Source organism: Telopea speciosissima, chromosome 1, assembly GCF_018873765.1.
Source record: "Telopea speciosissima isolate NSW1024214 ecotype Mountain lineage chromosome 1, Tspe_v1, whole genome shotgun sequence".
Classification (NCBI taxonomy): Eukaryota; Viridiplantae; Streptophyta; class Magnoliopsida; order Proteales; family Proteaceae; genus Telopea; species Telopea speciosissima.
In genome coordinates this window covers 26098239-26232819 of record NC_057916.1, presented here as the reverse complement: position 1 = coordinate 26232819, position 134581 = coordinate 26098239, and the positions used below count along the sequence as shown (strand labels likewise).

Here is a 134581-nt window from a genome sequence, read left to right as displayed (position 1 = left end):
ACTCTTATTCAAAGTTGTAATAAAATTACCGAAATGTTGAAATTGTACCAATTAGATGCTTGCGTGGTCCTCTATCACATGGACTAATCCATGTATTGCCATGTGATAAATAATGAAGAATTACACTTCACTAGACATGGATTAGGCTCCTCTATGGCGTAGGGGGTGCGTTGCACTAGAGCTCGCCATGTGGATGATCTCCCCTTTGGATGGCGTGGATTGAGTTGGAAAAGCTGAGCGTGGTGCACATGCGATGGAGAGGAGGAAGAAAAAAAAAACTGGGTCAATCGAGCTCGTTGGATGAAGCATCTTCCACGTGTTGAGCTCTCAGCCCCGAACTACAAGGCACTACAAGATTGAGGCACTGCAAAGGATTTTAATCCAGCATTTTCTTCATTTTTATTCAATTTTTTTTTATTTTTTTTTATTTTCATCAAATCCCATGAAATTTTTTATAATGAATTATGTGAATTAATATGATGGAGGTGGAGTCCTCCATAGCTGTCATCACCTCTTTTATGTTGGCCAATTAGTTGGGATCAGCTTCCCACATGGGGTGTCATTTCAAATGAATCTCGGCATCCATACAGTGTAGATCCCGCATCCCATGAATGATGAGATCCATGTGGGTAGAGAATTCGGACTCGAGGCCAATGCCCATTGTCGTGAACCATACACACATAGAAACAGATTTTCCTATATCTTTATTTCTTGCCTATCATGATTTATTTTGGATGCCCCTTCATGAAATGATAATGGGTTCATGGGTTGTGCTACAGCCCAACAGAATTTAAGGGTCACGAGGCTTCAATGCTTATTGATTGCATAAAAATAGAATAGGGGCGGTGTGACTAAACGTCTTTTAGGTGGGAAAGAGTAAGATATAAGCTCTGCAATGTGTTCTCTAAGTGTTAATTGGCTTCTCTTTTGTCTAAAACTGCAATATCACTATAGTGTAGTGACACACATATCGGGTATAATTCCATAACAATTCATTCCAAACTGCTTTCCTCTACCCAAATGTATGTTGTTAGAATAAGAGGAAAGAATTGAATTACGATGTTAAAAATTCAAATCACAATAATAAGATATTGGAGGAAGCCAATCATTACAAAATATTTGGTAAGTGTTATTTATCTTATAATTTTAAGATTATCACCTAATTGATTATTTTATAGGTTGTATTTAAATTTTTTTTTTTTTTTCTTTCGAATATGAATCTTTACAAAGAAAATGAAATAATTTAATGACTTCATTTGGGTTTGGGTTTGATATCGCATGATGGTAACCTCGATTCCATTTTTTGTAGGTTTATTTTTTGATGTTCAACTTCGAATATAGGTTCTTTTAAAACCCTATGAGTTTGGATTTGTCTTCATTCTCATCATAATTGTAATAAATTCTTAGTATACGTCAACACCTTTATATTATTTTTGTCTCATTCTTAGTATATGTCAATACCTTTATATTATTTATGTCTCTCCTTTTTTGGTGATGAATTGATTTTAGGAATGGGTACTTCCTACACAACAAACATAAATTGGGATTCTTAATCTCGACTAAATCCATACAAATAAAAAAAAAAAAAATCTCAACTAAATAGCTAACTAGAAGTTTCCACTGCGATCCCCAATACAGCAAAACTAATATTCATACTAGATTGGAAATAAGGAAGTAAAAAAATACATGTCTATTCATATTGTTAGTGATGTTCAATGCATGTCTATTTGTCACTAAAAAACGCAAGTGCTTTTAAATTTTAATGCTGAAATTCAAATTATAAAAGTTAGATGAGTGTGTTTTGTGTGTTATCTAAGGCCTGATTTGGTATGATTTCTATTTCAATTTCATAAGGTGATTTCGATTTCAGAAATTGTTTGATTTGATTTTTTTTTCTTTATTTTAGGAAAATAGAAATAAATAAAAAGAGAAATTTTGAAACACGTGAGAAAAGCCCTTTCAATTTCGAAATTGAAATTACATTGACTCTATTTTTGCGCGCGCTACTCTTTAATGAACACGTGATTGAACGGATTCCAAACAAACATGGGCAATATTGACATTTGCTTTGTAAAACCGTGCGTCTCCTTCTCCCGAACGGAAAATCCTATTCCTGTTTCTCCATCTCTCCCGCTCTCTCTCAGCCTTTCAGGACTTCAAGATCGATCTTTGATTCCAGAATTGTGATGTCCCTGCTCTCTAAGATCTGTGCTATCAAGACAAAGGTTAATATATTGCATGCAGAGGAACGACCACCCCTGCACCCCTACTGCAACACAACGTCCCACCCCACCCTTGCATCGCCTCTCAACTGCAAAACCCATCGTGAATCAGCCCTTCACCTGTAAACCTTCTGCCTCTGCAAAACCCTCCCCTGCATCGGCCCCCAACCCGCAACCCACCACGAGCATCCTCCACAAAATCTCCCACCTGCACCTTGCTTGGAAAAGAACAATTTCTGTGGAATGGCCATTTAAGTTGTTTCTTTTCTGCATCAGTGTTGCAGGTATGCCACACTACTTGATACATTAACAACCATTAACTTTACAGAAAATGGGCAAATTCATAAATCAACTATAGAAGTCCTATGGTTGCAATGATCTTCAGGCCTACAGTATGTGTGTATTGTTGCTGATATCAGAGTCATATGACAGGTAACATTTCCGGTCAGATTCATCAAGGAACAGAATGTATTTGAAAGAAAAATAAAAAAAAAAAACAATGCAGCCTAGGCCTTTTCTCCCAAGTCACAACTTTAGTAGTTCCAGAGTGATTATTTTAAGTAATTTAGTTTTCTGATTCACTTCTCTTGCTTTGTAATCAGCTCAAAATCGATTGGATTCAGTAGGAATCAGCTAGAACAGAGTAAAATGGGATAAGAGAAAAGGAGGATAAATCTCTTCAGATAGTATATGTTTGGATTTTCAAATTGTGTTAAGAAAATTATAGATTCGGGTTAACAATCAGTTTCCTTTTTCTTTTTTTTTTTCACTTTTCTTTATTCTTGATGATCAAAGGAAGAACATAATAACAGCTAGACAATGAGATTTTGTTACCTTTTTTAACATATTAACTTTTTGTTGTAATTAAAATTTGTATCAGTAAATTCCACTGATTCTAATCCTTCTGTACAAGTACTTGGTTACTAATAAGTCTCTAGTTTGTTTGCAGTTTCTACTTTTGAGTTTCCCTTTTTAATCACTACCCCTTTCTTTTTATGTTATTGGAAAGATGCTATTCTGTCTAGCTCTCCCAAGTATGGAGAGTTCACTCTTTTTTACTAGCTTTATGCTATCTTATATAAATACAAGTAAGGAGCAGCCTTCCAACAATTTTGGCTATTGAAGTATGTGAGATGTATTCTACTCTAGTGAATCAGCAGGCAACCTAGGAGCTGTGAAGTCTAGGTTGGGTATGGTGGTGATTCCATTTCTACAGGCCAAGTGGTGAAGCCTGAGTCATATATATGTTTACTTTTTAAATTTCTTCTTTCATATGTTGAAAAAAGAGTTAGAGAATTCTGTTCTTAATACTGGGTTGTTGTCCCTATATGCAATTGATCTCTCATACATTGGGTATGGTGGTGATTCTATTTCTACAGGTCAGGTGGTGAAGCCTGGGTCATATATATATTTTAAATTTCTTTTTTCATATGTTAAAAAAAGTGTTAGAGAATTCTGTTCTTAATACTGGTTTATCCCTATATGCAATTGATCTCTCATTGGTTTTACTGATTCGAGATCGATTTTGCATCACATGAAAGCTTAGATTAGGAGAACACAGCATTTCTATTTTTTCTCTTTCAATAAAATGTATTTTACCCCTCCCGAAAAAAAAATTGAAAAAAAGAGCGAAAAGAAAAAAATAACCCTTATAGTACGTCAAGAAAAACTTGACAAATCATTAGCAGCTCATGGGGTCATGCTTCGGTCTCACATGGTAAGATCGCCTGTGTAAGGGCTAGAAAGCAAGTAGTGCTAACCGTGCATTGTGGTTTTGTTTTTTGTGATTCTCATTTGAGGTTCCAATCCTTCCAATATGGAGAGAGTGAGAGTCTATTCTTAGAAATTGAACTATCAAATGGATTTTTTATTCTTGAAATAATTCATAACGATGCAACCAAAACAATTTCAATTTCTTGATAAAAAATCTATTTGTTGACTATTTCAAGAAATCAATTCGAAATTAAAATTTAAATCATACCAAATCAACCCTAAAATCAGTGAAGCTTTGCATCAATGATTCTTCGGGAAGCTATTACAGGTTGATTGGCACATTGATGCAAAATCAAAGTTTACTTAGAAACTTGGAAACATGAAAGTCCTTTTATAGTTTGCCTTATCAAAACAGATTTATAAATTAATGGAAGACGCTCCAACCCTTCACCCTTCACCCTTCACCCTTCACTTCATCATCCCTTTGGTTTTACATTTAGGGTCTATGTGGTATAATTTGTATTTGTATTTCTGTGACGAATTTCTATTTCTACAGGTATTTGGTATAATTTATAATATTTATTTTTATTTATGATAAATTAAAAAAAATTAAAAATAACAAATAGCTCTTAAACTGTTTGTGATTTGTGGCTACAAATCATTTATTCTGATTTATACGTTTATCGGGAATTTCAAACTCTCAAACCTGTGTCTCTCTCGCGTTCTCGCTCTTGATTGCTCGTGTGAAGGTGAAAATCTTCGGGCTCCATCGATCTCACGAGTTCCATTCATCTTCCTCGCTTGAATCTCCTTCCCCTGTTCTTCGCCGACGCCATCATTCGTTCGTTCCTTGACAACCCAACTCCTTCTTCCGGAGCTGGCTCGGATTTGACCGGTGAGGTCTGTGGTGTCTTTTCCGCCTGCTTCAGAGTCGTTTGCGCGCAGACTTCCCGGTGAATGAAGGGAACAGTTTTGGTTCTGCAACTTTCCGTCTCTCGGTGGCGACCATACGACCCAGAGCCATTAATGCCAAGTTCTTCAAGTGAGAAGGAACTGAGAACTGCTATCTTATACTTCTCCGCTTGACGGCAAAATCAAAATGGGTATGAAGAATTAGGGCTTTGCGCTTTGCCATCTGTTCCAGTCGTTGATTGCTGGTAAGAGAACTGATATCCTCTCTTCAATTTCTGAAATTTTAGTTGTTGCTTTGGATCCTGTGGTAATTTTATTGAATTCTCTGTTGTACTTTCTGGGAGTGTTTGAATACGTTTTTCTTGCATCTCTTTGTTTGGCTGTTGTGAGAATTGGTATCCTAACCAAAACGATATGAGATTAACTAACCCAGACAATTCTGATCTATGCCCGCAAAGGATCAGAACAAAAAATGTTCTCTTCTAACTCTCTTCTAAATCTGGGTATGTAGTGATGAAGGTTTGAGAGATTCAAAAGAAGAGAAGCTATTCTGTTCCTGCTCTTGCTCCTCCACTCATCACCAAGGTCTTTTCCTCCTTTTTCATCATTGCCCCCCAGATTCTTGTCCAGAGAGACAACATGTAAAACTGATATAAAACCATTTTGCTCCGTTTCTTGAGTTTGAGAATATGGGTGAGGATCTGAGAATTATGAGATGGGAGAGGAAGAGGAGAGGAGGAGAGAGAAACATTGAGGTGGAGAACCACGAAAACCTACCAAACAGAAGGGAAGGGAAGGAAATATTTTTAAGTGGTTGAGGAAAAGGAAAGAGGTCAAATCAATGTGGGTTGGACTGCTGAATGGGTGTGCTTTGTTTGTTTGTTTCTATTTGGTTAACTACTTCTGCTTTCAATGTCCCTCAAATTCTTATCCAATCAAAAGTTGAAAATGCAGGAAAAATCATGATAGTGAAATGAAGTAACCTTCCTCATGATAGTGAAATGAGCTAACCTTTCTCATGTTGTGAAATGGGTGCCATTATGCATAGAAATAGGCTGAAGTTGAAGTTACCTTAAATGGTGAGGTTGAAGTTGTTGATGATCTGATTTGTGGCAGAGCAAGTAGTCTTCTTGTAGGTGAAGAACCACTTCTCAATGTTTTTCTTTTCATATGTAACACCAGTGGAGATGATGACAGGGTCCTTCATGAGCTCCATTAAAATGGGGCACCTGAAATATCGAGGAATTTCCATTGAAGGATTTGGTTTCGTATCTTTTTCCATTGTATCTGAAGAAAGAAAGAGGGAAGGAAATGTATAGGGAAGAGTAATAACTTATTATAAATTGATGGATGGGGGAAGTGGTAGCTGTTGCACTGTTGCACCGATTGTACAGGCCAGAATTGGCTTTATTCTCGCTTCTGCAGTTCCATCGGAGAGCTACTTTTTTTGCAAAAACTTGGGCGAAGACCTTGTTTCTCTTTACCACTCCCTTTGTTAATTTAGAACTTTGATCTTATTATGTAGTCATTGTCTGCTTAAACCGGTTTCTGTCACAATGTAATCTTCCCGTGTTACATATCAAACTGTGGAAAATTGTTTTGGTTTTATTTTTTTTGTTCCATTTTGGTGGTAGCAGGATGAGGTATTTGATGAGGAGTGAGCTGTCTAAGAGGGAGGTAGCATCCATGGTCCGTAGATTCTCTTCACTACTGAGCTACCGCATTGAGGAGGTGTTGAGACCAAAGCTTGAATTTCTTGTGAACACTATGGAGAAGCCTGTTAGGGATGTGGTGGAATATCCTAGGTACTTCAGCTACTCCTTGGATAAGAAGATAAAACCCAGGTTTTGGGTGCTCAAGAGCAGGAATGTAGACTGTAGTTTGAAAGAAATGTTGTGGAAGAATGATGAGGACTTTGCAACGGATTACATGGGTATTGGAAGGATGCTTGTTCCTCCTCCCTCTTCTCAAGAATGACAGTAGGGTGAGAGTGAATGGGAGGGGGTGTTTCAATTTATATCTGTGACTGTCGAGTATCTTATAAGGAAATTATGTATCATAAGGGGGTTTAAGTTAAATATCTTCTTAGGGGTTGTTTCGATTTATATTTGTGGCTGTTATGTATCTTTAATGAAATTATGTATCATAAAGGGGTATTGATGATAAAAAAAAAAAAATGTTAACCCCATTTCAAGTTTTGCAGACATGTGACAAATAAAGTTATGGTTTTTCTTTTCCAATTGCGATGTGTATGATTGTTCACACATCCATATAATTTGCCATAAGGTTCTCATTGTACAGACAAAGTTATTTCTCTTTGTACTCCATGATATGTGCTTGTAAAAGGCCCAAGAGAAGTGGGAGTAGGGTTGAGGGATGAGGATGACCTATAATCTTTTGTTCAAATATTTTATAGATTCTAATAAAAGGTTTAGGATTATATAATATATGAGAAAAGGTTCTTTGAAAGGTAGTGAAACCCTTGTACTAGTGCGGGGGCAAATGGGAGTACTCACGGAAGCATCAACGGGGTAGATTTTCACCTTTCATAGGGGCGGGGTGGTAAGTTTGTGTCCATGTGTGTCTGAGCGCAAGGGACATGTTATTTTTTAAATTTCTTTTTCCCATAATATATTACATACATAGGCATACCAGTTCTTTTTCCCATAATATATTATGCACACAGAGATACCAAACTTATTTCTAATTATATAATAAATTATACAAATAGTAACCAAATGATTATAATTTATAGACCATAATTTATTATCATAAATGATTTCTCAAAAATAGATAATAAATACAAACACAAATCATACCAAAGAGACCCTTAGTTAAGCGGGCTTCATACTATCATCTATTATTCAAGTGATCTAGGTCAGATTATGTTATCTGAGGCCAAGAAACGAAATTAGTTGTTGGTTCCAACAATTATTGGTTGATTTAAATAATAATTTATTTTTGAATATAAAACAATGTTGATATGAAGCCTATAATCTAAATGTGATTGACAGGTTGAGGCATCTCCAACACCTGAATCACCATATTAACTTGTGTGATGTCCGTGGATAGAGCATTTTTTATATTTACAAATGGAAAGAGAGTCTCCTTAAATATGTTTCCTCAAATTCTGAGATCACTCCTTTTGCTAAAGTCCACAATTGGGCTGTCATGATATGCGTCACGATGTGTGCTGGCGTGTGCATCATGCCAGTCCAGCCGTTGGATGTACATTGCACACTATATCACGCTGTAGAGGAGTCCAATTTGATGTGATGTGGACGTGTGAAGGCAATGAGAAGAACATTAAAAAGGCGTGGAGGAGGTGAACGAATGATCCATCATCGTGGATACTTATAATATAATATAATAATATTAATTTTTATTTTTATTTTTTGATAAAAAGAAGGCTATTCATTCATGCGCGCCCAACGCCAAACAAAGGAGAACAAAATACATAACACTGATAGATAACATGATAAACGCGAGGTATAAATATACGGTATTCAAAACCAAAGAGTAGAAATTAACCCGGTCTGTGACTACTCTAAACTCTAAATGTAAAAACCGCTCTTGCCGACTTACATAACCGACCTTACCAAGCAATTAAATCATTTTTGCCTCGTTTTTTTCTTGTCTGTGTCTCTAATCTCAGCTAATTTTCCCTTGTGTACGGCTCTAATCTCAGCTGTCTCTGATATTTCCATCTCATGCCTGCAGCCTTCCCTGTTGTCTTCTCAGCCATGCAAAGTCAATTAATGGTATAATCAAACCTACAACTGATGAGTAATCCTCTTCGAATTTTTATTGATACAACCTCTAAGAGAACTCATCTCTAAAAGTCGACTTAACATCAATTTTATTTGAGGATAAGGTCTTGAGGCAATAGTCGATCTGATGTGGCAATGTTACTAATGTCAAGCGATTGAATTTAGATCCTCTGTTGCCACCTGCCCATGCGGCCGGCATGCAGCCTCACATAGGTAGATTGGCATCTTGGGGAGTGGGATTCTTGCCTTTCATGGGGGTGGGGCAGTCATTTCGTCCCAGCATTGTGTCTGGGTGTGCTCAGCAACAAGGTCCAAGAATGTAGTCTGAAGTGGTTTGGCCATGTGCAACAGAGGCTTGGGGACACTCTAGTAAGGATGAGTGATTTAATTCCGATTGAAGGAACTAAAAGAGCTAGAGGTAGGCCTAAAATGACCATCAGTGAAGTTGTGAAGAATGACATGCATAGTCTGGGTCTTGTGCCAAGTATGACCTTAGATAGAGCCTATTGGAGGGCAAGGATCCACATTGTTTTTTTTTTTTTTTTTTGGATGAAGGATCCACATTGTTGACACTAGGTAGTTGAGATATTCCTGATTTCCTGGGCTTGACTCTTTCCTCTTACTCTCATTTTTCATTTTCCATTTCTATAATAATTTTTTTTCATTTTCCATCTATCACTTCTCATATCTCTTTTCTTCGTGTTCATCTTCATTCCTCTTTACTTTCACTTTGTGAGGACCTCGGTATTCCTGACTTTGTTTGTAAATAGATCCATGTAATCTACGCCATTTAGTTGGGATAAGGTTGAGTTGTTGTTGACTATGTCTGGGCGTGGCATGCGCCCCCAAAATAGAGAACATTTCCCCCACCCACCCCCCACCCCCCTTCTTCTTCTTTTTTTTTTTTTTTTTTTTTTTTTTTTTTTTTTTTTTTCTGGTTGTACGAAAGCTTTAATCTATTGTAAAGTATGACAAGTGTATATGTCTAATAGTGCATGATAGTTAGGTTTGTTCGGGTATGGTAGGTTTCATGTTACGTTAGGATATATTTGTTTAGCAAGAAATGAATAAAAAAGAAATAAAAAATTGAAATTAAGATATATTTTTTGAAAATATTACAAATTTTTTTGGAAAGAAAAAAAAAAAAAAAAATTCTCAAAGTTATTTCAAATTTGAAAGAAAAATATTTCTTTTTGCCTTTTTCATTGACAAACAAATAAATACAAAAACAGAATATTCTTATTTTTTTGTTTTTAATAGGACAAAGTTTTCCTCCACCTATAGAGGACGGTTCACAAACCCTTCCTAGGATTTTGTTATGTTCCAAAATACCATCCCGATACCCATTGCTAGGGTTTTGTTATGTTCCAACATCCTATTTTTTTTCTGTTTTAAGACAGTTTTCCTCCACCTAGAGAGGACGGTGCACCCACCATCCTATGGTTCACAAACCCTTCCTAGGATTTTGTTATATTCCAAAATATCATCCCGATACCCATTCTCACTCCCTCCTGCCCCTCGGTGAATGGGATCCCATTCACCGTGGGTGGAGGGAAACTCAATCCTTTCTTTTATATTTATTTCTTGCCAAACAAACATGGCCTCAGCCAAACCCAGACCAATCCAACCTTGGCTTTTGATTTTTAAGCCCAAGCCCAACCTGTGGTTTAGAATATTTCCAGCCTAACCTTGGCTTTGGCTGGAGTTGGGCTTGGGCAACCCGTCCCTAATCCTAACCAAGTAAGCCCAAGGACCAAAGCTTTAGGTAAAAGAAACTCCCGATGCCGTGTTTTGAAGGAAATGGAAAAGCTTTTTTTGTAGGGGTCAGGGTTTTTGGCAAGATGAAGAACCCTAGATTACACTGTCAAAAAAGAGATGTTTTTTGTTTTCCATGATTTCATTTTTTTTTATTATTTGGGATTTTTTAAATTGCACATGACCAATAAGCATATTTGATTTTGTAAAACATTTTCTTTCTTTCTTGTACAATTTTGTATTGATTTTCAACCAATCTTGTGGAAAATTTTATAATGAATTTTGTGAATATGATGGAAGTGGAGTCCTCCATACGTCGGATCTTTATCCTCTCCAATTCCCTGTCCGGCCCAGTTCCCCAGTGCCCCTAACAAGGAAGCACAATGACCATTTCACCCCTGTCCGAACACTCTGCCTAGATGGGGTCTAACCCCCCTCCTCTATTAGAGGCACCGGAGAACTAGGCCGGGCAGGGAAATGGAGGAAACCAAAATTTATTTGGTAAATGTTATTTATCATATAATTTTAAGATTATCTCTACTGTAAATCTGTACTGGTAGGGAATGTAAATGTATTTGTTTTTTTTAATATTTATCTTAATGTTTGTAATGAAATATCTTTAATTAATGAATGGATTAATTTGATTGACTTCATTCCTGTTTAATATTATTAATATCGCATATGGGTATCCTCGACTCCATTATTTTCTGAGGTATATTTTAATCGTACTTTTTCGAATATGGATCTTCACAAAGTATGTAAATGAAATAATGTAATCGCCTCCATTTGGGTTTGATATCGCATAATGCTGGATTCCATTTTTTGTAGGTTAGTTTTTATGTTCGGCTTTAAATATAAATCGTTTTTAAAACCCCATTGTTTATTGGGCTTTTTGTTTATTCTCAAAAACAAATTCTAGTATGTGTTAAATAAAGGGTGGCCATCATACGATTAGCACATTGATGTAAAATCGAAGTTTACTTAGAAACATGGAAGTCCTCTTACATGGTTGCCTTATCAAAAAAGATTTATAAATTTATGAAAAAAGCTCCAATCTCTCGCTCCATCATCCTTTTGATTTTTCATTACTTAATTGGATTTCATACCATCATCTGTTATAATGGTCTTATCTTAGAAAAATAAACGAAATTAGTTGTTACTTGATGAGGCATAAAACACCCCACCTATCAGAGGCTGCCGCGTGGCCGACCCGACCTCAGTCCGAGAATCGAGCTGGGCCGAGCAGGAAATTGGGCCGACCCCATATCCGATAAGTCACCTGACAAAGCCTGGTTTGAGCGAGCTGGCCGGTGGCTGAGGCCGAGATTATACGGGTCAGCCATAGACTCCTAGCCGACCTCATGGCCGAGACCGACCTCCTCCCGGGCCGACCTCCATTGCCGACCCCACGGGCCGACCTCGTAGGCCGAGCCCTCCTCCATTGAGGCTCTCATAGCACCCCACCGGGGATCTCCGGGCTACATCAGCACATCCCGAGAATCACGGGATAAGGACCGAGCCACGATCCCAGCGCAACACGGAATCACACTCTACATGGACTCTTACCTTATTAAGAGTCCGACCTCGAAAATAACTCTCCACTCCGCTCTACGCGAGAGAACCTTCCGAAAGAAGGACTCCTACCATACTAGGACTCTCCCAGCCGTCTCATCTCCTCCTTACTCTATAAATACCCAGGTATGGAGCTCTATTCGACATCTTGCTTTTTACTACGCAGTTACGCTGTCGCGTTGAAGACCTGACTTGAGCATCGGAGAGTCCTAGGCGGAGCCACACCGGCCCTCTTGCGCTCATTGCTTGGTTTTGCGGGTTCATCCACGGGCGAACCAAGAATCGGGAGGTTTTCACACGCATAGCATTTGGCGCCGTCTGTGGGAACGACATCGGCAAGCATCGTCGTTTCGCCAATTCCCGAACAATAATAATGGTGCATACGAGGTCGGGCGCATGGCTCTACTTCCCGTGCGGAGGAGCCGCAACCGTTGTGCCGACGAGACGATCACCGCCCCGAAGACTCTCGGCGGGGGATAAGCAGAAGACCCCTAGGGCGGGTGGTGCGCAGCCCATCACGGGCACCATTCCACCTCCGAGAGCGGGAATGGGGGAGGTGCACTAACCACGGCCGCGACTAGCCGAGTACAGGCCGAGCCAAGTTTGGACGGGAATGTCCTACCTGCACCGCCACCCTTGCCGGAGAGTTTGGACCCAGAAGCCCCGGCAAATAATCGACAGGTTATGGATTTGCAGCTGCAGATGCTCCACACCAACGAGATGCTGCGCGCCTTCATGAACCAGATGGCCCGAGGCGGGCTGATGGGTCAGTCGCCGGCCGCGCTCCCTCCAGCTCCGGCCCGCGCTGAAAGAAACTTGCAGCAAAATGGTGGCCGGCGTAGGGCCGAGCCGAGTCGGGCTGCGTCCTCGCACCCGTCTCGTCGGAAGACTCCACCTCCGCGCCCCAGTAGAGGCGCTCGACGGGGTGAACAAGAACATCGCCAAAGCCCGAGAACAGGGCAGGAAATTGAACCAGCCGGCTCTGTAGCAAGGAGGTCGGTAGTTTCTGGACGGATCGGAGAGGACGAACCGCTGAGGATATTCCGAGAACAAAGGAAAGACCCAGTTGAAAGGCGCGCGCCGAGACACGGAGAAGGATCGCGTCATACTCCCCGGCGTCAGAGCTCACCTCCCCGAGAAGAACAACAGGGGAGCCGCCGAGGGTCCAACTTCCAAGAAGAAAAAAGAACAAGGAAGGATGGTGAGGACCGAGCTGACCAGAATGGCCGACTACAGCGGGACGACCGACCCTATCAACCCCGGGCCGAGGAGCCGGTTGGCCGAGCACCTGAAACCGAGCTGGAGAAGCGGCTACGAGATTTGGCCGAGTAAGTGGAGGGGTTGAAGAAACAAGCGACCCCGGATGCCTACTCTTTGGTCGGGCGTCACCCTTATCCTCCCGAGATCATGACCGCGCCGCTACCACACGGTTTCAAACCTCCCCCGTTCGACAGGTATGACAGGACGACCGACCCTACAGATCACATCAACTACTTTAATGCGATGATGACCATGTACGGGGGAACCGAGATCGTTTCTTGCCGAGCCTTCCCTGCATCCCTCAAGGGCGCGGCGACCTCATGGTTTTCCTGGTTGCCGCCGAATTCCATAAAAAGCTTCGCTCAACTCTGTCGGGCCTTTATCACGCGCTTCCAGAGTAGTATGAAACATAAGAAGACCACGGTCAACCTCCTCAGCGTGAAGCAAAGGCCCGACGAGTCGATCCGAGCATTCGTCTCCCGCTTCAATAAGGAATCCTTAGATATCAAGGATTTGGATGAGGCCACGGCCCACACGGCTATGAGCAACGGATTGGCCGACATGGACCTTATCAAGGACTTGGCCCGTAAGCCGACAAGAAACCTGGCCGAGCTCTTGGAGAGGTGCAACGAGTTCACAAATATGGCCGAGGTCCTCCAAGCCCGGACGGGCAACGAATGTCGTACCGACAAGAAAAGGCCGATAACAGACGACCGAAGAGAAGACAAAAGGCCAAGGACGGATCGCCGAGCTGACAGGTCGGATCGAGCTCGGAGCCCCGACTAAACGCCATTGAATGCATCTCGCAAGGAGATCCTGATGCAGATACAAGATGGGGGGTACATCCGCCGACCCCGACCGATGCAAGCGGGGTCATCTCGGAATCCCAACAAATATTGCCAATTCCACAAGGACATCGGTCACGACACCGAGGATTGTTATCAGCTGAAAAGAGAAATCGAAGAGCTGATAAAAGCGGGCCACTTGAAGCGATATGTCAAAGGAGGCCGAGAAGATCGTGGAGGTCGGCGGCCTGATGACCGAGATCAAAGAAGAGCCGAGCCTAGGGCCGAAAACAGGCGAGTTGAAAGAGATGATGACAAGGTCCGAGCCGAGAAGAAGGAGGACGAATCCGGGCCGAGCAATGGCAAGGGAGCCCCCATATACACTATCCTCGGAGGGCCCGGGCAAGAGAGTACTCGAAAGGCTAAGGCAAACGCTCGCTTCGTCGGAGTAGCCGAGATGCCCGCCAAGAAACTCAAGCCGGCGGTGACTATCTCCTTCACGGAAGCCGACCTCGAAGGTATAAGTTTACCTCATGACGATGCTTTAGTGGTGCAGGTAGAAATTGCGAACAGACCCGTACACCGTGTACTGGTCGATACCGGCGCATCCGTGGACCTTATGTCACTGGAAGCGTACCGACAATTTGGCTTCGGCGACGAGGCGCTTAAGCCCGAAGGCACCTCGCTTCACGGGTTCTCGGGAGCGGCCGCGACCATCAAGGGCTCGATCTATCTACTAGTCACAATTGGGCTAGCTCCATGCCAGGCGACGATCCAAGTCAAATTCATGGTGGTACGGTCAGTAGTGGCTTTCAACGCCATACTCGGCCGTCCTTCATTGACCTCCCTCCAAGCCATCATCTCCCCGACTCACTTGAAGATGAAGTTCCCCACCGAGAACGGTGTCGGCGAGGTCCGAGGAGACCAAAAGAAGGCACGAGAGTGCTACGCTACTTTCGTCAAGCAAAACAAGGGTAATGTTCGAGGAATGGCCATGTGCGTCGTACATCTCCCCGAAGATCAGCGGGATGAGCTTATCGAGAGAAGGGGGCGACCCGTGGAAGACCTGACCCCACTTCATCTCAGCGAAGATGACCCAGCCAAGGTGGTCCAGCTCGGATCACTACTAAATGAAGATCAGAGGAGGCGGCTCGGAGTTTTCTTAAAAGCGAACGCCGATGTCTTCGCCTGGTCGGCCGCTGACATGTCGGGCATACCCAGACATATAGCTGAGCACCGACTCCATGTGGATCCGGGTCGGAAACCAATCCGGCAGAAGAGAAGGAACTACGCACTTGATCGGCAAACTGCAATCAAAGAAGAGGTGGAGAAGCTTCGCCGATCAGGATTCATCAGAGAAGAGAAATTCCCGACCTGGTTGGCTAACGTCGTCATGGTCCCTAAACCGAACGGGAAGTGGAGAATGTGTGTCGACTACACCGACCTCAACAAGGCCTGCCCAAAAGATGAGTACCCATTACCTCGGATCGACCTCTTGATCGACGCCACGGCAGTCACGAGATGCCGAGTTTCATGGATGCGTACTCCGGCTACAACCAAATCATGATGCATGAGGAGGACGAGTCGTACACGGCCTTCCGAACCGACCAAGAGAATTTCTGCTACAAGGTCATGCCGTTCGGATTGAAGAACGCCTGAAGCGACATACCGCGCCTCGTGAACTATATATTCCGCGAGCAGATCGGAAAGAACATGGAAGTCTACGTGGACGACATGTTGGTGAAAAGTTTGAAGGCCGAGCACCACTTGGCCGACCTGGAAGAAGCCTTCGGCGTATTGAGGAAGAACCAGATGAAGCTGAATCCCGCCAAGTGTGCATTCGGCGTAACCTCGGGAAAGTTCCTCGGCTTCATGGTCTCTGTCAGAGGCATCGAAGCCAATCCGGCAAAAATCAGAGCCATCCAAGAGATGAGTCCTCCAAGGACGATCCGAGAAGTACAAAGGCTAAACGGACGTGTGGCGGCGTTGGCGCGATTCATGTCGAGATCGGGCGACAAGTGCCTACCGTTCTTTAAGGCCCTAAAGAATATCCGGAACCCAAAAGATTTTATCTGGTCATCCGAATGCCAAGAAGCTTTTGAAGAGCTGAAGAAATATTTGGAGAACCCGCCTCTTCTCAGCCGACCTGAACCAAAAGAGGAGCTTCAAGTCTACTTAGCCGCCACTCCCGTAGCGGTCAGTGCGGTGTTGATCAGGGAAGAGAGTCGAACTCAAAGGCCGATATACTATATCAGCCACGTTCTTGTTGATGCCGAGACAAGGTACTCCGGGTTCGAGAAAGTAGCATTCGCTCTAATCACGGCTGCAAGGAAACTAAGGCCGTACTTCCAAGCTCATCCGATCGTGGTACTGACCGACCAGCCACTCAAAAAGATATTACACAAACCCGACGTTTCGGGACGGCTGATTTCCTGGGCAGTTGAGCTAAGTGAATACGATATAAGCTATCGATCGAGGACGGCGATAAAAGGACAAGTCCTGGCCGACTTCATCGCTGAATGCACGGGGCCCGAACATGAGGTTGGAGAAGAAAAGCCAGTCGAGGAGGTCGGGGCTACGGCCGACCCAATTTGGACCATGAATGTTGACGGCTCAAGCAATTTCGGAGGAAGCGGGGCCGGCCTAATACTTGTAAGCCCCGAAGGCTTTCTGGTCCAATATGCCCTAAGGTTCAAGTTTCCCGCCTCAAACAATGAGGCTGAGTATGAAGCCCTTCTAGCTGGACTTCGAGTCAGCAAAGCTATGGGCATAAAGCGGTTGAAGGTGCGAGGAGACTCCCAACTCGTGGTCAACCAGGTCAACGGAGACTACGAAGCAAAAGACGAAAGGATGATAGCATACCTGGGTTGAGCCCGAGATCTGATCTCCGAGCTCGAACACTTTGAGATGACTCGAATACCGAGAAAAGAGAATGCCGCGGCGGACTCCTTATCTAGGTTGGCCGAGGCCGACCTCCAATATCTGAGCCGGTCAGTATACATAGAAATATTGGAGAAGCCATCCTTACAAGAAGAAAGCATAAAGCACATTGAAGAGGATGGGCCGACCTGGTTGGACCCCATTGTCAACTACTTGGAGAATGACCTGCTCCCGGGGAACCGAGACGAAGCAAGGAAGGTCAAGATCCGATCTTCCAAGTACTCGATGATCGACGGAGTACTCTACAAAAGGGCAATCTCGGCCCCTCTTCTCCGATGTCTGGGACCGAAGGGGGCCGAGTATGCATTAGCCGAGGTGCATGAGGGAATATGCGGGAGTCACATGGGCGGCCGAGCTCTTGCATACAAGATACTTCGGCAAGGATTCTATTGGCCAAGAATGCAAGAAGAGGCCATGAAATACGTGAAGACGTGTGAGAAGTGCCAACTGTTCACGCCAATCCCAAGCCGACCAGCAACAAAATTAACCTCAATGCTGAGCCCAATCCCATTCGCTATGAGGGGAATGGACATTCTCGGAGATTTCACCCCGGCATCGGGAAACAGAAAATACGTAGTAGTGGCGATCGATTACTTCACCAAGTGGGTCGAGGCCGAGCCCCTTGCCACCATCACTGAGAAGAACATGGAAAATTTTTTCCGAGATAAGGTCATCTACCGGTTCGGGCTACCGAAAGTTCTCATCACTGATAATGGAACGCAATTCAACAACCCGGCCTTCCGAGAATTCTGCGAGCACTTCCACATTGACTTCCGACCCATCTAGGTAGCTCATCCACAAGCAAATGGACAAGTAGAAGTCTCCAACCGAACATTACTTGCCGGCATTAAGAGGAGGTTGGATGAGGCCAAGGGGAGACGGGTGGAAGAACTCCCAAGCGTCCTATGGGCATATCGGACGACTGTAAGAACTCCAACCGGGGAGAGTCCATTTCGCCTCGCTTATGGGACCGAAGCCCTCGCACCGGTTGAAGTTATGGCTTCATCGTACCGAGTGCTCAACTTCGATGAGAGGACCTATGAAGATGGGCTGAGAGCCAATCTTGACTTCCTCGATGAAGTCCGAGAAAATGCCCTACTCCGAAACGCGGCGTACCAACAGAAGACGGCAAGCTACTATGATTCAAGAGTCAAAGAGCGGCATTTTCGTCAAGGGGACCTTGTTCTCATAAAACTCAGCGCATCCCAGCCGAGGCAACAAGGAAAATTAGCACCAAATTGGGAAGGCCCGTACATAGTCTCCAAGCAAATTCGCCCTGGCACATATCGCTTGCAGACTCCGGGGGGCAAGAAGGTACCGAGACCTTGGAACTCGGAAAATTTGAAAAAGTTTTTTCAATAATTGAGCATGCTTGTATTCGGCTTCAGTTCCGACATTTGATCCAATAAAGTCTTTTCTCCAACACTCAACGTATTGGCAAGCTCCCAAGTCGAAATCGTAAGACCGGTCCTCATAGACCAGGCCGACATCAAAGACCGACCCTCATAGGTCGGCCTCCAAGTCATAAGACCGGTCCTCATAGACCAGGCCGACATCAAAGACCGACCCTCATAGGTCGGCAGCCAAGTCATAAGACCGGTCCTCATAGACCAGGCCGACATCAAAGACCGACCCTCATCGGTCGGCAGCCAAGTCATAAGACCGGTCCTCATAGACCAGGCCGACATCAAAGATCGACCCTCATAGGTCGGCAGCCAAGTCATAAGACCGGTCCTCATAGACCAGGCCGACATCAAAGACCGACCCTTATAGGTCGGCAGCCGAGTCGTAAGACCTGTCCACATAGACATGGCCGACATCCCTAGTTGGCCGAGCCTAACAAAGTACAAAAACCAAGCTAAGGCATTAGGCTCAGCCAAGAAGGATATTCGGCCACGCGTCCGCTTATATGACAGCCTCTCCAATCGGACTGAAGGGAAAGGCGAATTAACCAACCAAAGCGAAGATCACATTGACCTCGGGCGTTGAATGGCCGAAACCGCCGACAACGTTGGGCATGGATAAAAAGGAGACGAGTTCCTAAGCTCGGTTAGTGTAACGACTCGGCAGCTTGGCCACAAACAAAACAGAATACGCAAGGAAAAGAATGCTGAGGGCGCCGAGTTCAAATACTCAGACAAATTCTTACAAAAATAAGTTGTTTTATTCATTGTAAGCCGACTGATCGGCACGGTTACAAAAAGGGCAGCTCGGCCCCACACCCACAAAAAAAAAATTTTACATCTCCGTCTCCTCGGCGTGGGACTTGGAGGCGCCCTCGGAGGCGTCCACGATATTGGGCTCGGCAGCAGGGTCTTGAGGTCCAGCTCCCAGAGGGAAGACGTCGGTTGGAGCAGGTGCCTCCAGGGGCTGAGCTTGGGTGACCTCGGCTCCCTCCTCATCTCCCATCTCCCCTGCAAAAGTAGTCGCATCATCGTCAAAGCGGGAGAGATTGAGATCAGGATACGCTGCCTTGATCTCGGCCAAAAGCTCAGCTCGGCCTGCTTCAAAACCTTCGGCGAAGGGAGGCTTCCTGATCTCATGGCAGATATCGGCGTACTCCTCCGATTGGAGATAGTCGCTGATCGCCGCGCTCCGAGCCGTGGCCAGATCTTCCTTGGCCTTCTCCTTCACCTCGGCGAGCCGAGCCTGCAGAGCCCAGACCTTCTCTCTCTGCCTGGCTACCTCGGCCTGAGAGCTCTCCACTTCGGCCTCAGCAGCGGTGAGCTTCTCTTGGGTCTCCCGACGCCTCTGAATGGCATCCTGGGCGTCCTGATAAGCCTTCTTGCACTGGACGTCCAAGGAATAGTTCTTGGTCAGGAGCCGCTCGAAGCGGAGCATGGTCTCCATTGCTTTAGCGAACCCCTACAAAAAAAGCATGAGAACAAAAAATCAGGATAAACTACACATATCAGATCATAGGCAAGAGCCGACAAGGAAACTTACCATATTGAAGTCTTGAAATAGGGTGGAGAGGAGCTCAGGGTCGGACAGCGCCTCGAGCTTCTCCTTATCGGCTGGGAGCCGACCTGCATCCAGCCATTCCTTGGCGTGAGCGGCCGACGTCAAGGCCGAGTCCCCCGGGAAGAGGCGCTAGGTCGGCCTCACAGGGACGTTGTTGGCCGAAGCCCTCCCCAGGACGTATCGGGAGATGTTGGTGGGAGAGGCCACGGGCGGAAGGCCGCCACTCTTCAGGTTTACCGAGAGCTTTTGGCGTTTGATGTCTCTCGGCGGGCTCCTCTCGCCTTTTCGGCCTTTCCCCTTCCTCGGAGACCCGGCTTGACCCGTGTTCTTCTCGGCCTCCAGACCGACCACCGCGTCCGATGGTCCCGGCATCACTCCCTTTCCCTTGGAGGCCTTGGAGGACTCGCCCCGGGGTCTCTTCTCGGCATTCTTCTTCTTCCTATCCGCGATAATCTCGGCCCTCAGCCGAGCTGTGTCCATTGGAGGAATGTGGCCGACCACTGCAAGAGAAACCGAAAACATAGGAAACAAGCCAGAAAAGGAAAAGAAAACTAAGTTAAGTAGAGGGGTCGGCTCGGACAACTGAGATAAGCTCGGCAAGGGTTCCTACCAGGGGTCATATGCCAACTCTGAAGAAACCCCTCGTCCTGAAGCTGGAGAACATCGAAGGGCGGACGCTGGGGGATCAGGTCGAGCGAGGTCATCTCGTTCTCGGTCAGGGGTAGTACTCTATTTACATAGTTCAGATTCATCTCCTTCCACTCGGTTCGGAGAGGGCTGTTGGGAATGGAAGCGAAGAAAAAACGGGGCTTCCAATACTTGTTGAAGGTCGGCGTGCCGACCAGAAATTTGTGACCACCTAGAGCCGCACTCTTCCCTGATCGGCGGCAGAAATAATACCACCCCTTCTCGGGAGACTTCTTCAGGAAGAAGAGCCGAGAGAAAAGCGCCACGCTCGCACCTCGGCCCATCTCGCAGAACAGGGCGTAGAAGCAGTACACAGCCAGCCAAGAGTTCGGCACCAGCTGACCAGGAGACAGGTGGAAGTAGTCCAAGATCTGGTCCACCAGGCTGAGAACGGGGAGCCGAAACGCATACTTGAAGGGCGTCTCATACAGAGCCACCTCACCGGGCCTGATGAAGCAGGCCATCTCCCCGGGATTAGGAACTCGGAGCTGAATGTCCTCGGGGATGGCGTAGGTCGTCCTCAGATAGTCGAGGTCGGCCTCCGTGATTGTGCTCGGAACGGTGCCGACACTGCCTTCCTCGGGCTCAGGGGCGTCGGTGGATGAGCTTACCGAGCAAACCCCCATCTCGGACGAATCTCCCTCACTTGATTCCTCATCGGATGAGGACGACCCGGAGTTCTCGGCCCGGTCTGCGGCTGTGGATTGGGCCGCGTGGTCAAACTCCATGGGTAACGGGGGCTCGGCCACCTCGGCCTGACGAAGCTCCACTACATCGGGCTCGTCTGAGGTCGAGCCCAACAGGTCTATGGTGGGAGAGCGGACGGGGAGTTCTCGGCTCGGACTCGCGCCCTCTGCCGCCCTGGCGAGCAGTTCGCCCATAGGACTACTACCAACTGACATACTGGGCGGAGAAGACTTACTGGTTGAAGAAGAGTTGAGCGGGAACGAAACGACGGCCGAGTCGATCACGAACGAAGCTTCAGCCGAGTCGATCACGAGCAGGCAAACGACAATATCTGCCGAGTTGACGGTTCCAAACTTGCCGAGAAGTCAGTAACTTAGAGCAGTGAAGAATGAATAGTTAGGAGTCGCCTATTTATAATCCTTGGGTTTCACTGATCCAACGGCCGACCAGAGCTCAGCATGATCCAACGGCCCAGATCAAAGGACGTTTAGAATTCCCGAGCCCGGCATAATGACTCTGCTAACGTGGCTCGGACACCCAACCATCAGATCGTGCAACGTCAAATCCGCAGCAATAAATAATCTCGGCCCAACCGCAAGAATCTTCCCGACAAGCGCCCAGGAAATTTCACTCATCAACGTCGAGCCGACACCTGATGAGTGGGGGGGCCTGTGATGAGGCATAAAACACCCCACCTATCAGAGGCTGCCGCGTGGCCGACCCGACCTCAGTCCGAGAATCGAGTTGGGCCGAGCAGGAAATTGGGCCGACCCCATATCCGATAAGTCACCTGACAAAGCCTGGTTTGAGCGAGTGGCCGGTGGCTGAGGCCGAGATTATACGGGTCAGCCATAGACTCCTAGCCGACCTCATGGCCGAGACCGACCTCCTCCCGGGCCGACCTCCATTGCCGACCCCACGGGCCAACCTCGTAGGCCGAGCCCTCCTCCATTGAGGCTCTCATAGCACCCCACCGGGGATCTCCGGGCTACGTCAGCACATCCCGAGAATCACGGGATAAGGACCGAGCCACGATCCCAGCGCAACACGGAATCACACTCTACATGGACTCTTACCTTAATAAGAGTCCGACCCCGAAAATAACTCTCCACTCCGCTCTACGCGAGAGAACCTTCCGAAAGAAGGACTCCTACCATACTAGGACTCTCCCAGCCGTCTCATCTCCTCCTTACTCTATAAATACCCAGGTATGGAGCTCTATTCGACATCTTGCTTTTTACTACGCAGTTACACTATCGCGTTGAAGACCTGACTTGAGCATCGGAGAGTCCTAGGCCGGAGCCACATTGGCCCTCTTGCGCTCATTGCTTGGTTTTTGCAGGTTCATCCACGGGCGAACCAAGTACCGGAGGTTTTCACACGCAACATTACTAATTATTTGTTCATTTAAATAATAATTTATTTTTACTTATTATTAAGAAATCAATAAGGATTACAAACATTTATATGAAACATACCATGTAATTGTGACTGACAGGTGGAGGCATCTCCAACACCTATAACTTTAGATAAAGATGTTTACTTCAACGTCGTCTGTGCGCCACTCCCAAACCCTGATTTGATTCTGATGTTCGTGGACACAGCATTTCTGATGGTTGTAAATGTTATGAGAGAGACATGTATTCCTGTATGCTCCCTCGGACCAGGATCCTCTACAACACCGACGGGGTGGCAGTGTACATCTGACGGCACAGCAGAGGTCAAGTGGCACACATGGCACACATGGCCTCTGCTGTACCGTCGGATGTGCACTGTCGCCCTGCCGGTATTCTAGAGGATTTTTATCCATGCTCCCTCGAATTCTGTGATTATTACTGCTAAAGATTAGAAGTTTTTCTTAAAATCGCAATAATTTGATTGTATAATCCTATAGAATGTAAACTAATGTCAGATACTGGCAAATCTTATCTCTCTTCTTAAATTAACATGAGTTTTTCAAGGAGAAAATTTGTTGCGGACGAATATGCTATCATAGGGAAGAACCCAAACAAACAATCACGCACAACACAAGGAATTTACTGTGGTTAGAAATTTTTCACTATTTCCTGGAAACTTTCTAGACCACTTTTCACCTCACAAATGTTTCCTTTCGTTTGTTGCTTGGGTTTTCACATATATAGGAAAATCCAAAACCCTAATCCCCATACAATTATAATTATACCCACATCCATGTAATTGACCCAAAAGTTGCCCCAATAACAGATATTGAACATTTTCAATTATGTAGACCCGTAGAATACAACACACAGAAAAATCCAACAAAATTTTTTACCCAACAAGAAACGAGGCGTTTCTCATAATATTATTTTTTATCTCTACACCCCAGTCCCGAGACACAATCGGAAGCAAAATGACCACCCAACACCCATGAAAGATGAAAATCCCAGCCCCTATGATACCAATTAATGCATATACTCCCCCACTTAGAACACTGACCCATTAATTAAAACAAAACAACCCAAGCCTTAATATATGGTGATGTGAATCTTACAACTGCATCCATAATAAGGGTGCCAAAATCAAATGGAAACTGTTTTCTCCAAAATGTTTTCAATGTACTTTCAACTAAACACTTCATTGAAAAGATTAAATGTTTCGTATGGGTGAAGAGATTTGGTCATGTGACAACATTTTGATTGGAGCCTTGGTTCACCCTATTGTGATGTGACGCTATGTTGAAAATTTAATTGCCTTTTTCTTAATCGATTTCACTTTCAGTTAAAATAATGAAAGTGAAGCAGTTAGAGATAGATTAGATGAACCAAAACATGTTGATTTGGGGTATAACCCTTCCCTCGGGATGATGAAATATCACAATTATATAGGGGAAGCAAGTGCCACGCTGGGAGAGTACTGCCAGGTCAGCTATGAGTGTGATTGGACCACCCAATATTATCAATATGTGGTTACTATCTCTATTTATCAATTCGGTAATAGGTCAGCTATCGAATAATTTTTCTATTTTTTATTTCAAATGAATGATACCTCTCTATAAATGTATTTAGAACTTGATATGTGTGTCATATTACTAGGGCTAAAACATTAAAGTTACAAATTATTTAACATCTTGAGAGTTGTTTTTATGAAATCCATATTTTTTTTGGTAAACTTTAGAATTGGTCTTTTGGACATTACAATATATACGTAGGGGTGTCAAACCCTAGCCCAAATTGATAAAGCTAGACCAAAATGATCGAAAAAGCCCAAATCAAATCAAATCAAATCGAACCAAATACTTATTGGTTTGATTTTGAATTGGGGTATTGTGGAAGCGGCTGAAAATCGGATAGCATCGAAACGATCGAAATCACATCGAACATGGATAACCAGATTGAAACCGAATCCAATTAAACTGATACGAAAATGAAAATATCATTAAAAAAAAAATCATAATTATGTATATAATATACATGGTAAATTGAACCAAACCCGAGATAAGAAAATCATATAAGAAATCGAATCCAAATCAGATCAAAATCGAAACCTGTTGAAATTGATCCTTTCCTTATTGGTGTGATTTTAGATTCACCTCTTTCTACACCGAATTATATATATATATATAAGATTAACTCACCAATGAGCGGGTGCCACATGGTAGGGACTCAAGCCCAAAGCCACATAAGCAAGCTAAAACGTGATCAATTCAAGGCCACAAGGAAACTATTAAGACTAGATTCCTCATGCCAAACTTATGACCAAGGCTTTCCACTTGGCCAACCAACCCGAGACTCTCCATGATGCCAACTATAAGAATTCAGCAGTTTTTGCTCTAATCGATCTCTCATCCAAACTCAAAAGTATGTGTTATGCATGAGCTCAAGACTACCGTAAACCTGAGGCTTACATGAACTCAAGAACATTCCATCCTCGTCCTTTAAATATATCAACAATATTTAAAATACACAAGTGAAAGCATATAATCTTAAGTCTATGCTCTTTTTGTTCTTCTAACTCCACTTAATTGTTGTTTCTTTGAAGTCTGACTTAGGCATCAGAGAATCCCCTAGAGTTCATTCTAATCAGTTCTGTTGCCTTGTTTCTAAACTCTGTGTGTGCAGATTCACCTCAAGCAAATTTCGAAATTATTTCAACCTGACCGCAATCAAACCAAACCAAATCAAACCCAACCCACCGATTGACATCTCCTAATGACATGTATGCAGTTTTGCTCCACTAGGGACCTGGTCCTTACTCCCCAGGTTAAGCCGTGAAGGAGGCACCAAATGGTCCAAATCCCCAATTTGGGAAGAGGGGTATTGTGACTTTGAGGTATTTTCATCTGGTCCACAGAGAAAAGTCAGTGTGCACAGGGTGCAGGTTGCCACGTAAGCGTCACGTGTTAGTATAATAAATAAATCTAGAAGGAGAAGGGACAATTTTGTCGGCCAACAAAGGGATAACTTCGTTGTGTTGTAGACTTGTGGTGACGGAGAGAGAGAGAGACTAACTTAACTCCGAAAGATATATTCTCTCAAATGTCAAATCCCGCTCGGGTCACATCGCTTCTACATGTTTTCTCTCTCCTCCCACCACCACCACTAAGAGGCTAGCTCAGGTTCTCCTACGAGGTTGAGCCGCCGGATCTGATCCTCTAGTGTCGAGTTGTCCTGCAGGACATTATTATCAAGATACAGTAAGATGGAAAATTATCGTCTTATTTCTGCCTGAGCTGTAAGGTTATTTATGTAATATTTTTTCATATGTTCTAATATAATTCTACTTGTGTTAATGCCCAGGCTTTGAGGGGCAATCTAGTAACTAGCCCATCTGATCTAAATCCTAGTTTTCCTATATATACTAGCTAGAGGCAGCAGTCTGGATATTCCAAACTAGATACTCAGGATGTAATGCTTTAAGCAACGTTGTGCTTAAAACCCTAACCCTAACAATCTTAAATCATTAGTATTTCGTTTCTCTACGATCAAGATCCCTTTGGATTTTTGGATTTTTGGATTCACGTTCGGCTTTGAAATTCACAAATCTGGTTTTGAGAGATCGTACTTCACGATTCTGGAATTATTGGCGTTTATCATTCACGGTAGTGCGTTATCCGATTGGCTTTAAAGCTCTCCAATTACTTACTGTTTTGATCAAAGGAAACTACAAAGTACGTTTGCAGAAGCTGTCAGGAGGCCTTTTGTCAAGAGCTCTTCAAATTACACTTCGATTTTTTTGCATCTTCTCAGTGCTTTCATTGTTAGATAGCAAGAGATAAAAAGGGTGAATGTATTAAGTGCTTTCAAAGGCATTAATTGCTTTGAATTGAAAGGGCTTTGTCACAAGATTCGTTTCTCTTGATTTTATTAAAAAAAAAAAAATCAAAAGAAGAAGTGATTTGACCTTTGGCAGAATCTTTCTTCAAAGTTATTATTTGATTAGAGAAAGTCAAAAGTTGATTTGCGTGGTGATTCTCAAGGCTGTTTGATTTGTTGGATTTGAAAAAAAAAAAAAAAGAGGAAAAATTCGTACAAACTCTCCTTTCATTCTATTGGTTTCGGTTACCTGTCCGTGACCAGCAGCCATCATTAGCCACCAACGATCGCATCTGCAGCCAGTGTTAGCAGTCAGCGATCCACGTCAACAAGCACCAACGTGCACATCATAAGTGTCGATGCCGCTGCACCGCCACTTTCTTTTTCTCCGTCGTCTAAATCCAGGGTTCTTCATATCAGGTGTGATTGTTCCTTGAAGTATTTATTTTTATTTAAATTTTTACTTGGGCATATAAACAAATCGTTTAACAATGGAGAAACACGCTGTTCCAATTGAGATGATCAAATTGGAAAGCTTTAGTAGCTCTGAGTTCAGTTCTTGGAAAAGAAGGACTCAGTTTGGATTGAAGTACCTCAATATTTTCTACACTGTAGTAAATAAATTTTCTGATTGTACGGACCTAACTGAAGCCCAATGGATAAGTGATGAGGACTTTTGCAAAGACTACCTATTGAACTGCCTGTCAGATAGGTTGGCAGAGACCTATAGTAAATATGAGACTGCAAAAGAGATTTGGAAAAACCTAGAAGCCCAATTCAAAAAGGAGGAGGACCTATCAAAAATTCACTTAGTTGACAAGTTTATGGACTTCAAATTTCAAGAAGATAAGGAGATACTTTCACAAGTAACAGACTTTGAGAATTTGAGAACAAAATTGAACCAAGAAAACATCCCTGTTGTTGATGCATTCTTAGTGGGTGCAATTATCTTTAAGTTACCCTCTACCTGGCATTCCTTTAAAACTGAGATGCACAGAAAGAAAACACAAGTGGGGCTGGATGATCTCAAACGGTTCATTAGAATCGAAGATGAGAACAGAGCCAGAAATAACTTGGAGATGGTGAAACAACAACAGGCATATGTCAATTTGGTTTCACAACCCAAGAAATATCCTAGGCAGTCCAAGCCACCTAAGAAAGAACCCCAACAGTTGGAGGCTAAAAAGACTAATTTTAAAAAGAGGGGCAAGTGCCGCAACTGTGGAAAATGGGGTCACTATGCATCTGAGTGTAGGGGTCCTAAGAAAGGGAACACTGACACACCACAGAAGGAAGTTCACATGCTGGTGGACAAGACTGAACCTACTAACTTTGTTGCCATGGTTGGCAAGGGTAAGGGGTTGGCCAGTACATCTTCAGATTGGTGGTTAGACTCTGGAGCGACTTGTCATGTTCGCAATAGCAAGGACCTGCTCACTGATGTTGTTCAAGTAGCAGAGACTGTCACTGTTGCAAATGGAGACGTTGTGAAAGTGGCTCAACAAGGGACAGCGAACCTGGTTCTATCATCAGGTAAAATATTAATTTTGAAAAATGTTAAAATCTTTCCTGATTTTGAAAAGAATTTAATTTTCATTGGAATTTTGCTTGATGCTGGCATGTCTATTACTTTTAGTAGTGGTAGAGTAACATTGTCTGTTAACTCCTTTTATTTTGGATGTGCTTATAATTTGAATGATATGTTTAGGTTGAGTTTAGCTAATGAGACAATAAACCAGGTTAACCATAATTCACTTGATCCCAAAATACTACATTGTAGGTTAGGACATGTGAACTATAGGAAAATGCTCAACCTAGCTAAAACTCATAATTTACCATTAGACACTTCAATTAGATTTAACAAATGTGAAGTGTGTGCTCAAACCAAAATAACTAGAAAATTGTTCAGACCGATTTCTAGAAGCACTCAACTTCTTGAACTTATACATTCAGACATTTGTGACTTTAAAAGCTACACAACTAGAGGAGGTCAAAAGTATTTGATAACATTTATAGACTATTTTTCTAGATATTGTCATTTATACCTGTTAAAATCTAAAGATGAAGCTTTTGAAAATTTTAAAATATTTAAGAATAGGGTAGAAAATCAGTTGAACTTGAAAATTAAAAGATTTAGAAGTGATAGGGGAGGAGAATACAAATTGACAGAGTTCAAGGAACTCTGTGCCTCTGCAGGCATAATCCTTGAAGCTACTGCTCCTTACTCACCTCAATCAAATGGCATAGCTGAAAGAAAGAACAGGACGTTAACAGAGATGTTAAACTCCATGTTATTGACAGCTGGTATGCCCTCTTGCTATTGGGGAGAAGCAGTGTTGACTGCAAATCACATTCTAAATAGACTACCACATTCAAAACTGACTTCTACACCTTATGAACTATGGCATAATCATCCCTGTAGATATGACACTCTTAAGGTTTGGGGCTGTATAGCTTATGTTAGGATACAAGACCCTAAGAGACCTAAGGTGGGAACTAGAACAAACACTTGTGTATATCTAGGTTGTGCAGAAGACAGTGCTGCAGACCGATTTTTGGATCTATCAACCAATGTGGTGATAGAATCTAGGGATGCTATATTCTTTGAGGATAAATTCCTTAGAGATAAAGGCCTGACCTTGCCTGGTCTGACTGAAGTGGTTACAGAATCACCTTTGAAATTTGAACCAATTATTTCTGACACTACTCCCACAATGCTCATTGAATCAGAATCTAGAAGAGTATCTACTAGAGATCGAGTACCCAAGAATTTTGGTGAGGATTTTGTGACCTACCATTTAGAGGCTGATCCATCCACCTATAAGGAAGCGATGAGATCTAGGGACTCCCTGTTATGGAAAGAAGCCATTGATGAGGAAATGAGCCCTTTAATGCAGAATGAGACCTGGCACCTTGTTGATCTGCCTAGAGGGGTCAAGATAATAGGGTGTAAGTGGGTACTGAAGAAGAAACTTCATCCGGATGGGTCTATAGCCAGGTATAAAGCACGATTAGTAGCTAAGGGCTATAAACAGGTGAGAGGGATAGATTATTTTGACATCTACTCCCCGGTCTGTCATTTGGCAACAATAAGGATTCTTCTTGCCATAGCATCTATTGAGCACTATGTTGTGCATCAAATGGATGTAAAAACGGCTTTTCTTAATGGAGACCTAACAGAAGAAATCTACATGAACCAACCTGAAGGGTTTGTCATGGAAGGTTCTGAAAAAAGAGTTTGTAAATTAAACAAATCTCTCTCTGGTCTTAAACAAGCACCTAAATTGTGGCATGAGAAGTTTGACAAGACAGTAAAGAGCCTTGGTTTTCAAACCAGTAACTCAGATAAGTGCCTTTATTTTTTGTCTGAGTCAAACAAGGTCGCGAATATTTGCTTGTATGTAGACGACATGTTGATTCTAGGTTCTGATCTCTCTGTAGTGAGTGACATTAAAGAAACCTTGTCCAAAGAATTCGACATGAAAGATCTTGGTGTGGTAGACAACATTCTTGGGATGAGAGTAAGCTTCAGTGAGCAAGGGATCACCCTTAGTCAGGCTCATTACATTGAGAAGCTACTTTCTAGTTGGGGATACAGTGATTGTAAACCGATTGAGACACCCTATGACTATAACAAACGGTTGAAACCTAACACAGGTGACACCGTGAATCAGTTAGATTATTCTAAGCTGATTGGTAGTCTCATATATGCAATGAGTTGTACTAGGCCAGACATAGCCTTTACGGTAGGCATGCTGAGTCATTTCACTAGTAATCCTGAAAAAGAGCATTGGGATGCCCTATCGAGGCTGATGAGATACCTTAAGGGTACTCAAGGTTATGCTTTATGTTATACTGGACATCCTCCAACTTTGGAAGGATATTCTGATGTATCTTGGTGCTCAGATTTGGGAGACAGCAGATCCACCAGTGGTTATGTATTTACACTAGGAGGAGCAGCTGTAGCATGGAAATCCAAAAGACAGACTAGTATTGCTCTGTCATCTATGGAATCAGAACTTTATGCTCTAGCTTCTGCGGGAGATGAAGCAGAGTGGATAAATGATCTGATCATGGATATTCCATTGAGAAGTTTTAAGTTAAACTCTATATCTATATTCTGTGATTATCAAGCAACCAAGACGATTGTGAATAACTCACTCTTTAATGGTAAGAGGAGACACATCAGGCTGAAACAGGCTATGTTGAATTATAGAACAGAACAAGGGATTATCACTTTGATTGATGTGAGATCGAAGGATAATACGGTAGATGCCCTTACAAAGGGATTGAACAAAGATCGAACATTCAAAACTACAGGGGAGATGGGGTTAAAGACCATTTAGTCCGGTCTTAACCTAACCCAATATTATTTTGAATTATTCGAATCTCATCTAGCCTTGGTAAGCATTCGGGACAGTTTACATGTTTCAGATAACTTAGTTAGGTTACTAAGTATGGGGGTTTGTGAAACCATTCCAAACTTGATGGTGTAGCAAATTTTCATGTGAAGTCTCCTTACTTTGCTATTCCACAAAGGAATATAAAAAATGTCTGATATATTTCAATGATATTGTGCTAGTCTTTATGTCATTCCAAATTTGATGACATGTCTTTCATAGTATGGTGTACCATTCTAAATTTGATGATACAACATAAATCTATGACTGATATGACGAATACAGTATTCCAAATGGAAACATGGTATGGTCCTTATGATAGAGACTATATATGATCGAGTTCTTGTAAAGAAACTTGATGATGATGCTTATTGTTTTTTGATTTACCTTCAGCTATATATAAAATGTACTAAGTTCTTATTGTTGAACTAGATACTATTGTGCAAATGATTGAATTCATAATATCTTATGAAATTCATATTTGACAAATTACAGAGAATGACGAAGATGGAGGAGAATGGTTGAATCTGGATCTCGATGAGGATGACTTACTTGATGAGTAAAGTCATATGGATTGCAAGGACTTTTCCTTTTGATTATTTCTTTTGGTTTAGCCACTTGCATGTGGAACTTCGGATTTATTGTTGGGTTTAGTTTTGATCTAAAACCCTAGTTTTATTTCTTGAAGTTTACTTATTTCTTATTTGATTTATTGGATTATTGATATTCAATTTATATTGATTCAATTACTGATTGAACAATGGTTCCTATACATGTGTAATGGATATATGTAGAACATAGGAGGAGATTGTAAGGGTATTTATGTAATATTCTTTCATATGTTCTAATATAATCCTACTTGTGTTAATGCCCAGGCTGTGAGGGGCAATCTAGTAATTAGTCCATCTGACCTAAACCCTAGTTGCCCTATATATACTAGCTGGAGGCAGTAGTCTGGGTATTCCAAACTAGATACTCAGGGTGTAATGCTTTAAGCAACCTTGTGCTTAAAACCCTAACCCTAATATGAGCATCTTGCCCAAATGGGACTAAGACGGTCTTTATCGTCTTGCTGTGTCTTGGCAGTAGGGTCTTGTCAGGCAACTCAGTAGTAGAAAATCCAATTTATTGAGGCGATTCACCTCTCTTGGATTCCATCAATATGTGTAACTCAAGCTATACGAAAAATGTTTCCTTCTATGGGAACCTGAGCTGCACTCCATCTCAACGCGTTTTCTCTCTCCCTTCCCCCTATCCGGACAAATGTTTAATTATAAAACAATTTTTTAGAGGCAACAGACAAAGATCTTACAATCACAGTGACTCTAGGTGGTGGAAAGGTTGCGATTGAAGATGATATGTATTCCGCGACATTCAAAACCAGCTAAAAGCTTTAGCTTACATTTTGGAAAGATACATTAATAACGTACAATATGAGTAGATGATGATATAGACAATGTACAAGCTGACATTAAGTGTGATTGTCAATTTTTTTTTTTTTTTTTTGGATGAAAGTGTAATCACACAAACCACATATCAATCCTAAAAGGTTAACCAACTTTTAAGAGTGTGATTGCCAATATATTATGCCATGCATGTGCCATATATATATAAATGATGACCATCTAAGAATTGCTTCCCTTCTACTACGGTCGAAGAAATCCGGCCAATTCTAGTATTTGTGATACTATTTATATTTCGTAAATAAAAAATATGAAAAAACATTTTTTTTCTTATGGTAAATAATGTCTTTTACATGGATAATGATAACTATTGAAAATAATATAATGATAACTCATTTTCAACTTGGCATAATCAAATTTATAACTCTATAATCCTCTTTATTTGAGATGAACTTCTCCAAAGTTTGATTTTACTTATAGGACAAACTAGCTCGTATCTGAGCTGATATCCATCGTGATTAAGGGACTGGTATACATAGGATGACTTCAATTGAGGGTAGAGAGGTAGGGACAGATTTTAAGGGTGAGTTCTTTTGAGGTTTGTAATATCAGTTAAAATTGATTTTAAAAAACGTAGATAATAAGCAAGTTATACCGACCATTAGATCGGTTAGATTAAAATCACTACATAGCATTTATGTAAAATAATCTACTTAATTAGGTAACTAACACCCCCTTTATCAATCCTACTTAATCATCTCTCTCTCTCTCTCTAACCCATGACCAAGGGTAATCACTAATCAGGATTTTCGTCTTAAAAGGTGTTTCAAAGGAAAAACAACTGTAAATCTGATCAAGACCAGACGGAACCAAACCGAACCGGACCAAACCAAATTAAGATCGTATGGATAGTGGCAAAGACAAAAACTGTTATAACCAAGGTTTGGAGTTGGGGTCTCGACCCTAGAAGCCATGAATGTATTTGTTTGAACATCCATATATTGTTTCAGTTTATTTGCAAATACACATTTAATTACCTGGAAAATTACACTGTTACATACTTTTTTTTCTTTTCGCCCTCCCTTCCCCTCCCCCTCTCAACAACAAAACTGAACCCACTATCAGGCCCTACATCATCTCATCTATCTCAACATCTTTGCTGCAATTCATTCTACATGGCAGGTGTAGGAACTACGAATATGATGTTGCGGCCCATGAAGGTTGGGTTTTAGTGCAAGTTTTACAGAGCAGGAAGCCATAGAAGAAATGCTCTCCGAGTGTACGAGGGGTAGATTGGGTCAGCCTAGTATGGGATAGGTTAATCTGTAACTGTTTTCTTCGGCGGTTTTCACTCTAAGCAGTTTTCACTCTGGTGGTACGTAGTCTCCCTGGTGATCGGAGTTCAGACCTCTTCTTACTCATCACAGGGTTTTACTTTAAAGCTACACTAAAAAGGCTTAGAAATCAATCCATCTGTAGATTCACATTATAGGAATCCCACATGGTTACAATTAGCAATCTGGAAGAAGATGATTTAGGAGGTTAGATTACAGACCTCGATCACGATCAGTGCATATTAACATAGCAGTGCCCTAAGAGGTGCGATAGCATTCTTAAAGTGAAGGACAAAATGTGAGGGAAAGATCGAGGATCTCCCTGCTCCAATCCACATCCAATAAAGAGCCATTCGAATATCATTTGCCATACCAACCCTGCAACCCACAGCCTCATTGTGGCCCGTTTTGGAGTTGTTTTGAGTCTATGACATGTTGATGCAACAAAGTCCATTTTAAGGGTACTGTTATGCTAAATCCACAGGGATTCGTTTAAATAATGATTTATTTTCAGTTACATATGTCGCATTGCCAACATTTTATAAGTGAATTCATCCCAAAAAAACCATGTAACACAAAATGGAATCCAATATCCAACCGATTAACATTTTCTAAGTGAATTCATTTTGCCTTTGTGATGTTATAACAGATCCATATCCTCTACTTCCAAAGCTTGTACTTCTATCCTACTTCCATGAGCTCCCAGTGTGCCACCTGGCTTGACATGCATCTACCAGTTGAGATTGAAAAAATTCAAAATTTTTTGAAAACCTCATAACATTATGTTTAAACCACCTTAGACCCCAAACCAAATCCATCAACCGGTTCGGCTCATCAATCCAAACCGATTTCACTCAAACTCACACTCAGCTGGGTTTCAAATCGATTGGATGCTAAAGACGGAAGCTCTCTTGATCTGGCTTAACGCAGCTCTCCTCCACTGAAGACTCGATTCGCTCCTACTTCTGAACTCTAAGCTATCTTCCTCCCTAAACATTGAACCCTAACTATCATTGATGCCCTCTTCTTCGCTTGTATCGTGAAGCTCTGTTCGTCGTTGGTTTGGGAACCCTAACCAAGGAAACTCTGTTCGCTATTGAGAGGATAAAAATCCTCTCTCAAGCTACTTCGATTACTCTTCTTCTCCTTCCTCCTCTTCCTCCAACTACTCCTTAACGTTTCAGGAGTGGCTGTGAACTATGGTAGAGATGGGTTCTTGATTTATCTATCGATGAAAATTGAAAAAAACTGAGTAAGGGCGGGTTTTTGTTCTTTTTTCACTCACTAAAAATAGAGGAGCTGCTGTGAGAAGTAATATTAGAGACTTTTTCAACTTTTAAGGACTAGAGTTTTGTGGGACTTGATAAATGTGAAATTCTATTATTTTTCCTCTTCCTCCTGCAAATGACGATGGTGTTGGGTGATTATTCCTAAAGAGGATTTAACAAACAGAGTAGGGGAGGTTCTTTTTGCATCCTGTGCTATAGATGATTCGAGCTGAACATTGAAGGGGTGGGCTTCTCCTGGAGATGGATTTGTAAATTCCAGTTGCAAGAATTGGTCATATCTGTGATTGTTGAGAGTTTGAAAGCCAAAACTTTTCAGAGGACTGAAAACTAAAGCAAGTCCGAGTCTCTAATTTTGATTTAAGAGAAATTCCTGTAACATTTGTACAACCTCTTCGTAGAGAGGATTTTCTCTCTCTAACTACTCCGATTACTCTTCCCCTTCCTCTTCTTCCAGCAATTGCTCCATAACGTTTCAGGAGTGAATGTGAACTATGGTACCTTGCTTCACTGACCGTATCAACCCCTTCCTCCTTGCCTTGCCACCTCCATTGTCGTCTGGGGTGAGGGTAGAGACTTACCCGGGTTAGAGTCTGTGGGTAGAGTAGCCAGGTTAATATCAAGGGAAATTAGAGAAGAAGAAAGAAGACGATGATGGCCCCAAATCGATTTGAAACCCTAGCTGAGTGTGAGTTTGATTGAAATGAAATGGGGCAATGGAGAGGTTCTCCCGGATGTGGAGCGGTGGAGAAGCTCTGCAACTCAGTTTTAGGGCTTTTGTTCAAAATGAAATGGGGATGGGTTTAGTTTGAGTGAAAATGGTTTGGTTAGAAGTGGGCTAGGTTTGAGTGAGATTGAACCGGTTGGGTTGGGTTATTTTGGGGTTTATGGTGGTTCAGACAGGTCTCATCACTAATTCAAAAAAGTTTTAATTAATTCAAGAACAACCGTTGGATGGTCATAAAGACAGGTGGCGCGCTGAGAACTCGTGGAAGTAGGATGGAAGTACAGCTGATGGAAGTAGAGGATGTGGATCCTGTGATAACATCTAAGTCACCTATCTCTCAACTTATCCAATTGATCTTTTATGCGCGAACCAAACATGTTGAGATAGATTTTTGTCCGGGACAAAGTCACATAGCGCTGCGCCACTTTATCGCAGACTCTCAATATTCAGTTACCTTGCTCATGGCTGTGATCTTATCTCTAACTCATCTTTATCTCTTTCCACTTTCCGTATGTAACTTATTTCATTCCTTGTGTAATATGATCTCTAGTCTTATACGCGCCTCTAAATTGTAGAATAGAGCCATAATACAATATTGAATTCCGCTTCTCTAATTCTACAGAGTGAGCTACCATTCTAGTAGTGATAATCTAAAAACACTTACTAAATAAATTTTCATGATTTGCTTCCTCCAATATCTTATTATTGTCATTTGAAGTAACGATAATTATTTCTTATTATTCTAACATACTTATGGATTGGGAGAGCAAAGAACGTAACTTTGCCATAAATTGTTATGGAATTATAACCAATGTGTGCTAGACCATTTTATTGCAGTTTGGAAAGAAGGAAAAGTCAGTGAACACTTGCAACACATTGTAGAGCACAACCGTAACGATTTCTTACTCATTCACACCGCAAAGTTGTCGCATTCTATTTTTATGCAATTAAGCATTCAAGCCTCATGACCTTTGAATTCTGTTGGGTTGTAGCATAACCCATTATCATTTCATGAAGAAGCATCTAAAATGATTCATGACAAGCAGGATTTAAAGAAATAGAAAATTTTGTTTCTAATGTGCCCATTGTTCATGACAATGGGAATTGGCCCTAAACAGTTTTGTCATTTTTGTTGTACATAACTAATAAAGCACATATAAACATGACCATGGTTTTAGTGCACCGTATTGGAATGGGTATCGGCAATACGTAAAACTGATACAGTACCGGCTTAGATCGATTGTATCGGACAAGAATACCTCTGAATTTTCTTTAAAAATCAGTTTTTTGACCATTTTACCCCTTATCTATACTGTGCTACCGATACGGTATCAGCACAGTAACAATATCAGTGACTAACAAAATCGGAATCGGGCGATACGATACCGATACTTAGAACCATGAATATGACTGTGTGATGGAAATAATCTAATCATATGATGGAGGAGGCCGGAGTCGTCCATAGGTGCCAAGTGTTAAGCAAATGGGAGAGGGGAAGCAAACATGGCCTTGATTTTGTTAGATGGGGTTAAAATTTTACAATTAGATAGATCCCGAGGTCCCCCAATTGCATGTCAAGTTTCAGCCCATCGGAGTTTTCTATCTATTAAACATAATTCAGGACCTTATGAGAGTGTACGGTCCACACAAGGGGAAATCTTTATATATATGATGGTTATGTTTGAATTTGAAGTTGAAATTTGATATGTGTCTGAATTAAACAATTCAAAAAATGCACGTTGGTCAAATTCATATCGTTACAAATCTAGTTGTAACCAAAATGTTTACAATTATTTTTTCTTTTTCAAAGTAACAGTTAAGTAATCAAATGTATTGAAATTTAAAGAGGAAAAGGAATGGAATGGAGGAAAATGGAAAATATATGAGCTGTCAAGTTGTGTTGAATTAGGTTCCATTTGTTTCAAGAGAAAAAAAAAAAATTAATTGGACTTTGTTCTATTAAAATTTATTTTATATTTCTTCAATAATTGACTATTTGTACATTACCCAAAAAAAAGAAGAAGCAAATTTAGGTATGGTTGAGTGGTATGAGCTGTCAAGTTCTATTGAATATAATCCATCTTTGTATTAGGGTTGGTGTCCTCCATGATGGCAATTTTCTCATTGATCAAAATATAATCTCTTTTCTTTACTTTCCTTTTAAATATTAATATAAATAAAATAAAATTCAAATCATTTTTTAAAATTTAAATCATTAGACAAAAAAATTTGCCATGATGATAGTGTGCAGATTCCTGAGCACGCTCTTTCAAATCTCACGTGTGAATCCTACGTTATCACTCCTAATTAGAACCCACCCCTTACTGGATGATGTCGATTTCCCACCCCCCCCCCCCCCACTCCCCACCCCCTCATTGATGAAAATTGTGTCTTTTAACATAGAAATTTTTATTTGTAAAAGTTATAATTAGAAACCGTAATCCTAAATACCATGAAAATTTTTACACTGTAAAGTTTGACAATAGAAACCCTAAATGTCAATATCGATACAAATCAAGGATTCCTAAAACCATGTTCAACCCTAAATTTCAAATAGGCTAAAAAGTCAGAAACAGAATAATGAAGAAAAAGAACGAAAAAATGGGAAAGGTCATAAAGAAAAGAAGAGAAGAGGGATCCTGTTCTCACTTTTTCATCGGCGGGGATTAGTAAATCAATATAGGATGACGTGAGTCTTAGTGTCTTACACCTGATTCTGTGGTCAGAGCTTACAACGGATATGGTGTGGGTGGGTGAACCAATGCAAGGAGAAGATTGAAGAATTTGAAAAAACCAAACTAAAAAAGTATCGGGTACGGCATGATCTATGTATTAAAATCCTCTACCAGTGGGGCGGTGGTGCACATCCGATGGTACAGCAAAGATTATGCATGTCATGTGTGTCATCCAGTTGCTACTGTGGCATCGGATGTGCACCGCCACCCCGACAGTATTGCATAGGATCTAGGTCTGATGCACCATTTGAAAAATTATCCTCTCCAAATTTATAAAGCTCAATAATGCAATAGTATCAGGTGGAGATGTCGAGACATGATAGCTTGGACATCCAACGATCTGAGTTCATTGATTATGTTGAACTCAGACAGTTGAATGTAAAAACCATCACATGTCAACATCTCCACCTAACATTCTTGCTCTACCCAATTTTAGAAATTGAAAAGAATAATAATCCGCACCATTCGCGATACTCGACACATCTGACATGACATAATAACAGCAGAAAATAATTTGAGACTCCGATGGTAAAACCCGCTCTTGCTGACTTTGATAGAACCGACCTTTCACTGACCACGCGCGGCCATAGAAAGCAATACGTCATTTTTGCTCTATTTTTTGTCTCTTGTTTGCATGCAGCTCAACCTCAGGTCCTCAGCAGCTATCTCTGATCTCTCCATCCCATGCTTACCCTTTTGCCTTGTCAGCTATCCAAAGTCAATAATCAAATTTCCAAATCTGTAATTTTGATTTTTATTTTTTTTTCACTGAGAGGGTTCTGTAATAAGTAAATGAGGAAGAGAAACTACCTAAAGCCTTAAGAGTTCCAGATATGCACTGAAAGTTGTCCAATGGAAATAAATAAATAATCTCCACTTAAAAAATGTTCGACTATGTTTTACGGTTTTGTTGAAGGATTGTGACAATTTAAAACTATAAAATAGGTTGCGTTCTATCTTATCTTGCGACTCTTTAACCCATTAATTAAATTTTTATTCAAAAGGCATTTTCATTTCTTTTAAGACCATTTATTGCTTGAGAAGAAACCTGAAACATACAAGATCAATTTTAATGACCAAGAGAACATAAGAAAAATACTTCTTTGGATTGAAAAGATATAATGGAACTTCTATATTGTCTGCTAGCTTCGACTTCATTTCCCATGAAAATGGAAGAAACTTTAAAAACCAACAAAAAAAGTCTATTGTTGTCACATATCTAGTTAGTTGATCAGCTTTATGAATCACATTTTCTCATTGTGATTCATAACCTAGAATATTCCTTTGTCTTCCAGATGTTATTCTTCTGAAAGATCCTGAGAAATTTTTACTTTATAATTTATTTTCCCACTATAATAGTATTCCCATGAGAAATAAATTATTTATTTATTAATGCTTTCTTTTACGTAAGGTAAGTTAGGTCAAATTTAGTGGCTAAGAGAATCCAACAAAAATATTATCATTTCAAATAGAAAATTTGATTGGGTGTATTTAAGTTAATTTATATTCTCTAAATGTCAATTCAAGTTAAAATGAAAGAAGATATATATATTTTTTTAATAAACTTTAAGAGAAAGGGTTCTCTAAGCAATAGTGGCAGATCGCACTTCATTACTATATCATACATAAGAAAAAAGCGAGGTCATTCATGTTAGGAGGAGAGAGATGGACATAGAGGTGGTAGTGTACCTTGTCACGATGGCTCAAAGAATCTTTTTCCAAACTTCAATTAAAGGTGTTAAAACTCTGCTTCCATACCCCCCTTTCATTTCTTTTTTGAGATTGTTCCATCTACAATTGGATGTGACAAGGGAAACAATGTTCTACACAATTACTTTGATCTAGTTAAAGCATGGTTGGTTTCCCAAACTACTCTTTTGAGTGCATCATTTATGTTTCTTTTGGGACTTGTAAATAATTACGAAAAGAAAAGGAAAAAAAAAAAAAAGAAACTTTCTCCCAAATATTGAGAAAATGGGAGAGGGTCGGTTCTCTGAGCAAATGGCATAGAAGAGCACAACAATGTGTGACAAAATAGTATCATACATTAGAGAGCAGGGAGGTCATTTCATTTGAAGAGAGAAATAGAAACATAAGTCTAGCACACCTTACCTCAGCAGCTCATAGAACCTTTTCCCTATGAAAATATAGGGTTAGAGAGATATCTCTAATTGTTAATCTCTATAATCATATGGCATTTCTCTTTGCTTTTTGATTTCATTTCTTTTTACGACTTATGGCAAGTTTCATCATAATCACATACTGCCAGACAATGAAATAAATATTTGAAAAAAATGTAAAATAAATAATTTTGAAATAATTGTACACTAGTATTTTTTAAAATAAGAGTGAAAATGTTCAATAACATGATGATGCATATTATTCACATGGGGTACAAAGAATGACATAGTTAGTCTTAACCACACCATATCAAATTGTCAAAACGATTAATTAAATCGTCTATATGGCAGAAACATTGGCCTTGAAGTGTAAAAGCAGACCCTTTCATGCTAATATTTCATAAAAGGGACTGTCTAAATGACACCTCCACAGGTGTATTTTAAACATGTAATCTCTTTTGATTATCTATTGTCTTACTCATAAGTTCTTAAAGTATTGGTAAAAAAAAGATTTTCTAAATAATTTGAAAGTGACTTACCATTATGTAATTCTCAAGAATTTTTATTCTCTTATATGTTTTTTAAATATACATGTGAAATGGCAACATTTTTTTATTAAATGAAAAAATCTGTTATATAAAGGCCAAAAAATAAAATAAAATTATAAATTATTTGATACTTTAAAGAGTGACAATAAGAAAATCGTTATATATAGTGTTTGTGACACATATTTCATAGTAAAATATTATAATAAGCATACATATCCATCTCATAATCAACATGTTTAGACTTGGATTTTTTGTTGGTTGGTGTAAACATGTGTGGACATTAGATGGTTGAGTTTGTTAAACAGATCATTTGGCGTTCTGTTTTGTGTAGAATTAAAGTGATCGAAGAAAACAACAAAAATATTGGATTGAGTTTTCTTTCATCTTCTTTCATCTTATTCATCGTTGGCCATTTTTTTGCCTTGGATGGTGTTGTTGTCGGAAAGTAGCTGGATGACGTGGAGACTTGCAAAAGGAAGATGACACTAAAGAGGCCCAGAGCGGACTCCGAGGGGGGATTCTCCGATGCCAAAGTCAGTACTGCAGAACAATAAGAGAAGGGTACTGAAAGAGTCAAAATCAGAAAAGTGATTGTACCTCTCGGTGGTCCCCCTCCCTCTTTATATAGGGCTTGCAGTTACCGAGGCGGTAAAGACTTCAATTTTCGTACACCTCTCACCTGGGCCTTTGGTTGGGTTTCGTGTTCCCCAAGTCTAAGGGTTGTTTCCGTTGCGATTGCATCAGTGATCAGAGTCCCACTAGGAGTGTGGTATGTTGCATTGGGAGTCGTGCAACTCAAGTTGCCTTCCATGTGTCCGTTTTCTATTAGCGGGCTATTATTTGGTATAATAGATGGGTACCTGGGAATAGTGAAGGGCATTCTCGAATCCCGACCACCAATAAATAGAGGATGGGAGAAGCAATAATAACCCTACATTCGTGGGTGTTTCTTTCCTATAAACAAATGAAAACTTTCTTAGAGATGTTTTCTTTTATTTCTAACCAAACACTTAAACCCTTTATTGGAAGGATCAAGTTTTCGTATGGGTGATCCAAGAGATTTGGTCATGTGACAACATAGTGATTGGATCCTAGGATCAACCATGGTGATGTGACACTCTATTGAAAAACATTTTCTTAATTAGTCCATTTCACATAAATATTGAAAGGTGAAGCAGTTAGAGATTAAATAAGAGATGGTCCAAAACATGGTGATTTGGGGCATAACCCATCCCTTGGGCTGATGAAAGATCATAATCATATTGGGGGAAGCGAGTGCCACATTGGGAGAGTACTGCCAGGTCAGCTATGAGTGTGATTGGACCCACCTAATATTATCAGTATTTGGTTACTATCTTTATTTATCAATTCCATGATCAGCTACTTAATCCTTTTCTCCATTTTTCTTTTAATTTAATTCTATCTCTATACATTTTTAGGTCTATTTATTATTTAGAACCCTCAGAGGATAAAAAAAAGTACAAATTATTTGATAACATGAAGGGCTGCTAACCGCTAATAAGAAAATATCTATTTTTTATAATTTTAGAGTTGGTCTTTTCGGCATTGCATTATTTAGGGAGGGACAAACCCTAATCTGAACCAATGAAACTCGATCGAATTGACTGAATCTTTATTGGTTTGATTTCAGATTGGGGTTTTGTGAACCAACTAAAAACCGAATTGCATCGAAATCGATGGAAACTTCATCGAACATGGAAAGTTGGACCAACCGATTGACGCTCCATAGCAATAAGAATGCAGTTTCTAGTTCACTAGGGTCCATCATTGATCTCTATCCCAATTTAGAAAGAGAGGAATTAGTATAATAAATCAAGAGTCTCCAGGTAAACGTCAAGTGAGATACGAATTAGTATAATAAATCAAGAGTTGTGCTAGGGGACAACAAAGTCGGCGATAAAAAACGGAAATGAGAAGGAGCTCACCAAAACGTATTCCTCTACGTTCACTCTGTGTTTCACATTTGATTTGCATTTCTTTTATTAGTGCTGACGTTGCAGAGAGAGAGAGAGAATACCTAACTTAACTTAGAGAGACTTCTTCATTTGTTTGATCATTCACACGTGGGATGGAATCGTAGAGGTAGATTTGCCGTGCCGCCTCCAGAAGAGACCTTCTTGTCCATTCTCATTCCCTTCCCTCATTTCATAGCAGAGCTTACGTGACACATATGACACACATGAAATACATGATCTCTACTGTGTACCACAGAATGTGCACCGCAGGACGGTAATATAGAAGATTTTTATCCCGTCCACATCACCTCTACTCTGTTCCTTCTCTTCCCTCCCCAACCCTTTTGTCCCAAAGTCCCAAACAGGTTTTCTTTCTTTATTACTCAGCTTTTAGAGGGCGGCACAAAATATGATATTACGCGGCGGAATTCGAAACCAACTTATCGATAACAGCTTAGGTGAGACTTAACAATGACTTTTGATCGGAACCGTCCAAGTTAGTTACACATTCTTAACTGGTGGGCGGCTTGGCGCGTCTCGCTTTTTTGCCAATTCCTTTATTAATATTATTAATTTTTTTTATATATATATAAAAACAATAAATATAAATAAGTATAATGCCATTTCACACAATTTTTTTTAAAAAATAGGTAAAAATAATTTATCAATAAATAGAGATTACAGTCTATAGAAAATACACTGATCAACATCCTCTTTTACAATACTACATAGTTCCTTTAAGGGAACCTAGAAGAATAAAAAAATAATTTCATCCATTTCCATGTTCATAGAAGCTATGAAGTCTGTTGGTTGATTTATTTCGCCCCAAACATGTTGAAAAAGATTTAATGGTAGGTTGTCTACCAAATGTAAAATGGCATTTCTTAGATGCTGCATTGCCCAAAAGGACATTGCATACTTCTCCTTGAAATGTTAATAGATAATTTTAAAAACAAATTTAATAGCATCTTTGTAAATTTTCTCCACGCGCGACATCAACCATCTTTAAATGGTTATCATCTCCAAATATGGCACACCATGTTGAGATAAGTTTCCTTAACTATCTATAAAAAAATTTCATATAGATGATGTGGTAAGTCCGATTGTAGGATAGATGGTGGATGGTTTGGATAAACAACTTGTCAAATTTCAGACTCAAAGTCAACCATATACACCCCAATGTCCATACATGCATACGGTTTTCCAACCACTTGACAGCTCTAACGGATTCAAGCTTAATATATGAACAAGGGGATTAGTGGTCCGCAATCTACTTCTCCATAAAAAATTTGGGCACCATTCAAGCGACCACGTGATAATTGTTTGGGGAGACCAAATAAACTTATTTCATCAAGTTGACCAGATATATTTTTCCCTATTCTTCATGTAGTATTTTATTTATTTTTCAATAATTTTAGTTATAATAGAACATAACTCATTACTATTTTCTATATTTTTTATTGGAAAATATATTTTATATGAAATTTTTAAATGAAGGGAAAAGGTTCTTTGGACCGCCAGTGTACCCTGCACCCTATCATCTCCAATTCCTAAAGTGTGGCAGTGTGACAGTGCGACAGTGTTAGGTGGAGATGTTAACACCTAGCAGTTGCCGCATCCAACAGTCCGATCTCATAACCGTGGGATGCAGCAACTGCTAGATGTTGACATCTCCACCTAGCACTGCCACACTGCCACACTTTAAGAAATTGGAGAAGATAATTTTCCCTCACAGTGTAGGTTGTTATTCATTTTTTTCTCTCTTCAAAAACTGAATAAAAAAAATTTTAATGAGTGATTTAGGGGATGTTGGCAGTTCAAAGATCATTCACCCCTAATTGAATTTAGATTTTGATATTGGAATTCATAATAAATTCGAATTCGAATTCTTTTTTTGGTAAATGAATTTCCTCTATGAACCTCTACTAAAATTGAATAGAATCTAGATGCATGATCTGAATTTGATTGGTTCTAAGTTCTAACATAATAAATTGGAATCCATTTGCAGATCCTATATTATGGATTTTGGATTTGTTGACGTGACATTAACCTACACATAACATGATTATTATTTTGGGCAAGAGATCTTTACTTAGTTACATGCTCTCTACACAAGCGACTGTGCCAATGGGGAGCACGCCTTGGTATCTATCCAGACGACAGAGGCATCATATCACGATGCTCTATGAGAGGGCGTAGGAAACACCAAGTAGAGATCCTTTTTCAAAATTTTAAATATATATTTACAATGGGTTGACATTCTCTGTGAGGGTGTGTGGCTTTGCATGATTGCTTGGTATATTATAAGAATTTAAACCCTTGAGTCCTTGACATGAATATTTGACCTTCTCGGTTGTATCTCGGGTTTGGATATAAGTACCCAAGTTGCCTAATCAGAAGATTAATCATAAACCCTAGAAGATAAGGGTAATCGGGAAAAAATGTTAAAGATGTCAGTTAGAGTAAGATGAAGTAGGTAGGGATGAAAATGGAGTGAATACATAGCAAATACACCAACATCAGAATTTGTATCCATTTTAAGATCCATTTTCCATCTGATGGGGATAATATGTTTAACTTGGGAGGGGAATAATTTTGTGGTTCTGTAAACAATATTATTTCTCTACTTAGTTAATAGTATTCTCGTTTTTTTCATAAAAAAAAAATTCCATTTTTGAAAATTGATTAGAATTTAAATAAAAACATAATACATATACATATATAAAGTCTAAAATTCTTAAGTGATTATAAATAGGGAAAATGAAGGATGCCTGGTTGCATGGCCCTTGTGTCCAAACATAGGAGCACATAAAATTACTGCCCCACCCCTCGTAAAATAAAAAATTTCATCCATGTTGATGCCCATACATGCACTTTCATTGGCCCTGCATTGATGTAGGGGCCACCTGACCCTACAACAATCTCTTGCCTTTATAAATAATATTTAAGGCCAAATGTTCTCTGTGTTGGGGTGCAGGTTACGTCTAGACACATGGGGGTGGGCAAAATGACCACCCTACCCCCAGAATGGCAGACCCATTTGTCTAGGTGCAGGCTGCGTTGCGGCACAAAGAACATCAGCCCAATATTTAATTATAATTGGAGCGAATATTATTAAAGCGGATACATCAATATCCAAATATCTATAATCTTTTTGCCCTTTTAGTGGATCATATGCACGTACCATGAGAGCCAATCACATTTTAATTTTGTTTCCATAAAAACTCTTCTTTCCCTTATAAATGGTAAAAATAGGATAAGTGGTTGGCTCTCACATGTATGTTCACCCATTGGTACGTGCAGTGGAACCGAATTCCTTTTTTTTCTATGAAGGTAAATCATGTTATTTCACATAGATAGTGACAACTATTGAAAATAATATAACGGAAAAAGATTGTTACATTGTCCGTGTGTAGTTTCCCTCTCACATGTATTTTTTATTTATTTATAAAATTATGGGTTCTCACATAAATAATACCTTTTTACTCAACATCTATTGGTGCACTCTGCAAATTCCTTCCCACACCATGGTTTGAGGAACCGGCATTGGTGGATCGGTACATACAAGGGAAAAAATGTAAACAAAAAAAAATTATATTTTCAAAGGAAACAAGGGTAAATCTGTCTGATCCGTATCAATACAAACCGATACAGATTCCGATACTAAAACCATGCCCTAGACGGACTCCACGTGGAAAACCCTCTCCACGTACAATACACCCTATATAAGGATGATGGTTCATCACTTCCAGAAAATAATATAATCCGCAGGCCCAGCGATTCATCGCTGCGATTTATTTATTCCCTTAAGAATAGAAGTTGTCGAAGGAGGACTCCGCGGGAGAGGACGGATCAGCCAGCCAATGGCCATGGCAGATTCCCTCTGTTCTCGCGCACTTTTGCTGCTTCTGATCCTATCAGGTCAAACCAGTCGCCTCACTTGCTTCTTCTTCTTCTTCTTCTATACCATCCATTACTGACAACATCGTATTGCTTGCTCTTTCTTCTCCGTGGATCCATGATGAAGCTTTTTTTACCATGACTTCGTTTTCTTCTTCTTTTATATCAACAGTGAACTATTATTTTCTCTTATTTCCGTTATTTGTACCGGTTCTTTGAGATCGTATTCTTGCAGAGCTGTAATTTTTTGAAAAATCTCAGGAACAGTAGGGGGTTAGTTCGGAGTTCTAGTACTTTTTATTTGAACTTTCTCTAGTCGGTTATTTAATATTTATAAGCATTCTCGAGTTTTTTGTTTCTCCCTGTTTGTTCTGGAATGTGAGTTTTTGGCCGGATTTCGCAACTGTAAATATCTTCTTCTTTAATTGGTAGTTCTTCTCAATCTGAAATCTTGTATTGGAATTTCATCTTCTCAATCTGATCTGTGATTCTACTTTTATATCTTGTCAATTTCCTGAGGAATATTGAAGCTATTTTATGTCCGTTATCATTGTATTACTGTCAATAAATTCTGAACCTCTGGAGCAGGAGAGCCTGCAATTCTCTCCTCGATTTTTCCCTCTTTTCTTTGATCATCATCTTCGTGATTGAAAAGGAAATATGTCACAATTCTGTTTCTCCTGTAGTTCTAGAGAAAATCCAGCAGTCTTATATCTTGACTTTCTGGATTACCAGCTAGTTCATGGAAAGAGCTATATAAATTGTACACCAAGTCTGGATTGGTGGAAGTATTTAATCATTTCATGGTTTTTGACTGAAATCATTCATTTTACAGTAATTTCTGAAGCTTTTTTTCTTGTCCTATTTTTTCAGGTTTAGTTGTTCAGATCCTCAGCGTTGCAGTTGGGATCAACTATGGTCAGATTGCAGACAATCTCCCATCTCATTCGCAAGTTGCGGTTCTCCTTCAATCTAACAACATTAATAGAGTAAAACTTTATGATGCTGATTCAAATGTTCTACAGGTCTTCTCTGGTTCAAATGTTGAGTTCTTCGTAGCAGTAGGGAATAATTATCTTCAAAACATGAATGACCCTAACAATGCTCTGGCCTGGTTGAAACAAAATGTCGAGCCCTATGTTCCCAAGACCAAAATCACCTGCATCGTCGTTGGAAACGAAGTCTTTGCAAGTAATGACAACCAATTAAATTCTTATCTCCTCCCAGCTATGCAGAACATCTACAATGCTCTTGTTACTCTTGGACTAAATGATCAAATCAATGTCTCCACTGCACATTCACTAACTATCCTAGCACAATCCTATCCCCCTTCTTCAGGGCTATTCCAGGCAAATCTTGAACAATACATCCAACCAATTCTCGATTTCCAGTCTCAGATAAAGTCTCCTGTCCTTATAAATGCATATCCCTATTTTGCCTATAAAGCTAGCCCAAACGAGATTTCATTAGATTATGTTCTCTTTGAGCCTAATTCAGGGGTGACTGATCCGAATACAAATCTGAAGTACGATAACATGTTGTTTGCTCAAATTGATGCTGTTTATTCAGCAATCAAAGCTATGGGGCATACCGATATTGAAGTTAAAATTTCTGAGACAGGTTGGCCATCTAAGGGTGACTCTGATGAAGCTGGGGCTACCCCAGTAAATGCAGGGCTTTATAATGGGAATTTGTTACAGAGGATAGAAGAGAAGCAAGGTACTCCAATGAAACCATCAACCCCGATTGACGTTATTATTTTTGCACTTTTTAATGAGGATCTTAAACCTGGGGCGACTTCAGAGAGGAACTATGGATTGTTCTATCCAAATTGTACACCGGTTTACGACATTGGTTTACAGAATTATCTTACTCGGAGGACTACATCTTCAGCGTCCTCTATTAAGGTAAGAAGCAGAGTATATTTACAAAAGCTCTTTGCTATCTTCCATTTTTAGTAAAATTCTTCAAAAATATATATGTGACTTATAGTCTCCTACTCTTGTTGTGGTTACTTATACTTCAGTAGTTTTATCTTTGAGCCAGGTAAATAAATTGAAACTGTAAGTGTAATGGCATGCCTTTCTTGTTCTCTTCATCCATGCAGGCGATATCGATTTCAACTTTGCTGATCTTTTACACAGCATTGTTATTCTTGGCTTGAGGGTGTCCTGTAACTAGCTTCTGGAATAGTTGAAGTGCTAGTGGCATTCAAATCATGGCCTCCTTAATTTTAAGAGGCAGTCTTAGAGGTGAGCCACACAATTCTTTACTATCATATAACAATGGAAATCCCAAGTGTGAGACATGCCATTGAGTGGATTTTTTCCAATGGCTGAAGTCTGAACTGATCATATATGGTCAGGATCATTCAATTGTCACAGTTTTCTTAGGGGAACTATACCTGATGATCGAGACCCTGCAAATTGTTAGTCTGCGCCTACAAATACGGAATTTATAATACTCAGTAATATCAGGAGTTGAAGCATTCTGTCTACTATAATTGTATTTTAGAAGAAAATCTATGGTTCCATCATTGGTCTTATCCCTATATGCAATCATGCTGGCGAATCTTTTCATTAATGAAAGTTACTTGTGTACAAGCAGACAAAGTTCATTTTGGTTTCTTTTGCCTTTTGTGCCGAAAGTGAAGTAATCTCAATCTTGTCAATTTTGTTCATTTTGGTGTGGCATCTTCTTACTTCCATGAATCTTGATTGAATTGCCCTGGGGACCCATGAAGCTAATATGCCTGGAAGGTCTTTCTCCTCCAGGCAATATATTCATATACTTCTTTCCTCTTCCAAGAAAAAGAAAACCCAAAAGGGGTCTTGCCTGGAAGTTCTTCTAAGGTGAAAAACGACATGATAAGGTGGTCCTAGTCATTACATCAATCGAATCGGTTTGGGAACTGTCACTCCATTAATTTAGGTTGAAGAGGGAATTGCATGACTGATAATCAGAGGGAATTGCCTTTGGTTCAGTAAACCGCGAAACTGTGAAAAACTGTTGGTCTAGAATCCTAAGTTTGTTGAACCAAGTTGATGTAATTTGACTGTTCTAGTCATAGTGAGTAGTGTTGTACAACAAAAACAGGACTTGAGATTTGTTAAAGATGAATTTGTATTAGCTATGTCCAGTATCAGATTTTTTGCTCCATATATTCTGTTTTCATGTAACTGATACATTGCTTCTCTTCTTGCAGGCTAACGTGAAAATGCTATGTGGTTCATGACATGCTATCCAAGCATAAATTCATTTCACTCATTACAGATTATCATACTTTTAGGATCTCATCAAGAACACCCAACTTCCCAAATATAGAGGAAGGGTAAATTAGTCAGCGATACTATACACATTAGAGGAACAATGTAACAGGGGGGATACAGCAATTCTTTACATGGAATATCAAATAAATAATGAAACCCTTTCAAATGGGAAGGGGCAGGCAGATGTGAAAGGTCACAGTTTTGGAGGGTTTTGTTTTTTATTTTTTATTTTTTTATTGTTTTTACATTATATATGTTGTCAATCATCAATGTTATCATTATTTTTTATAAAGGCAGGGGAAGAGCAATTTATATTTGGCAATGAGTTGCTTTAGAAGGGCCGACCTGATAAATTTATAAATTTATGAGGGTGGTTCACTAATTTTATTCACGTGGAAGGATGATGTGATAATTTTAATTGTTGGATAGATAAGTCAAGGGTTCAATTAACCACAATTCACCCACCATTCACCCATAGGAGATTAAAAAAAATAATCAATACCTACTTTACATTATCAAGAGACTTTGATGAGATTGGCGTGGCATCTTCATATTTCAAATGCTATATGATCAGGAAGTTCCTGAGGTCACAAGTTACCTTAAAGTCTTAAACAATATTATGTGCTTACAAAGGGAATTCCATATGATCTATTAAGCACCGTTTGGTTGTTGGAGAAGGTGGGGTGGAAAAATTTGTGTTGTTGAGCCGTTGAGGTATAAGACAAGGAAATAAGATGAAGAAAAGTGGTATTTCTTCAATCCCCTTGGCCTATTCGGTTGGCCTTTCCTTAGGATAAAGGGATTAAAATTTAGGGGATGTGTTCTTTGTTTGGAAGCATGGCTCCTATGATATTTTAAATCAATCAATGCCTCCCTTTTGGTTCATCTCTATGGAAGGCAGGGAGGTCACTCATTTTACAGAAACCGAGGAGAGAGACAACGGTACAATCACAGGAGCCACATTCCCATACTGAAAACTTTCTTCCAAAATGGGATGGGGATCGCTGCCCGCATGGCCACTGTGCCAGCATGGGGCCAGTGGGAGCGTTTCACACTCACATTCAACTGGGGTGGGGTCGTCAGTTGCTGTTTGTGCATAGGAGATGCTGCTAGCGTTCTTTTTCTCTATTTTACTTTGAGCATTTGTCTTACCAAAAAAAAAAAAAAAAAAATTTAAGCATTTGAACTTTCCTTCAATCTCTCTCAAAAGTCCTATCAAATTTAATGGGATTTTGAAAAGAGGTGTAGGAAAGACAATGGTCCGACAGGAATGATCTCCTAAACCACAATTTTTCTACTATTGCTAACCTAACAAGCCATCTTTTGAAAATTTTAAGATTGTTATCAGACTTTTCATATTATAGCTTCCCACCATCAAACCCTCCATCCAAACACTCCTTATGGAAGTGGGGAAGGATTAAAAATAAAGGATTTTCTTCCCCGTCATTGTGTCTAGTGAAGTATACCGCTTCACTATTTGCTATTTTATAGTACATGGGTTAAGTTAGAGGACCATGCAAGCATATCATTGGTACAATTTCAACTTGAAATGATTTGAAGTACTTAAAAGTACAAAATATGCCATTTTGTATTTTATATTCATCTCTAGTTGATGGCATTTTAGTAGAATTTTGCATCAGAGTTTTGAGCAAATTTTCTTACTTACTTTGGATTAAAATTTGGCCATTGAGATGTATGTCGGTTCCGCTATCACATAGATTAACTCATGTATTGTCAAATAGCAAATAGTGAAGCATTATACTTCATAGGCATAGTGACGCCCAGAAGGACCCAAAAGTAAAAAACAAGCAACTTTTTTTTAGGACCAAGTTTCCCTCCACCACTTGTGAATAGATTCCCAACATCTTAAGGTTGGTAAACCACTCTTAGCTTTTAGTATTTTCCCAAAATACCCTTTCGATATCCCTTGTGAATAGATTCCCAACATCTTAGGGTTGGTAAACCACTCTTAGCTTTTAGTATTTTCCCAAAATACCCTTTTGATATCCCTTGTGTGCATTTGAAACCGCCTGAGTCATTGGATTTCCATTCGTGGATTTCCATTCGTGGCTGAAGGAAAACTCTGTCCTTTTTGCTTTTATGAATGAAACAAACAAACTTAGAGCTTTAACAATAGGGAAAATGTTTTCTGTCTGGGAGCGTAGTCTATGCTAGCACTCCCATGTGTGTTTCTCTATCCTCCCCTCTACTAAAATGACACCATTGCTCCCTAAAATGATTCCTTTCCAATGGCAGTCATTGGGTGTTTCTTGCCGGTGTAAGCTACACTCCTGGATTGGAAAAAATTGTTGTTAGTCAAAAGGAATCATTTCAAGGAGTAGCAGAGCCATTTTATGAGAGGGGAGGAGAGAGATAGACACATGGGAGCGCTAGCGTAGACTACACTCCTAGACATAAAAAACTCTCCCTTAATGATAATACAAAGTTTTAAATATTGTTTTTTTTTTGTTTTGTTTTTGATAACAAGTTTTAAACATTGTTATTGGTGGCACCTCTCCACTTTCCTACCCTAACTCGCTGAGATAGATAGCGATCGAGCTAGGCCTATAAACGGATCGGATTCGGCTCGGATACGGATCGGATGTAATAGGATTCGGATATTTCTTGGTCGAATTCGGATACCTCTAACCGGATTCGAATGGATTCGGATGCGGATCAAATTCGGATTTTCGACCATCTGTTTACACCTCTGCCTTGTGTAACCCGAACCTTCCTCCCCCTAGTAGATACAATTCACTCTCAATCCATAGTTTTAGATCATGATTCTCTTTTCCTCATATTCTAGAACCTGTTGAATCTTAAAAAACCCTTAAGATCATTATTTACTTAATTTTTTATAATTAAGTATTCGGATTCAGATTTTTATCAGAGTATTTTAATTTTTTTCCGGATATCTCTAAACGAATTCGGATGCTCCGAAACGGATGCGGATGCGGATGCGGATCAAATTTGGATTTTCGGTTATCCATTTACAGCCCTAGATCGAGCTAATCTCGTCACCAAACTGTCACAATTCTTAATTACGAGAAGGTCTCAAACTTAAATGACAATACAAATGTATTTTGAAGAGTATGAAAACAATCCCGGCCATGTCCGTTTAACCTCCTCAGCTTTAGGCATAAGACTTCTCATCTCCTTAAAATCTGTCCATATATACTTCTACCCATTGGAATCTCAGTTTCCTCCCAGCTGTGATTCCTTGAAGAACACTCCTGCCCTATGCTTCAATCTCTTGTCCTGTAAAACCATTATCCAGCGCTAAACTGGCTTTGATAGACAATAATTACTGCCCAACCAGCCTCATTAGTTACTGGGTCAAAATCCCCAGCACAAATAATAATAGTATGACTCTTTGTAGGTTGCTCCATTGTGACCAAGTGGTCACAAGTTTGAGTCTTTGGACTCAGCCTCTCCGTGAAGTGGGGGTTAAGGCTGCGTGTATTATGACCCTTCTCAGACCCCACAGTGGTAGGAACCTCGTGCACTAGGTATGCCTCCCTTTTGTTTATGATTCTTGGTAGGTATATTCAGGGTGTCAAAAGTTAAATTCTTTTAGTACAGGTAAGGAGAGAGTGTTAAGAAAACAACGCCCAGAAGTGGCGAATTGCAGAAGAAAATGAATAAGAATGAGAAGAGATAACAGACAACGCATAACACAAAGGATTTACGTTGTTCACCCCCAAGATGGGAAGCTACATCCACGATCGAGCAACAGAGCAAGTTTTCACTATCTCTGAAATGTTACAAACCTTCACTACCAGCCCTCTCAGAGAAAAGAACAATATATAGAGAAGCCCTAACCCAGAAAGTACAAAAATACCCTTAAAACCCAAAAAAGAACAACTAGTCAAGATTGGACCAAAACTAAACATATGTCGAAATACATATCGTTTTGAAATTCTTGACGAGCTCTACACAACTCACTGCCTTTGACGGTTTTGTATCCGCTTTTTAGGCCATTCAAGCTTGTTTCGAGACCGAAACAGCCCTCTGACGATCCTCGAAACCATTTTCTGGACTGAAATCAGGCTTCACCAATAACAGAGAGAAGAAGCAATTGACGTTATTTTACTTGAACAAAACCTGGTTCCTATGAATCCACAGAAAGTAACATGTGGTAGCTAGCCAAAACACTGAAGAACCAGTGAGACTCATCAATTGATAAAGAAATAAAAAACGAAGTACATAAGAGTTAAAAATAGAGTCACAAGGATTTCAGACCAACTACAAAGAGTTTGAAAATTGGAGTCACAAGGAATTCAGACTACAGACGTACCAAGGACTCTTGTAGCTAGCTAGCCCAAAGTCTTTTCAGAAAAGTCGCATGAAACAAAAATTGTCAAAGAGATTCCACATTATTCTCACAAAAGAAAAATGTATTATCCATGCATCTTTCTCCCCTTGTCAATTCTGGCATTCAAGGCAGCTCATTTATGCAAGATCCGCCTCAAGAAAATTTTGAATTCAGGGCAGATTCTCAAGTTCCAGATGAAAGTCCACCATTTCGACATAAGAGGGACCTCCCCCTCCTCATTAGAGAGACAATAGCCGCCACTCTGCTTTCTTATAAAAGCAACTACCACCTTAGTGGGTAATTAAGCTTCCCTAACTTAGAGTATGGACAAACTAAGGGTGTCAATCTGGTACGGTACTGGTATTTGGTTAGTTTCGGTACAATACATAAATCAAATACTCCATATTGTTATCGTTATCATACCGGATAAATGGTGAATTTTTCATACCGATATTGTATTGATTCGGTATGGTTTCGGTACGGTTTATATGCGGTATGGTATTTGGTATGATATTCGGTATTATACTTATATATGGTATTCAATATGTTATTTTTTTGTTATTATATTGTATTTGATAAAACGGTATTGTATCAGTATGCATTGATGGTTTTAACCTTCATACTGATACCGTACTATACCGAGTACGATACCAATTTTCATACCGGTACCATACCGAATTTTATTCGGTACGGTATGATAATACGGTGCAGTATCAATTGTGGTATACGGTTTTAGTACCGGATTGACACCCTTAGGACAAACCCAATGGTCAGCACCAGAGAGGCAGGGATCCCAACCTTGACTATAGCTGAAATTTTTATTTAGAAGCAGGGATCCTAACATTGACTATAGCTAAGACTAGAGTGTTAACAGTAACACACAAGACACGGCATCTTGTGCATACGCGTACACGAATTTTAAACATTTTTGGTAAGGAATAGGGTTCTCTAAGCAAGCAGCATAAGTGAGCATATGAATGAGGTGTAACAAAATGGTGTCGCATACAAGAAGGCAACAAAATCATTTCATAGAAAGAAAAAAAGGGAGAGACACAAAGTTGCTGACGTTCCCTGCCCCGACAGCGCTTGAACCTTTTCCTTGTAATTATTTGGCTAACTGCATGAATAGTGTCCAAAAGGAATGAACTAATAGTATCGAATAATAAATTCGCATACATTTGAAGTGATATTTTTTTGGGGAAAAACGATCCATGTCAGGTACCCAGACATAGGACCATGCAAAATGACTATTACACACCCTTAAATGAAAAAATGTCACCCCATTAATGCCACGTCTACACTATCATTGACCCACACTTGTAAGGATCCGATTCCTCTCCACGGAGCTCAGCGCCTAGGGAGTGCTAGGGGGCATCCAAGGGTTAGGCTGTGCCGCACACATCTCAGCGCATGCCTAGGGATATGTACGGCACAGCCCAATGGCTTGATGCCCAACCCCCCCCCCTAGTGGCGTGCTGGGCTTCCTGTTAAGGAGCTCAATCCCACTTGTAAGGGCCACACAGTCTGACAGCAATCTTCTGTTTTTTGTTTTTTTTTTTTTGAAGTGACATTTGAATTGAATACAATAAGAACAGCCCAAGTTTTCTCCTTCAATGGTTGAACCGACAATTTATGAGGTTTTGGCGCGTTAGGATTCACCCTGCTTTTATTTTCATAAGATAGGATTCAATGATGCTGATAGAGACTTCGAAAAAGAGAAAATGGCTTTTGATCCCTAAACTCCCCTACACCAATAAATTTAAAACCCTCCCCTACCTGCAGATAAAGTCGTTGGAGCGCCGATCCAGGGCTTGCACTGGTGGTTCGCTACTCCCTTGAGAGAATTGTATCAAGAGCTTGATTGGTCATATCGGCTGATCCATTATTGAAACCGATACCTGGACAACCCTGGCACGGATTGCGACCTAGTGGGGTATCAGATACTGATACGGATCGGCACCACTCCTACTCTTTTAACCTGCAAAACTCAAGTCACAATTTTAGATTTCTTCTTTCCCCCCCTCGTCTCTCTCGTCCCTGGTCGATCTGCAAGAAAATTAGAGGGTCTTACCGTTTTGGTTGCTCTTCAAATCCAACAGTGTGGGACATCAGTTGAGTAGGCGGACTTCTCAGAACTGAGCACACCACAGGGAATTTAGCTTGTCTCCAAGGAAGCATGCGCCCAAGATGCTGCCAAGGGGCATCTAGCGATTGAGCTGTGCCGCACACATCTTGGTGCACACCTAGGGATGTGTGCGGCACAGCCCAACGGCTGGCAGTGCCCTGGGTGTTCCCTGCTCCCTGGAGACGATCCTGAACCCTGGGCTGTTTCACCAAATCACAAATATTCAGTTTTTTTTCCTTCATTTAAATCATTTTATGCTTCTTTCAACATGTCTAGTAGCATTTTGCATTTCAGTGTTGAGAGATGACCTGCCCATCCTCAAACACACAGGTACTTCAAGCTTTCCAGGCCAAGTTTTGCCTGCTCTCAACTCCATAAATGCAAGCGTGGGTTGCCGCAGGATTCACAGAGCTTTTTTCTTCTGAATGGTTGAATGTACAGTTGTGCAAGTATATTTTTTATTTTTGATATTTTTAATATGGGCAAGAAATCTCTACTTGGTTGCATGCCGCGTTTGGGCCAATGGGTGAGCACGCCTGGGCAGGGACAGAGGCATCATCTCAAGGTACTCTGTGAGAGGGTGTGGGAAACACCACCAAGTACAGATCTTTTTTCCTTTTAGTATATACCATAGCATAATATACTTGATATGATACCATTGAAAATACGAATCAACTTATCGGGACAAACAGCAAGAAATTACTAAACAGCCAGCAAATTTGAAAGAAAGCTTCCGTATTTCCATTTCTCATTCTGGTGGCTAAAAGGACATTATTATACCACACCCAACTCCTCCAACCCACCCTTTCCCTTTCTGTGAGGAACAGTCTGTGATCTACTGATAAACAATATAACGGCTGATTAATGAAGCAGATGATTGAATGCTCTTCAATGTTTGGGTTTGCAAATACTATTAACAAACAAAATCACATTACAGCTGACCTCCTCCCACCTTCACCACTTCTTTCCTATTGCACGTATGTGGCAAACAGAATATACAGAAGGTACAGTAAACCTTTACTGCAACCCCTCGAGATTTGCTTCTTACCTTTTTTTCTTTTTTCTTTTTTCTTTTCTTCCTGTTGTTAATCATCACCTGCTATGGTATAAAATGAAATGGCACAATAAATATGAGACATGCTGAGCTTCAATCAGACCTCTCGATCTCCCGAAATCTCTGGTCCCACTCTCGGGCCTCATAGTCTTGGTCATACAAGTCCTTCTCAGTACTATATACAATACGCTCTGGGCTAATTACAGTCCGTTGAGCCATGTCTCGAGCACTTAGAAGCTGTGATTATACAGAGCATAAACAAATTAGTGTCATACACGTAAGAATATAAATTGGCAAGGGAATAGACCATAGTTATCATGGTGACTAGGCGACTAGTGCGATAAGGTGCCCGCTAGGCATCACCTTGGCGCCCTAGATGTGCAGTATAGGACTATATGTAATATGACAATGATAATTATATGAGAAAAGACTGGGCACGCTGCCAGGGTGCCCAACATGTGTCATCCTCTCTCCTCCCCCTTTGGAAAAGACCCACTTGCCCTCATGTGTCCAACCCTGTGATTTGTGTATGCTGCTAGCATACCGAAAGTTGGCGGCAGCGGCATACATAACTCTCTCCCTATTATTATATAAATAAAGTTTATGTACAACATAAAAGTCATATCAATGCAATATGATATAATTTGCTAGTAATGGACTAATATGACAAAACCAATATACAATAAACAAAACATACGATATAATATAAACATATTCATAGAGAAACAAAGCAATAAACATAAAACAACGTAAACTCGTGATGTGTCAACAAGGCGTGCTATCGCCATTGACCCAAGAAAGAGCATGGACGCCTAGGCGATGCCCTGACAACTATGAAATAGACCTTACTTCTCACAAAAGCTGAACTAAATCTAAGTAAATCCGACATTTCATAATGAAATGGCAACAGTAGAAGAAAAATAAGGGGAAATCAAGTCCTGATTCAACCCACCAAGTCTTCAAATCTTGAAAATTTGTATATAAGTTGTTTACAGATCACGAGTTAAAATTTCATCCTGTGCTTGAATCCATATCAGGCATGAGCTGCATGCAGAGTATATTTATTTGGGTGGGGGGGGGGGGGTGGGGAGGGAAAGGGTGCGCAGATTAAAATCTTGAAAAATTGTATATAAGTTGTTTACAGATCTTAGAATTTCATCCTGTGCTTGAATCCATATCAGGCATGAGCCGCATGCAGAGTATTTTTTTTTTGGGGGGGGGGGTGGGGAGGGAAAGGGTGCGCAGATTAAGTTGTTTAGATCAATGAAGATGAAAAAGTTGTAGATGATGCTGATGATGGTGGTTATGCAATTGTGGTGGTGGCAACAAATATAAAGAAACTAACACTACTGAAGTAGTTGAGTTGGGTGCAGGAACATTTTTGAGTAACCCTGACTCCTAAGTTATTTTCATCATTATCAATTATATGCACAAGTTGTCATTCTTATAAGAAAATAAGTAGAAGAAATATTCCCTGTTTTTAATAGTTACCTTTCGCCTCAGAGGCAACTCTGGCAGTTCAAGTGCCCGAGCTCGTTGTTCCCTTGCCTGATTTCTCTTCTCTATTTCAGCATTTCTCTTGCGAAAGAAGAACCAGCGGAACAGAGGAATTGCAAAAAAGGAGCCAGCATATATCTGCAAAAATTTAGAATTTACTCACTCAAGAGAAAGAAGTGAGAAGCCCCAATCAGCATAATCAGAGTTTGCGATTTTATATTTTCAACATAAAATTTCCAGCTTCAAGATATCAGTTGGAAAATTGAATCAGAATAAAATCCAATAAACAGGACTGAGTATGAGGAAATGGTCCAAAGGAACCGACTCAGTCAAATTCAGTGCATCAATTATGATTTATGAGTTCTTATGCCATGTAATGTGCATGAAACGTAATAGAAATTGATTGTTTATAATAATGCTAAAACAAGTCCCAAAAATAAAACATGAATATAACATACAAGTTCTACTATATAGGACCCATGAACAGTGTTGAATAGTACCAGCCGCCCTACGTCAGCACACGTCAGCAGTTACTGTTCCGGAATTGAAATAAAATTTTGGAATCCGTAGCCGACCTCTCCTTCTATATAAGGCGACTCATTTCTTCAGAGAAAGCAGAACCAATTCCGCCAGCTCTCGAGCTTCGCCTCTCATCCCTCTCTGATCTTCTCCTTTTCTATTTTCGATCTCCATTTCGAGGATCGACCCCTTTTGTCCCCTTTGTAAGTTTGACCAAACAGACGATGGGAAAGTTGCCAAAACAACCCTCCTGACCTATGTCTCCAACCCTGAGAAGGTCTTGGTCGAATTCACGAAACTTTTAAAATCTGAGTTTTGTGGTTACCATCATCCTGACAAGCTTGCAGAAGATGTCAGTTTCAACCTCACCAAGATTAAGCTGAATAATTTAAATGAATTCGAAGCTTTTTCTAAAAAATACATGTCTCTTTTCCAGTTATTAGATCCATCTAAATCTGATTATTGGAAGGAACAATTCTTTCCTAAACTCCCTCCTCCATGGGATGAACTATGTCATACGACATACCCTGGTTTCATCAATGACTCCAAAAGCATTGATATCCTTGGCAACCGAATCAATTTCGTGTTTCGCCACATCCTTGATCACTGTTTAAAAGCCCGTGCTGCAAAACAGTTAAAACAGAAGGTCTCCCCTGGCCTCTGCAAGGATCTTCTTCAAAATGAATTTGAGTTTGGTACCAAGCCATCTCATTTCTCCAAACCCAAGTCTTTCAAATCCTTTCCTTTTCGGTCTAAGAAAAAAAGGTATCATTGGAAAAAATTCCATAAGAAAGATTTCCCCAAAGACTTTTCTTCTTCTCGTTCGAACAAACGTTTCACCAAAAAACGTTTTGTTTCCAAACGTACCCCTTACACTGGTAAAAAGGACAAGTCTCAATGTACCTGTTACCTCTGTAATGAAAAGGGCCATTTTGCAAACGAATGTCCCAACAAGTCTAAAAATGCTCGTAAAATGATTCGTTACCTTGACGAATGTAACTACGAGATACTTTTCTTCTCTGAAGTTTCTGACCCCACAGAACTTCTCTATGAAGTCTTCTCTGAATCGGATTGCTCTGATTCTGATGACGACTCCTCCGATTTCATCTTTATGGAAGACGAATCCACAACCGATTCTACTCCTATTGAAATCCAACCGATTCCCTCTATTGACAACGACTCGGTTTCCCTTAATCATCTCCTTCGGGAAGATGTCTCTTTTGACCCTAATCTCTTCACTAAGCTTAAAGCAATTAAGCATGACGAGGTTTATAAGCGTTCCAAGCTTAACCTCTGGTCTCGACGTTTCTTTGACCAAGCAAGTGGCAATTCCACTGCTCAGTCTACTGATGACGCGTCTCTTGCGATCTCCTTGTTCAATCCGGCTCAAATCCAACGATTAGTAGCCAAACATCCTAGTTTGAGATACATACACATTGGTCTCATTCAGATTGAACTCACGGCGCTCTTTCGCCAAGGCATAGACACTCCTGTTGTCATTGCTGTCTTCGACAAAAGATTCTTATCCGATCCAATTAATGCCTTAATCGGTGGAATTGAGTCAAATCTCATTCACGGTTCAGTTTGGTTCAAACTGCGACCCAATTTCTTTCTTTCTGTCCAGGATCCCAACCTTTGTGATTCCGTGGTTCTTAAGATTAAGACCCAATGGACCGGCATGAAAGCCGACAGCCATAATCTCGCTGTTAGCTGAAAATGTTTGCACGAGTTAACTAACGTTACCTCGACCAAACTCCTGCCCCTTCCGGATAAACGGTTCGTTGAACTTTTCGAACCAAAACCTTTCGAACACGAGATCCAACCTCGTTTACTTGATTGGCATGATATCCAACTTCCTCAAGAATGGATGCTCACTGATATTCTTGACACTCCTCAAAATATCCCTGCTCCTCCTCCTACCTTCGAACTACAAGCTTCTGGAAATAATCTTTATTTCAGACGACGTTCTACTGGCTCTCCATCTTTGGCACGCACTACTAGTACTCCTTCTCTTAGATCTGCCATAGCCGGCTCATCTAATGCTTCGATTGGCTCTTCTTCTCGCCATTCTGTTTCTTCTTATGTTCCTCGTAATATGCCTGGAATAGTTCCGCCAAACTGGATACCTCCTTCTGCTCGAGCATTTAAAGCTCCCCTTCGTAAAGACTTTTCTGACACCGATTCTACTGCTGTCATTAATATCTTTCATCGGTATGTCACAGCCGACACCGATATTTTCTTTCAATCTAATCAAAATCCTAAAAACTACACTTATGTTAAAGGTCATTTTGATTTTTCTGGTTTTAAACCATACACTCTCGATGTCCTCATGGATACCGGTGCTACCGGATGCATTTGCAAAACAACTGCAATTCCTGGATATCTTTGGGAAAAATTGGAACAGCCCACGTATATTAGTGGCGTTTCGGGTCCTACTACGATCCTTGAGTATCGTGCTCACAATATCCCAATTTTCTTCCAACACAAGCGATTTATAATTCCTAAAATTACTTCTTTCCCCACTATGCATGGTGATTTCATTCTTGGTACGAACTTTATGCATAAGTATCTACCTTTCATCTTGCATTCCGATTCTGTTCAAATTCACCATCCCTCTGGTGATGTTTCTCTCCCATTACTCCTATCTCACAAATCTGTTTGTGACGATTTTTCTTTTACTCCCCAAGGGATTTCTTCTTCCGTCTTACAACAGGTTACCTCTGTTGATTGGTCAAAATCTGTCACCACCGCCATCTCCCATTGGCTCCTTGACAAACTCACATCCAATTTTACTGACCAACCCCTCCTTCATTGGGAAAAAAGCCCTCGTTGGTGTTCTATCCAACTGACTAATCCTAACACGATTATTCGGGTCAAACCCATCCTTTACATCAAAGCCGATATCGAAGAATTCGATAAACAGATCTCCGAATTATTGGCTCTCCGACTTATTGAACCCTCAACAAGTCCTCACTCTTGCCCTGCTTTTATGGTACGCAATCATGCGAAAATAAAACGTGGCAAAGCCCGTATGGTTATAAACTATAAACGTTTAAACCAGAATATTGTCTTCGACGGATATTTTATCCCTCGCAAAGACGTTCTCATTCATCGTGCCAAACAGGCTCAGATTTACAGTAAATTTGACCTAAAATCTGGCTTTTGGCAGATTAAGCTCACCGAGGCCTCCAAACCTCTTACAGCTTTTTCTACTCCTTTTAATCGCCATTACCAATGGACGGTTATGCCTTTCGGACTTTGTACTGCCCCTCAGATTTTCCAACGTTGGATTGATTCCATCTTTGGTTCTCTCTCTTTTTGTGTGGCGTATATCGACGACATTCTTGTCTTCTCCGATTCCCCTACTGAACATACGAACCGCCTTCGTATCATGAGTGATCTTTTCCTCAAGCATGGAATTATTCTTTCCCCCATGAAAATCGAACTTGAAAAAACAAGAATCGAATTTCTTGGCCTAATCCTTAGTGATCATGGACTCCAACTTCAAGATCACATCTTGATCAAAATCAAGGATTTTCCCTCTGTCCTCCGTGACAAACAACATCTCCAACAGTTCCTAGGAATCTTAAACTATGGACGCAATTACATAAAAGACCTCTCCACAAAAGAAAAAAGTCTTTTATTAAAATTGAAAAAAGATGTTGACTTCTCTTGGACTGAGTCTGACACACAGACCATCCTTGACATCCAGGCCGAGATTACCCAATCTTGTCCTTCGGTTTACTTCCCTCTTGCTGGTGATCTCTTGATCTTAGAGACTGATGCTAGCAATGAACATTGGGGTTGTGTCCTGAAAGCACGACCCCTCAAAAACCCTTCTGACGAACAAATTTGCGGATACAACTCTGGCAAATTTACCCCGGCTCAACAAAACTATAATATTTATGAAAAGGAAATTCTTGCCATTGTGAATGCTATTCAACGGTTTCGAATTTATCTTTTACCTGAGAAATTTCTTATTCGAACTGATAATCAGGCGGTTCGTGATTTTCTTAAAACCAAAATTAAAGAAACCAATTCTCGACGTATTAATTGGGCCAATCTTATTAATCAATATCAGTATGAAATTGTACATGTTAAAGGTACTGACAATTTTTTGGCTGATTATCTTAGCAGGCCGCCTTCATGAATCCTCGGCATCCCCCTGATAAGGGTAAAGGCAAAGCTCACGCGACACCCCATCGCAAGAGCAAAAAGAAAGCCCAAGCCTCTTCTCTTGGCTTACTCCCTACCCCCCGTGGTGGTATTCTCATTAGAGAACCCCAGGTAACAGCGGCAATACCTACCCACTGGTCTACCCCTGGTTACATTCGAATTCCTGCCACAACAGCGGAATTTTCTTCTTCCCCTTCTCAGCCTTTTAGTCCCTATTTCTTCCCCGGAAATAGTCAAGAACAGGACAGTCAGGATCCTTTTTACTTATGGAATATACCCCCAGCCAGCTATTCCCAGATTGTAAAAAAACAATCAGCGGCTAATATTCCGCCTTCAATTTTTGGTCAGTCGGTCTCCAACACCACTGATTTCTTTCATCACGATGGCATACCTACCAAGTGGTACCATCAGTTGAATACTTTGTGGAAGACGCAGGTTGCCGGCCAGAAAAAGCCGTTTCGTATTGCTTTTACCGCCTTCTCTAAGGCTCTTGGAAACTTCTATACCAAGCAGCTCACCCTTCAATCTCTTGTGCTCGACTCAGTTAGACCAACTGATTGGGACGATGTTACTTCCCCTGAAAAAGTACACAGCTTTCTTCAGATGGCAGATTGTATTGAAGATCATTTAAAAGATGCTCTCTTCTATAAAACATACAAAATCTGTTTATATTTAAAAGCTAAAGAACTTCTTCCCCGGGAAATATTTCCAATGATACAATGTTATTGCGATAACGAACAATACCAGCGCTATAAAAATTTTATGCTGGAATTTCCCAAAAATATTATCCGGACTGAACACCATAATCAGTACCGCCTTTGTTTCTACCCTGGCTCCGAACCCTGGAGTATTGCTGCTGTTGAATGGGGACTAGTAGGCCAACTGGTCTTCTCTAGTGATAATACTGCTGTCCTCGACCAATTGCCCATGATGATCCGAACTATGATCACCCATGCTGTCGCCAATTGGAGATTCTCTGGTGGACTCGAATTCACCATCTGCAACACCCTCGCCTGGCGCGAACGCGAACGCTTCTTCCAGCCCTACCAGCTCTGGCATCTCCGCCCTGCATCCTGCTACTCCTTAGCAGAACCTTCCCTTGTTACAGATGAAGCCGAAGCTCTGCACATTGCCAACCTGCAGATTCATGCTGAAGCCCTGTACAAACAGTCCTTGATCGCCCTACACAAAGAGGTTCTTGGACTAACTCATCCCAACGGTTGTCCCCGGTACCGTTATCTTGTCTCAGACGGACGACGACTCTTCGTCACCCAGTTCATGATGGATTATGAGATCCCTGATGAAGTTGCTGCCGATACATTCCAACTGATCGACCAGCTCCAGACTCTTTCTCCCGTCCTCGACATCCCTGGAACACTCCTCGCCGATGTTGCCGAAGCAGTCGAAACCATGGCCGCCGCCGCCGAACTTGCTGCTCAGGAAGCCGCCGCTGATGCTCTCCTCATCAACGACCCCCTCTTTTCCGGTCACGAAGACGAAGATGTCAACCTCGGATCCGACTAACGTCATCCCTGACATCAGCATGGTCCCACATGAACAGTGCCGCCGCCCTACGTCACTCATGACGTCATCTGGACCCATGAACAGTGTTGAATAGTACCAACCGCCCTACGTCAGCACACGTCAGCAGTTACTGTTCCGGAATTGAAATAAAATTTTGGAATCCGTAGCTGACCTCTCCTTCTATATAAGGCGACTCATTTCTTCAGAGAAAGCAGAACCAATTCCGCTAGCTCTCGAGCTTCGCCTCTCATCCCTCTCTGATCTTCTCCTTTTCTATTTTCGATCTCCATTTCGAGGATCGACCCCTTTTGTCCCCTTTGTATGTAATTGGTATCAGAGCTTTAGTACGCTCTTTTTCTTTTCTTTGTAACTGCACCTGACCAAACAGGTATAGCATTTGTTAATGATCTCTAGATAGTATCGAGGATCTACAACGGATCGTCAATCCTATCTTCAGATCTGCAACAGAGTGAAAGAGGCAGACTTACTGCCAACTACTTGTAAGAAGATGCACATATATGCTTAAAAGTTTTTCTTTTCTGTATTTCCATTCTTGTTCTTTGTTGAGACTTATGAGCACACAACCGAAGATTATCTGCGAAGTGATAGATCGCTAAGGGTGACCCCCTTTGAGTACTGCGAAGGTCGTTTCATCGATCTAGAGTTCCGGTTAGCACACACACAGGTTGGTTTATTTGCTGTTTATTTCTTTGCTTTTATCTTGTGATTTCCACGGCCATATATTTGCATAGGAGATTGATGTCCTACGGAACACCAGGTTAGAAGAACCGTATGTGTTTAGGACCCTTGTCTCTCCGAGAATTGCAAACGGGTTTAGCCCCCAGGAAATTATCTTTTTAATTGCTTAGATAATCTATGGCTTCTTTTCCTCCTTGTTTCTGTGATGACCCGCTCATACCCTATGACCACTGTACTCACGCACAACACGATCGCACAAGCAATAGTGGTGCACTTAATTATTTAATAGATCTCACATTAGAACATAATGAAAAAATATCAAAAAAATTAGATACTACCCTCACTCTCTTGTCAGATCTGGTTGCCCAACAACCAGAACAAACTGAAACACCCCCTGAGTGCCCTCCCTGGGCTACTTTTCTTGTTATTAGCATTTTAAATGAGGACTCTTCTTCTACTCCCGGGGAGGGCACTCAGGGGGTGTTTCAGTTTGTTCTGGTTGTTGGGCAACCAGATCTGACAAGAGAGTGAGGGTAGTATCTAATTTTTTTGATATTTTTTCATTATGTTCTAATGTGAGATCTATTAAATAATTAAGTGCACCACTATTGCTTGTGCGATCGTGTTGTGCGTGAGTACAGTGGTCATAGGGTATGAGCGGGTCATCACAGAAACAAGGAGGAAAAGAAGCCATAGATTATCTAAGCAATTAAAAAGATAATTTCCTGGGGGCTAAACCCGTTTGCAATTCTCGGAGAGACAAGGGTCCTAAACACGTACGGTTCTTCCAACCTGGTGTTCCGCAGGACATCAATCTCCTATGCAAATATATGGCCGTGGAAATCACAAGATAAAAGCAAAGAAATAAACAGCAAATAAACCAACCTGTGTGTGTGCTAACCGGAACTCTCTAGACTTCAAACTGAGATGGCAATATGGAGGGTTCAAGACAGGTTTTTATGATCCAAGTAGGATCCTATCTCAACTCCTAATAACCCAAATCCACCCCGTCTCATCATGGACCTGAAGAATAAAAACCCATTATTGCTGAAATAACAAAACAGGAAACCTGTCCCACCACCTAGTCTCCTTGCAGGGCAAAGTGAAATGCAATGGAGATCTGGCAAGATCCTATCAAATGCAAACTAGTCCATAGAAAATGACTGCAAGGGATACTGTGGCAAAGAAATACAAAATGTATCTGATTCTATCTCCCATTTAAAGCACTTCAAAGAATTTCTTAAAGAACATTACTTATCATAAAAATAGGAATTATGGTATAACAGTCCTGGACTAGAACCTTCCTTGATCCCATGCCTGTCAGATTCCCACAATATGCTCTCCTCAACGGGCACTATGGAGTGGATTCTCTGTTTAAACCCCCCGCTATACCTAGTTCAAACACTTTCACCCCTGTTGACATCTTTATCTACCTGACACACTGGGCCTTCGTGAATGTTTCTTGCTCTAATTGGAAAGCATATTATTTACACAAAACTGCACCGGTAAGGAAGAGTGACCAGATTCAGTTTGACGGAGCTAAAAGAGGTAGGGGCAGGCCTAAGATGACTATTGGAGAAGTGGTAAGAAAGGATATGCATGCGGTAGGACTCAATCCTAGTATGACCGCAGATAGAGTTGTTTGGAGGACTAGGACCCGTGCAGCCGACCCCTCGTAGGGGAATGTTCCTGGGATGCTGTTTTGACCTTTTTTTTTCCTTACTTATTTTCTATTCTTCTCTCTTTTACTTCTTGTACTTCTTTTTACTTCTCTTATTTCTTTTACTGTCATAGCCTCTTCGGATCCATGTAGCCGACCCCATTTAGTTGGAATAAGGTTATGGTTGTTGTTGTTGTTGTTGTTGATCTGAAGTTAACGATATTTAAAGCATTCACTTGAATAAAAGGTTTGGCACATTGTTGTCATGGTGTCTAGGTGACCCAACGTGTTGGAGGGGGCTTGGTTGCAAGACGACACCAACAAGGCACCAAGGTGTAGTTGTCAAGGCGCCTGGACGCCAAGGCGATGCCTTGGCAACTATGGTTTGGCGTGAATGGCGCTAATCCAATATTGATCATGATCCATTGTGTTGGCATGATTACCATGAACCTTTGGTTTTAAAGTAATAATCTAACATGATTCTGCTATAGGATAATGACTACCAAAACCAAATGGCAGCACAATTAGAGGATAATATGAAGTACAAACATGGAAAGTAAAGCATTATTCTTTATAAAGAAACACCAGAACAAACCTGAAGCAAAGGAAAAATGTCAGCAACAAATGAAATAAACCCACTGGGTGTAACTCTTGTGTTCCTACAAATATAAGTGAAATTGGAGATGTTAGAGAAGAAAAATATGAGAATGACCATAGAGCCAAAATAGGGTAACAAGAACCATACTTCAGCATGGTACCAAGAATAATAACTCCAAAAAGATTAAGCCCACCCAAACCTATAACCATTGCCCTCTCTGAGGTCCCTGTTTTACTGCAAATTCAATAAGTACCCACATCAGAAAACAGAGCTACTGATACAAGCCAATTTCCTACTTAGGAATTAACTTTCTTTTTTTTTTTTTGGGGGGGGGTGGGGGGAGGGTTTGGGTGGGATGGGAAGGGGTAGGAAAACCTGAATTGCCATTTCTTCTCCTTGAAAAATTTCTCAACCCCACCAACCCAATCAGCCCATCTTTTCCCAACATATTCCCTCCTCCCAATTCTTTGAGAAGAAGCTGTTCGCTGTAATGAAGGAAATCGATAGAGGATATTCCCCTGCACAACAAAATTTTATGTGATTGAAATTAGTTCTTAAATTAGCATGTTATACAATGTAAGGAAATCTTTGTCCTGCACTATAATAGATGAGGGCCCAGAAAGTGAGGATGGAGAAAGATGGCGGAGAAATCATAAGACATAAAGTCATAGACTCATAGTTGGACAAAATAAAAAGAAGCACAAGTAGAAGGTGGCAGAAATTAAAAAAACCTTTTAGACACTAATTTGACACCATAAAAAAAGAATAATTCCAACAGAGTGGTCCAGAAAATGCCGCTAAGGGGAAACAAGAAGTAAAGCAAATGAGTGTAAAAAGGAGAAGCCCAATAAATTCATAGAATTTACTGGTGTTTGAGAGAGAATAAAGAATCAATTGACAGTCTCCATTAACTGCCTAGGCGCAAGTAGAAAAGCCAAAAAGGTCACCATTAATCAGGTTGGCAAGGCAGTATTCAATGATTTTGTTCCAAAATCCAACATTTAGAACGCTTGCCTACTTAGGATGCATGGAGTAATGAACTAGAAATTGTTCAACGTCAATTAACACGCAATTCAACAAAGAAGTGATCAACGTAAGTAAATATGAATTTCTGACACAAATTATCCAACAACTGAAAATAACCTGTCATTGTATTTACCATGTAAAATAGAGAAACCAACTCCAAGACATCAGAAAACATAATTTCTTTCTGTAGAGGATTGGAAGAAGTGAAAAGGCTGGAAATAGAAAGTTGCAGCTAGCTTGGAAGCCCTTAATGGTGATCTTATTTAACTAAGGCACCAAGTTGCACTTTTGGATCCAAGTGACTTCATCAAGGTCTGCCCAACCTTTTGCAAAGTAAGGTGGGTAGAATGGGTTCTTCCATCCAAGCTCTTGCTTATTAGTACCAGATAATGTTGAGGATAGGAAATTATTCCTGATTTTCTCTATTTCCTATGGCATTAACCCACTTCTTCCTCTCCCTCAGTCCCTCCTACCTTCTTGTCGTTTCCTAGAATTCACAGTACATAAATTAGGAAATAGTAAAATCAAAAACAGCAGCTAACACAGAAAACCAGTGTTAGCACAAGAGGAGAAAGAGAAGGGGAGCCGCAAGTCTCAAGAGAAAAAAAAGACATGGTTTGGTCAGAAAACCAAACCATGAGCACTAGGGTAGATTATATAACAATGTGTTCAAGAAATTACAATAATACTCTAGTGACTAGACATTACGTAAAGAACTATTAAAACAATAACCATATATCCAGAATACCCTTGCGGTAACTTAACACTCCCCCTCAAGCTGGAGTATATACATCACCCATGCCTACCTTTGAACAGCCTTTCCAGAAAGCCGGACTACACAAGGGCGCTTGGTAAACATGTCACCCAACTGATCTGTAGAGGAAACAAATGGAGTGTCAATCAACTTCCTCATTACTGCATCCCTCACAAAGTGACAATCAACTTCAATGTAATTGGTCCTTTCATGAAACACTGGGTTGCTAGTGATATAGATGGCAACTTGATTATCACAGAACATCTTCATAGTTTCAGAAACCGGAAAAACCCAACTATTGAAGTAATGATTTCAACCACATTAACTCTGCTGTTGTATGAGTCATGGCCCTATACTTAACCACAGCACTGGATCTAGCCACAGTCGTCTGCTTCTTGTTTCTCCATGTAACAAGATGGCCAATGAACGTACAATAACCTATTGTGGATCTTCGATTACTGTCAGTACCAGCCTAGTTTGCATCAGAGTATCCAACTAAATCAATATGTTAATGCGGTAGGTAAACGAGCGCCTTTCTTGGAGCACCCTTGAGATACTTAAAAATTCGACATGTGCTTCCTAGTGAGTCTTCTTAGATGATTCCATAAACTAACTATAACTCCAACAACAAAATATACGTCAAGTCTAGTAACAGTTAGGTAAATGAGTTTCCCTACCAATCTCCTGTACCGGTGCTTATCATAAAACTCCTCACCATCATCTGGCCCAAACTTTTGGTGTATTAGTCTTAGATAAGAGATCCAAAACATAATTTTTTTGTGAGACTAATTCCTTTCTTACTCCGAAGCACTTCAACACCAAGAAAACACCTGTGGGCACCCAAGTCTTTATCTGAAAATGTTGTTGTAGATAAGATTTCACTTAAGTAATCCCAAATGCATCAACCTCAGATATGATAATATCATTGACATACACAACCAATACAACCACTCTAGAATTCCAATGAAGAACAAACACAGAATGATTAGAATAACACTGTGAGAATCCACACCGAGTGACAATCAAACTGAACTTATTAAACTAAGCTCTAAGTGACTGTTTGAAGCTATAAATTGCCTTGTGTAATTTATAAACTCGAGCATTCTCCCCTGAGCAACATACCCTAGAGATTGCTTCATATACACTTCCTCATGGAGATCACCATATAAGAAAACATTTTTGATGTCCAATTGAAATAGAGGCCAATCCAGATTACAACTAAAGAAATGAGAACATAAACCGAATTAAGTCGAGCAACAAGAGGTCTCAAAGTAATCGACCCCATAGGTCTGAATATAACTCTTCGTAATCAAACGGGCTTTGAGCTATTCAATAGAGTCATCCAGATTGTATTTAATAGTGTACACCCAGCGACACCACCCAATATCCTTACCTAGAGGTACATCCACAAGAGTCCATATTGTTGGTAGAACCATGGGTCAGAAAGAGAAAATAAAAGAATGGAATGGCTTGTTGTATTGATAGGTAAGCCCCTCTATTTATAATAGAGGGGAAGTTACAAATAATAGATGCTAGGCGATGTGGGACTAAACCCACATAGCCGACATAAACTAATAACACTTAATAACATAAAATTAACCCCAAAAGGACCAGAATACCCCCACGGTATTCTGGAGTACATATTCCAACACTCCCCCTCAAGCTGGATTATTCAAAGAATTAAAGAAAGAAAATCCAGCTTGAACTAAAGAAAAAAAGAACTCCATAATAATGCTAACACTCCCCCTCAAGTTGGCGCATACAAGGTACTAATGCCCAACTTGAACAAAATGGAAAAAAATAAGTTGTAGCAGAATCCAGCTTCAAGACGAATGCAGCTCCCAAATAAACCTTTAAGAACTTGAAAAAATAGATCTTCAAAACTTGGCCAAACTTGATCAACAAACCAAGACTGGAGTGTCTTCCAAAAAAGACAACTTTCACCAATCTTCTATTGCTGCCTAGTGATGAATCTCTGAATGATAATCTTGAAGATAAGTAACTAGGGTAGCGAGCAGATGAATAAAGAAGCAGAAAAGATCAAGCAGCGGAAAAAATCAACCCAGCTGTAGAACCTCATATCGGCAGGCAATAACCAAACATCTTCAATACTTTAATACCAATCTCCCCCTAACGGCAAACTTACCCCAATAAAGTAGATACCTATTGGCAATGGTGAAAACTCTGATCTTCTATGTTTTACACCAAGTGTTCCTGCAAGTTCTGCTTTCTGCAATGGCTGCAGTATACTGTACATAATCCCCCCTCACGTGTAGTACACATGGACATAACAGAGATGATGTAAGTGATAAGGCAAAAACATAATACTCCAGAATTTTCCAAAAGGTGCCAAGGGTAATGGAAAGAGAAGAAATGGAAATTTGGAGAATACCATAAACTTCCAAGGTGGTTATGGGTATATGCCAAAGGTATGGTTTGGGAGGTGGTGAAGTGAAAAGAAGTAGTGGGATAATGAACCATGGACAAAGCAACACAATAATTTTCAACCTTTTTCAATCGATCAAACGAATTCCAAAACACCAATCTCCAATGATCAGATCTGAATTATAAAAAAACAGGTCTGATTTTTGGAAGGAGAAGGCACCATTCTTCAAAAACTAGATCGATCTTCACACAAGGAAGAACCAGTGTGCAAAATTCCAAACTATAAACTCCCACATGCTAAATAGAATTGATGAAGATATCTGGACACCAATGGATGTAAGAAGCTTCAACAAAAAACTTGGATCAGATCTGAATTAGTGAATAAGGCTAGGATCAAGCTCTTAAAGTAAGCCGGATATGAACCAGAAAAGCTTCACATAACTGAATAGGTTCGTAGTTGCAACCAATAACCTTGGAACACACTGTTGTAATCCCAAAGAAGCTGATCTCCAGGGTAGTAGATTTGAGTCTTCAATAATGAAAGAAATTCGATCTCTAATAGTAGGATACTCAGTCTCAATAATAGGGCAGCAGTAGTCCACATAAAGGCAGCAGTAACATGTCAACCAGTCATGCTTACAGAAGCCAATCAATAGAACCAGCAAGGTAGGTATTAAAGCTCAATAGAACCAAAAAATATAAGATAATCACTCAGTAGATCCAATAGGTAGTTGAAGCAGCCAGCCACACAAGAACAAGGAAAATAAGTTGATAATTGGAAAAATCGAGCCATAAAAATGAACCTGAGTTTTTTTCCAAAAATAACTGATGAATGATGCTGAAATATGGGTTGAATACTCCTCTGATATGTATAAGACTCTCCTCAAAATATGAGCTTGATAGGAAAACCCTAACCCTAAAATCGATTGTTGTCAGGGTTTTAGAAAACCCTGAAATTGAGATCGATTTAGGGAAAGGGGGTTGTAATTGCTGATGTAGACATGTAATAGATGCTGACCAAGGCTGCTAGAATGGAACTTCCAAGGTGAACAATCAATCTCCAGTAAGAGTGAGACCTGATCTTCAAAGGGGAGAGACTCCAAAAATCGCAGAAGTAGAGCAGCGGCATTACGAAGACTACACCAAGATAAAGGACCTTCTTCAAGCCTTGAACTCGATGAAGGAGAGTTCTCTTTAATGTTAGAACCACCTTCAAAGCACTCGAACAGCAGCAAACATCCCTAGCCCAAATCGATTTTTATCAGGGTTTTGGAAAACCCTGAAAAGAAGAGATCGATTGGGGTAGGGGTCTTCAAAAAACTTGGATAGGTGCAATATTGAGGTCGATTGGTCCTTGAAGTGGGAGTAATCAACCCTCCAAAAATTAGCAAAAACTGAAATCTGAAAGTCAGGGTTTTTGGCAGGTAACCAAATTAACAGGTTAAGGAATTTTTGCTGTAGAAACAAATCCAGCCATCAAAAAGGGTCCAAACTTAGGTTGAGTAGGGCTTGTAGTAACAGGGAATCACCCGCAAAAGATCAGCTGCATCTGGAAAAGGAAGCCCCAAAATCGATTGGAGTCAGGGTTTTGAAAAAAACCCTGACAAGGTGAAATCGATTTGGGGATTTAGGCTGGAAAACAAATAATAAAAGATGGAGATAAAGAAAAAGGGAAGTTAGGTTTAGGAATAGGGTAGAATAGGGCTGGAAAAAGGTTGCATAGGGTGTTCCTAAATTAGAGGATCAGGTTCATAGAGATCTGATCTCAAAGAAGGGAAACTCCAAATCGCAGATGGGGCTCCAGCAGGTTTTTTAATAAAAAACAATAGAAGAGAAAGGGGGGCAGCTCTAAATCATCGATATTATGTTTACCTCATTAGTGCTGCCCCTTTTTTTGGGCTAAAAAGAAGAAGAACAGGAGCAGGAGAAAACCGAGAAAAGGGAGAAGAAGGGAGATCGATAAAGGAAAAATAGGGAGAAAATAGGGTTTTTTTTCTCTCTCTAACCTAGATCAGACCAGCTTTGATACCATGTTGGTAGAACCATGGGTTAGAAAGGGAAAATAAAAGAATGAATGGCTTGTCGTATTGATAGGTAAGCCCCTCTATTTATAATAGAGGGGAAGTTACAAATAATAGAAGCTAGGCGATGTGGGACTAAACCCACATAGCCGACATAAACTAATAACACTTAATAACATAAAATTAACCCCAAAAGGACCAGAATACCCCCACGGTATTCTAGAGTACATATTCCAACACATATCTATCGAGAAATCAAGGCATCTATTTCTGCTTCATAGTGACTTTCCACCTAGAATGAGACAAGGTCTCACGATGGATTTTAGGAATAGAGTTAGTAGGTAACAATAATTCAAAGCCACGTAAGTGAGTGAGAGAGAGAGAGTATTTTCAATACGATAAGCAGTCAGATTTTTTAGTGCAAGAGCGGGTACTTTTGTAAAGAGCAACTAGTACGTCATCTGACGGCAGAGATAAAGTAGGAACTTCAGTCGGAAGAGCAGGTTGTGGGTGGGTTGTGTTGCAGGAATAACTGGTTCAAGCTGCATTTTCCTCTTACACCATTGATACAGTTTTAGAGTTGGCAACTCTGTGGCAGTTGGAACATCATCCAAAGACACTAGAGCAGGGATAGGAGAGCTAACAGCATTGGTGTCAAGAGAATGACTAGTGGCAGAAAAATATGGTGCATTTAAAAAAAAAAAAAGAAGTAACATCAGAACAGACAAATTTCTGTTTTGTAATTAGATCATAACATTTATACCCTTTATGAGTTCTAAAATAACCAAGAAAAATACATTTGATAGCCCAGAGTGATAACTTATCAACTTGAGGGTGTAGATGATGAATAAAGCACGTGCATCCAAAAACCCAAGGCGGCAAAGAAAACAAAGAAGAATTTGGAAACACAATAGAGAGAGGAGATCAATTATCAAGAATAGAAGAGGGCATCTGGGTAATCAAATAACAAGCTGTAAAACAGCATCACTCCAATTTTTTTTGGGAACATTCATATGAATCATCAGAGACCGAGCTGTGTTCAATAAATGTCTATTTTTCCTTTTAGCCACCCCATTTTGTTGAGGTGTATAAGCACAACTCGTTTGATGAATCATATCATGATCAGAACAAAAACCAAATATCTTATGCTGAGTGTACTCAAGTGTGTTATTAGGTCGAAATTTTTTTAATAGAAACATCAAACTAGGCCTTTATTTCATTATTAAATCTTTAAAAATAGAAATAAATTATGAACGATCTTTTAACAAATACAACCAAGTCAGACACGAATGATCGTCCACAAAGGTAACAAAGTAAGAAAAATCTAACATATTTTTTACTCGATATAGACCCCAAATATCTGAATGTACTAAAGAAATAAAGATGGACTTCTAGACACACTATAAGAAGGAAAAGATGCCCGATGATGCTACCCAAGCTCACACGCTTTACACTCAAGGTGAGACACAGACTTGCAACTTAGAAGCATATGCTGGAGTTTTGACAAAGAGAGATGTTCCAATCCAAAGTGCCACTAAATGGGAGAAACACCACCAGAAGTAGTTGTAGCTTAAGCTTCCCTGCTCTAAAAAAGCAGTCTTGTTTAAGCGCATGGTCTGCTAGTAGTGAAAAATCCCTCTTTACTTGCTTATCTGAGTTGATTGACGCAGGTAGCAAGCTCACTTTAGGCTAAGTTCAACGGTAGATGGAGTAGCACAATCAAGGTAATATAGCCCATCCTGCTCCAGCCCCCCACCAATCGTCCTCCTTGTCTGAAGGTCCTGAAAAACACAATAAGAGGGATAGAAGGTGACATAACAATTTAGAGATTTAGTAAGTTGACTAACTGATAAAAGACTAAAAGGTAATTGTGGCACATGAAGAATAGAAGACAGGGTCATGGATGAAGTGGGGGAGACAGTACCATGACTAGTCATGTGGATAGAAGACCAGTTAGCAAGAATGACAGGTGAAGGATTGTGAATTTTATACAAAGAACAAAAAAAAAATCTGACTAACCAGTAATATGAGTGGAGGCACCATTATAAGTTATTGAAGGGGTAGGAGATATAGTAAGAAGAGCTAATGAACTTTTGTGAGCAAGTGTAGTTGTGGAAGAGGAAGTGGCAGTGGATGACTCAAGATTCTGGAGATGTTCAAGTAACCGATTGTAATCGGCCCAAGACACAGATCTTGATAAAGAAACAAGTTTGGTGTCGTTAAATGACACCTTTACAATATTACCATTTGACACTGTTGAATTAGCTAATTGTTGAGCCCATTCTGGTTTACCATGTTTAGCCCAACATGTCTCAACAGTATGATTCAACTTGCCACAAAAGAACAAACTGTTTGAACGGCCGGTCTATCAGCTGCTGCCCACCACAACCACCTGCACCACGGCCATAGCCTCCCTCTGAGACATGTCCTCTCCCATGACCACGTCCACATTCAGAAACAATAGCAGAACTCTCCTTGGGCGAGAATGATATGTCAGCTCTGGAGAGAAATAAGGCATTGAAGACGAGGATAGGTCTCATTTAGGGAAGACTCCTTCCCCCCAGCAAGCAATTGGCTCTTTACTGAATGAAAACTAGAATTTAATCTGGCCATGAACTTCGCAACTTGAAATTCATCCTACTGAAAGTCTGAAACTTCAACTGTTCAACAAGTAGTAAGAGGATAAGAAACATTGAGTTCCTTCCACATTCCCTCAAAGGTACTGTAGTACTCATTCAGAGACTTGTCGCCCTGCTTGAAGTTAAACATTTTGTCATAAAGATCATAAATAGGAGAGAAGTTCTTTTCTGTGAGACGCTTTCCTTCAAGCCATCCCAAACTCCCTTGGCAGTGGTGTGGAATATAAGATTTGCAGCAATGTCTGGGTCCATACTGTTCCACAACCAGATAAGAAGAGTGTTGTTCTCATGCATCAACTTCTATACTCTTTGGAATCAGAAGAAGGCGGGTCAGATTTAAGATGCTTCATCTTGCCTTAGCATTGATATAGACTTTAACTGCTTGGGCCCATAACAAATAATTCTGTTGTCCCTTGAGTTTGATAGTAGCAACTTGGACATTAACATTGTCCACATTAGGTTTGGGATCAGACATCATGGACAGCAGTATCTTTCACCAAACAGATTCAGGAAGACAAATAACTAGCACAAGAGAAGAACAGATAAGGCCAGTTAAAATCACCTCTGGCCAGCAACCAACAGTCCACACAACAGCAATAGAAGTAATTGTAGATCTACCTGAAATTGGGGTCAAAGAACCCTATAATGGGAAACAATCAAGAATTGCATTCTGACAGAAATTTTCTGACCGGAATTAAGGAGATTTATAATCACAGTCAAACAAGTTGGACCTGCCTTATAGTAGGATCGAAGGACCTTAGGATAAGGGCCAAGAGTTCCCTAAATATGACTCAAAGTTAAGGGTCATATTAAAATTAATTTGAGAAATTGATTCAAACAGAGGGCGTACCCAGTGCACAAGGCTCCCGCGTTTAGTAGGGTCTGGGGAGGGTCAAATGTACGCAGCCTTACCCCTGTTTCCAGAGAGGCTGTTTCCTGGACTTGAACACATGACCAAGCGTTCAGCAAGTGAGCACTTGACCAACATACCAAGCACGACCTTCAAATTGATTCAGACAGATCTTCTCAAAACAGGGTACCGTCAGAAACAGAACTGCAGTAATCATTAGTGAAAAACAGAGGCTTGGATTAGCTTCAAGTTAGTGTAGAGAGACTTTACCAGTAGGGCCAACAATGCCCTGAAAAAATAAGATCCAATTGATGGCCATAAGAGAACCACAAGGAGAAAACAACAGCCAGTCTTTATAAAACTCAATGAGATCACTCCAGGGAATAGCTGTAGTAGATAATCTCCTTTATGTAGATAACATATAGAAGAGGAACCGTAGTTTATTTTAATGTAATCAACAACTAGGGTTCCTTAGAATAGATAGGGCAGCATAGGTTGCTGATACCAAGAGAGAAGATTCCTAGAAGACTATCAAAGCAAGGATTGAAGAAAGGTATTGATTAACCTTGGTTTGATACCATGAAACCATGGAACAAAAACTCGGCGAGATCTCGCCGAGATCGAGATCTCCTTTTTTTGAGATGGCGAGACGAGATTATGGGCGATACTAAAGGATTACAATATCTCGGTTCAATTAAGCATTTGGCCCTGTATAAATAATGCACATCTCGACCGAGACCAATCGAGACCTCACTAATCTTGCTGGTCTCAGCAGTAAACACAACCCCACCCAAATTGCATGGTTTTGCTCCCATTTTCCACCGGAAATTCATCAGATTGCGTGGAGAAGCTGCATCCAACCCAACCATACATGCTTATCAACAGCCTGGTGGCAGTAGTAGTGGATCGATCTCATCGCAACCGCCTCTTCCATACCCTAGGATAGGGTACCTTCGGTTAGTTGATGACAACACTTATATGACTTGTGTGGAAGACTACGTGCGATTCTTCAGCAGCACTATGACATGGGAATCCTATGTGGCACATTCAGAGGCTTACGTGATGTGACAAAATGGCTTGGCGTGATAGGTGTATATGTTAATGTTAAATTGTAAGAATGTGCCATGGGGGGCATATTTGGGTTTTTCCCCCTCCACCAAATCTAACTAGTAGAGTCGGTTAGTGAGGGGGCAGATATGTAATCTGTCCTCTTGAGATTTTATTATAAATAAAGAACTTGGGCTGGTCACATTGATCACTCAAACATTACAACATTAAATCTGTTCTGCAAACAATGGTATCAGAGCCATAAATCTGATCTAGGTTATAGAACAGCCTCCCCTTCCATGGTCTCTCTCTCTTCTCTTCTTTTTCTCTCGGTCTTCTCCTCTCTCTTTCTTCTTGGTTCTAACCTTTCTCAAAGGGCAGCGCTAATGAGGTGATCTAGTTGCTGCCCTCCTCTTCACCTCAAACAATCAATGATTTAGAAACAAAATCTGGATCGATAGCTGCTGCCCACCTTCCTGCGATTTGGAGTCTTTATCTTTCTTGAAGATCAAGTTCTTGTCAGCATTGGAGATTGAATCTTCCTCTCTTGGAGATCCACATCTGCAATCTTGGACAGCATCTATCACATTCTTCATCAGTAACAGAAGAAGTTTGTTTCTCTATCGATCTCAACCTTTCAGGTTTTTTTTTTCAAAACCCTGACTTTATCGGGTTTGGGGCTGCTCTTTCTGAATGCTGCTGATTTTTTTAGGGAAAGCTGGTATACCCTAAAGGAGCACTCGATCCATTTTTTAGTCCTTTCTGTCAACTATAATTGAAGATATTGGTTTCCCTTTCCAGAGTCGATTTTTCCAGAAATTGATCTGAGTTTTTTTTTTTTGGTGGGGGGGGGGGATTTTTGGCTTCATCGATCTGCACCTCTTGCTGATTGCTGGTTCTATTATTTTTTATTGGATCAATATGTCTGACATTACTACAGCCACCTCTGGAACTGAAGGACAGACTCGCAACGAGTACCTTCTCTTTGCTGCCTCAATCAAACTTGATGGTACCAACTACCTAATGTGGTCTAGGTCTACATACTTGACTATTGTTGGTTGCGGTCTTACGGAACACATTACTGGGACTACTGTGAAACCATCTGAAGAAGGGCCTGCTCTAGATCGATGGATCTCCAATGATTCTTTGGTAATGTCTTTTCTATTTGTTAGCATTATTAGGAATTTTTTTTTCTTTAGTTCAAGCTGGATCTTCTTTCTTTACTTATTTGTATAATCCAGCTTGAGGGGGAGTGTTGGAATATGTACTCCAGAATACTGTGGGGGTATTCTGGTCTTTTTGGGGTAGTTTTATTCTTCTTCTGTTACTAAGTGTAAGTGGGCTATGTGGGTTTTAGTCCCATATCGCCTAGTTTAGTCAATTTGTAATTTCCCCTCTATTTACCTATCAATTAAATAACTCAAGTATTTACAACTTTCATCTCTTCTTCTCTCTGGAGTTACTGGTTACAGGTCCTAGGTTCTCCACACTATTGAATTCCATGCAATCAGATCTTGCTAGTGGATACTTCTTGTTGGATACTGCTACTCAGATATGGACGGCTGCAAAAGAAACCTACGGACAAGTAGGAAATGATGCTCAAGTGTATGAACTCCGTAAGAAAGTTCGTGACACCACTCAGAAAAAACTGCCCACCTCTCAGTACTATGCTGTCCTCCGTAGCCTGTGGCAACAATTGGATCATTATGTTGACTAACAGCCTACTAGTGCAATTGTTATTGCCGCTTATCGCAAGCATGTGGATAAGATCAGAGTGTATGACTTCTTGGCTGGTCTGAATGTTGAATACAATCAGATTCATGTTCAAGTTCTTAGCAGATCACCTTTTCCCACCCTGGAACAGGCCTATGCCTTGGTACATACTGAAGAGCCTTGTCGGGCTGCCATCTCCAAGTAGCCACAACTGATCGATCTGCATTACAGGCTGCTTCCAGCCCTACTCCTGTCATTGATGGAACTTCTCGCACTAAGGGCTTCATCTAACGAGCCAATTAAATGTGAGCATTACAACAAACCTTATCACACCAAGGCTACATGCTGGAAACTCCATGGGAAACCTGCAGATTTTGAGACCAAACGTGCTGCCCGTAGCAAGTCCAAGACAAAAGCTAATCACACTGAGACAGTCACCACAGCACCAACTACCGAAACTGGTCTCTTCCAGGAATAACTCCAAGTCTTCCGTCGAATGTTGAAGGGCTCATCTGCTGCCGCTGCATCTTCCACTCCCACTGCAACAGCTCCTACTCCTTCAGGTTCCCATTTTGCTCACTCAGGTATTCCTTTCGGTGGTCACTGTGCATCGGTTGTATCCAACCCTTGGATTATCGACTCCGGTGCCACTGATTATATGACAGAATCTTCAAGTTTTTTTCATAAATACTCTCCTTTAGGCAAGGACAAAGTTCGAGTAGCAGATGGTTCTCTTTCTTTTGTATCCAGAAAGGGTTCCATATGTTGCTCTCCATCCCTTACCTTATCCTCTGTATTGCACATTCCTAATTTCACTACTAATCTTCTTTCAATTAGTAGCTTAACTAGAGATTTGAATTGCAAAGTAACCTTCTTAAACTCATAAAGTCATAAGCACATAAGTCATAACTCATAAACTTCATAATAGTCAATAGTTCAATACTCAATACACAAAGTATTTCTACGAAATTTACCGAAATGTACCAAAATTTACCGAAATATACTGCTCAATACACAGTATTTCTACGAAATATAACGAAATATACCGAAATATACCGAAATTTCGCGATATATTGGCGATATATCGCGAAATTTTGTACCATGGATAAGGTGCATGGTGGTCTTTACTTGCTTGAAGATGGTTCTCCTACTACACTAGCAGCATTACCCTCTCCATTACATCAGCTTCATTCGGCTTCTTCAAATCTCCATCATTGGCACTGCCGACTTGGTCATCCACCTTTGGGAACTTTGTCCTGTGTTTTTCCTAAGTTAGTCCAGCATTGTAATGAAGACGAGTTTTTTTGTGAGGCCTGTATTTTGGCCAAACAGACTCAGTCTATTTATTTACCAGTTAATAAAAGAAGTATTTCTGTTTTTCATTTGGTGCATACTGATGTGCGGGTCCTTCTCGCTGAGTATCCACTTCTGGTCATAGGTGGTTTGTGACCTTCATAGACTGTCACTCTCGAAATACATGGGTCTACATGATGCAACATAAGAGTGAAAGTATCCCAGTGCTTTCAACTGTTTCATAAAATGGTTCAGACTCAGTATCAAGCTACCGTCAAAATTCTTCAAAGTGATAACGACAAGGAATACATAGAGGGTTAGTTCCAGAAGTATCTTGCTGATCATGGGATAGTTCACCAAACCAATTGTGTAGATACCCCTGCTCAAAATGGGGTGACCGAACGGTAGAACCGCCATTTATTGGAAGTTGCTCGTGCGCTCATGTTTGCCCGTCATGTTCCCTCTTAGTATTGGAGTGATATTGTCCTTACCGCTGCCTACCTTATAAATCGTATGCCCACTTGCATTTTGGATGCACGTGCTCCTATTGAAAATTGATGATCCAAATATTCAAACCTATGAGAGGAGTCGCGCCAGAAACAAGCAAGTTGAGACCACCACCACTCAAGCACCTGTACCTATTCAATTGGAGTCCCTTGAACCAAAACTGAATTCTCCTGGTAATATCTCTTTTCCTGAGTCTGTTCTTGAGTATTCTCCTAAGTTACGTATTGCTCTTTGTAAAGGTACCAGGACTTGCACTCAGCATTCTATATCTCATGTTGTTTCTTATGATTCATTATCCACTTCCTAATTCCTATCATACCTTTGTTTCCTCTGTTTCCTCTGTTTGCATTCCTCAACATTGGCAAGAGGCTATTGCAGATACAAAGTAGAAAGTAGCTATGGTAGAAGAAATGAAGGCTTTGAGGAAAAATAATACATGGGAGCTTGTGACTCTTCCTCCATGGAAGAAACTGGTTGGATATAAGGGGATTTTTATGGTCAAACAGAAGGTTGATGGTACTGTGGATAGATACAAGGCAAGACTGGTTGCTAAAGGGTTTACACAAACATATGGAATCGATTACCATGAGACTTTTGCTCCAGCAGCAAAGCTTAATAATCATGTGTTGTAAATTTGGGATGGGATCTTCAACAATTTGATGTGAAGAATGCTTTCCTTCAAGGAGAGCTTGAGGAGGAGGTGTACATGGATGTTCCTCCTGGTTTTTCGACCGATACAACCAATGGCAAAGTCTACAAGCTGAAGCGTGTGTTATATGGACTGAAACTGTCCCTTTGAGTCTAGTTTGGCAGATTTCGCAAGCCCATGACCTCTGTAAGATTCAAACAGAGCAATGTTGATCACACCTTGTTCATCAAACGGACTGGTGACAAGGTTACTATTCTCATGTATATGTTGACAACATTGTGGTCACTGGGAATGACAATGGTGAGATTATTCGTCTCAAGGATTTTCTGAGATGAGAATTTGAAATAAAGGATCTGGGAAAGCTAAGGTATTTTCTTGGGATTGAGGTTGCCTGGTTATCCAAAGGCATATTTCTTTCCCAGAGAAAATACATCCTAGATCTCCTATCAGAAACAGGATTATTGGGCTCTCATCCTAGTAACACACCTTTGGAATCTAATACCCGGCTAGAGGAATGTGATGGTGAATCAGTTGACAAGGGCCTTTATCAATGGTTAGTAGGAAAGCTGATTTATCTCTCTCATATGCAACCTGACATTGCCTCTTCCATAAGCTTGGTAAGCCAGTTTATGCATGATCCTTATTCCATCGATATGGATGTTGTCCTTCATATTCTCCGCTACTTAAAGTCAGCACCAGGAAAGGGAATACTTTTATCTCCTCATGATAATTTTCGGCTTGAAGCCTTCACCGATGCTGATTGGGCTGGTTCTCCGGACCGAAAGTCTATTACAAGGTATTGCACCTTTGTTGGTGGCAATCTAGTCACATGGCGCAGCAAGAAGCAAAATGTTGTTGCTAGATCAAGTGCTGAGGCAGAGTTCCGTGCAATGGCCCAAGGAATTTGTGAGTTGTTATGGCTTCGAAGTTTACTCCAAGACCTTGGTGTACCTACTCCTCTTCCAATGATGTTATACGGCGATAATAAAGCTGCAATTAGCATTGCCCATAACCCAGTGCAGCAAGACCGCACCAAGCACGTGGAGAATGACCGATACTTCATCAAGGAGAAGCTTGAAAGTGGATTGGTTTGTGTACTCTTTGTGAAGTCTGGTGATCAACTGGCTGATGTGTTCACTAAGGGGTTGGGAGGAAAAAATTTTCATCCCTTTTTGTTCAAGTTAGGCATGTCTAATATCTATGCTCCAACTTGAGGGGGAGTGTTAAATTGTAAGAATGTACCATGGGGGGCATATTTGGGTTTTTCCCCCTGCACCGACTCTAACTAGTAGAGTTGGTTAGTGAGGGGGCAGATATGTAATTTTTCCACTTGAGATTTTATTATAAATAAAGAACTTGGGCTGGTCACATTGATCACTCAAGCATTAAAGCATTAAATCTGTTATGCTAATAGTTAAGATTGATGCATTTTACGCTTTTATATTTTTAATGCTTATTTAAGTTGTTTTATATTAATTGTATGATTTGATTGCTTTCTATTACTAAATTATGTGTAGAATAGGATACATCGTAGCCTACCATAGGGTCCGAAGTCAAACTCCTATTTGGACTTTGATTTTGGACAATCTGATAGTGCCATTATGTTTAAATGGCCCAAAATAGGTTGTATACCAAGTATCATGACCAAACTCGGTCAAAAATCCACCGAAACCAGCTACTGAGTTTAAAAAAAAATGCACCAACTCGCCGAGATCTCGGCCCAACATGGTTTTCTATCTGGGTGAAACCAGTACTGAAACCGAGTTCTCAAACCATGCATGAAACAGCAGCTAGCACAGAAAACCAATGTTAGCACAAGAGAAGAAAGAGAAGGAAGAATAAGAAGAGGAGAAGGGGAGCCACAAGTCTCAAGAGAAAAAGAGACTCACGGTTTGGCCAGCATACCAAACCATGAGCATTAGGGTAGATTATATAACATTCAACAACAACAATAACAACGACAACAAGAATACAATTCAGCCTTATCCCAACTAAATGGGATCAGCTACATGGATCCTTGCCCTCCAATCAGCTCTATTTGAGGTCGTACTTGATACAAGGTCTAAGCAATGCAAGTCATTTGTCACTACTTCTCCTAGGGTCATTTTAGGTCTGCCGTTGGCTCTTTTAGTTCCTTCAATCTGAATCAAATTACTCCATATTGGAGCATCCAAAGGCCTCCGTTGAACATGGCCATGCTACCTCAAACGACTTTCTCGTAGCTTATCATGTATCGGAGCTACTCCCATACATGATAAGTTATCATGTATGGGTAGATTATATAACATTATGTTCAAGTAACTATGAACTATTAAAACAATAACCATATACCCAAAATACCCATGTGGTAAATTAACAAAACCAAACATGATAAGGTTACACATTTATCTAGTTCAAAGTTGATTTGAGAAAACTTAGTTTCGGACCAAACCATAAGCAGAAGAACATCAAGCAAAGAAGACCAAGCATCACAGGAAGCAGTAGGAAAGATCTAGTTATCGGTATTCAAATATCATACTGTGTGACCAAATTACATAAAGGGGGAGGGGGAATAGTTCCGCTTTCCCCTAAACAGGTGGGATTTGTAACAGTAAGGAGCTCGTAGCATATCAGGAGCAAACCACGAATTGTGCTTAGTAAACATGATAAAATCCTTGAACAAGGACAGACCAATTATTTTGAAAGAACACTGTTGATTTTAACCTCATGTATTGTGTCTCAACTACTAAAACAAACTTAACTGAACGCACCTCTTCATCTACTTCTGGTTGACCATCAAACCGTAATAACACAGGCAAAATGTAAGATTCATCATTCTGTAACCACCATGAAAAGGAAATAAGGTTAAAATTGAATGGAGCATAAGGATTAAAAAATAATAAAAGTTAATGAGTCACTTAAACTTTTGTTGGTGACATAGGCACATAGCAAGCTCAAAGAACAATGTCAAGTTACGTCCCTTCCAGATTGAAAAAGAAGATGTTTTTTTAAAAGTAGCCCAATGAAGGCCAAATGCCCAGATTATATGAAATAAAATTATTTTAGCAAGCTTTCCAACATAAATGGAAGCACAAAAGACAAAATCTGCATATAAAAAAGAATCACTAACGACTTGTATGTATAAGCTTTGAAGTAGCCAATCATATGAGGTGTTGCAGAAGGCACACATTCAAGGATGCCATTTTACACATTGAGTCAGACACAAGGTCACACAGTTCTCCATATTTAGCATATCCATGATTCATTCCCCAAGTCCTATATTATTTTGGGTATATTGGAACTACACCAAACCATCTCACTTTCCCGAAGTTGTCATTATGAAGAAGTAAGAATTGTGGAATAGGGTTAGTTGACATCAGATTGGTGATTTATAAGCATTGGAAGCACTACCTAATCAGTAAGGAGTTTATGGATATGCTAAATATCCAGGTTGGAAAGGAGAACCAGGTTGCTGAGGCATTAAGTAGAAAGGTGTGTACATTGCACACCTTTTCAGCCCAAGGCACTGACATTGACCACATAAAAGAAGAATACAAGACTGATGCTGATTTTGCTATTGTGTATCAGAATTTACAGCAAGGCGGTACTGATGCCAAGTACTCTTTACATGATGGCTTTCTATATTTGGGAACTCGGCTATGTATTTCCGAAACATCCTTACGACAATACCTTATACGGGAGTTGAATGGAGGTGGATTAGGAGATCACTTTGGGAAGGATAAAACCTATGCACAGGTGGCTGATCTCTACTATTGGCCACATCTTCCACTAGATGTCCAACACGTCATCAAGAGGTGTCGTGTATGTCAGCTTGCTAAAGGAGTGAAGCAAAATACGGGAATGTACTCCTTGTTGCCTGTACCTCATGCACCATGGTCGCATATCAGCACAAACTTTGTGCTTGGACTTCCCACTACTAGGGAAAAGCACGACTTCATATTTGTAGTGGTGGAAAGGTTCTCAAAAATGGCTCACTTCATACCTTGTCAAAAGACTTATGATGCCAGCCATATTTTTCAAAGCAATGGTGTGACTACATGGACTGCCGGAATCGATTGTCCGCGATCATGATGTTAAGTTCATGAGTTACTTTTGGAATTCTTTGTGGTTAAGGAAAAACACAAAGTTGCAATTTTCTAAGGTTTTTCACCCACAAACGGATGACGGAAGTTGTGAATCGAAGTTTAGGCAATCTCTTGAGGTGTCTTGTACAATATTACGAAAAGACTTGGCCATCAATACTCGACATTGCTGAGTTTGCTACTTTGCTCACAACAGTTCCATCAACTGCACCACAAGCCGTACGCCTTTTGAGATGTACTTGGAATTCAGCCTAAGAGGCCCATATATTTAATACTTTTCCCTCCTCATGTGCAAGTTAGTGTAAAGGCTGATGAATTCACACGGCACATCACCGATGTTCACACCGACGAACGCCGACGCATTGCAATCAGCAATGATGCATACAAAGCTGCAGCTGATCATCATCGCCGGTTCGTTGAGTTCCAGCCGGGAGACATGGTCGTTGTATGGATTGCTCCGAAGAGATTTACACCAGGAACCAATAAAAAGTTACACCATCGGAAGTTGGATCCATTTAAGGTGCTGAAGCGAATTGGACCCAATACGTGCATACTCAAGTTACCGCCAAACATTTCTATTAACAACATTTTTTTATGTTGCTGATCTAACTCTATATGTGGGACATCATTCCAATGAAGGTGATATAGAACATGCCTTTTGATTGCCTCAACTTGCTTCATCAAAGGAGGATGAGATTGAAGACATCGTCGGCAAATTTACCATGACGCGGAAAGGAGGCGGCTGTCACTCTTTCATTGTCAAATGGAAGGGTTGACCAAGACATGACTATACATGGATTCATGGAGATGATTTCAAGTGCATCAACCCGGACCTTTATGAGCATTATATGCCTTTTCTACATTCCCTCGGAGTCTAATGTTTTTAAGCTGAGCTGATGCAAACAAATTCTACTCCAAACAGTACCATTGCAAGACGGGAGGAACCAGGCCTAAACTAAAGTTTAGTTGGTTCAGGCCAGACCCTCCACTCCTACATATTCTAGCCCAAGTTTAAGGTAACTCCAGTCAAGATGGATCAAGAGTAATTAATGCATGTGTGCTGGAAAAGAGATCAATTAATTCCAACCAAGACTTAGTAATGTAGATGTCAGTTCAACTAAGAACCACTCTACAGTAAGTTCGATGATAAACCAACAGTAGTTCTAGCAACAATGATCTCTAGTTGAATGATGAACAAATCAGTGGTATTTTCCAATTTATAGATCTTCTAACCAGCAGCAACAATGAAGCTTCGATTTTATCTTAGATGAAAGATTAACTCACAGCACAATATAATAGAAAGTAGAACAAAACAGAAAAATAGAGAAGGGGAAATAGGAAGAAGGGAAAAGAAGGATAAAAGGAGGAGGTAGGGGATAGATGGCTAGCAAAGTTTCGGTCGAAATCTTGGTCTGAGTCGGTTGTGCCGTTTCATTTGCCGAAACATCACGACCACGTTATATAAAAGCTTAAATTCAATCAAAATAGTGACTGGTTTGAACTTTTGATCGACGTAGACTGAAATTTTGATAGGTTTCGTGTGAAACCTGCTATGAGCCTAAAATCCACAATTTTAAGTAGATTTTGCCCATCACACTTCCGATTCTTGATGGAACAAGTTGTTAGAAGCTTGTACAAATCATTTATACCATTTCTAACCCAAATCCAGGTTTGGTTTCTGACATTGCAGCAGTTATTTTGGGCGGGGTAGGGGAAAAAAACTTTTGGCATTCTTTGGAGTTCGCTTCCTCTAGGGGCATGGATGTTGATTTTCTTTTATTGGTTAATCCAATAATTACAGTGTCATTGCAGCTTGAGGAGCAAATGATGGATGATATCCAAAGTGGAGTGACTGAAGAATCCAGGCAAAAACCAGCTCCAATTACTTTTCCCCGTCCTATGCCCCAACTTGATTGCAGCACCAAAAGACAAGTTGATGTGAGCCTTAGAAGCCAAGGAAAAGGGTTCAACGGCTTGGGTAGCCTTGAAGATTGGTGGACCAGACACGTAAGACAGGGACAGATGTTTGACTCTTCCTTTCCTTACCTTAATTTTTGGGCATTCTTAGTCGTGCTAGGAGCCCATTTAAGTTGTTATTTAGTCTCTTTCTTTCATTGCAGCAGTCCTATTTCCAATAGAACTTGAATATCGTGAAGTTTCACACTATATAAGGGGAGACATTTGTTTCTTTGCTTTTTCCTTTTAGTTTCTTATTAGGAAAATGCTATTATTAGTAGGAATAGGAATATTTCAAAAATTTATAAATAAATCTAGTTCATTAATTATCAATGCATTAAATTGAATTTTTGTCTGCTAGGTGGATTCCAAATGTTACTCTTCTTTTTCGTCTTCTTCTCTCAATTGTTATTCTTTAAGCCCTGTTTAGACATTTTCCTTTCAGCTCATTCAGTTTATTGGGTTTCTTTAACTTTTCTATTGACAGCATATATTATCCACATCAATGAGAGAAAACTTGCAATTATTCTCCAAGTGATCACTTAGATTTGCAGGAGTATTCATTCATTCTTACATCCTATTGATCACTCTTCGCGGCCCATTTGTCATTTGAACTGAACCTTCTCATTAGGATTTTAGTTTTGCTGGTCTACAGCGAGAATGTAGTGAAGTATGCATATCTTCTGAGTTGGTTTGATTAGTCTCTTTTATCTTCTCTTTAGTTCTCACATTTCAAAACCCTAACATTGCGTCTTCGTCTGTTGTTTCTTCATTCCTTCGGATTCTCCATATGTGAAATGTATTCTTATTACAGCAAGTGTTGTAAAGTCTTTTTCCACACCAGCAAATATACTGTTTACTAATATTATAGGAATCACCTTAAAGATTAGGATGGAAGGGTTACCTAAGATAGGTCACCTTGTGGCTGAGGGTGTGAAATGAGAATTCTCACAAGGCAGAGATTGGTAAGAAGGGTAGCACCAATGAAGATGTAAGTGTGGAGGGCATGAAGAGTGTGGACCATTGTTGTCAAGGTGTCGCCTAGGCGCCTTGGTCGACTAGTTGGTGTCACCTTGATTTTGGACCCTCTCCAACGCCTTGGGTTGCCTAGACGCCATGACAACTATGGTGTGGACAGTTCCGTTTTGAATTATTAATGAAGCTGCAGAAAGGCATATAGGAGGGAAAGAAGTTAGGATCAATTTTCTGGGAGGCCATGACTATGAGAAGCCCCGGTTTGGCAACATACCTGGAATGTGTCAGAATTCAGTGATTGTAACAGAAAATGTAGATTTGCAAGATCTTTGGCCAAATAATGCAGAACAGACAAAACACTGAGGCACATTCAGTTGCACATAGAGAGGAACTCATGAAGTAGAAAGGTACCACTGAATTGAATTATTGAAATTAGTTCAAAAAATTTTGTATCAATAGTAAAATTCTGGTTGTCTTTCCCATTACAATCTAAGAGAAAAATTGAAGCCCCATTTTGGAATTTGGAAAAGATCAATACTCTTCACGAGCTTGTATCCTGAGCAATTCTCGTTGCAAACAAACAATCCAGATGCAAAAGCAAAACAACAAATTTGTGTCTTCTTTGAAAAACTAGCAGAAGAACTACCAGAGTTTCTGCTGTTGGTGGAACATCAAGATATGGAGCAAGCTCTTCTGCTGTGATAACTCCCCCATTTGAAGCTATGTATTGTCCAATCTGCAAAGAAAATTCCAGAATAATGATGAATGAGGAAGACATTGATCTCTTATAACAAAATTAATTTATCAACTACAAGGAATGTATTAACCTTTTCCTATTTGGAGATTATTAATCAAAGATAAAGGACAAGGGGTTAAATATGATATGTTAACATATTAATGGACGAAATCACATGCATCAGAATACTCATTATTAAGGTCAAGGGAGTCGCCCAGTGTCACAAAACATAACTATGGCTGCACATAGGTGATTGCCACCTCCCGGTACCATTACCATTATACACATAAAGACACGTCTGCATATCATATTTTAAGCTTGCTCTATCTTGGCTAAGAACTTTACCCTCATAATCATGTATTTACAATGGGACATGATCAAACAGCAATGTTAGCAAGACAGAAATTAGGGAAATGGCTTGAGTGAATAGTTTGTTCACTCAGCCCCTTCATTTATATCTTTCAATAAGGCAGAATTACAAGAATACCCTGTACAGCCAACTATACTAGTAATAGGGAATAAACACGTAGAAACAAGTAAAAAACCAAAAATACCCTTATAGGGTTACATAACTCAACACTCCCCCTCAAGTTGGGGCATAGATATCACACATGCCCAACTTGACTAGACTAGGATGAAATAACTTTCCACTTAGCCCTTTTGTAAAGACATCAGCAAGTTGATCAACAGACTTCACAAAAGGTCTACTAATCTGCCCACTTTCTAACTTCTCCTTGATAAAGTGTTTGGCGATCTCCACATGCTTGGTACGATCATGTTGCACTAGATTGTGGGCAATGCTGATTGTTGCTTTGTTGTCACAGTACAACATCATTGGAAGATTAACAGAACCACTAATACCCTAGGCCATGACACGGAATTTGGCTTCAGTACTAGACCTTGCCACCACATTTTGCTTTTTACTTCACCATGTGACAATGTTACCTTCTACAAAAGTACAATAACCTGAAGTGGATTTCCTGTCAAGGTTACCACCCCAGTCAGCATCTTTGTACACCTCAATGCAAAGATGATCATGCAGAGACAGGAGAATCCCTTTTCCTGGAGCTGACTTCAAGTAATGGAAAATACAAAGGACAGCAGCCATATGAGTGGAGTAGGGATCATGCATGAGCTGACTGACCAAGCTTACGGCAGATGCAATGTTCAGTCTAGTGTGGGAGAGATAGATTAGTTTTCCCACTAACCGTTGATATCGCCCCTTATCTACCGGATCACCATCCTTCTCCTGCAGGCGAGTAGTAGTTTCCAAAGGAGTGTCACATAGATGACATCCTAACAAACCAGTCTCTGAGAGTAGATCTAGAACATATTTCCTTTAGGAGAGAAAAATGCCTTTGGGAGAACGGGCAACTTCAATCCCAAGGAAGTACCTGAGCTGTCCTAAGTCTTTTATTTCAAATTCTCGACTCAGGAAGGTCTTCAGGTGGGAAACTTCTGCTGAATCGTTACCAGTCACAACTATGTCATCAACATAGACTATAAGAAGAGTAACCTTCTCCCCTTTTCACTTTATGAATAAGGTGTGATAGGCATTGCTCTGTTTGTATCCTATAGAGATCATTGCTTTATGAAACCTACCAACAAGCCCTAGGGGATTGCTTCAGCCCATACAATGCCCGCTTCAGCCTGTAAACCTTCCCATTAGTCTTGTCACAAGAGAAACCCGGAGGAACTTCCATGTAAATCTCCTCTTCCAGCTCTCCATGGAGGAATCCATTTTTCACATCCAATTGCTGCAAATCCTAGCCTAGATTGACAGCATATGAAAGCAAAACCTAAACAGTGTTCAACTTTGCAATTGGAGCAAACGTCTCCTGATAGTCAATCCCATAGGTCTGAGTAAAGCCTTTGGCCAAAAGGTCTGGCCTTATATCTGTCCACAATTCCTTCTGGCTTCTGCTTGACAACAAACACCCATTTACAACTAACTGGTTCTTACCTGAAGGAAAAACCACCAGCTCCCACGTCTCATTTTTGGATAAAGCTGTCATCTCTTCCATCATGACTGCTTTCCACTTTGGATGTGCAATTGCTTCCTGCCATTTTTTAGGAATAGAAACAGAGGAAAGAGAGGACACAAATGCACAATAGGAAGGAGACAAAGCATCATAGCAAACGAAATTGGAGATGGGATGTTGGGTGCAAGACCTAATGCCTTTGTGAGTAGCAATAGGTAAATCAAGAGAAGGATCCTTACTGGGTGGTATAGCAGAGGCTGGATCTAGATCAAGTTCTGACGATTGGAGAAGTGGTACAGTAGTGGTAGTCTCAACTTGCTCTTTGTTGCTTCCGAGTATAGACTTGATCAACAGGATTCTGACTTACAGATCTACTCACCCCCTGAATAGGAATCATACGGGAGACAAAGGTGGAAGGTACTGGAGAAGAAGGCTCCCCCTGAATAGGAGCCGGTAGGAGAGCAGACACATCTTTGAACCTTGGATCATGCTCCCCCTGAAGAGGTGGCTGTGAATAATATGCCAGGGCCTCATATAAGATAATATCCATGGTAACAAATGTACGCCGAGTGGGCGGATGATAACACTTGTAACCTTTCTGGGTGGCGGAGTAGCCCAAGAAAATACACCGAATGCTCCGAGGATCAAGTTTGCCGTGAAGATGATGGTAGCGAGCATAGCAAACACAACCAAATATTTTTGGGGGAACTACAAACGAGGAAGAACCTTGAAGAAGGCAACAGGGGCACGACCATCAAAAACAGGAGTAGACATGCGGTTAATGAGGTAGGCAGCTATAAGGATAGCATCACTCTAATATTGAGGAGGGACCTGCCGTGCAAACATAATTGCCCGAGCCACTTCCAAAAGGTGCCTATTTTGTCTTTCAGCCACTCCATTCTGGGCCCGGGTGTCTACACAGCTGGTCTAATGAAGGATGCCATTGTCACTCCATAGAATATTTAAGGTGGTATTGAATTGGGTCTGAACCATACAATGAAATAGCTAAAAACGTCGAAAAACCTCACTTTTGTGTTGCATCATATATACCCAAGTGGTCTTAGTAAAGCAATCAATAAAGGAAACCATCTATGGCCAGAAATGGAAACACAACGGGCAGGGCCCCACACATCAATATGAACTAAAGCAAAGGGAGAAATAATTCTTTTATTTAATGGAGAGTAAGTGGAACGAGTCTGTTTAGCCAAAACACAGGCTTCACATAAAAACTCATCCTTTTTACAAAGGAAACAAAAAAGCCAAAGTTCGAATAGGAGGATGACCAAGCTGACAATGCCATAGATGGAGACCTGAAGAAGTGGTGGAATGTAACTGATGAGCAAGGGATGAAGCTGATGATGGACAAGTCTGACCCGTATCAAGGATGTAGAGACCACCATGTACCTTACCACCCCCAATCGTGTGTCCTTTCACCAGATCCTGTATGACACAATGAGAAGGAAAGAAAGTTACTTTACTGTTCAAATCTTTAGTTAGACTACTAATGGAAAGAAGATTGGTAGACAAGGAAGGAACATGCAAAACAGTATTTAATGTAAGGGTAGAAGAGCAACGAATGGAACCCTTTCCATTAATAGGAGAAAGAGAACCATTAGCTACTCGAACACTATCTTTGCCAGAAGAGGGAGAATACTGGTGAAACACATGGGAAGAACCAGTCATGTGGTCAGTGGCACCAAAGTCTATAATTTAAGGAACAGAGACAGCCAATGCACAATGACTACTGACTGGAACACTTGAGGCAAAGTGAGAACCAGAAGGGGTAGCAGGTACAGATGCCGTAATAGGTGTAGCGGAAGAGGCCTGTAGCATGCGACGGAAAGCCAAGAGTTCATCCTGAGTAAGCCCAACGTCAGTAGATGGAGCAGCAGCAACGGCAGCAGAAGACTCCATAAGATGGGCCTTGGGCTTGGACTTCACACGGCCCCGTTTGGCCTCAAAATCAGCAGGCTTCCCATGTAACTTCCAGCATTAAGCCTTGGTGTGATAAGGTTTGTTGCAGTGTTCACACTTGACAGGCTCCTTGGAGGCAGCATTACCACCATCATTAATGGTAATGGGAGTGGGGCTGGAAGTAATCTAGAGGGCAGACCTTTCAACAGTAGGAGTATGTAGCATCACAGCGCGGCGAGTCTCCTTGGCATGAACCAAAGAGGACTGCTCTAGTGTAGGAAAGGGAGAGCGGCTCAGCACTTGCACGCGAATAGGGTCATACTTACATTCAGATTTGCCAAGAAGTCGTATACACGGATTTTGTCTACGTGTTTCCGATAGGCAGCAATATCAGCAGGTGTAGATGGCTGATAGTCGGAGTAATGGTCCAATTGCTGCCACAAGCTTTTGAGAGCAGCATAGTACGCCGAAACAGACTGCTCCTTCTGAGTGGTGTCATGAGCCTTCTTTCGAATCTCATACACCTGAGCATCATTCCCAACGTGTCCATAAGTCTCCTTGGCGGTAGTCCAGATTTGATGGGCAGTCTCCAGAAGCAAAAAATTGTCGGACAGATCTGGTTGCATAGAGTGGATCAAATAGGACATCACCATAGCATCATGTGACATCCACTTTTCTTGCGGAGAACCAGTTTCAGCCGGAATGGGGATAGTACCAAGGATATGGCCTGTAAGGCCACGACCAGCAATGGTCAAGTAGGTAGTCCGAGACCACTTGAGGTAATTTGTGCCATCGAGTTTGATAGGAGCAGCCAAGGGAAGAAATTCTGTCCGAGATTGGCTATCAAGCCCAGAGGTTGCTGAAGAAGAGTCTGAACCTGTCATTGGTCCAGCCAAATGATGAAGGGAACAAGCAATGACCCAATGGAGTCAGCCACAAAGAACCAAGAACCTTGAGATCGATATGAGAGAAAATCGATCTCAAGAAAAGGGGAAAAAGAGATCTCTCGAAAGATGCACAAATAAGGGCTGAAACTGAGTTCGAGGGAAGATTGTGATTGTAGGAATTAGCACCAAAAGAAGCAGCAATAATAGGCATCTAAGCAGCCCTAAACCAAAAATTGATTGGAGTTAGGTTTTTGGACAGAAAAACTGAAAAGAAAAATTGATTAGAGGGTAGAAGCTGCAAAGGAGAGATGGGAAAGGTTGATAGTTGCTGATTAGGGTTGCAAGGGAAGCTCCAATCAAAGGAAGATCATCCTACAGCAGGTTTCGAGGCTGAAACATCAAAACATGGAAAACTTCAAAATCTCAAAGGGAAGAGCAGCAACTATCGGGCATAGAGATGGATTACATCATGAAGAAGATGAGGTGGTGTTAAGGGCAGCAACTAGATCATAAGATCACCTCATTAGTGCTGCCCTTAGGTGAAGGGAAAGAAGATCGAAGAAAAGGGGGGAAGAAAGGAACACGATGGAAGTAAGGAGGTGGGTTTTTGACTTAGATCAGAATAGGGTTTTTGGGTCCTGCTCTGATACCATGTTAGCAAGACAGAAATTAGGGAAATGGCTTGAGAGAATAGTTTGTTCACTCAGCCCCTTCATTTACATCTTCCAATAATAAGGCAGAATTACAAGAATACCCTGTACAGCTGACTGTACTAGTAACAGGGAATAAACACACAGAAACAAGTAAAAAACACAAAAATACCCTCATAGGGTATTAGGGTTACATAACTCAACAAGCAATAATACTCACAGCCGTGCATACAATGAGCAAATACATGCATTAAAAGCAATGCGGAGATTAGTGAAAGGGGTACATCAGTTTGACAAAAATTGTACAAAAAATATGCTCAAGGAATTACCAACTTCCACCTTTCTTCTTCAATTCCTTGATTCGGATCACCATCACCAAATACAAATGAGAAAACCTACACGGAATTAGCACCAAAAAATGATATTACTTCAGAGTTGGGAAACCAAAGCAGAAAAGTGTAATAAAATGAGCCAATCTTTCACATTACAGATTCAATAAAATTCATGCCATCATTTTCTGTTCTTATCTGCCGCCTCCTATAGTAGTATGGATCCCAATACCTACCAAATGCACATCTGTTAGAGATACACACACATGCATAATGGTAAAATGTTATACTATAATCCATCTGACAACATGAATAAATTAAAATAAAAACCTATATGATCCTTTCCAAGCTTCAAGTTGCTGTTTAGTTCTATGAGAACATGTTGAGTCAGATCTGAGTCCGAATGGATTAAAAACCCATAGCATATCATACCATTGTAGTATTTATTGTATCAGCACCACAACGATAATGCAATACAGCTTGCTATACCGATTTTGGTATTATGGAATGTATCATACAGGAAGTCAAGATACTTGGCAAATAGCAACAAACTTCAAATGTTATATACTACAAAGCAGGTGAGAATATTAGACATTGGCTCCAATTCCAATGTTTATTTCAAACTTATTTAATTATCTCAATTCTCAAAAAATAAATAGTTCCTATACTTCTTGACAAAAAGCAATCAACACCAGAAACAAGTTAATGGAACTTTGTTACTCTTTGGCAGGCTTTTCTTTACTTATTGATGGTATCATTTTTTTTCTTTCGAGTAAAAGGGGGGGATCCAATTTTCCCTTTCCTCTGTATCCTTGGTATGGAGGTGCTAAGCACCATATTCTCTGAAGCAGTGGAGATTGGAACCATTGAGGGTTTCTCCATTCCTAACCCATGACATGCACATTCTGTTGATAACACTCTAATCTTTTGGGGTGCCTCTCATCCATGGTATCAAGTATCGATATGTATCGGCTGTATCACTCCATTAGTTATCAAGATTGGCCATGTTGATATACATAAAATTATGTACAGAACTGACACAGACCGATACAATACAGATATGGACCGATGCACTTGGTACACAAGCTTCCAAAACCCAAAAATCCCAGTTTTTGAAAGAGAACTTCATACTCTGACTGGTTTTGTCAAAACCTAAGTGGATCCCATTTACACTCAAAAATAACTATGAGGATTAATTAAACAAGCAAAAGTTTGTATTAAAGCTCATCAAAGTGGAGATCGATCATCAAAGACGTGGATTGAAATATGTTAAAGAAGTTTGATTTTTTTTGCTTGAGTCTTGGTTTTTCTTGCTTGCATTTGTCAAGTATCACATCTAAATTGGAAAAATGACCTAGATTTGGATAATCTTAAATGCTTTGCGATTTATAATGTATAATTATGTTTGTTGTTAAATACTTATTATTAATAGTTACATACCATGTTTGTTTAATATGTTACTTGTAATTCACCAAAAAAAAAATGTTACTAGTAGAGTTGTAGCATATATACTTAATGTATGTGACTTAATACTTCGCAGTATGTGTATACTTATATATTGCTTGCTTCGTTTGGACTTATAGGGTCAAAAAATGACGTACCCAATGCACGAGGCTCCCGCCACCGCGGGGTCTGGGGAGGGTCATAATACACTAATAGAATTTTCTTTTTAAAAACTTCTCGTTTAATTTCTTCTTATTAATTATTAGTAACTTCAACATTGCACTTGCCAATGAAGATTTGAATCACATAGATGTTGTGAAGACAGAGCTAACTAACATTGGTTGGATACCATTATTTATTGCTTATTTATGGTGCACAATGCTTAAAAGCACTTGTTTTGCATGCATCATAAGAATATCTATGCATTGGAAAGCGTATCTAGCGTCTCTCCGATACACATCTTTTAAAACCAGCTTCTGATATGCTGCCCTATACCGATACTTGACACCTTGCTCTCATCACCTATGCAGATATTTGAGTTGCATAATGAGATGCCTTGAGGCTGTAGCTGAAAGTTAACTTTTCCAGAAGTCAGATCATTGTAGTACGAGATGTTCAAAACATATATCTGCTTGCTTCTAACCTGGACCATGGGGTTGGAAATCTTGCCTCTTTCCATTTGGGTATGGCCCGTGGAGCTACCTACAAGCAGGTCTATTTGTCCTGCCATCAGAACGAAAGAGAATTAACCTCATGGAAAGGATGTTAACTGTCAAAGGGAAGAATCTCGCTCTCAATAAAGCAACCCTGTCCAATGTTCCTTTTATTATCTCTCTTTATAATGCGTGCTTATGTTGACAAGAAATTGGATAAGATTCAACTCATTTTTTTCTAATTGGGATGGATGGATGGAGAAACCAGCGTATTTTTCATGTAGTTGAGCGGGGTCAAGTTTGCCAGCTCATTAGCTCAGGTGGAGTGCGTCTTAGGAAAATCACACCTCTAAATAATGCTTCACCCGTAATGGCTCTGGTTCTTCAACATTGAGACTGACAGAATACGGGAGACAGGTTATTTCTGCAACGTGTGGTCAAGCAAGCTCATGAGAAACTGCTCAGAAGAGGTGAAAAACGCATCATATTCATATCCACAGATGAAGCTTTCAAGGAAAACATCTGAACTGCTGTCAGCAATGATAAAAATATCAGATTTTAGATGTACAAATAGTGCCTGAACATATTCCCTATTTATATGCTTCAGCAGACAAATTTCTCATGGCATATAATAGGGATGCAAGGGTGGCTTATGGGCAAATCAAAGACACATGCAATATGGGCCCTCTTCCTTAGAAGAAATCTTAATGACTAAGAAATACAGAAGCTTCAACAGTTATTAGATCTGCTTTCAAGAGTATAGAATTACTGATGGTGCTCATAATAGCACAGTTGGGTCAAACAAAACTCAGGATCCTTTACAGTAAAATTCCATTTCGATTCCATCAACCAAAAGGAGCCTATTCCCCACATATATTGTCTGGACAGCATTCTGGCAGTAAATCACTTAATGACTGGAGGTTTATGCATTCCCAAATGTCGCTTTTTCTGTTTGCAAGATGCTGAAACGGTTCACCATTGACTGGTTAGCTTCCGCATCACTTTGAAGAATAGACCTTGCTTATTTTGAAAATTGGTATGAACCAGGTAATGACATCCACCTCACCTAGCCTATTGGGATGCTAGCATAGTACAAGATCTCGGTGAGATCTCACCAAGATCTCGAAAATATCTCGGTTTTGTGAAGTCTCAAGACGAGACGATAGGCGATACAGGATTTGTGCAAGATCTCAGTCGAGATCTTCGGTATCTCTCTGAGATCTCGTGGTATATCTCGATCTTGGTTTGACTCAGGACCAAACCAAGCTATAAAAAGGCACCCTCTTGGCAAGATTTCGACCTCAAACTCCAAATCTCGCCTCTCTCACTCTGCTGTGAAGGAAAAACACTTGGAGGTGAGGGTTTGGGTACTGTTTTTTTTTTTTGGCAAATCTCACCTCAACTGAAGATTAAAGCTTGGAGATTCAAGATTGAAGCTTCAACATCAAGAGAGGGAGCCACATTGCATCCATAGTTGTCACGGCGTCACGGCGATCCAAGTCGGTGGAAGGGTGTCACGTCGATATATCGACATGTCGCCCGCCATGGCGTTGCCATGGCGAGCATGTCGACCATGTTTAATTTTTTATTTTCTGTATTTTTAATGTCATTTAGTATGCTATAATATATGTCCTATAACATCAAAAATCAACATGAAAGTGTACTACACTACTACTAATATACTATGCCACTATGGTTTAATTCATGAAAGTGTAACTAATATCCATTAGTGTATATGAAAGTATGAAAAATTGAAAATATAGATTAACCTATCAAATAATTTAAAGCAATAGTAAAAATCAAATGATAGGCTAACCTGTTTACTGAAGCTTGATAGCAATAGTCTTTCTTTAGTGTATGTGATTTGGAGCAAAGCATCTAAGCTATTAAATGGTTTAAAAAAAAAAAAATTTTAATCTAACTTTTATATGTACAAATATCGACCGATATGCCAACATATCGTGGTATGGCGTCCATGGCGACGCCATGGCGTCGCCATGGAAGCCATATCGAACGATATATTGACATCCACCATGGCGTAGCTCGATATGCCACCTCTCCCAACGCCAGGACGCCATGGCGACGCCATGACAACTATGATTGCATCTCAAGAACAGTTTTAGGTAAAACAGAAGAGCAGAGCTTGATTTGACAACAACATGGTCGTTTTGATGATCCAGCCCAACACTCATTTCAGTACTAGCTACTCTTGCATGGTAGGACTTGTTACACACTAACACTTATATTTGTTTAATCTATGTCTCTTTCCAAGTTTCTAACAATTATTAACAAACCGTCAAACCATCACCATGTATGATTATGAATATGATGCCTAATGCTTAAATGGTTTATGGTTTGATTTTTTTTTAATTCCTAATGCTTAATTAAGTTGTTTTACACCTCTACTTTAATTATATGTGTTGTAAATATTGTGTGGAATAGCCTAGGGTAGAGCTCACCTACGCCGTAGACTACCAACCTAGGGTCCGAAGTCAAAGTACCATTTTGGGTTTGAATTTGTAAAAACTAATGTTTCCATTGTGTTTAGAAGGCCTAAAATAGGGTGGATGTCAAGTTTCAGAACCTATCTTGGCCATATGGCCACTGAAACCCACCACCGAGTCAAGACGGGAAAAAAATACACCAACTCACCGAGATCTCAGCAGAACTTGGTTTCATGGCCTGGCGAAACCAAGACCTAAAATGTTGGATGCTAGAAGGGCCCTCGGTTCAATAGTAGAGACAAGAGATCACATTCCCGGTGACTCTATGGAACATCTAGTTAGAAAGAATGTGAGGGCCTTTGATTACTGTGACCCCTCCTATTAGTTTGCTAAAGAGCCAAAGATAAATTTATTCTCTAGCCTTCTCTTGGTAACAAGTTCACAAATGTCAGAAGCTCTGACATGAGATCCAACTGGTCTACCTTTTCTTGCAAGCTAGTGTCTGCATGAGATCTTTTAGGCCTCAACAGTATAGTAGATCACTTAAAAGAGAGAGTCCCAGTGCACGAGGCTCCTGCTACTGCAGGGTCTAGGAGAGGCTTAACCCCACTTCGCAGAGAGGTTGTTTCTATGTTTTAAACCCTCATCTTGATGGTTGCAATAGCGCAACTTAACCGTTGCGCCAAGGCTCGCCCACTAGACAACTTATCTTACAAAATCTTATTCTTGACTCATCAAATAATAGAAGTTGAAAATCAACGTCCAGTTTCACTTGAGTTAAGATCCGCCCCTACTTTTATTTTTTTTGAGTTATAATTATTGCAATCTATGGGCGATTATCAATTCCCTGGATCTCTTCTCAAAGTATAGGGAGATCAAACAAAATAGTTTGAGATTTATAGGTTACTCTTTGTTCGCTACCGTTTCACCTAAAAGCTTGAACTTTTAAGGAAGGGCAGCGTCAATGTATCTATCAACACTCCCCTGCACGTGCAGGCCAAGATCCCGATGCATTTCCCAGGAGTCGAACATTTGACCTCCCTGCTTTGATACCATGTTCGCTACCGTTTCACCTAAAAGCTCGAACTGTTGGGGAAGGGCAGCGTCAATGTATACATCAACACTCTTTCAAAAACATTCTAAAAATTTTCAGATCTTTTTATCTACTCTATAAAGAAACTTCACTTAAATGTTCAGGAATAGGCCAAAAAATGACCACTACATATAACACATGCTTAAGGAGTTACCACATATAGTTAAAACTGATAGATGCTAAAAAATTAGAAATCAAGATTATGTCAGACTTAGAAAATATTACCAAAACAAATCGGATGGACGAAAGAAAAAAGTGAAGCCTGAATCATATGACCTGCCACCACGTCTTCCATGGTTGTCTTCTTCACTGTCACCAACGAAAGATATAAAAAGTTCATGTAGCCAATATCTTCCTGTTACATTTGGTTCAAAGGGGGAAGAAACTAAAAATATTAACATGAGATAACTAGAGAAAAGGGAAAGATCAAGATGCGCCATCAATACATGATAGATCGTAGTTGTCAAGTCGTCCAGGCCCCCCTCCAACATCTAGGGTCGCCTAGACACTGGGACAACTATGAAATAGATGAAGATACTGTTTGGATTGGCCCCAGTACCACCATTCGTATAGCTTTGCGGAGGAGTGCAGGTGGAAATAGAATGCCAGGATTCCTTGCTAAACTGACGACAGCATTTTAACCCCTCAAATAAAATGTTCTGAATTCACATACACCATTGTTATTTCAATATACACCCTGAGATGGATTTGGAGATAGCAGCCTTCTCCTGATAAAACCTATCCCAACCCAAACCTCCCACTGTCTGGTGTCACTGGTCGCGGAGTGCTGATCACTGATCATCGATTACCAGTCACCAGTTGAAACCCCAAACTAAAACCTCCAACTGTCTGGTTGAAGGTCTGTTTTTATGAATAAAGGTTTACAATTATCTATTCCAAATAATGCTGATTCCCAAAATAAGCCCAGAAATCATATTCTAATACCAGAATATGGAGCTTAGCAGATCTCAAATCTTGAAATCTTCATTGAATCCAAATGCAGCTAAAAGAGTGCAAGGAGCATAAGTATTTAGGCCGAAACAATATACCTTCTACTTGATAGAAGAGCAATGATTGTAGTGTAGACAAGAACAATTGAAGCAATCAGGGCTGTCCCGAAGGATACCCTTATTAAGTACTCAACTGCAGACTGTAAAAAGACAGATCAGCCTCCATCATATATTTTAATAAGAAGAATAAAACTCATAGTATTCATTAATGTCTAAGTAACATTTAAGGAGTTATCAATACCTGTGCTTTTCCAAGCAAAGGTTCAACTCTCATCCTGAAAGATTTGGCATAAAGCTTTGAGCGATAATCCTTTGAGAAAACATAAAGTACATCTCCTTCATCTGAAACCTGTCAACACGATCTTAAAAAGGATTGCACTTACGAAATCAAGAACTACAAAGACCCAAAGAATATTAAAAACACAAAAATGTAGCCTATCCTTTCAAATGCTGCCATTCGAAAAAGGTCTCTGACCTATGAAATCCAAATTCTTCAGTTTCTAGATGCATAAAAAGGGGCGTATGCAGTGCACGAGGCTCCCACCACTGTGGGGTCTGGGGAGGGTCATAATGTATGCATCAGTTTCTAGATGCATGAACACGGAAATAAATGACGTGAAGTCGCATTAAATTTTGAATGGCATGATAAAGAATGCTTCTAATATTGCATGTCAAAACTGTTCATCTTCCTTAGCAATAACAGAAACCAATCTAAGATGATAAACCAAATGATCAACCTAATTGAGAGTACTGGAAAATAAACTTCAGGCCCCTAGTAGCTATTTTATGGTGGACCAGGACCATTTGGTTCACAGTAACATTAAAATCCAGAAAAATATGCCCATCATCCTGGCAAAAGATGAGGAGAAGATTCAAAATATCATACATTGCAAACTTGAGGTTACTGTGGAGATATTTGCTATCCCTTGAAGGCAGTCAAAGGGTTCCCCACAGAAATTGGTGTATTTGGTCAACCGATGCACAGATGATACATATGGAAGAAAGAGAAGTAAATTTCTGTAAATGTTTTCAGTACTGTTTCTTTGGAGGAATCAAGAAAGAAACTGGAGACTGGTTCACAGAAACCTAGGCCCACAAAGCAAGTTTGTGGAAAGTATAGAGATTATGCTTATAGAATGGGTTCTAAACTTCAAAAAACTCAAATATTTCAAAATTTTACATTGGGAATTCAGAGAGAAATTAAAAAGAAATCATAAAAAAGGTAGGAATATTTACATTCTCTTTGAACATGCAGGTATGTTGACTAACAATAAGGAGGCCCCTGCCCTTATCAATTGAATGGAACTTAAAAAGACTTCTAGGATCCTATCCTTGTAGAATCGGCCTCAAGCAATGCTAGTAGTCAGGGTGAAGAAGAGGGAAATTCCTAAAACTTCCCCACATTATTAAAAACATTTGTGCTTTGGAACTTTTTGCTGAACATATGGTTCAAAACATCTTGTTCAGTGTGTATCCACATACAACATTGCTATTTCTTCCCAGACATTATTTTGTGAATGATCGACATTGTATGTTCCTCATATTTATTTATTTAGGGTAAAGGCTGGGCACGCTGGCGGCTGGCGCTGTGCCCAGCCTGAGTCTGTCTCTCTACCACCCCCTATGGAAATGACCCCCCTGCCCTCCCCTTCCCACCCTCTCTATTGGGCACGGCCGCTAGCTCCAGGAAAGCCAGCAGCGTGCCCAACCCTCTCCCATTTATTTATTACAATTATTTCTTTTGCCATTTCATGACTCCATTTATGAAATATTAAGAAAAGCCAGAGAATGATTGCTTGGACCTCAATTCAAATGAACTTTCATAGAGATTCTGCTATTTTTATTTTTTTTTTCTGGCAAAAGATTCTGTTATTGGTAGTATCAGACAAGTTCCCAAAAAATTCAAAGAAGAGGTTTTTAAGGTTTTCTAAAGCTTGGCTAGAGCATCAAATTCCAACAGACGAAGTGACGAACTATAATGGCTTTAGGCTTTTCCACAAGTGATAGTGACTAGCTTAATGTTACATCGTTTTGTTCGGTACTTGCCTAAAGCTAACTACAGGCACTGAAGAAGAAAGTCCCTAGAGTTATGCTCATTATTAGATTGTTCTTTTCAGCAGTAGTAGCCTTTCAGTTGCGCCTAACCAAACTTCGTCATGCTAGACCATTATAGATGTAATTTCTCTTCTGTTAATAAAATTTCATCCAAGAAGAAAAATAACATAAAAAATGCTCTTAAATTTTCTGCTGTTATTCATACTAATGCTCTTGAATTTTCTATTGCTATTCACATTCTGCCCTATAAATCTATTACAAGGAAGTTCTCAATAGTTTGGAACGATCAATAAGTTATTTGCAGTACATTGCAAACATAACAAGGAGCATCTTCACAGAGATCAGTGACTAATAGTTTACACTGTCAGGAATTATTTCTTCCATTAGCCAGAGTTGTAACGATAAAAACAAATTAGACGCCATTAAACTCAACAAAATCTCATCCCAAGTGTAGAGTTATACCATTTGTCCATTTAATAATTTTCTACCCGTACTAGTGCTATAAAATAAACGCACGTAACCACAGCTGTTTCCAAGTTTTGAATAGCTCACTTCGCCAAAGTCGTGAGAATCCATTAGCTTCTAGTCATGGTAATATTTCTTAAATGGACGTGTGTATTCAAATTCTGATACTTAAATTAAAACTCTTCCATTTTGTACTGTGAAGTTCAATTCTTTATTTGAAGCTTCTTTGCAGCCATTATTAATTTATTCCCGCCGTGAAGTTCAAAGCATGCTAGTGGAAGTAATAATTCAAAGTAGCAAACGCAGCAAAACCAAGTCTTCAAATAAGAAAATTATCTAATGTAGTTTAAATTATATTTTCCCCCTTTTCAAATTGGCAAAATCAGCCCCTGCAAAAGAATAGCATAAATTCGTAGGAACGAAAAATTGATCTCCATATAGAAAACCATGAAAACAAGTTCCGTTCCAGCTCAAAACTAAGAAAAATACGAACGGGGGAGTACATAATTCCCAAGAAGTACCTCCAAAAATCCACCAGCATCTGCGGCAAGCGCCTGCAATGCTTTCTGAGCTTCATTCAACTTGAGACCTGCTTTACTTGCCACGTCTCCGATAGGAACTCTGCCTCCACAGGAATCAACAGCCTCCATTGCTCGATTTCGAACATCTGACGGCAGCTTATCGGTTTCGACAGAATTACCAGGTTTAATTGCATCAGGAATTTCGATGCCTGCTCTAATAACAGGAAATGGAACTCTCGGGTTCTGAAATCTATAGGCATTCTGAAGCAGAATTGAAGTCTGAAAGCTCGAAGAATTAAAACGTAGAGAACTACAAAATATCGAAGATTTTAAAGAGAGGGTGTGACAAGAACTATGGCTGGACTTCGTCTTCGCTGTCACCGAGAAACAGGTGGCTATGGAGGCCATCACTGATAAGAGTTTCAAGATTTCGACATGGATGAGACTTCGAGTGAATAGGGGAAGAGAGGGAGAAGCCTTCTATCAAGATTCCTTGATATCGAGTGGTTCAAGTTTTCGGTTTTTGGATGTCTTTTGACTTGAAAATTCTCTCTTTTGGATTCGGGATCTGGTGCGAGCGACGCTATCAAACTCACCCGGTAACCAACAAAATTCTACACAACGGACGCGTCGGATCCATTCCATTTCGCGAGTCATGTGTCTCATTCTCACACTCTCACACTCTCACACCCTCACACTCTCACACTCTCACACCGTCACAGGAGATGCTCTATGGTTCAATTTATTGATTTACCCTTCTACAATCGCGGGCTGAAGATTGGACAATGCTTACCTTTTTTTTTGGTAAAGTAATGCTTACCACCTTTAATATTTAATGCAAAAATAAAAAAAAGACAAGAAATCGCTGTCTGGTCGTGTAGCCCTTGCACCAGGGCTAGGCCAATGAGAGTGTACGTATAGGCAGAAAAAAAATCCTCTCCAATTCTTTGAAAATGCAATGCGGTACAGTTCAGTGCGGTACAATTTGGGGTTGGGATGTCACCCACCTGGTAGGTGCAACATCCAACAGTCCAAGCTCAAGAAGAAAGAAAAAAAAAAAAAAAAAAAAAAACTGGTTGAATTGAGCTCGAACCATTAGATGTCACGCTTGCCAGGTGGCGATATCCTACCCCCAAACTGCACCACACTGCACATGTCAAGAGTTGGAGAGGATTTTAATCCCATACGGGCATCAACATGAATGAGATTTTTAATTTCACAAGGATGAATGGTAGTTTTGTGCGTGTGAGCACAAAGCCACACTACTACCAGGCAACATTCTTTTTTCCGAATAAAAGTTACCATCAAGCAATGCTGAGGATAACCATGAAGTTACATCATACCAAGATGAGTTCCGATTACAATTCTTTACACTTAACTTTGCAAGCCGTTGAGCACACTCATTTGATTTCATGGATTTGTAGGAAACTTGTACATCATGCAACTTTGTTAGAAGCTCCCAAAATCCAAAACTAGATGTCTTGCTTTCCAAGGTGGATCAACATCTCAACTGTTAAATGTCTTCTACTACTGTCAAAGCATCACTCTCCAATGTCACCTTAGATTTTCTCTTACACAAATATGCAGAGCAATCTTAATTGCTAGAGCTGCAATTTCTTCAGGGGATTCAGATCTACAACTCCTCCAAGGCCCTCAAAAATTATCATCAGTCATCTCTGATCACAGCTACAGCAGCTCCTTACCATTCTTAGCCCCTATCAACATTAATTTTCAAATACCCCAAAGGGAGCAAGAGAACAATGAACAGCAACACCATTCCTTGTATTCTAAAGGTACAAACAATCATGATGCTTTTCACCCTTAAATTATATGAGATGGGTCACAAAAATTGTATTGAAAAGAAAAAAAAAATCAGTTGTGAGCATTCCAAAATTCACCACATGATCACTGCACCTTGAGAAAAAGATTGGCAATTGACCTTCTGGTTTTTCATTCATCTGCTTAAGCTCTATATAGCTTTTAGCCCAATCTTCTAATCCTCTCACTTCAAATCAGATCTAAAGAACTGCATAGAACCAAACCTGACTGCTTTCTTGAAGTCAAAGTGGAAGAGGAATGATCCAAAGATAAGTATTAACACTGCACCGAACACAAACTATCAATATAAGGAATCACTAAACAAACATCAATTGATTGTACCTTACTTTTAATTCTGGTTTATGGAACACGAACTATTAATATAGCTAATTCTGATCTCACATGAATTATATCAAAAAGGCATCACAAACAAACATATTGAATTCTTAGAATTAGATCTTTAACATCCCAAAGTAAGTTTCAAAATTCCAAATTAGAAAATGAAGTACCTGGTAAGAAAGGCTTATTCTCACTTATTTGTTTCGTTGCAGCCAAGTGGGAGAGGAAGACACATTGCGCACCACAAGATGGGGAGAGGAGAGGCACAAGTTGTGAAAAGTGAAGGCAGAATTTGATCCCAGGTTTAGCCAACAGCAACATGCGTAGGACTACCAACTGATATAGCTGGCACTTGAATCCCACCTCTGCTTTGCTTGATTTAGGCTAAAGATTTCATTTCAGTGCTTAAAAACTTGAAGAGGAATAACTAAGAAAACTGAATTGAAATAGCCATTCCCATACTTTGATAAGTCCCATGGATATATAAAACAGTAGGTTTTTTCAGGCTAGGTATACTGTATACGAGGGGTATAGGTACTTCTCTACTGTTTGTTACATTATAAGTTAAAACTTATGGGAGCGGGAGCTCTGCCCTCGGTCAGAAGTAAAACAATAAGCCCTTTTAATAAATGTCACTTAGCAATTCAGGTGGAGCTGAAAATTTGTGTATAGGTAGACCCAAGGTCTTTTGCTGATTTGTGAAGTTTCAGCTCTATTCGAGTTTGCATATTGGCAAGACAAGGTATTGAGAAAACCAGGAACTACCAAGGAACTGCAATGGGGTGTATGGACATAGCCGGGATGATATGCCTACATATGAAAGGATATATTGAATCTTAGTCTGAAAGCGGATATTTTGCCAATCCATATATTTCCTAAACATCCAATGATCAGACTTTCCAAATCACCATTCCACGTTGTGTACTGGAATGTTTTTCCATACTTGCATATAAACATGGGCGTTACTTTGTTTTTCCATTACTTTGTTTTTCTTTTTTAACTTTCTTCTACAAAGCATCCATTTCAGTCGGACAAACTTTTTGCTGGATTTGTGCTCAAATTTATAACTGCAAGTACCCACACTACCATATCACTCAAGACCAATTGGATTTTCTAATATGTATTTATTCAAAAAATAATCACATATTCGAGGAATTATCAAAGAGAAAATCTATACATTTGTAATGGACAAACTCAACAGTCAACAAGGACAATTCTAAGCAATACATTAACACGAGATTCAATAAACACCACTTCCCCAGGCACTCTTAATGACATTAAGTACATTTCCATCGCGCCTCAATCAGAAATTTCCTTCAGTTTCAGGAACAAATGAGCTACCTGGGTGACCCAAGCAAATGCAGCTCCAATTCACAGAAAGAATGAGTTCAACTGTTCGATCATTCTATATAGAGTACTTCCCAGTCATATTCAAGAACATGTGCTGTTGTTGCTTATGCTGTTACCTTCTCTCCACCAACAAATGGTTCCAAAACCCATGAGGAAAACTTCACATTTTCCCTCAGCTTTACAATCTATAGACCATTCTATAAGTCCAGGTTATTCATGGTTACAATTGCATCATACGAATGGCACTGAAAGAAGGCCACAACCGCGTAAGAACATACCTCATTTAGAATGAACGACAAGAATGGACTCCTATTGACTTTCTCTGTTTCCCTGTTATTTTGATTCATCACCTTCCAAGGATCAAATAGACCTCTAAATAAGTACTCAATTGTGTGTCTTTTCCTCGTAAGATCTCTTCTTCATATTAAACGTTACATATATAAGAGGCAAAGTAGCCTGCTGCAGACCAATTCCACTTCATCAGAACCCATTAATGTCCAAACTCCAAAATGGTTAGTGCAGTACAAATGCAGATTTTTTTTTTCTGTTCACCCACCCCTGACGGTTCTTTGGTGAATAACAAATTTCTTTCCATCACAAAGCCCATCCAGTAGCCTGTTATAACTAGCAAGATCAGGAATAAATCCTTTATCCAACATCTCCTCCAACAACACTTCCCCCTCCTTCCTTCTACCTTCTCTGGAATACCCAGAAACCAATATATTATATGTTGCACCATCAGGCTCCAAACCCTTTTTTGAAGCTAATATCTTCAATTTATTTGCATTTGCTGTTCTTCCTGCATTGCAGAGAGCTTGGAGAAGACAGTTATATGTTACACTATCTGGTACAATCTCCTCTTTTAGCATTCTCTCCATCAATGTGAACGCTTCCTCTATCTTTCCTGCTCCCCTCAGACCTTCTATCAATGTAGTGCAAGCAACCGGACTCGGGAACTTTCCTTTTGCCCACAACTCATCCACCATTTCCAGCGCTCTATCAACCTTGCCTTTCACACAGAGCCCCTCAATAACATTTAAGAAGTCGAACTCATCAGGTACAGCTCCTTTTCTTGAGAAGTCAATCAAGAGATCACAAGCTTCCAAAACTCTACCTTCTCTACAGAGACCATCAAGAAGAACTTCGCAAGTCACACTTGAGAACCCGCAACCCAGATCAAGCATCTCATAAGCCATACTAATTCCCTCTTTGAACTTCTTCTCTCTGAGAAATCCCTTAATCAGAGTATTGAAACTGACCACATTAGGGTTACAACCCTTAATTCTCATTTCTTTAAACACATCCAGAGCCAGCTCAAACTGCGAATTCCGACAGTTGCTACTTATCAATATATTGAAGGTGACTACATCCGGTTTAACCTTATCCTTAAGCATCCTACCATATAATTCTAAAGCTTTCTCATGTTGTCTTGATCTCACAAACCCATTGATCAATATATTATAGATAACGACACTAGGTTTTCCATCGATTAATTTCCGCATATTCTCAAACGCAAACAACGCCTCAGCTAACCGTCCAGATCTACAGTAAGAATTAATAACAAATCTGAAGATGGGTTCTGTCCTAGGGCATGAAAATATTCCATCGGAGCATGGACATGGGTTTGATATCATACCTTCTAGGACAGATTGGAGATCATTAAACCTGTCGGTGATTGCTAGTGTTTTGATCATCCACTCATAAGTAAAGTGGTCATGGCGGAAAGAATCAATCTCCGAAGCCCATTGGAAAATGTGGAGGTCAAATTGCGTGAATTTGGGGTGGTAGTGCAGCTTTTTCTTGAGGAAATTAAGAAGGTCGTGAGGAGTGAAAGGGGGTTTAAGATAGGTTTTAAGGAATTGCAGGAGCTGCTCTTGAGAAGTGAGGGATAGAGAGACACTTGGGAGAGGGACAATATAGTTTGTTGGCGGTTTGATGAGATTAGGGGTTTCTTTTGCAGAGATTATAGCTGAGGGAGTCTGTAGAGATTTCAACATGGTCATAGGTTTTGGCAGTTTTCTGAAGACCATTTTATGGAGCGTTGAAGCCTTGAAGGATGGTTCGAGTAGTATTTCTCTCAAGAAAATGAGCCAGCGTTCTTATAAGGGCACTAGTAATCCATTTTGAGTGGCTATTGCTTGTCCTGACAAAAATACCCCTCGTCGGCGAAATATGAATTTTCTCCCTTAACGACTCCAGGTCCAGGGAGCTTCTCAAAACGCAGCTCCAAGTCTGCTTTTGCTCTTCAGCTTCTCTAACGTTTCTTTTAATGGTGTTTTGCAGGTACAAACGGAATGCATCTACCGTGTTTGATGAAATGCCTGTACTGCTATTACAACTTTAGTTGTGATATGTGAAGTAGGGGTAAATGTGCTAATGTTTCTGTTTTTCACTTTATCTTTCCCAAGTATGTCTAGTCATATAACTTTCTGTACATAACCTAGGTTATTGGTTCTGTGTAGCAGCTGGACTGAGTATAATAGATTTCCTTGACTCTGAATCTACTTCAGTTACCAACGTTTGAATCCTCACTATTGAGGTTATTTCGACCTCACTACTATCTTTTATCATTTTTTGGTAAGGGACCTCACTACTATCATGAACAAGGAAACATGATGACTTTAAAGGTACCTAGCTCTATAAATATTTGGAGTCTTCATGAGGATGTTTGTTTAAAATCTTATTAGCTTGTTTATATTTGTGCTGTGCTGATGACATTTAAAATTTTTGTGAAATCTTTTAGTGCTTGAATTGGTGAGATATAAAACAGGTGGGATGTCCTAGAAGGATGCAGGTTGGGGCTGGTTGATAGGAGTTCTTAGGCTAAATTCAAGTAACAGAGTAGAGGATGATAGGGTTTCAAGGGTTTAATTTATTAAGGGACCTCTGGGGTTATAGATTGATAATATATGGATGAAGAGCTTGTTTGATGAATGTATAAGCTTTTAAGAGTGTACATTATGTATCCTTGTTTGATTGTCAAGAATTCAAATGTCTTCACTGCAAGATAATGGTTTCAAGAACGAAGTATATCATGCAGAAGATAAAAAATAACATAAAAGTTTGCAGTCAACATGATTATTTTCTTCCCCCAAAATAAACTTGATTTCACAGACTACTCTATCTCCTCCTTTATATGTATCTCAAGTTCGGAGGATCCTATACCAAATTCTGCAGAGCAATAATTTCTAGATTATTTCTCCCTTTTTGAAATTTTAATTCAAGAAATTCCTCAGTCTAAGTTAGCTTTAAATTAAATATTCAATTAAACAATTAAAGGATACTTTCATTTTGAAACAACGCTAATTGACAATCTTTTTTAAATGAAAAAAGAATCATACATAGATTTAAACCATAGATCGTTTCCTTCATGTCAGTGACTTAATTAACATCTACAAGGGAACCCAAACAGTTGTGGATTAGATTTATGATACGAATTCCTTTGTAGCCATCTCACAGGTATCTTCTTCCTGGATTTCAATCTGATATTATGACAGCTACAAAATGAGGATTCAAAGTCTTCATGGTTCTTTGGATTCCTGGCATGCTACTGTTTCTGAGAATGACCTTTCTTCACTTCGCCAGACGTCACATACTGCATTGTATGCAGTGAAGAAGCAGAGCTTTGTTATAGCACAACCTGTAGGCCTATCCGAGATAACACTGATTTCAATTTGTCTTTGTATCCTCCCCGGCTTCAAAGACAAATTGTCTCATAAGAGGCTTTTGTAACTCCTTTGCTCGCAGAGCCTTTTGGAAGCAGTCTCGAAGGTCGTAGATGTTTGTCACTCCCATCTCCATCCGGATTTCATGCCTCAGTCCCAATTTGATTTGGGACATCAGTTGGTCATCATCCTTGTCAACTCCGGTACATGAGACAAGGGCGTCAAACTGTTGCATGTAGTCTGTCACTGATAGTGGTCCTTGCCATAACGAGTTGAGCTGGTCGTGCAGTTGTTCTTTGATGGTGGATGGAAGGTATTTGCTCTTTAACTCTTCTTTCATCTCGATCACTTAATACAGGCTGCCCCTCTTTGCTGTAGTTTCCTCTCATAATTGCTCTATCTTTCTCGGGCTAGTCCCACTAGCTTGGTTTATGCTAGTTTTAGCTTCCTTGGCTCTGTCAAGTCATATCAATCCAAATAGTCATCTAAACAAGAAAACCAATCATAGAGTACCTGTGGGTCGTGCTTGCTTTTGTACTCCTTCAACTCCAAGTGCACTTTGTGCGAATCGTCGGTATGGTGGTTAGGAGTACCTGCCTCAAAGTAGGCACGAGCATTGTCCTCAAAAGTGTATGGTAGTGTGAAGGTTATTTTAGTTCAAAACAATATCAAGAACATGTAATCAGTATAAAGAAAGGGGAGAGAGAAGAGAAGAATCACAAGTCTCTTATAAAAGAGGGCAGAAACTGCTATTGCAAGGACTGAAACTGAGAAATGAAACTAGTGAAATATGGAGTGAGTAATGACTGAACTAAACCAATGAGAACGGAAATAACAAGGGTAAAATCAATCCCACAAAGTTCGGATTTTAGATTACCTTGGATATCACCCATGCAAACACTATGTAAGCTGCTGAAACTGAAGTAAAGATGGAGGGATGGAGAGGGAAGAAGGTATGACCTGGCTTCACCATCAAGGCCTGCGGGAGGCTTCACCACCTTGGGTTTGCTGCTAAATCACCAGAGTTACATGCATCTCACAAAGAGAACTCAATAGAGGAATACAAAATTTAGTAACTCTCCATGTGTAGGAGAGTACTTGACTTATAAGCAACCCAAAATTAGTAACCCATCTAGAAGGGAGATCTAATGACTACCACATAAAAAGGAAGGAACCAAAATAGCAACTACTAGTAGCTATTGACTACAGCCTAGTAGCTATTGCAAAAATAGAAACTGGTCTCAAAATTAGGAACTAAGCAAAACAGAAACTTCTAGAAGATATTCCAGCAACTTGTCTCCACACCAGAGCCCATATATGTCTTCTAGAACAAGAACCAAAACTGTGGATCACTGTAGAGCCTGGTCCTTAAATCGTGGGCCTACTGTTGGGCCTGGTTCTTCACTGTTGGGTTGATCTGGTTCTTCTTCTTGGACTGTACTGCATTAAGTAGCCACTAACATTGAAGGAAATGGAACAATTTTTGAAGTAAATTAATTTGAAATATTATTACTCCATTGCCAAGTCTCCCTAGCTTTGGGTGTAGACCAGTGCCAATAATTAGAAACAGACATTTTACGAACTCAGGAGTGTGTTACTATAATACTATTAATGAGGATGTCCTTAGCCAATTTCTGCATTGAGCCACTGGATTAATCTCAACCCATGATCATGTGATAAGACCAGATGATGTCCAATTAAACTCTTATTATTTACATGCTTTGTTCAATATAAGTTGTATGACTGTTTTATGATTTATCAGTGTACACCTGACTATTTAATGGCACAGAAACTAGTTGACCCATACTACATAATATGCATCTGCTGACTTTTTAAGGCATGACAATGTTAATGATGTAATTCTTTATGAGAGTACATCACTAGTATCAGGTGAAATCCTCTAACGATTTTATGATTGAAAACATATGCAGTGAGCCGTTGTATCAAAATCAACCCATGTATCTTTTCCATTTTAGGATTATGTGATCAGAATCACAGAATGGAACTCTTTGACCTGAATGCTTCAATCAATGCAATTTGTGCAATTGAGTTATCAATATGTTTCAGAACACGGTGGCCCATAACCTACTAAACTGATGTTTCCCTCCTGAAACCTTGCCAGTGAATTTATAATTTGATAACTTATTTGAAAGTGCACTTTCTATCCTCCTAAAAGTGACCTTACACTGAATTTCTATAGATTGCTGCACTATTTCTCTCTTTCAAAGGGATTTGATTGTGGCTACATGCTTATTACCGGCTAGAAATTGATGAAGAACTCATGATTGTCCAGCAATTTCTGGTACGTAACTTGTGATTCTGTCTCCTCGATTTTGTTCATGTTCCTATGTTTCCTACATCAAGTTGCAAACTTCTAACATATCTTTTCTGTTTCCTGATATAAATGCTTTCACATGGATTGCTATAAACAACAGTGTTTTAAACTTCTAAATCTCTTTTCTGTTTCCTGAGATAAATACTTTCACATTGAATTCTATAAACAACAGTATTTTAAAGGGACTTCCAGAAGGCCCAGGACGGCATTTGAGATACCTGGGGCATTGGATGCAGGCCCCTCTGTTTCATGTATTTTGTTTCCAATCAGAACACCGTCCTGTTAATGTGGAAGTACCTAAATGCTGTAATTTAGTTTGGACGTGACTTGGCTTACATAGATGATGTTTGCTTGGCACAAAGAGCAGGAGGCCTCGGCAGTTTAGGGGTTGCTGGCAATGTTCACAGAGAAATACTGTCACACCAGCCATGCGAGGAAGACATTTTTATTCTTGGAACACCTTTTGGGTATGTGCCAGGGGCACTGCTCCAACCTCAAATGTATGCAGATGCACTTGATCCATAGATCTGGGCCCTCATGACAGGCCTAGCTTCCAAATCTGGTTTCTTTTCAAACTTGTATTCCTCATGGAGCAATTAGTTACAATTTTCATTTTGCAGAACTTCTCTTATTTTGGGAACAGTTGATGAATTTTATCATTTTAGATTCACCATTCATGTTGACTCTTGGGACCATAGTATAATTGCCTTGGGAAGAAACTTGCCCTTTTGTTGCAGAAGGGCTGGCTGGCCTTAGTTCAGCAGGCCTCAAGTTCAAAAAGCTCAACAGAGTGAGGCATTCTTAACTTTCCCCATAGAAATGTCCAACCAGAAGACTAAAGAATGGGAAAATGCTGGACACACCTCCGCAAGCTAGCGCCTGCTGTCTCTCTCTCTCTCCTTTGAAATGACTCCCTGCCTCTCCTGTGTTATGCCCCATCCCATACCCGTATTGGTGTGGCCCGCTAGCTTACCACACGCAGGCAGTGTACCTATCCTTCTCCCCTAAAGAATATACTTATATCTTTATCTGCCTTACCTGTTTACCTCTGGGTAATGCAATTTTACCTGTATCCTATAGGGTAAAGGTAAAGACCCATACGGCATTAACTAACCCTACTCTACCTGTTGACAGCCATGGATGTGCATACACATGGAATGTAAGCTTCAATAGAGTTTTTTTTTTTTTAAAAAAAAAAAACTAAGGGAGAATAATGGAAGTGCCCTAAATTTTTTGATCTATTATGGTTTAAGGTTTTGGAACTAAGACTTTGATTTTGGTCAAGCATACTCTTATAACCCTATAGTGGTTTCCATTAAAGCATGCTTTCAGAATATTCAAATTGAAAGGCCAACTTGGTTATTGACTATTGCTCTTGGAATGATGACATCCATTCTTTTGCTTATAAATGACAATGTTTGGATCCTGGCAGATCGACCTGGACTTTTCTTTCCCAACTCCATTGATGGACTTGTTTCTATATTTCTTAATGGGTCCATTGGGCCCTTAAGTTTTTTTTTTTTTGTTTTTATACATATGAACTTTTCTTAATCAAGATAAATGTCATTTAGGCACCCCCAAAAAAGGGTACCATGGGAGGGGATGCTGCGTAGGATGCTCGGGGGTAGTTTAGAAATTTTGCATTATAATGAGAGAAAGAGAAAGGTGGATTTTTTAGGGAATCAAAAAGAAATTTGAGGGAGTTCGAGTGAATGTAGGCCAAGAGAAGTGATACAATTTTCCCCATAATAAATTGTCTTTAGTATCCACACACTAACTAACGCCCGGGGGAAAGAAAAAGAAAACGGAAAATTACACCAAGGGTATCCAATATTTAAGGTAACTACATTAATTTACCTAATGTTTTTTTAAGGAGGTGTTTTTATATATGATAAAATGACCAAAATGTCCCAAGTTCTTATATTTATCAAAAAGATTTGAATTGAAAAGATATGTAGAGGAAAATATATAGTGCGACCCACACTCCATTCCTAAAATCATACAGCCGTTGAATGTGCTGCAAACCATACTGTGCTGAGGAGGGAATCGTTATCTCCTCCAATTCGCTGCCCCCTTTAATTCCTCCAATTTCTCACATAGAAGCAAAAATGACCATACCATCTACTGCCCGAAAACATTGCCCAAGGTGAGGTCACTGCCCCCTAGTAGAAGAATTGGCCGGAGGTGATAATTATTCACTGAGTAGGAGCCTAATCCGAGAGTTTGAGCTTTGGAAGACTCAATTTAGGGAGAATAGACATGAACAGGTATCAGAACCAGATCCAACTACCAAATTGACGAGCTGACCTAAGTCAACTACTTGTATAATGGCCTCCCCACTATCCAAGAGATTGAGTTTAAGGTATCAGAGAGTATGATGTCTTGTATTCCATTCCTTGCATTTGTGGGCTAATTTCAAAGAGCCGTTATCAGGGCATAGGAACCGAAGCTTGCATTAGTGATATATATGTATGGACATTTTGGATATTTCCGTAATATGTGTCTATGTAGGGTTTCGTTATATATTTATACTGAGATGGTATTCTCTATAATCTGAGAGAGTTGTCAAGACAAGCGATTCTAACTAGGGCTGTAAATGAATAGTCAAAATCCGTTTTCGTATCTGTGTCCGTATCCGTTTAACACTATCCGAATCCGTTCGAAAGCTAAAGGGATGCGGATACAGATAGGCTATAACTATTCGAAAAGCTATATTTACATGTAAATGGATAAAATATCCAATCCATATCAGTGTCTGTATCCGTTTAGCACTATCCGAATCCGTCTTATAGCTAATCAGATGCAGATGCGGATATAGCACTATCCAAGCCGAATTCGATCCGTTTACAACCCTAATTCTGACCCCATTCTACATTGATAGTGAAGTAGAATATTTCATCTCACGACACAAATCTTTATACGCGATTGTGTAATTGTTTGTTTGAGATTCCCATCCGTTTTCAACATAATGGCAGTTGTAGGAACTCTCATGAACATAATCAAGACAAACAAGAACTAAGTTCAAGCTTTCAAAAATTCAAAGTTTGTATAATTGCACAGTTGCCACCACCATCACCACTACCAACAACAACAAGAGCACGACTATGGGTGGAGAGAAGAGATTGTTGATTCTTTGAATCTCCATTAGTATATATAATTACAAGCACTTGAAGCAAAAGGCACCAAAAGACTATAAATACTATAACTGACAACAATATCTTTTTCTTTGGTGGGTTCGCTTCTTCTTGCTGAAAAGCAAAGATAAGAGAAAACAATACTACAAGCCACTTCATCTATACTGTAAAACATTTTTTTTTTTTGTTTTCATTATTTTCTCGATCTACTTTTCTAGAATCTGGTTTTTGTATGGAGTGACTCTTCTTCGTATAGTAAACAGAAAGAAATCAAAAAAGGGTTTCAATAGTTTACATGATCATTTCCTTCTGGTATGCTTTCCAGCACAGGTTTCCAAACTCTTGAACTTCTACTTTCATCATCATTAATACCAACAACATCTTTGCTTTTTCCATTTTGAAGGTGAGAAATAATCTCATCAACTGAGAGGACTCCCTTACTTAAAATCTCCTCTAGTTTCTGTTTGGTGATGACTATCTTAACCCTCACAGCAACACCACCACTACTTCCATGCCCAGCAGGCTCTGCCGGGGTTGGATTCGATGCAACCGGTAACTTGCTGCTGTCATCACTGCAGGAAGATGGTAAGGGTGGTGGGAGAAGATAGTAATGACGGCCGCTAAGCATTTGAGTGTTGGGATGAAGATGCCGGAAGACCGGAAGAGTGTCGGAGATTGCGTGGCCGGCGAATTCAGATAAAACTTGATGGACTCTCAATGGTTGCTTGTATTCAAGGACCTTACCATCCGTCTTCATCACTTTGATAACCTTCTCTTGTGAAGAAGCCAAGCAGTTCCCCATGGTTGGTGTTCAGCTCTATCAAAGTGGGAGGACAAGTTGGTTTTTTGGTGATTAAGGTTGCAAGGAGAAGGGATGTATATTTAAAGGTTGAAGACAATAAAATTACCCTCACAAATCCTTTAAAATTACGAAGGATGGTAATCATTTATTCTTGACCCCACCTTATTGATCTTTCGTAAATTTGTAGGAAATTTCTGTGACTCTCCCTTCCCCTCTTAACTTACTTATATTTACCAAAACTCCCAAACTTTTATCTCTTTTTCCTTAGCTTTTTAAAATACTTAGACTTAGACTACCCCTTAATTCCATAGCTTTTTAAAATACTTAGACTTAGACTACCCCTTAATTCCATATGTTAAGTTAGACTTAATTAGATATTATATAGTGGGAGTGTCTGAGGACAACTATTTTTAATTACCACTTGTTTTATTCTTAAAAGTTCTTTAAGTTCAGGGTATACGAGGATTTTCAAAATAACACCAACAGCTGTCTAGTGCAGATGATGAGCTATGGTGACTAGAAGGTTTCGAGTTCGAATCTCCTAGCTGGTACCTTGACCCCTCCCTATTCCTCCCTAAAAAAGTAAGATATATATAAAAGCTCTCAATTCTTAAAAAAAAAAAAAAAAGATTTTAAAAATAATTTAAAAATGACATATCATCATGTCATTGTCATGTACATATTTTGAGTGTTACAAATTATTTGTCAACTTCAATTTTTCAATAAGAAAAAAATCCCTTATATAACTATTAATGTTGTATTTTCACTTCAATATATATATTCTATTATAATGCCTACATGACCATCCTCTGGTCACATATTAATTTAGTCTAAGTATGTATTAGAAAAGGCGTACCCAATGCACGAGGCTCCCGCCTCTGTAAGGTCTAGGGAGGATCATAATGTATGTATTAAAATAATTTGATGCTTTAATTAATCCACTAATTAATGGTGAAAAAAAATTAGAAATGATTGAATGTGTTCTTGCAGATGTTAAAATTAAATAAAGATACTAAAGGATAATATAGCATTAATAATTGCACAATATGTAATTAAATCATCCCAATACATACTTAAGAGATAGATTAAAAACTGAAGTAAAAAAATAATGAAAATGTGTGTAATAGACAAATTAGGTATTTTAAAAGCTGTGAGAAAGGAATGTGATGAAAGTTCACTTTGGGGGATCAGAAAAAGATTTAAGTTCAGGAAGCTGACAGAAGTTTGCCCTTTGTTTCTTGGGTCGGTTGGTTATTATTATGTGAGAACCCTAGAAACTTCAAGCCTTATGTGGCTCTAAATGGTGTGAGTTGAGTGGAGTACCAACCGACCTAACTGTTGTAGTGAAGTAAAGTTATTTAGATCACTGTGTAGGACCACTGAAACTATGATGATTTGTGATTCATCCCCTGAGATGTCCCTTTGGGTAGGTTTCATTTGTTGACTTTCTTCCTATAACATTGACTCATATGTCTACCTATACAAATCAGATCTTCTACGGCACAGCTGCCCTTAGTGGCCTGTGCGGTGCAGACTGGCCACGCACACAATGACCGCTTTATCTTTGCTCGGACAAAGCGTTTGAGCAGGGTAAGGTGGTCTTTGCACATACGGTTCAATCTATGCCGCTCAGACCGCTATGGGCAGCGCACCATAGAGGATCTGGATCCCTATCTATAAGCTCTATATATTTAAGCTAGCTAGGAAGAAATCTATAGGGGAACTAATTGAGTCCTTAATTAGAATTAAATGCATATTTACCATGGTATAATTCAGATTTAATTGGATTTTGCATGTGTTTCATGCACTAATTAACCTCAATTAATTAAGAAAGTACTGTTTTAATTTGCTTGCAAACAAGATTTTATTCCAGGAAGATCAAAACCACTGCAAACTCATGAGTTTACCCGCCCCTTTTTGTTTCATACCTCTAAAGAATCTGAAATCATCTTAAGTCAAAAGATTGATAGCACGCTTAACCTAAAATCCTCTTAAGTCAAAAGCTTTGATAGCATGCTTAAAGGAAAAACCATTAATCCACAGGTCAAGAATGTGCTTTAACTCAATTAGTTACGCATCTCTATCTTGAAATTCTTCTGGTGAGAAACCTTGTTGGAGATTCTTAATTCCATCCCTTGCTTTCCGTATCAAAGCTAAAAACAAAAATACTATGCCACCTTTATTCTTCTAGAGATGTCAAAATTTAGCCTGCACCGGTAGGCCTGATCTGAATCGATTAGTTGAAGTTTGAGATCGGTCTGATTGATTACTAGTTGTGTCAAATTTAAGCACCGATCGATTAATAATTGGGTGGCCCCAGTGCATGGTAGTGGTTCAATAGTCGCCCAACCAATAAAAGATCAGTTATAGCCTGATTAATTTTTTTAAGTCTATTTAATCCAATTATAGCCCATTCAAAGACCGGTTATGACCCATTTAAGGACCTTTTATAAGATATTCTACAATTATCTTCTTCTTTTAGGTCTTGTATTTTCTGTTATATTTCAAGGGAGCAAAATAGCTTTGTTGACTCCCTGGCAAGGGCCTTGTTGACGTGTACGACTGTTTAACCTATTTCCGATTCTGAGATTGTGGGAATGATTTTTTCCACATCTTAATATATTACACAGTTCCTTAATAATATTTCTGCTCTTTTTACCCAAAAAAAAACAAAAAGAGGGATCTTTAATAATTCAATTAGTTAATAGTTGTTTAAATCTTGATTCTAACCAAATTATTTTGAGCCCGATTATGAACCGAAAACCATGTTCTGACTCACGAGACCCGCTTACAACTTAAGACCTTAAATTAGTGGGACCGATTAAGTTCCGACCAAGAATGACCGTGCCCGACCGATTGACAACCCTAGAAGAACAAAATCTTGGTGGGTCTATTGTAATTTGGAATATAGTTTTGGTCGTTTAAGGGAGAGAGAATCATTTAAATGAGGTCATGGATCAGTTCATCACTTCCAAGCAAGAAAGAGAAATTAAGAATGGGACCCACTCGAGAATAGAGATTATACACGATTTGTGGAGAAGGAGCTGAGAAGTATTACACGTTTTCACTGGTAGAGAGAGAAAGAGAGAGGAGTTTAGTGCGTGAGTGACGTTGTCATCACGCATGACTGACCAAGGAATGTGTTATGCGTTTCAGTAGTGGACGACTGAGACGTAGAAAAACTATGTAAAACAATGATATAATGATTCTAGTAAGGAGAAATTCTAATATAAACATGGTCTATTATATCATTCCTTTTTGTCCTGTGTCGGAAAATATAATATGTATGGAGTTGGGGAAAGGGTTGATAACATCAATGTATGGCCTCTTGTATCACTTAAGTTAGCAAAGCTTTGATGTACGTATAATGGAGTTGAGTCGTATTAAAATATTTAAGGTATTTGAATGTATTGAATTTGTGCAGACCGAGTTGACCGTACTTTGTCACCATTAAGATAAAACAACTCTTAATCACAGAAAGCAACACTCCAAATGTGATTACGCCTACAAAATCTAGTGTAGGTTAGAGTCTAAAAGACACCTATAATGATGTATCCTACTATGTTTAATATATTCATTAATTCAACGTCTTGTTTTATCAGTATTTTGAATCTATGGGGGATTGTTGGAATTTTTTTATGTTTTTAATACTAAATATATATTGAATATACGTTTGTGTTTTTTTTTTGTTGGATGTGCAATTTGGAGACACCCTTTGGTTGTGTTTCTTTCTCTCTTATATAAGAAGAGGAGGTCTTGCCTATTTTAATCAACATTTTTTTGTAGTAATTCTAAATTATTTTTTCCTCGATCTCTATCATAGTGTGTCTGTGTCAATGAGTTAATGAGTATAACCTAACTTTTTAGACCGGTTATTTATCTAAAATTTAAAGGAATTTGTGTAAAAACTCGCAGATCGATGAAGTGGTTAGTTAGTTCCAATCTGATTAATTGTAGCACCGGTTGACATCATTTTCTCAATAATGTAAAGTCATTTTGTGAAAGAAAATCTTGCTTAAAGTAAAAGAATTGGTAAGATCTATTTCTTAAGTGAGCATTAGATTGTGAAAGCACCAACCATTGTTCATGCTCAACGATAAGGTTGCTCTATTGCAACTTAACGGTTGCGGGTTCGAGTTGAGAAGTAGTCTCTTCGCAAAGTGAGATTACGTATAGAATACACCCTTTTTTATCCTTTTGGGAGACAAGAAGATTGTTTGATCGATATCACATACGTGGCAATGGATGATCACCATTCCACCAATTAGATTGTTACACAATTTAATTAGCTAAGTGGGAAGGTATAATGTTGGCTAAAAGAAACCAAAAAGAAAAGGGTAAATTATAGTGCCACCCCTTGAGGTTTGTATAAATTATAGTGCAATCCTCTGTGTTTCTAAATTATATAGCTACACCCCCTCAGCTGACGGTAAGTGGATGGTGTTAACTTATATATTTTATATACCAACTTTGCCCTCGTCTAATATGTTGTTTAAAGTTAGTGGAAATTCCATCTTTGCCCTGATCTTTGCCCTGATGTAAGATTACAACCCAAACCCTTTTACCGTTTTCTTCTCCAAATGTGAAGTTGCCTCCCTCGCTGGCCTACAAATCCATCGCTGACCTGCAACTACAACTCCATCACTGACCTGCAAATCCAAATGTTAAGTTGCCTCCATCCCCATTGGTGAACTACAACTCCATTGTACAGGTATACATCTATTTCTCTCTCTCATCTATTCTCCCTCTATGCTTGCTCTCTCCGATTTTTTTTCGTTTCTCTCAGTCATTTGCTATTAACCCTAAAAAAATATGTTCCAAAACAAGCAGGTCAGAACTCAGAACTAGAGAAATAAACTTCCCCTCTCAATCATCTCTAGCTATCTAGTTAGTTAATAATTTTCTTCTAGCTAGCTCTAATAAATTAAGGGGTTTAATTGATTTGAGGTTGCAGGGCTGCAAGGTGTGGAAAGAGTTGCAGACTGAGATGGATTAACTACCTAAGACCAGAGCTGAAAAGGGGTTCTTTTTCTGAACAAGAAGAAAGAACCATCACTGATGTTCATAGAATTCTAGGCAACAGGTTTGTTTGTGTGGTCAAATTCTTTAAAATCCCAACCCATCAAATTTCTCAGCATTTCCGATTTCTCATCAGATGAAGTTCCTTAATTTATTCATTTTTCACAGATGGGCCCAAATAGCTAAGCATCTACCAGGAAGAACAGATAATGAGGTGAAGAATTTCTGAAACTCATGCATTAAGAAAAAGCTTATTGCACAAGGATTGGATCCAAAAACTCACAATCTCCTCCCTTCTCATTACCAGCAATAAAAATAACAATGCATGCAATAATCTTCATATCTACCAAGAACCCACTTCAATTTTCAGATGATAGATGGACCAATGAACACAAGTTCACTTTTTATCACATTGCCACCACCACCACCTCCTCCTCCTCCTCCTCCTCCTCCTCATCCATCTTTTGCAGATATTGCTTCTACTCAAATTCATACTCCATTTCATGAAACCATGACAATTATTAATCCCTCAGATGAATACCAAAATCCCAATCTTGCTTGGAATGTTAAAGGCCAAAACTTGCAGGTTTCTTTTGATTTTGCTAGTCGATCTTCTATTGATCAGAGCATACCCATCTCCTCATCTCCAATAATTCCATCTGGGTTTGGGTTTTTAGATGAGAATCTCATGTGGGGTGCTTGTGGTGTTGAACCCTTTGAGCCTCCAAGGCAGGAAGAGATGCAACCATTACAGCAAGAAAAGAGAGCCCAGGAGGTATATGAAGCTGAGTTCGATGAAACCAATAAAGTGATGGGTGGTGGTGGTGGTGGTGGTCATCAGGATATGCAGATTGGTATATGAAGCTGAGTTCGATGAAACCAATTATTAATCCCTCCTATTACTATTGCGGGAACCTAAATATTAAAACTCCAGATCTGACCATCAGAACTTGATCAGAGTGTGTGGAGTTACTCCTACCTACTAGAGTGACTTTCGTCGCTGGTTGTCGTTGCAGGTTGTGGTCGCAGGTTGCAGATCTCGATGATGGCTTTCCAACGTCGTAGTTCTCAGAGATGGATTCACGTAGCTATGGTGGTCGCACACTTCTCAAATTGTGTAGCAGGGATGGGATGGCGATGAACCCTCCCTGTATGCATCGCCCTCTTCTGAAGTTGCTGAGAACTAGAACGGGGAGGGAAGCTCCTTAGTTCGAGTAACAGGGCAGGGAAGGGTGTGGGAAGCTCAAATGACTATTAGGGGTAAATTAATCATTTTAGGTCATGAATTACCATCTCCGTACAACATAACAGGAATGATATAACGGAATGGGGCTGACTGTAACAAATCATCAAAACTGAGAGGGTGTAGCTGTATAATTTGAAAACACAGGGGGTCATGCTATAATTTATACAAACCTTAGGAGGTAGCACTGTAATTTTCCCAAAAGAAAAAGAAAGAAATCTTATCTTCTCTCAGTATCTTGGAGCTATATTGTTCTTCTAGAGCAGTATCTTATCTAACTATCGTATTTAATTATAAACATATGCTGGCCAAACACTGTTAACGCCTACCATTATGTCGCTATCTATCATAATCATGATTATTTTGAATCTTAATTATAGTGTTTAAGAGGTTGGGTGAAAGGTATGCTATTGTTGTTAGTGGAAGTAAATGAAAAGCCAATAAAAAGTTGATTCTTGAATCCACAGTGAAAAGGAGTATTACTTTATTTGGAATCCCAAATTCCCTTCTCATTGTATTCCCTTCCCTACCCTTCCCTTCCTTTTGTCTGCAACAACTTGGAAAAAATGAGCCTTTCATGTTCAATATGGAAGTGCCCCTTTGGAGTACTTTTTGACTTTCTAGATTAATTGGGACATATTGGATGCATTGGGGACCATGGTTGGATGACATGGCACATGATTATGCAACGACACTTGTCTGCTTAATGGTTGGCCGGCACCGCCAAGGACAAATTTTCTTGGTTTTTTATTTGGTCGAGTCTTGTGAGTTGTGACTTGTGTGACTTGGATTAATGAAATTCTACCTATTTCACATAGTACTTTGGAAGATTTTATTGGAGTCTCCTTCAGGCATTTGGATCCTCTGCTGTCGCCTGCCCATGTGGCCAGCGTGTAGCCTCACACAGGTAGGATGTGGACCTCACATGGACCTCATCTGGGCAGGGTGTTCGGGTAGTGGGTAGGGCGGTCATTTTGCCCCTACCTGTGTGAGGCCGCATGTCAGCCGCACGAGCAGGCGACAGCGAGATGTCCTTCCGTCTATGAAACTTTGATTTCGGAATGATAATTTTGATTGAAAAACATACTCTAAATTTAATTATTGTTTACTTCATTTTTGGGCAAAAGATTGTTATCTCGTCGCATGGCCCAAACAGCAGGAGGCCAATGATCGAGCATGTGCATAAGAGCATCAATATGGATGGAAATTTTTTTTTTCATGGGAGGTGGGGTGATAATGTCATGTGTTTTTATGTTTGGGTGCAAGATTCACGTGATCAAACAACATTCTTTCTCCCTATATTTTTATAAACTTATATTATTTTCATTTAATTAAATACAAATTATTGCATACAACATGCACAATTGTGAATTTTTCCATCTTTTTTTTTTTTTTTTTGTTTGCTTTAATTTAATTTTCTTCCTGATAATTCTATGAAGTTTACAACTTTGAATGCTTATTAAAAAAAAAAAAATACTTATTACTTTCTAAATCTGATTCTCTTGTTTCACTTCCACCTCCAGACAAAAGGATTTGAAAGGGTAAATGTATAATACTTCGATAAATAAACAAATATTGCAAAACAGAGCCACATATCTGCTTCAATGATCACATTTTTTCTACAATTATAAAGGGCAAAACAAGAAGAAAAAAAAAAGGATTATTTAAGTTTGGGAAAAGATTCACCAAAAAAAAAACAGTTTGGGAAAAGGTTCTTATAGCCTACGGCATTTTCTACGCTCTCTCGTATTTGAAATTGTTATTATTTTTTCTATCCTAAAAGATGAATAAAAAATCACTTTATGAGAAGGTGTAGGTTCAAAGAACCTTTTCTCTTGAAAGTTTTATTAAGAAGAAATATAAATATGGGAGAGGGATAATCACAATGTCCGCATTCGATAAGCTAGCGGGTGGCACCAATGGGAGCATGGGACAAGGCATCATAAAGAAGGGGCATGTGAATCATTTCACAGAGGCACTACTTGTGGTATACCAACAGTGTGCCCAACCTTTTTTCCTATAAATATATGTTATTTTTGTAAGATCTGTATTTTTTGGAATAAGGATTGTAACTTATTATTGTAGAGAGAGGGTTCTCTGAGAAAGCGGCATAGGGAGCACAGTAATGAAGAGTGACAAAATGATTCCAAGTACAAAAGGTAGAATGATCATTTCATGTGAGAAGAAGAGAAATGAAGAAAGAGGGTGCTACTGTACCATCTACGGTTGGCTTAGAGAACATTTTCTCATTATTATATTTTGTCATAGTGTGTTCTAGCATGTCATCAAGCAAATCTTATATTGTTTGGCCCAAAATGAGTTGAACCAAGTGGATTTGGCACTAAACCCATTAGCAAATTGGATATGGTGTGAATGGACAAATATCCACATCGATTTATATCTATCCTCTTTTTATTTTTTTGGTAAACAATATCTATCATGTTTGATGCATATACAATTGTTAATCATATGTTTGGATACCAATAGTATTACACACTTTTTTTTTTCTTTTGGTGGAATAGGAATACCCAATTAATGGCACAAGCAATGGTACCAATTGTTTATGAAAATAATATGAATGAAATGATAGGAAAATGTTTTGCCGGTCAATACTTTGGGGACACGGAAGGGAGAGAAATCAATATTCTAAAGGTATTTCAGACACTTCGTCAAATAGGGAGAAATTTATTACATTTTTCGTGGTCTGAAGCACTAGATCATGTTGTCCCATTCTCTGGTCGTCTAACCAGAGAGCTTTTCTCCAAAATAGAAAAATATTTTTCTGAGTCTATTGTGGACGATACACTAACACCCTTTCTCCTCTCACATGAAATGGATCTTTTTGTTCACTATGTACGAAACCATTAATGCACTTTCTATGCCGCTTGCTCATAAAACCCTTACCCTTTTTCGAAAACGCCAATTTGACAATCATCATTTGGAAAAGGACTTGATTTTGCCAACAATTTATTTTTGTTTTTCATACCCCCTTCCTCTTTTATGGGTTTCCATAAGGGTGCAAGTTTAGCCCAGCGACCCCAAGCCCGACCAAGCCCTTCCTGAGCCCAACAGGATCTGATTTAGGCTTTTCAGCCCACGAGCTGGCTAAGGTTGAGATTTCTAAGCCTGGATAAAACAAAAAAAATAGAGTTATCCCGACCTGGCCTAGCCCTAAAATGGCAAAATAGGGGTTCCCAGGGTCAATCAATCCCAGCCCGGCCCAATCAGGGTTAGGCTGGGTTGAATTGGGTTGAGCCTGGTAGGGCTGTACCTGGGCTGTGATATCCCAGCCCGACCTAGGGCTGAGCTGGGCGTGGGTTTAGCTAACAGGACCTAAAATTGAACCATAATGTTGAGTTTTTAATTTTCAATAAGAAAATCCCTTTTTAAAGGAAGATTTTTCAGGGCTAAGTATAAGTCGGACTTATAAATTGGTTTTGATCTGTTAGTAGGCCAATTCAAAACCAAACCGTCTAGGAAGTTTTGGTTTCGGTTTCGATATGAGCTCAATTTGATCCTGTTTTTAATTGATTTTTTGTTATCAACTTGTAATCAGGTTACTATCGAATACAGTGGGAAAATTCTGGTTTTTTTTTTGTTTTTTTGTTTTTAAAGGTTTTCGGTTTTTATTGGGTTACTATCGGTCCAGTCTGGATTATTTTTATTTGGTTCAGTCTGCACTTCTGTTTCGGTTGGTGCATTTTATCGATTTGACTTAATTTCAGTTTCTACGAGTTCCATAAAACCTCAATTCAAAAACAAACCAATAAAGATTCGAACGGTCCAGACTGAACCGATTGATGTCGATCCTACCTGTTCGAATTGAAACTTTGCCACCTTGCCACCCTTACCTACAGATACGATAAAACCGAGCCAAATTGAAACCACTATAAGCTTATTGGATCATGTTTCAGATTGGGGTTTTGTGATATGGTAATCAAACAGAATTGAACTGAAACAAATAAAACACCGAACTTAACTAAAAAAATCGGACCAAAATCGATATAACCCTGTAAGAAACCAATACGAACCCAAAATTCATAAAAAAATGTTTTTTTTTTCTTACTTTTGAATATATTTACATGGCAAACCGAAACCAAACCCAAACCGTTACATTGAATTATGTTTTGGACTCACTTATTCACACACCGAAACCGGTCCAAACCGATGGATCGATACCCCTACGTGACACTATTTTTTGTATTTGTTGCAGGCTCACACCTTACAAGGGTACCATGGTTCGAGGTATCGGTATCGGATCGCCCGATATAGTCGATACTGCACGGTTGTGAAGGTGACCAATATCGTATCGGTGGAACAGCTCAAATAAGGGGTAAAATAATCAAGAAAAATCATTTTTAAGGAAACCCAGGGGTAAATTTGTCTCATACGGCTGATCCATGTTGATACCGTATCGATTTTGAAGATGACCGATACCCGATCCGATGCGGTGCACTAAAACCATGAAGGGTACGGAGGACCATAGCCAAGGTAACTAAAACTTTTTTTGGCGAAGAAGATGGTCAAGGTTGCTCCAGACGATTCGAGGGGATCGAACATACACACCACTAACTTTTGGGGGTTAATTGTCTCTAAATTTAGCAGGAACAGATAGGTTTCGGGAATCGTTGCCACAACTTAATACCCTTCTTATAAGTCTGTAAAATTTTTATATTTATAAGAACCCGTTTTCTCCTTCTTGTTGATACACAGGAGGAGAGGGAAACAGAGATCGAAGATAATAAACCAAGCCTTTTCCTCCATCGATCCCCCATTAATGGCACTCACAGGCGCCGTTTTTGTCGTCGGGATTGCATTACTGATAGCTGCCCCATTAACCCAGCGTAAGAAACTTCATGATCATCATCTCTTTCTGCTTCTTCTCAATTAATTTTTAGTTTTGGTCTTATAAGTCATTTTTCTGGAACAGAGCATGAGGTTGTGCAGTTTAGTTACAGTGGAGCAACAGGTCCGGGCAACTGGGGGAGCTTGAGTCCAGATTTCAGCGCATGTTCCACCGGAAAGCTTCAATCTCCGGTGAACATTGTGAAGAAGGATGTCGTCGATAATCACAAGTTGCCACCTTTGACCAAAGTTTACGAAGAAAGCAACTCTACATTGATTAACTATGGCTTCAGTATTGGGGTTCGTTAATTCAATTCTTTTCTCCCCCTCTACCACCCTTCATGGTCCTTTCTCCTCATAATAGAAGGAAAAAATATGTGAGTTTTCTGATTCCAGCCCGAACCGGTTGAACCGACCAAATTCGATTGAAGAACCGAACCAATCAAATGGGCTGATCAAAACCAAAAACCAAGATTAAAAAAAAAACCCGATAAAAACTGGAAAATTTGATAAAAATAGTTTAGGACAAGAGATCCCGGTCGTATAGCCCTTGCACCAACGTGGAGGCCAATGAGAGTGCACACAGGGACATTGACATGGATGAGATTTTTTTTTAGGAGGGGCTAGGCAGTAATTAATTTTGCATACTCCTGCACATGAGCCATGTGACCAAGCATCCTTCTTTTCCCAATAGTTTATTATTATTATTATTAGGAGGAGGAGGACGACATGAGAGCATTGCCTTGTCGTGTAACCCTTGCAGCAGTGTGGAGGCCAATGAGAATGCATGCATGGGCATCAACACATCTTGTATTTTTTATTTTAAGAGTGGCTAGATGGTAATTAATTTTGCATTCTCCTATGTCTGGGCACAGGAGCGATGAGACCAAGCCTCTTTTTTTCTAATAGTTTATTATTATTAGGAAAAAGAAATGCTAATTGGTCGCTAGGTGCGGTGCATACCTGCACCTAGACACAGCCCAACGTAAATAAAATAATTGGTGCATCCCTCTGGAAAGGCGGAAAGGACCACGGCTGTGCTGGTCTTTTCTCCAACCTATTTCCCTTTTAACTTACTTATATATGTTCTTCTTTTGATTGATTTTGGACAGCTGCAATATGAAAACAACGCTGGGGTGTTGATTCAAGATGGCAAGAACTACACCTTGAAGAAAATTGATTGGCATTCCCCTTCCGAACACACAATTAATGGTCTCCGGTAAAACATCGAAACATTATAATCTCTGTTATTGATTCATGAAGTTAAGAAGAGTTTGGTCATAGGACATTAAGATGGACCGAGTTTAATTTCCTTAAGCTATAGTGAATGAAAATTCATTCACCGCGAGACTTCAGATGCACGGAGGAGGGTATCAAGAGAGTATTTTGGGGAAAACAAACTAATGTTCGGATTCTCTTCATGACGTTGAAGAGAAACTTTCGCTTTATTTTTGTGTAATTGAAATAAATTTTGCAGTTTCATTAAAGCTTTGGATAATAACAGGTATCCTTTGGAGCTCCAAAAAATTCACGTCTCCGATGACGGCCACATCTCCGTGGTGGCAGTCCTCTACAATTATGGTCATGTCGATCCATTTCTCGTTCAGGTAGACTCATGGTTTTAGAAATCGAAACAAACTGATTGATCCCAATTCCAATTAATGTCGATTCTTACAATCTATTTTGGTAACGTCATGAATGCTCTTTGATTATCATTTTAGAATGCATACCAAACACAACCTTAGACAGTGTTTGATATTCATTCTTGGAATACATTCCAAGTCAATTTTGCATTCTTCGACCTATAATGCATACCAAACACAACCTTAGTGTCATAACATAGGTTGCCATTATTTACCATCAAAACTGTGTAGGAAAAATACAAATTGAGATTTGATGTGTGTATTAGAATAGGTTTGGTTTTTTGTTCTAAATTTGGGGTTTTTGCAGTTAAGGAAGGAGATTACACAATTGACCAAGGAGGTATGTGGAGAGGATGAAGAAGTTCACATCCCTGTAGTTGAACTGGGAAGTAAGTACTTGAAGCGCAAAGCTGTCAAGTATTACAGATACGTTGGTTCTCTCACCACTCCTCCATGCACAGAGAATGTTACCTGGAGCATCCTTAGCAAGGTAAAAGATATCTTTACATAATGGGACTTTTTAAATGACACTTTATAGGTATATTTAGAAATTGACACCTTCATCCAGGTTTAAAATTCAGGTATCGGACTCAGGATCGATCATTGTCAAAACCTTTTTTGATCGGAATCCAATTGGTACAAATTGGTTAGGATCGGTCAAAAAACCCCCCAAAATCAATTTTTTATGGATCGGATCATGTATCGGCCAAAGTTAATGGATGTTTTGATCTCGAGATCGGATCGGCCGATATTAGCCGGATCGGATCGAATCAGTCAATATTGGTTGGTATTGGTCAGTTTCGGTCAATTTCGATCTAGATAATATATATATATATATATATTCAGTCAAATCAGTCAAGGATCGGACCGGATCGGCCGATCCAAGGAATGATCCAGTCAAACCTTTCTATATCGGTCAAATCTCAGGATCGGCCTTGACCGATACCGATCCGATCCGAGATTACGAACCATGCCTTCATCTAATTGCTTCTTATCTTATTTTCAAAAGTTTTTTAAGTTAAAGGTATAAATGAATTTTTAAAAATAATTTAAAAACTATTATTGTTTTGTGCATTTATCTTATCGAGAACACATATGAAATGATAGAATTTACTTTCATTAAAAAAAAAATTTGTATTATACTAAAAAAGTAATAAAATAAGATTATAAATCTATTGACAACTTAAAGGGTGTTGTTAATTTTTTATGTGGAATCGAGCTGATATGGCCCCATACAACTTATACGTATGGAAATCGATGCTGGTGATGCAGGTGAGAGACGTTAGCAAGGAGCAGGTTGAAGCTCTGAAAGCTCCATTGGATGGATCATGCAAAAACAACGCAAGGCCTGTGCAGCCTCTTAATGGACGTTCGATTGAGTTCTACGATGCGAACAGTGGAAAAAACTAATAAGTTCCCAAAAACAAAAAACAAAAACAAAAAAAACAAAAAAACTACCTCTTTCCCTTGGTGCGTACGGCCGTATGTCATCCATGAGCCATGACATGATGCCATCATCTATGAGCCATGACATGATGCCATCATCATTCCGCTTTACTGGTGAAATCTACATCTTAGATATAAGAAATGAGATTAGCCATCAATTGTTTATTATAAGCTTGTAATGGATCTACCGTGTCATACATGATGGTGATGATCGAAACCATATATTTTATCTCATATATTTAAATACATTAAAGCCGTAGGATTTTTTATTTTTTTTTGCCTTTTTAATCCAAATCCCATGGTTATTAATATCGATATTGGGATTTATATTCGTCTCAACCAATACTGATACCGATTGTATCGGTCAGCATTTCACAATTTTGCCTTCAATTTCAGTACAAAAATCCTGAGAGGCTGCATTGGTCCCTCTATGGTCAGATATAGAGGGGCACAATATG

At 39.9% G+C, this 134581-nt stretch overlaps 5 protein-coding genes and 1 long non-coding RNA gene across 6 annotated transcripts; 2 read left to right on the top strand and 4 right to left on the bottom strand.

The window, feature by feature from the left end:
* The first annotated feature begins 46897 nt into the window (after nucleotides 1-46897).
* LOC122660944 (glucan endo-1,3-beta-glucosidase 14-like) lies at nucleotides 46898-49306 on the top strand. The gene is made up of 3 exons (XM_043856211.1): nucleotides 46898-46990; nucleotides 47843-48876; nucleotides 49077-49306. Exons 1-3 carry the CDS (start codon nucleotides 46933-46935, stop codon nucleotides 49131-49133), a joined length of 1149 nt encoding a protein of 382 aa, XP_043712146.1. The 5' UTR covers nucleotides 46898-46932; the 3' UTR covers nucleotides 49134-49306.
* Nucleotides 49307-57762: 8456 nt separating this feature from the next.
* LOC122670501 (uncharacterized protein At5g03900, chloroplastic) lies at nucleotides 57763-106979 on the bottom strand. The gene is made up of 13 exons (XM_043867411.1): nucleotides 106485-106979; nucleotides 103685-103792; nucleotides 103483-103583; nucleotides 102659-102742; nucleotides 96960-97032; nucleotides 96801-96866; nucleotides 90949-91038; nucleotides 86040-86105; nucleotides 68781-68923; nucleotides 68553-68639; nucleotides 68403-68466; nucleotides 59224-59367; nucleotides 57763-57969 (listed from the first exon to the last, which is right to left on the bottom strand). Exons 1-13 carry the CDS (start codon nucleotides 106890-106892, stop codon nucleotides 57826-57828), a joined length of 1578 nt encoding a protein of 525 aa, XP_043723346.1. The 5' UTR covers nucleotides 106893-106979; the 3' UTR covers nucleotides 57763-57825.
* LOC122670512 lies at nucleotides 59455-67471 on the bottom strand. Its single transcript, XR_006334221.1, has 2 exons — nucleotides 67055-67471; nucleotides 59455-59695 (listed from the first exon to the last, which is right to left on the bottom strand). It is a non-coding gene; the product is annotated as an uncharacterized LOC122670512 (long non-coding RNA).
* A 3521-nt stretch (nucleotides 106980-110500) lies between the features above and the next one.
* On the bottom strand, nucleotides 110501-112032 carry LOC122657684 (pentatricopeptide repeat-containing protein At2g36240). Its single transcript, XM_043852471.1, has one exon. It carries the CDS (start codon nucleotides 112019-112021, stop codon nucleotides 110540-110542), a length of 1482 nt encoding a protein of 493 aa, XP_043708406.1. The 5' UTR covers nucleotides 112022-112032; the 3' UTR covers nucleotides 110501-110539.
* Nucleotides 112033-119387: 7355 nt separating this feature from the next.
* On the bottom strand, nucleotides 119388-119939 carry LOC122643828. The gene has a single exon (XM_043837406.1). The coding sequence runs from the start codon at nucleotides 119925-119927 to the stop codon at nucleotides 119409-119411; it is 519 nt and encodes a 172-aa protein (XP_043693341.1). The 5' UTR covers nucleotides 119928-119939; the 3' UTR covers nucleotides 119388-119408.
* Nucleotides 119940-130948: 11009 nt separating this feature from the next.
* LOC122638982 (alpha carbonic anhydrase 1, chloroplastic-like) lies at nucleotides 130949-134087 on the top strand. The gene is made up of 6 exons (XM_043831853.1): nucleotides 130949-131033; nucleotides 131120-131334; nucleotides 132147-132253; nucleotides 132539-132641; nucleotides 132985-133167; nucleotides 133950-134087. Exons 1-6 carry the CDS (start codon nucleotides 130967-130969, stop codon nucleotides 134085-134087), a joined length of 813 nt encoding a protein of 270 aa, XP_043687788.1. The 5' UTR covers nucleotides 130949-130966.
* Nucleotides 134088-134581: the final 494 nt, after the last annotated feature.

What these genes read in the sequence shown, in the direction of transcription:
- LOC122660944 (XM_043856211.1), top strand. Translation starts at nt 46,933, where the DNA reads ATGGCCATGGCAGATTCCCTCTGTTCTCGCGCACTTTTGCTGCTTCTG. An exon ending in GCTGCTTCTGATCCTATCAG is followed by an intron (nt 46,991 to 47,842) that starts GTCAAACCAGTC and finishes CTATTTTTTCAG; the next exon opens with GTTTAGTTGTTCAGATCCTC. An exon ending in CTTCAGCGTCCTCTATTAAG is followed by an intron (nt 48,877 to 49,076) that starts GTAAGAAGCAGA and finishes TCATCCATGCAG; the next exon opens with GCGATATCGATTTCAACTTT.
- LOC122670501 (XM_043867411.1), bottom strand. Translation starts at nt 106,892, where the DNA reads ATGGCCTCCATAGCCACCTGTTTCTCGGTGACAGCGAAGACGAAGTCC. An exon ending in CGTCCATCCGATTTGTTTTG is followed by an intron (nt 97,033 to 102,658) that starts GTAATATTTTCT and finishes TGCATTTGGTAG; the next exon opens with GTATTGGGATCCATACTACT. An exon ending in GAGAAGAAATGGCAATTCAG is followed by an intron (nt 68,640 to 68,780) that starts GTTTTCCTACCC and finishes TTGAATTTGCAG; the next exon opens with TAAAACAGGGACCTCAGAGA.
- LOC122657684 (XM_043852471.1), bottom strand. Translation starts at nt 112,021, where the DNA reads ATGGTCTTCAGAAAACTGCCAAAACCTATGACCATGTTGAAATCTCTA.
- LOC122643828 (XM_043837406.1), bottom strand. Translation starts at nt 119,927, where the DNA reads ATGGGGAACTGCTTGGCTTCTTCACAAGAGAAGGTTATCAAAGTGATG.
- LOC122638982 (XM_043831853.1), top strand. Translation starts at nt 130,967, where the DNA reads ATGGCACTCACAGGCGCCGTTTTTGTCGTCGGGATTGCATTACTGATA. An exon ending in ACTATGGCTTCAGTATTGGG is followed by an intron (nt 131,335 to 132,146) that starts GTTCGTTAATTC and finishes GATTTTGGACAG; the next exon opens with CTGCAATATGAAAACAACGC. An exon ending in CCTGGAGCATCCTTAGCAAG is followed by an intron (nt 133,168 to 133,949) that starts GTAAAAGATATC and finishes CTGGTGATGCAG; the next exon opens with GTGAGAGACGTTAGCAAGGA.